The sequence below is a fragment of the Trichosurus vulpecula genome, chromosome 1 (genome assembly GCF_011100635.1).
Source record: "Trichosurus vulpecula isolate mTriVul1 chromosome 1, mTriVul1.pri, whole genome shotgun sequence".
In the NCBI taxonomy this organism is placed as follows: Eukaryota; Metazoa; Chordata; class Mammalia; order Diprotodontia; family Phalangeridae; genus Trichosurus; species Trichosurus vulpecula.
The window spans coordinates 135,878,899-136,023,077 of NC_050573.1; positions in this window are offsets into that span (position 1 = coordinate 135,878,899).

The window sequence follows — 144,179 nt, forward strand, 5'->3', positions numbered from 1 at the left end:
TGGTGGCATATAGGTTCAATGCTTATAAACAATCTAGCAAGCCTTTGGACACTTCAAGTCCTTAATTTTGAGCCATTTTCTAAAAGTTTTACTCTTTACTGCCCATTTTGCCTTTATGTCACTGAGTATCAAAGTATAGGTCAACTTGGCTTGAAAAATCTTATCTAGTTCTTCATACCATTTCAATACTTCTCGCTCTGCAACAGTTGTGGAACTTAAGCAGCAATCATCTTCACCATAGTCTTTTGCTTTATAATCCTCATGAGTGCTGCAAGAGTGAAGATCAGAGGATCACAGATGTAGAGCAGGAGAATCTGGTCTTCGGATCTTTTGACCTCTAAGACGAACTTAAAAATTTTACAAATGAGCAATCCAAGGCACATAGAGGTTAAGTGACTTACCCAAGGTCACACAGGCAAATGGCCAGCCTTGGATTTGAACCCAGGTTTTCTGACTCCAAATCCAGCACTTTTTCTACTATATCACAGTCATATCCCAAGGAAATAGCTGTCTTGCATAAAATACCATTTCTTATTACCTTTAGAAGTATGAAGAAAGCAATTTATTTTATGCTACTTTATTTGCTTTTCTGAGAATCTGTGAGCATTCTTTCATTTAGTCTCATTTTATTTTTGTTTTCTTGTTTAATTTATAGCAAGAATGTCAATATTGACACTTCTGCTTCTCTAGTTGTATATCAGTTCATTTTGGGTATAGGGAGCACAGTAGTTTTATTGCTGGAAAGTAGTAAAGCAGAGCAGAGCTAAAATTCCCTTGAAGCTAAGGGCTAAAAGAGTTGATAGATCCCTCTCCTAATGGGGGAAGATACTGAATAGAAGTTGAAGACTAGCAGAGGAAAACAAGGAGTAGCAGAGGACTCAAAGAAGCCACAAAATAGCTCAAATACAGATACCAGCAGAGATCACATCATCAGAGAAAACTAGTAGAGAGAGCCTTAGCAGAGACAAGGAGTGGGGAACAGCACAGGAAAGAAAACATTTCAGAGCAGAACCACAGCTCAGGAGATGGCTTATGACTTTTGGGGTGAACAAGCTGAAGCATCAGAGACTGAGAAGGGTCTTAGAGAGCAAGTTCAGTAAACAATAGTTCCTGATTTTTTAACCTTCTTTTGGATTCTTGGTTTCACAGACCATAGAGAAAGCTTATGTTGTTTTATCTTTGGCACATAATTTCTGTTTTAGAGGGGTTTTAAAAGTCATAGGGATCAGAGAAAATGTCTAATCTGTCATCTTTTTTTGCTCATGTGACTCCTCCACTATCACTTTAGTAGCAGGAGACAACATAAGATTGAGGATACTTTGATATTTGTCCATGTCTTACGTATTGCCATGGCCAAATAAATGATAACATCAGCAATCATGTTGGGAAGAAGCCTTTCTATATATAGGCTGATTTTTAGTAGTAGGCATAGTCTGTTACCAGGACTCTTTATGAAGCCTTTTTAGCTTGGTAGAATCTGCCAGATCCTACAATTTCACAAATGTTGTCCTAAAATGCCTCAGGCACTATGAGTTTCTGAGGGTCCTTCCAATCTGGGATTATATTATTTAAAATGATTTGATTTGATTTCATTAACACAAGGATGTAGATCAGAAAGTTCCTGTAACATGAAAATTTCCAATGGACATGACACATCATATCATGTATGTGCTAAGAGTTTCTAGCAATGTGTTGGTAAGAAAAATGGGCTCCTTGGCACTTAGTGCAACAACTGCCCTTGAAGAGTTTGGCTTTTGTTTGCTTTGATTAATTCAGTGTATTTCATTGAGTCTTACTAAGTGCTAAGCCCCAGGGCCCAAACCCCTATTAGGTGTAAAACCTTAGTGGGTATGGATTGGCAACTAAGGTGGGGCCCAAGGTAGGGCTAACTCCAGGGAGGGCCTAGTTTACGTCTGGGAGAGCAGAGGCTCTTAGACCACATGGGTTTAAGTCTGCCTCTTTGTGACGATTCTAGGTCACATGGGTGAGTCACATGTGTGACTCACCCCTGATGCTGAAAAATATATAAAAACCAGGGGTTGGCTGTCTCTTCCTTGGAGCTCTCTTACCCACAGCTGTGGTGGCACACGTGACTGGGCCAGCCCTTGTTCTGAGCTCCCGGGCTGAACCTAGACATTGGTAACTATGAATTGTATTGGTCTGTCTGTTTGTAATTTGTTTAAATGCTCTCGAGATGGTGTTGATGAGGAGACTCCGGGCAGCTGTAGCTAAGGAGCCCTACAGCTTGTAAACCTGGATGCTGAGACTTTGTTGAACTCTGGTAACTATGTGTTGGGATTTGAATCAGACAAGGTCTGTCTGTTGATGTTTGTAATTTGTTTGTATTTTGTTCTGAAGTTCAGGGTGCTGGCTTTTTCCTCTGAACTAAGTGAATGACATTTGTATGCTGAATTAAAGTAAGCTTGTCAACCCCTTCACCTTGCTTTCCTTAGTTAAGCAGATCAAAAGAACCTGTGCTGTTGGCAGCTTTCTGGGTGCTGGCTGTGGGTAGATCTTATACCCCCACAGAAGCTGCTAGCCAGATTGTCGAAACAAGCAATCAGAACAAGGGAAGAGCCTGTTCTTGGTTTTTCAGTTACTGATAAATGCTCTCAGTATGGGCAAGGGAGAGTTAAGACAACAGAACTGGAACTAAAATGAAAACCAGAACTTATCTGGAGTTGAAGTCAGGAAAGGATTCAAAGAATGTCTAGCCAGTGGTGCCTCCAAAAATAGAAGCAACACAAACACTAAAGTTGAGTTGAAGGGCTGGAGTCAGTAGCCACAAGCTGAGTAGAGAAGAGGTGAAGAGAAAAAGAAATGTGCTAAGTCAAACTGCAGGAAAGTAGTTCAGGCACATCTAAGCAGTGCTGAGAAGGGAAGAAAAGCCAGGAACAAGATTAAGTCAAATATAGAGGAAAGTATAATCAGATGGACACAGAGTAAAATGCCTGCAGCTTCCTTTGCAGTGGTTAGCCACAAGCCAGCAATATGTCCTCTTACTCCTTAAAGGGATTACCTTATTTGAGGTAGGGAACTAGACAATAGGATTTATATGTTACAAATCCTCAGTACCAACTGCCAATGATATTCTTCTTTAGGGGAAAAAAAAGCACAGTAAGGTCAGATGATACATTTCAAATGCTCAAACTACACATAACTTCATCATCAATTGGTCCCCAAACTAATATATATTGTGTGTATTGTGGGAGGGGGGAAGAGGGAAGGAGGTCATCAAACATCACTAAGGGGCATGACTAATAACACTTGTCTCCACAACATTCCCTCTACACATGTGCACACACATCACAATGATAACACCAGGGAAAATCCAAGGTTAAAATGATGAAGGCTGCTGTCGTATGTCTTCTACCATCTACCAATTTCTTCCTACATTCACTCTTCAAATTCTTAGCAAACAATATGTTTATATTAATTAATTCACTCTTCTCTTGATTGCACTTACACTATGAAACAATGATTGCTGGGCCTACGTCGACCATTTATACACCAATGATCTATTTCATTTCTGACATTCCCAAATCCCAGTCATATAAACTTTTCTTTCTCCAAACTTCATCACTTGCTCTTTCAGTGGTCAGAGCTGTAAAGGGAACTTTCCCTTAATGACACAAATCTTAGCACCTGTGTGCCTTTCCACCTCTCCAGTCCCTCAGTATCCTGAATTAATGACATTAAAGGTAGAGCTGTACTGGGCTATTTCCTCAACTGGTTGGGCTAAAATTCCACTAAAGTAACTACAGACTCCACTCATGGAAATTTTTTTTCATTGATTGTGTTCTAGGGCATCATGAATTCTCAAATATTAGACAGCAGTTCTGCACCTCAGCAAATTCAGAACCATAGACAGCTCCTGTTTGCTCTCAAAATCCTTCAATTCAATTCGACAACTCAACAACAAAAAAACAACAACAACATAGATTTGGGGCTGGAAGAGACCTTGAAGGTCATCTACTCTAACTCCATCTTTTTTTGGATAAGGAAACTGATTGCCAGAGAGGTTAGATGATTTAGCCAAGATTATATTGCTTTTAAGGAATAGAGCTGAGATTTGATCCTAATCCAGCACTCTTTCCATCATACCAGGATGATTCCTTCAAGCTCATCCTCTAATAGTCTCATAGTCAGAACATTATAGAAATATTGTTATCATGTCTAAGATTCTAAAAAGTAAGGTATCCACTATACCCTAGAAGACTTAAGTAGCAATAGAAATTCCAAACCAAAGGTACCTGACTCGGTCTGTCCCTTTGATGAGTTAAGATTGCTTAGGCATCCCCGGTAGCATTATCTACAATCTTTTAATAAGCTCAGAAAAGGTCAAATGTTGACTTTTTTCAGAAAGATCAGGAGAAGTTAGTTGAATATTGTCATTGTTTAGAAGTACTACTTAAGGACCTTCTTAACAGTACTGGAGACTCGAGTACTACCAACTGAGTAACCTTGGTATACGTAACAATTACTGATTTAATCAACAGATCAGTAACAAGAGCAAAAGCTTTGAAGTCAGAAGACAGGACCATAATATCCAGTCACTATAAGATTTGAGAGAATATATTAAAGGCAAGCAAACAGTGGTACTTACTAACAGCATCATATAGATGATCTCTAGCAGACTAATGGATTGTTTCATACTAGATCAATATAGCTATATTCTTTTACACTAACATTAAGCTTCTCAGTTGTAGAATGTTAGCAGCCAAATATTTCTCTAAAAGTTAAAGGCTTTGAGTATGATGTTCTTCTAAAGAAAACTTTCACTGTTTAAAAAAATAAAAACAGTAAATTATACTTTTCAAAATTACAATTGTTACCTCTAATCATTGTATTATTGTTTACAGGGTGAATTAGATTAAAGAGCTACCATTAAGGTTCTTTTGGTCTGGATCCATGACTTCATGAGTCCAGACCAAATAGGAAATAGGATGTTTATGGCAAGGCCATTTCCTCTACCAATGCGCACTGGCAAGTGTTCTGCAACTTACATCTTAGAGGTTTGATCAGGAAAGAAAAGTGAAGTAACTTCCCTAGAGTCACATAGCACTATGTGTTACAGGTCCAAGTTGAGAACAGGTCTTGTTGATTCCACGGTCAGGTTCATTCTCTCTTCTGTGATGCCTCTATTCATGTTTGTTTTTTATTGGGGGGGGGGGTGGTGAGGAGAGAAAGGAAGGGAGTGTTGGAAGAAACCTATAATTTCATTCTTTAGAAAGAACTTCCAGTGAGAAAACTGCCTCTACTAAATCAGATTGGCATTGCCTTTGCAACTTAGAGTAAGAAAAACCTGAGGTGTCAAACAACTTGCCCAGGATGACAAAGCCAGTATAAAGATGGGATGCATCAAAGATGGGACTTAAACTCAAATCTTCTTGATTTGGCCATGCTGTTCCTGACTGGTCATGAAGCCAGTTCTCTAGTCATGCTGATTCTTACAGGAAAACTGTTAAGTTTACACACAATTTTTTCAAAAATAATTACATTAAATAACAGCAATCCAGTGGCTTTTAATATCTTGACAGTTGCTTCACACCATACCATTTCCACTTGGATAAGTATAGTGTTCCTGACAACACCCTCCAATACTACCTCCAAAAATAATGAGGAAAGTCAACTGAACATTCTTCAATATTCCAACCAATCTCTTCTCCTTGTTCTAATGAGCTCAGATTTCCATATTCTACCTCTATGCCTATTCATAGGTTGTTTCTCCAAACTTAGAATGTGTTTCCTACTCTATCTCTTAGGATCGCTGGTTACACTCTACAATACAGTCAAGTTGGCCTTTTTACTGTTCCTCACATATGATGAGTCATCCTCTACTCTGTGTCTTTATAGAAGTTTTTCCCTGTGCCTAGAATACATTCTCTTCTCACCTCTAACTTGTAGAATTCCTAGCTTCCTTCAAAGGTCAAATCAAGTACCACTTCTATCATAAGGTCTTTCCTGACTCCCCAGCTACTAGTGTCTTGAATTGGGTTGTATTTATTTTGTATATATTTATGTGTGTATTGTTACTTCCAAGAGAATGCAAGGTCCTTGAGGGTGAGGAATATTTATTTATTTATTTGTTTGTTTGTTTGCTTATATTTATTTATTTTGTGGCCAGTGCCTGGCGTATAGCAGGCACTTAGAAATGTCTGCTCCTTTCCTGTTCTTGCATGCATGTTGGCTAATTGATTAATCCTGTTTCCTTGAAAGGTAACTCTATCTCCCATACTACTAGTACCATCCCATCTGACATTACTTTCCATCTACTCTACTTACTTTGTAGAGATAGCATGGTGGCACAGTGGATAGATTCCTAAGCCTGGAGTTAGGAAAACATGAGTTCAAATCCTCCCTCAGATTCTTATAATCTGTGTGATCCTGGGCAAATCATTAATGTCTATTTCCCCCATTGGAATATGGGGATAATGGTAACACTTATCTCCAAGGATCAAATGAGATAATGTTTGTCAAGTTCATAGCATAAGTACCTGGTATGTAGGAGGTATTTAATAAACATTTGTTTCCTTCCTTGTATGTTCTGACATAGATGTTTTCTCTCATTGGAATATAATCTCCTTGAAGGCAGGGACTATCTTTGCTTTTTCTTTGTATTCTCAGCACTTAGCATTGTACTTGGCACATCATAAGCATTTAATAAATGCATGCCAATTCATATCTCATCTGTAATATAACCACAGTATAGCAAAGCACTTTTAGTATTTATCATGTTATTTCACCATTTTATTGATACTTAGAAATATTGTGTGTAAGTTTTGTTTTGAATAAAAATCATAACAAGCTACAGTCTCCAGGAGGTTAGCTATGACCTTTAGGATCTGCGAACAGGTTATCATTATTAATATTTTAAGTATTAGTAACATAATGATAGTTATAATGGTTTGCTTGTGAGGCAGTGGTGTGATACATGAAGAAAGGGTCAGCCTTGGAGTCAGGAAGACCCGGGTTCAAATACTATCTCTGACATATACTAGTTGTGTAACCATGGACAAGTCATGTCACCTCTCAGTGCCCCCAAGGCTCTCTTTAAAACTAACTTACAGCAGAGTCACCAATCTGAATCATAGAGCCAGTTTCCATGCCAGAATTTCTGCACGCTATTGAAATCACAGGTCTGGAGAAAAGAAAGAAAAAAAAGTTTTTTGACTTAAGACATGGCTATATTTCAGCTCCCAGAACATAAAGTGGGTCTATATTTTGGCCTGAACTATCCAAGCTAGTGGATTTCTTAGTTTCAATTCACCAGCTATCAAACCTACATTTTGGCTACAGCAACTCCGGTAAATATAGTGTTTAGTACTGTCAACGCTGCTGTTGTCATTAAAAATATTCTGCACATTAAAAGATTGAGGTTAGAAAATTCTTTTTTGTGTAGTTCTTTCCATCATAAACAAGTGACTGGACAGCACCCAGTTTTTATTGGGCAGACTGATTCACAAAGAATGCACTAAACAGTTGCACCATACAGTTCTCATGTGCCCCATTGTAGGGGGGATTCAACTATGCGGGAAATCCTGAAAATAATTATCTCTGCTTTCACCATCAGCTGTTCCAAAGGAAATGAAAACATTTCTGTGGAATCAATGGATTACAGGGTTATAATTTGATGACCACAAAAGCATTAAAAATTAAATGCAGCTTTACCTTACATCTTATTTTTCTCCTCACAATGTCCCTAGCTTATTATATGCACTGGCTTATCCAACCATAGATAACCTTATTGTTCAATTACAGGCTGACTTCTATTAAACTGGTGAGCTCACTTGTCTTCTTCGTGTAAAGATTTCAGGAAAGGAAAAATAACAGACAATTGCAAGTGACACATCAAATATCCTCTTTCTATTACACATTCTGCCTAAATCTGAACAATTATTTGGTTCTGATGATCCTTTGTTCCTGGGACAATAAGCCTCCTGACATTTTAGAACAGTGGTTTACAATAATGATTATACATATGGCTTTGATATTACATGTTGTTAAAAGAAATCAGCAGGTCTAGACAGCAGTTTATTTTTTAAATAAATAGTAATGACGGGATGGATTCTAAGTAAAAGAGTACATGACTGCCTAACCTAAAAGAAGGATCACTGGACAACAGTGAGTAGCTGCCTATAGTGTGTGAAGAAAGGGAATAGAAAATTCTAGATGCCTTCAACATGCCCATTTTCCTTTTTTTTAAAAGTTCTATATTTATTTATAAATACATTTATTATCTTTCCCTTCCAATATCCTCCCCCTAATTAAAAATAAAAAGATAAGAAAACCTTCATAATGAAAATAGATAGTTCAAGAAAGCAAACCCCAAGACTGACCATGTTCACAAATGTATGTCTCATTCTACATTTGAAGTCCATCATCTCTGCCAGGAGGTAGGTAGGACATGTACAGCTTTCCTGGGTGCTGTGGATACACAAAGAGGAGATTAAAAGATGTTCTCTTTTTAAGCATAGATCAGCTCTTTCCCTTCACAAGACTTTACATGTGAGTTTATCTTTACTTATAAACACTCATATCTATGCACACATACACACATCATATTCACTAATATTTTCATCCAAACAAGGAAAAAAAGTGAGGAAAGACCATGTTTATTTTTCCCATGAGCTTCTGGTAATTTCTCTATTTAAAAGACACTATCAATAACTTCCTTTTTCTAGGGTTCTTTTACCTGGCTGGTCCCCTCAGTTCTTCAGACTAATTGTTAGTAGACTATAACATCATACACTAATTTCTAAAGACTCCCATGGAGTCTATCAACTAAGAAAAGATTGGGGACCACAGATATGAACACATTAAAATTTGAAAACTATTAGTTACTTGATCATTTTGATATAATCTCCTGGTGGTCTATTCAGGGATTGCCAACTCCATTAGTCAGATCATACATTTCTATTTTTAAAAGTTTTGTTATTATGAATTTGAAAACATCAACAAATATGAACATTTCCCTATAGAAATGCAAGGGAGGGAGTCCTCCTTCCCACTTTAGTTGATATTGTCACAGAAGGTTCAGGATGTGGCCAGGAAGCCAGGTCAATGTGAGTTTATAATGAAGCTGCACATACACAGGTACAGCTTGAACCTTAGCCCTCAGGTCCAATAAAGTTCCACACAACTTTACTGTCTTTGAAGGGGTAAAAAAGCTAGCCTCACCCACATGAAGAGAGGGGGGAGTAGGAATCCTGGTATCACAACATACGTGTCAAATACATTTACTTTGGGAAATGGACATTTTTCATGTGCTTGTTCTTTCCTTTAATCAAGCCAAAGTCTTTTGATCTAAGATTACTTATCTTTTCAAAGAGGCTCTGAAAAGTTCCAGGACTTGATGGCAAAAAGAAACAACTGGAAGACCTCACCATCAATATGGAATCTCTCTTAAATTTAGATTCTATATTGTATTCCTTCCATTACAGTGGCAAACACCTTTGACTAGCATCTATCTTCCTACTTCATGCTTCCCCTGATGATTATGATCAGAGAGTCATTGAACAGGGTTATTTCTATTCATATCTTTCAAGAAATCTTGAATGATTATGATGTAGAGGTACTTTGTTGGACACAAATCTTTGGTTTGGTTTTTTGCTCTACTAAATCAAAGGCTTTTTAATAATCAGCAAAAAATAAATCCAGTGAGCTCATATACACTCCATCTTTCAGGCAATTGCAAAATTGGAAGTATGTGGTCCACTGGTGAATATTACTATAAAAGTCTTGTTTCCTTCTTTTTGTTGTTGTTCATCCTTTGTTTTCAAAGAGGATCAATGCCATCACAATAGATGATGGGTGATGCAATGACTTGTGTGCGAATTGGATTTAAATGAGGCAGAGTTGCACTAAGTTGTCAGACTTACTCTCTCTTCCAGAGTCATTGAAGTCCGGTGGCAACAGAAAAGCCAAAATGAATGCTGATGGCCTGCAATGCAGTGGATGACTTTGGCATCTTTACTGTCTGACCAAGCTCTAAGTTCTAAGCTCTAAGCCTTCCAGCTTCAGCTGCCTTGATAGTTAATAGAACAAATTATTCTCATCCACCCATTTTGCTGGGGGAAGTCTTCACATGCTTCAAGTAGACATCTCCCTAATCCACTGACAGGTTTGAGGCTGGTCAGTTACCCTTAACCTGGTTTAGCCCATCTGCCAAGAAAGTTTTACTGGGGTGTGGCCCCGAATATGTTAGAGTTTCTTGGAGCCATAGGTGAGGATTGGGTGACAGGTGGACACTAAAGATGGATAAGCAGTACTGTAAAGGGCTGAGCAAAACCTCACACCGGAGGTGCTAGGTCTCCCTGAACACCCCATACACCCTTGTTCCCTTCTTATGTTATCATTAAGGATATAATTTATTCATGTATGAAGTGAATATTTATAAAAAATTTGTAGAAATGAAAGAGAAGGCATATAGGTTGAATGTTAGTGTTTTCTTGGATGCTATTTTTAGATATAAATAATGTATAAGATTCCCCTTTCTCTCCCCACCCCAATGGATTTGATACCTTCCATTCTTTCAAGTACCTTCTAAATTAATTCCTCAATACTTTCAAAATTGTGTTTTCTCCAACATGGGATTTCCCTGCATTATTTTGGACCACATGCAATATAGATGCGTTAATTGTCTTGTTCTCCTTAGTGCTATTTTCACATCCCCTATAGACACACCTGAGACTGTTATGGTTGGGTCCAAGTGTAGTAGGTCTGCTCTACTTGATAGATAAACCAATTTGTTATGGTAATTTTTGCAGATATTTTTTCCATTTTCCTTGTTTATTGTCCTCCTTTCATTTTTATCCTTAAATGTCCTTGGATTAAACATGCTTAGTTGTATATCTTGCCAAGCTTTCCTTAAACTGGATTTCCACTACTTTTTCTCTACTTTATGAAATATTATCCTTTTTCATAAGATTTTACAACTGAATTTATGGTCTAAACTAGTGTTGCTTTTTGTTGCTATTTCTCTCTGGTTGCCAAGTGAGTAAAATGTTTGCTAACAAAGTTCCATTTTGGGGTCTTTTGGTCTTGTTTTGGTAAAAGCACAATAGCAATTAAACTTCTGCATAACATTAAAGTTGATGTAATTTCTCTTGTCCTTTTACCATTTTATTTGTCAATTACTTGTTCAAATAGTTTAGGTTTGAGTTGCCTCAATTATACATCATATTTTTATAATTATTACTTTTTCATCTTGTTGCTGTTGTTTAGTCATTTTTCAGTCATATCCAACTCTTTGTGATCCCATTTGGGGTTTTCTTGGCAGAGACACCGGAGTGATTTGCCATTTCTTTTTCCAGCTCATTTTACAGATGAGGAAACTGAGGCAAACAGGGTTAGGTGACTTGCCCAGGGTCACACAGCTAGTAAGTGTCTGAGGCCAGATTTGAATCCAGTAATATGAGTCTTCCTAACTCCAGGCCTGGCGCTCTATCCACTGCACTATGTAGCTGCCCATCTTTTTACTAATTATGATTTATGTTCTGACAAACCAATAGTCTTATTGTACAAAGACAGCTAATTAAGGAATAACTCCCACATCAATAATGTATGTTAAAACATAACCCATTTCATTTTTTGTTGTGCTGTTTGATGCTCTCTCTACCCAGTGCCTATGATTTCTTTTATCAAAGAAATTGTTTGTGACTCCAAAGCATGAGACTTTTGTCCAGCATATAAACTTTGTTTTCTCTCAATTCTTATTCCTGAATCATGCTTTCCCATATATTTCTTGTCATCTTCACCCTTTTCCTTCTTCACGTGGCTCTTCTTAAAATGTAGAATTGAACACAGTATTCCAGATGTGACCTGACCAAGGTAGAATGCAATAGGACTATCGCTTCCTTGGCTCTAAACAATATAGATTGGGGAGGGGAAGGAAGGGAAGAAAATTTCAAACTCAGAATCTCATAAAAGTGAATGTTGAAAACTAAGAATAAATAAATATTTTTTAAAAAGAAAGATGAGAAAACAACAAAGTAAAATGCTTCTCAGATTAAAACCAATGATCACACACACACAAACACGTAAAGGGATCCAAGTTTTCATTCTTACATTTTTTTGTACTTCTACATGATAGATAGTCTCTCATGAAGATAATTAAAATACTTTTCATTTATATGACCAGATACTGAAGTAAATGGATATACTGAAAAACTGGAGATTTCTGCACATTATTCAAAATACATTTTAAATATATTCTTGTTTAAAATAAAAATAGCTCTAATAATAGTCTAAGATTATATTCTCTTTTTTGAGTAGCCATATCACATACAAAAATCTTTTCATATTGTCTTTAGTTATTGATGCATCACATTATTGACTCATATTGTGCTTGTAGTTCATTAAGTCCACTCCCCCTTCCCCTCCCCAGTTCTTTTTCAGATGTACTGAAATCTAGTTATACTGTACCATCTTGTGCTTTCAAAGTTCTATTTGTTTCCTGCGAGTATAAGACTACATTCATCCCTATTAAATTCCATTTTATTAGCTTTGTCTCAGTGTTCTAGCCTGTCTATATCATTTTGGATCTTGACTCATCTGTCATCCAACATGTTAGCTTTGATAAACATTCTATTAATGCATTTATCCAAGATATTAAAGGAAATGTTAAACAGTATGGTGCCAAGCACAAATCTCTGTAGCATTCCACTAGAGGTCTCTTTTCAAGTTATCATTGCCCTAGTGATTACTATTTGGGACAGGCCACTCAACTAATTTTAAATTCATCTATTTAGGCCATGATTATGCTCTTCTTCTTCCTCTATTTCTCATGTTAAGTCAAATCAAGTTAACAGATATTTATTAAATTCCTCCTATGCTAAGCCCTGGGAATATAAAGTCAAAAACAGTGCCTGACATTAAATACTTCACAATTTAATGGGGGAAACAGCATGTAAACAACTACATACAAAGCAAGCTATATATAGGATAAATAGGAAATACTATCAGAGGAATGGCAATAAGATGAAGAAAGACTATGAAACACTTCTTGCAGAAGGTGATACTTCAGCTAAAACTTGAATAAAGCAAAGAAATCCAGATGGCAGAGATTAAAAAAGAGAGAGAAAAGCACAGTCGGGATAGAGTGTCTTATGTGAGAAAGAGCAAAAAAGTCAATGTTACAGGACTGCAGAGTACAAGGAGGGGATTAAAGTATAAAAAGGCAGGAAAAGTAGGAAGGTTCAGGTAACGAACAGCTTTAAGGGCAAAGAAAGGATTTCATATTGAGTTTAAGCTCATATTGAGTCCATAATTCATATTGAGTTTAACTCATACATGTTGAGTTTAAGACATGTGCAGAATACCTGGCTTGAGATATCCAATAGGCAGTTGGATATGTGAGACTGGAACCCAGGAGAGAGGTGATAGCTAGACAAATAAATCTGGGAGTAATGGAGTGCCACTGGAGTTGGAGAAAGAAAATGACATGGTCAGACCAACCAATTTGAACTCAGTGGAGAAGGAGTTGACATAGGAAGAGACTTGAGACCAACCAAAAGGCCATTGCCTAGTTACATAGGCATGAGACAACAAGAGCTTGGACCAAAGTGGTGGTAAGTAGCAGAGCATATATAAGAGATGTTTCAGAGGTAGAAATGATGGAACTTGACCACTGACATGATATGAGAATATGAAGAGAGAGAGAGAGAGAGAGAGAGAGAGAGAGAGAGAGAGAGAGAGAGAGGAAGGATGAGTCAAGGATGACACCAGGTTGCAAGCCTAAGTAACTGGGAGGATGGTGATGCTCACAACAGTAATAGGGAAGTTAAGAAGATCAGAGAACTTTGCAGGGAAAGAATGAGTTCAGTTTTGGATATGTTGCATTTATGATGTCTACAGGACACCTCATTTTAGATGTCCAATAGGCAGTTGGAGATATGAGACTGAAGGTCAAGAAAGAGTTTAGAGTGAGGAAATTAGATCTGAGAATTATTTTCAAAGGATAATAGTTGAATCAGTCAGAGTTAATGAGATTGCCTAGTAGCAAAATAGTACAGAGGGGGAAGAGGATCTATAATAGTGCCTTGGGGGAACAGCCAGGGTCAGCAGGTGTGACCTGGATGAAGATCCAGCAAAGGACTCAGGAGCTGCAAGACAGAGAACACTGTCGCAGAATTTTAGAGAGAAGAGAGTATCAAGGAGAAGGTAACTGACAGTGTCAAAGGCTACAGAGAGGATCAAGAAGGATGAGGACTGAGATAAAGGACATTAGAGTTGTCGATTAAGAGATCATTAGTAACTTTAGAGAGAGGAAATATAGTTTCATGATGGGGTCAGAAGCCAGACTGCAGAGTTAACAAGAGAGTGTTACTTATTGGAGATAACCTTCTCAAAAAGTTTAGCCACAAAAAGGAAGGGATGTTATCTAATGGGGTTGGATGGGTCAAGAAAAGATTTTGGAGGCTGGGGTAAACATGGACATGCTTATAAGTAATAGGGAAACAGCAGAAATAGGGAGCTGTTGAAAATAAGTGAAAAGATAGAGAAGGCAAACTCCTGGAGAAGATGGGATGGAATAGGTTCACAACTGCATGTAGAGGGGTTTGCCTTGACAAGATGAAGGACCACCTCTTCACATGAGAGAAGGGTAAAGGAGGATAGTAGTAGAAGACAGCTGATTAATGTGATATGAAGTTAGAGCAAGGTAGAGCGAGGTATCGACAAGTAGCTTCAATTTTTTTCAATGAAATATGAGGCAAGGTTCTCAGCTGTGAGAGTGGGGGTAGGGAGAACTATGGGACAATTAAAGAGGAATTAAAAAGTTTGGAAAAGGTGTTGTGTTGAATGCAAAGGTGTGCTGGTATATGTTTAATAATTGCCTTTCACGATAAAAGAAAATGTATGTATGATACACATTTGTTTAACCTAAATTATCAGCATTTTCTCCATCACATTCTTAATTCTGTCCAATCAACAAAACAATAAATCAAGTACTGATTTCTAGTATCTCCTGATTTCCACAGTGTAAATGTCAACACTGAAAAATTTAACATTCAGTTCTCATGAACCAATTGGAGCTACTTCCCACACACTACTAGTTGAATGGAAATAGTAAATCGATAGTGAAAGTCCAGTTGAGATTATGCAGCATAAATTATAGTGGATCCAGTCAGTGGTTTCATAAATTTCTTTGTTCAGCAGCACATAGAAAGGAATCAAAAGAGTGGATAGTAGGAGTAATCCCAGGCTGAGTCTTGATATGGCAAGATTGGCAATAAAGGTCAAGGAACTTGAGAGAAGAAGACAGTGTAGAGTTAAACTCTATCTTGTCCGTAAGAATAGCATAAGAGACTTTGTTGATTTTTTCCTATAATTTAGGCAAATTATCTCTAAGCTTCCCCGATCTACCATTAGGAACTATATTTTTAAAAGGACATTAGGTCTGCTATGGTCTATTCTTAATGATGCCATACAGGGCAGAGCCAAGATGGCAGAGTAAAAGCAGAGACTTGCTTGAGCTCTCCCCCAAACTCCTCCAAATACCTGTAAAAATGACTCTAAACAAATTCTAGAGCAACAGAACCTATAAAATGACAGAGTGAAACAAATTTCCAACCCAGGGCAACCTGGAAGGTCAACAGAAAGGTCTGTTGTACCAGTCTGAGAGAAAAGCGCAGTCCAGTGAGGGCAGGGCTGGCACAGAAAGGCTGGAGCAGGCCTAAGGAGGCTGAATCACTGGCAGTTGTGGCAGTTTCCACACTTCTCAACCCGCAAATGCCAAAGATAACTTAGAAGGTCAGTAGGAAAGGTCTGGCAGATCTGGGTGAAAGAGAAGTGCAGTCCTGCCCCTGTCCCAGGGCAGTGGTGGTATTAGTGGTAGTGGCTGCTTCTGGAGCTCTTGGCCCACAGACAGGGGTGAGGGGAAGGGATCAAGCAACTGATCAGAGGGGGCACTACAGGGATCTCTTTGCTGGTGCTGAGGCAGAGTTCTTTTGCTTTGCCCATGCTTGGACCTGTGTCACAGTCCTGTGTGGCAGTCCTGGGGTGAGGAAGAACACTGGCCTGGTAGAGCTTGTGTGGTGGCGGTGAAGAGGCAATCCTCCTCACAGTTTCAAGACAGAAAAGAGTGCTTGTGGTCACTCACAGACCAGAGCACAGGCCAGCAGAGGAGTAAATACCTCTCCTTCCATCATACCACCTTGGAAGAACTGAAAATTTAAAGGTCCCTAGAAGTATCTCTGAAAACAGCTGCACAAAACCGCTGAAGCTTGGGACAGTACACCCTCCACCCTGGAAGCACAGTGCTACCTTAACAAAGATCTAAAAAGTCAAGTAACTGGCTGGAAAAATGAGCAAACGGTGGGAAAAAAATCAGACTGTAGAATCTTACTTTGGTGACAATGAAGATCAAAACATGCAACCAAAAAAAGACAACAAATTCAAAGCTCCTACATCCAAATCCTCCAAGAAAAATATGAATTGGTTGCTGGCCTAAAAAGGATTTTGAAAATCAAGTAAGAGAAGTAGAGGAAAAATTGGAAAGAAAAATGAGAGTGATACAAGAAAATCATGAAAAATGAGTCAACAGCTTGCTAAAGAAGACCCCAAAAATACTGAAGCAAATAACGCCTTAAAAAAATAATGTCATACCGGCACTTTTTGGTTACTACTTTCCTTTTCTAGGTGTTACCTAATGAGGCCTTAAAAATATATTCCAAGAGTTTGTCAGAAATTGAAGTCAGGCTCACTGGCCTATAGTTTGTAGACTCCGCTCTAATTCCATTTTATTTTTTGTTAATGTCAGGACATTAGTGCTCTGTCCTAATACTTGTTTTATTATTATTAACTAACTAACTACTACTGCTGCTGCTGCTGCTGCTACTACTACTTATCATTATTATTACTCTGCCTTAAATAACTCTGTTATGAATGAAAATGCTGGAGAGTGATAAGGAACAATTGTCCCTAGTGACTCGCCAGACACTTCTGTGTCCTGTATTCTCCTTCTCAGTGATTCCATTCTTCTTGAGTGCATGTCAACCCTGTTTTCTGTGCTGGGTGCGACAACTTCAGATGGGCACTGCAGAAGGCTTCTCTATTGACTGGAGTTCTGTCTTCTGCTCAGTCTCTAACCCTCTTCAGCACTCCTCTCATTTCTGCTACTGTTAGGAATTGCTTCCTTTTTCATTATCCTTGTCATGCTCCCTCTCTTCCTCCTGCCATGGTCAACATCCCCCTTGCCTACTGTAGCTTTTCTCTATTCATTGCTCAAAAGAGATAAAGGGAGAGAAGATGTAATTACATTCTCAGTGATCATTGTTAGTAGATAATGGGTGCTGCAGGGCCAGAGGTAACCATGAGAGAGAAATTACATCTTGATTTTCACTAGTCTGTGGTATCCTTTGTAATCCTATGCATTTTATGCATTTGAAAGCATTGTTATGAGAAGGGTTCCATAATCTTCACCAGATTGATAAAGGGGTTAAAGACATAAAAAAAGTTAAGAACTCGTGGCCTAGATGGTCTGCAATGCCCTTCTAGTTCTAAATCATATGACTCTAGTTTTAAATTCCTTTGGCTTTCTGGTCTTGTCTGTTCCCTCTCTGCACCTGGCTGGAGGCAACTTCAGAAAAGCAAGTTGTTCTCAGAAGTATTTGTGGAAAAGTGGGGTCATGGTACATAGAAAAGTGTGCTAGATTTGAAGTCAAAAGATTTCCATTTTAATTCTGGCTCTGCTGTATATCACTTATGTGACTTTGGTCAAGTCACTTAATATCTTTGGGTCAATTCTTCACCTGTAACCTGAGGTGGCTGGACTAGGTGGCTTGTATGGTCCATCATAGCTCTGCATCTATAACTTTATGATCCATCTATATGTATGAGCTCTACTTATACAGATTATTATCTTAATTCTGATATCTATCAACTACCAAATCTTTATATCCAGCCCTATAACCTTTCCCCTTAATGTCAGTTCTGTATTTCCAACAGCCTTTTGATCATCTTTGCCTGCTATGTCTCACAGGTATCTCAAAGTCACCATATCCAAAATGGAACTCAACATATTTTGTTCTAATATATTGTTATTCAAAAATGTCCTTCTATTTCATACTGGCATATTTTCAGTCTCTTAGGTTTACAACCTTCACTCTTCTCTCTCCTTTACCTTTACTCTGTCTTTTACTCCTTTAACTCTCCTCCCACATATAATCAATTAACAAATATTATCAGTTCTCCCTCTACAATATCTACTGCATCTATTTGGCCTAGTTTATGACCTTCTCCTCTCTTTACTAGACCAATCTTTGCTAAAGTAGAGTACAAGACCCCTAAAGAGTATACAAAATGATCTCCTGGAAGATAGGAAGCAAATACTATAATTTCTATTTTTATTTATCTAAATATATTAAATAAAATAAACTTTACTAATATTTAATATATGGGTTGACACTAATGACCTCATTCAGCCCATATGTTATACATTCACCTATCATGCCCCCGTCTCTTGAAAGAAGAATGGGAATTCCACAATGTAGAGCAACAACACAAGATTATTGTGTATCCACAAGAAAATGTAGGAGGGAATAGAATGTATTCCCAAAAGCAGTGGAGCTCAGGATGTGGACTAGGGTCACCTATCCTGCAAATCTAAACTTAATTATATAGAATAAAAGATGGACATACAGGAGAGAGAGGAAAGAGAGAGAGAAAGAGAGAGAGACAGAGAGAGAGAGAGAGAGAGAGAGAGAGAGAGTTTGGAAACAGTTCTAAAAGAAAATCCTAACTGAAGAAATTATTTCCTTCTCAAACCCTGCCCCCCCCAAAGCTGAAAAGAAATAGGCGTGAATAAAAGCAGCAGGCAAGAACATAAATAGCAACAAAATGACAATAGAGAGACCTGTAAAAGACTTTTTTAAAAATGTAAATAAGGATATGGGGTAAAGAAAGAAATCTGGAGGTTACCTTGAAGAGATGGAAAGCGGGCATAACTTGGCGACACCTTGCCTATAGATGAATGTTTCCGTCGTGGGACAATCTTACAACATGAAAGGGTACATGAAAGTGGAGAGAGAGCAGGAGAATAAACAGTGATTGATGTGCTAGGGTCAAATCAAGGGTCAGCAATGAGGAGAGGGTGACCTCTGTGGTCTCAGAAAGAGACCTATACGAGAGTGGGTGAGTAGGAAGAGAAAAATTGAAAAGGGAAGGAAAGAAAGGTGGCCTTACTTTGGTCTTGGTAAGGAATCCCACTAATAGATGGTCCCATGGACAAAGGGAGATGAGGACGTTACACTAGCTAAGGCCTAGGGGTCTGAGAGCTTGAAAAGTGTACTTGTCCAGGGAAGGTAAGGGAGTAGAAACCCATGAGGTTAACTGGCATGCAGAGGAATGGAAGAGCATGGACACAGAGATTTCCAGGCATATGTAGGGGGAAAAAAAGGTTAACAAAAGTGTGTATAAATCAATGCAAAGGGAGGGGCCTTACAATAGGGCAGTGCTCTCTCTGACACTTGCTATAATTGGTATTATTCTGAGAGTGAGGCATAATGGAAAAGGGGACGAGCCCCTGCAAAGCAATGGCAGAAAGCATCTAGATGGGAGGGCCTAGAATGTATAACTTAGAAGCTTTGATTGTATGAAGAATAAAGAGAAAAAGGCCAGATGAGTATAGGGGTCATAAATCAGATAATGAGGATCTAGAGCAGTGTGGGGAACCTGCAGCCTCGAGGCTACATGTGGCCCTCTAGGTCCTTAAGTGTAGCCCTTTGACTGAATCCAAACTTTACAGCAGGTTCCTTACCCCTAGTCTAAAGTAAAGAGAAAGAGAAGTTGGATAATGAGAGTAAGAAAAATCCTTTTTTGGAAAGGGACATAGAATATGAAATTTTAAAAACTAGTGAACAGGACTACCTAAAAGAGAGGAGAGCAAAGGAGAATCTACTTGACTGAGAGGAAAACAGAGAGGAAGAAATATATAATCAGATAAAAGCAGAAGAGAGGAACTAAAAAGCAAAACCCTAAAGGAAAAGGAAACAAGAAGAGGGGATGAAGGGTGAAAGTGAGCTAATGGAAACAGAAACACTTCAATAAAAGATTAAGATAAAGTAACTGAAAAAACATAATATTGTATTTATAGCAGGATATGGAAAACATAATTTTAAAAGAATTTAGAGATGGAGGAAAATATAAACCTAACTCTTACAACTTTAAATGTTAATGGATTAAACAATCCAATAAAAGGAAAAAGAATGACAGATAGGGAAACTAAATTTTAAAAAAAACTATAATCTGTTGCCTACAAGAAACACATTTAAAAACAAAGACATGCACAACACAAAACTGAGGGAATGGAAAAATGTTATTATGCATCCAGTGAATCCAAAAAAGCAGGAATTGGCATCATGCTATCAGACAAAAGAAAAACAAACATTCAAAAAATCAAGAGAAAAACAAGGAAACTATAATATACTGAAAAGAACCATAGACAACAAAGCAATATCAGTAACAAATTTATGAACTCCAAATGCTTTAGCATTCAAATTCATAAAGTAAACATCTGAATTTCAAGAAAATATAGACTAAAACAATAGTGACAGGAGGCTTTAATATCTGTTTCTCAGTTTTGGATAAGTATAATAGAAAGATAAACAAAAGGGAAAATATAGAACTGAACAAATTTGTGGCCACTTCTAAAAGGAACAGCAATATATATAATATATATGTAAAAGTACATATATATATATATACACTCTGTATGTGTATGTGTATGTATGTGTATATATGTATGTATATGTATGTGTATATATGTATGTATATATTGGGTATATATAAATATAGTGTGGTGCATTGAAACCTATTTATCTATCTACCTACATACACACATATGTATATGTAGATGATAGATAGATAGATAGACAGATAGATAGATGGGTTTCAATGTACCACATGGAACATTTACAAAAATTGACTATGTACTAGGGCACAGAGATAATGCTCACAAATGCAAAAAGGTAGAAATATTCAATATATACTTTAGAGACCATGATGCAATAAAAATAGAAATTGGTTCATGGACTACAAATAAAAGATACAGACACAAATGGAGACTTAACAATGACATCTTAAGCAGAGTTAGTTAAAGGACAAATCATGGAAACAATTTGTAACTATGTAAAAGAAAATGATAATGATGAAACAACATACCAAATTTGCTAGGCTGTAGCTAAAGCAATCCTCAGGGGGAAAATAATATCCTTTCAATCATACTTTAGCAAATTAGAAAAAGAGAGGATTAGATAACTAAATATACATTTAAAAATTAGAAAGTTTAAAATAAACAATAAGAGGAAATATTGAAAATTAGAGGGTAACTAGATAAATCAAAACAAAAAACATAAAAATTATAAATACAACTAAAGCAGTTTCTTTGAAAAGACTAAAATTAGTAAATTCTTAGTTAATCAGATTAAAAAGAGAGCAGAAAATTAAATCAACAAAATAGCAAATGAGAAAGATGACATCACAGAAAAATCAGAAAAAAATAAAAAAGAATAATAAGAACATATGTATAGCTATATGATAACAAAACTGAGAACACAAAAGAAGCAGAGAAATACCTTTGAAGATAATAAACACCCTAACAGAAGGTCAAATAGAGAACTTAAATAACTCAATCTCAGAAAAGGAAATCAATTTAGCTGAAAGAAACTACCAAAGAAAAACCCCCTGCTCATGATGGATTCACAGAAGAATTTTACCAAATTTTTAAAGAATAGTTAGTGCCACAAATTATCCTAAAATATTGTGAGACAAGTATCCTATTAATACCTGAACTAGTGAAAGATAAAACATGAAAATAAAACTTTATGCCAATATCATTAATCTACATCGACTCAAAAATTTGCAACAAAATTCTACCAAAAAGACTACACTGTTTATCTAAAACCAAAATCAAGTGTCATATCCATATTTGCTGAAGATATGATGATTTATTTGGAAAATCCCAGAGAATCAGCAAAGATAATAGTTGAGATAATTAATTATTTCAGCAAAGTTGCAGGCTACATGATAAATCTTCAAAAATCAACAGCACTTCTACATAATAACAACAAAATACAACAAGCTAGGAGGCACAGTGAGTAGAACACTATCCCTGGAGTCAGGAGGACCTGAGTTCAAATCTGGCCTCAAACAGTTGACACACTTACTAGCTGTGTGACATTGGGCAAGTCACTTAACCCCAATTGCCCTGCCTTCTCCCCTCAGAAAAGGCAATAATACAAAGGGAAATTCCATTCCAAATTACTACAAAATGCAGAATATATATGAGGTCAACCTCCCAAAGGACACAAAAGACTTGTGTAGATTCAACAGCAAAACACTCCTTAAAGAAGGAAAGAAAATCTAAATAGCTGGCGGAGTATTCCATGCTCATGACTAGGTTTTGCCTATATAATAAAAATGACAATACTACCCAAATTAATTTATACTTTTAATGCTATACTGATCAAGTTACCAAGGCCATACTTTACAAAACTCGATAAAATAATAACAAAATTTATTTTTAAAAACAAAAGATCTGGAATACCAAAGGAAATGATGAAAAGAATGAAGAATGAAGAGGGAGGGGCAGTTAGGTGGTACAGTGAGTAGAGCACCGACCCTGTAGTCAGGAGGACCTGAGGTCAAATCTGGTTTCAGACACTTGACACACTTACTAGCTGTGTAACCTTGGGCCAGTCACTTAACCCCAATTGCCCTGACTTCCCCCTCAAAAAAATGTAACAAAATTATAAAGATTGAGTGGGATTTGACTGAAGAGGTATGAGAAGATATCCGCAACCCACCTCTTCCTGGTTGCAGGAGGTCCACAGTTGTTACATATTATACATGTTTTCAGATTTATTTTCAATGTATCAGTTTGCTAAGTTCCCCCCCCCCCCCGCCCCCAGCACCAAATACTATTTACCATATGGGATGGCTCTCTGGGAGGTGGAGGAGAAGGAATATATGTGAGACTATGGTGAGGTAAAAAACAGAAAACATCAATAAAACTTATTTTAAAAATAAAATGTAAGCTTCTTGAAAGCAGGGGCTATCTTATTTTTCTGTTTGTATCTCCAGTGCTTAGCACAGTGGCTTGGAAATATAATACATGCTAAAGACAGTTTCATTCTTTCATATAGCAGCAATGGTAGAATTTCATTAATGACAAAGGGGGCCTTTTATTCATGGGAAGCATGGGATCAGTAAGGAAATTCTGCAATTTTCCAAAAGCAATACAGCCTGCTATCTTCTTCCTGTTCAACTCTGGGACCAATTACCCATTTAAAATATACATAGTATTAGACATCTGTGCCAGGGATGAAGGGATATTTCTAGATGAGGAAAACAATAAATATAATTGATCAATTTTTTCTAAAAAAATTTGAAACACATAATTATCTCAGTAGAATCAGAAAAAGCCTATTGCAAAGTACAGAATTCATTTAAGTTTAAAAAAACTTACAAAATATAGGTGTAGAGGGACCTTTTTAATATAATAAAAAAGCATTTTTCTAACACCAAGAAAAAAGGTCAATCACATGCAATAGGGATACACTAGAACCTTTTTTCAATAAATACATGAGTGAAGCAATGTTGTTCATTCTCCCCAGTATTATTTGCTAGTGTTTGGAAATGCAACAGCAATACGATAAGAGAAGGAAGTTAAAGACATAAAGATAGGTAAAGAGGAGATAAAACTCTCCCTCTTTGTTGATGATATGATGCTATGTTTGGAAAATCATACTCAACAAAGATACTGATTAAGATAATACCTCCAGCAAAAGATCCAGGCTACAAAAACATAGCATTTCTATATAATGATAATAATAAAATCCAAGAAGCAGAAATATAAAATGAAATCCGATCCCAAATAATGACAAAATGCATACAATTTCTGGGGATCGACATACCAAAGTAAACAAGAGTTGAATAGATTCAATTACAAAGTGATTCTTAAAGAAATAAACAGTTTAAACAGCTAAAGAAATGATCAGTGTGCATGCCTAGGATGTGCCAATTTAAAATGTCAATGCTACCAAAGTTAATTTATATTTTTATAGTTATATCAATCAAATTACCAATTGAATGCTTTACAAAACATGATAAAATAAAAAATTCTTTTGGAAAAACAAAATATCTGGAATATCAAGGGAAATGATGACAAAAAAATAGAATCAAAAGGGGCATAACAATTCCAGACCCAAAACTATACTATAAAGCAGCAGTCATCAAAACTATTCAGTATAGTTTTTAAAATACCAAGATAGATCACTGGAACCAAATAAGCAAAGAAAAAATAATCAAGAACAATGAAAGTCAATAACCTAATGTTTGATAAAATGGAAAACATAAATTACCTAGGAAAAACTCCTTATCTTATTAAAAAAAATAACTCTGAGAAAACTAGAAAGCAATCTGCCAGAAATTAGCCTTAGACCAACACCTCACTCTATATCTTCAATAAATTCTAAATGGACATGAGACTTTAATATTAAAGACTGTACTATGATCAATTAGAAGAGAAGCAAATCATAAACCTCTCACAGATAGGGGTAGCAGATGTATTCTTAAACAAAAAAGAGATAGAGGCAATTACAAAAGATAAAGTAGATAATTTTGATTATGCAAAACTAAAAAACTTCAACACAGATAAAATTAATGATAAAGAAGGAGGCAGCCAAATAAAGATATCTTTATATCAAATTTTTCTAATAAAGGTTTGCTGTCTAAGATATCAACTATATATAACATATGTGGATATTATACAAAAATACATACATACACATATATAATATGCATACATACATATGTATGTATAGACACATATATGCCATTTTCCAATTAGTAAGCGGTCAAAGAAATGAACAAACTGTTCTCAAAAGAATTGCAAAATATTCACAAACACATGAGAGAATACTCCAAATCACTAATAATAAAAGAAATGAAATTTCAAACAACCTTGAGATTCCATCTCATACCCTGCAAACTTACAAAAATGACAAAAAAGTTGTACTATTCACTGTACGAGGGATTATGGAATGATAGGCACTTTAATACATTGTTGTTGGATCTGTGAGATGATGCAGCTGTTTTGGAATTAATAAAGTGACCAAAATGTCCATACCACTTGTGACAGAGACTCCAGTATAGGTCTTCTACCCCAAGAAAGCCATCAATAAGAAGAAAGTCTCCCTATACATGAAAATATTTATAGTAGAACTTTTTGTGATAGCCAAGAATTGGAACAAAGTAGGTGCTTATTAACTGGGAAATAGGTAAACAAATTGTAGTGCATGAATGTCATGGAATATTACTGTGCTTTAAGAGATGGGCTTTGCATCTGAAGCTTTGAAATCTAGTTATTAAACATGAATAAAGTAAAAGGGGGAAAATCATCAAGATTGTTGGAGCTCTGCAGAAAAAAAAACACCATCTATGAGGTGTGAGCACATTCATGGGTGTATATATGTGTGATAGTGTGTGTGTGTATGTATAGAAGAAGATACCTTTGTCTATGTTCCTGCCCTCAATGGGTTTTCAACATTTTTTTCTTAGATGAATACAAAAAAGCATGTAAAAGTTTGCACTTACTGATGCAGAGTAAAGTACACAGAGCCAAGAAAACAATATATACAATAACTATAACAATGTAAATGGAAAGAACAGACACACACAATTAAAAGTGAATTAACAAAATTATAAAGAAATTCGAATGAAAGGATACTAGAGAATATTTCCAATCCCCCCCCCACTCAGGGAGGTGTTACACATTGCACTATTTTTGGACTTTTTCCAATGTATCAATCAGCTGAGCTGATATTTTTTCCTCTTCTTTTTCTTTTTTTTGTCTTAAAAATGCTATTTGTTATATTGGATGGCTCTCTGGTATGGGGGAAAAGGAGGGATACTGTGGATAACTGCGATGATGTAAAAACCAGAAGGCATCAATAAAAATTATTTTTAAAAAAGTTCCACTACTAGCTCTATAAAAAGAGAGCTACTTTTCAGTTACCACATTATTATATACTAGGCATGGAGAATGCCATATTTTCATTGCACCATCATGGGGAGCAGAGTTGAAATTTAATTTCTAAAATTTAATTAAAAGAAAACACATGGTTTTCATTACATTTTGGATAACTCATTTCATCAGTATGATATTCTTAGGCTAATATTTTGTTAGTATTATGCTTTATTAAAATGGTTAATGACTAGCTATAAGATACATGCCTAAGACTGTGTTCACATTATAATTTGATCTAAAATACTTTTCATTTTCTTTTGCGGAATGTGGTCACTTGTCCTACTCTCTATACCAACTCTTAGTTTTCATTTCCTATTATAAAACATTGTAATCATAAACTATTATTTTAATACTTTCTTACTTACCTTTTCCCTTCTCCCCCCACTCTTTCATTTTTCCATAAATTAATTACAACATGCAGAAAGCAACTTATCCTCCTCACTCTCCCATACTTGTTTTAAGAACAGGGGTCCACTGGAAGTGGACACAGACATTAAATCCTTTTGCTGAATGTTTATCAAGTTTATGTAACCTTTAGGGTCACCACATTAGGCTTGGAGTCTCATAGGATGGATTTGAAATGTTCCAGTTTGCAATAGTTCTGCCCTTAGCATAGTTATGAAATGCATGAATAGCTTATCATTTTACCCCCAGTTAGAGAGAAAAAAATTCTAGCAAGGGGCTGCAGGACAGACAGTTAGATGGCACAGTGGATGGAGCCTTAGCCTTGAAGTCAGAAAGGCTTGGGTTCAAATTTTGCTTCAGACACTTAATACCTGTGACTCCACACAAATCACTTAACAGATCAGCCTCAGTTTCCTCATCTGTATTGCAGATAACATTAGCACTTAACTAACTTGGTTGTTGGTTGTTGTGAGGATAAAATGAGACTATATGTGTATATGTGTGTGTGCATATGTATATGTGTATATGTATACATACATATATATGTATGTGTGTATATCTATATATAAAGCACTTTGCAAGCTTTAAGGCACCATATCAGTGCTAGCTATTATTGTTGTTATTAGGGGAATCTCAGTACTGTGCTGGGAAAGGACATTCTCTCCCATGTGTCTCCCAGAACTGTGCTGTACCCTCATGCCATGAACAGAGTGACACAAAAAAATTCAAAGGACAGGAGGAACTAAAAGTGTTTTTGAGAAACAAGAATGGATGAGTCAAATGCCATTTTTTCTCTTAACAATTATTTTATTATTTAATATTTTAGTTTTCAACATTGATTTCCGCAAGATTTTGAGTTACAAATTTTCTCCCCATTTCTACCTTCCTCCACTCCAAGATGGCATATATTCTGATTGCCCCATTCCCCAGTCAGCCCTCCCTTCTGTCACCCCACTCCCCCCATCCCCTTTTCCCTTACTTTCTTGTAGGGCAGCATAGATTTCTATGCCCCATTCCCTATATATCTTATTTCCCAGTTGCATGCAAAAACAACTTTTTTTTGAGCATCTGCTTTTAAAACTTTGAGTTCCAGATTCTCTCCTTTCTTCCCTCCCCACCCATCCTCCTTGAGAAGGCAGGCAATTCAACATAGGCCACACATGTATCATTATGTAAAACACTCCTACGATACTCATGTTGTGAAAGACTAACTATATTTCCCCCCATCCTATCCTGTCCCCCTTTATTCAGTTTTCTCCCTTGACCTTATCCCTTTTCAAAAGTGTTTGCTTTTTATTACCTCCTCCCTCTATCTGCCCTCCCTTCTATCATCCCCCCTTTTCTATCCCCTTCCCCCTACTTTCCAGTGGGGTAAGATGCCCAATTGAGTGTCTATGTTATCCCCTCCTCAGGTCAAATCCAACAAGAGCAAGATTCACTCATTTCCCCCTCAACCTGCCCCCTCTTCCCTTCCAACAGAACTGCTTTTTCTTGCCACTTTTGTGTGAGATAATTTACCCCATTCTATCTCTCCCTTTCTCCCTCTCTCAATATAGTCCTCTCTCATCCCTTAATTTGATTTTACTTTTTTAGATACCATCCCTTCATATTCCACTTACCCTGTGCCCTTTGTGTGTGTGTGTGTATATATATATATATATACATATACATATATGTATGTATGTATGTATGTATATTCCCTTCAACTTCCCTAATACTGAGAAAGGTTTCATGAATTACACACATCATCTTTCCATGTAGGAATGTAAACAGAACAGTTCAACTTTAGTAAGTCCCTTATGATTTCTCTTTCTTGTTTACCTTTTCATGCTTTTCTTGATTCTTGGGTTTGGAAGTCGAATTTTCTATTCAGCTCTGGTCTTTTCACTGAGAAAGCTTTAAATTCCTCTATTTTATTGAAAATTCATATTTTGCCTTGGCACATTATACTCAGTTTTGCTGGGTAGGTAATTCTTGGTTTTAATCCTAGCTCCTTTGATCTCCAGAATATCATATTCCAAGACCTTCAATCCTTTAATGTAGAAGGTGCTCGAACTTGTGTTATCCTGATTGTGTTTCCACAATACTCAAATTGTTTCTTTCTGGCTGCTTGCAGTATTTTTTCCTTGACTTGGGAACTCTGGAATTCGGCGACAATATTCCTAGGAGTTTTCTTTTGGAGATCTTTTTCAGAAGGCAATCGTTGGATTCTGGCTGTAGAATATCAGGGCAGTTTTCCTTGAGAATTTCTTGAAAGATGATGTCTAGGCTCTTTTTTTGATCATGGCTTTCAGGTAGTCCAATAATTTTTAAATTATCTCTCCTGGATCTATTCTCCAGGTCAGTGGTTTTCCAATGAGATATTTCACATTGTCTTCCATTTTTTCATTCCTTCGGTTCTATTTTATAATATCTTGATTTCTCATAAAGTCACCAGCTTCTACTTGTTCCAATCTAATTTTTAAGGTGGTATTTTCTTCAGTGGTTTTTTGGACCTCCTTTTCTATTTGGCTAATTCTGCCTTTCAAGGCATTCTTCTCCTCATCGGCCTTTTGGAGCTCTTTTGCCATTTGGGTTAGTCTATTTTTAAAGGTGTTATTTTCTTCAGTATTTTTTGGGACTCCTTTAGCAAGTCATTGACTTGTTTTTCATGGTTTTCTCGCATCACTCTTATTTCTCTTCCTAATTTTTCCTCTACCTCTCTTACTTGCTTTTCCAAATCCTTTTTGAGCTCTTCCATGGCCTGAGACTAATTCTTATTTTTCTTGGAGGCTTTTGATGTAGGCTCTTTGACTTTATTGACTTCTGGCTGTATGTTTTGATCTTCTTTGTCACCAAAAAAAGATTTTAAAGTCTGAGTCTGAGACTGAGTCTGCGTCCTTTTTTGCTGCCTAGCCATGTTCCCAAGCCAACTACTTGACCTTTGAGCTTTTTGTCAGGGTATGAGTGAGTGCTTGTAGGGTAGAGAGTGCTTTGGCCCAAGCTTTAGGGGCTGTACTGCTGTTTTCAGAGCTACTTCTACTCCACTGTCACTGCAAGCTCTGCCACAGCAGCACTCCTCCTCCCCCAGGAACTGCCAACCAGGATTGTGACCCAGATCCACGCAGTGTAAAGCAAGCCCTGCACTCCCGCTCTGGTCTGCTGCTTGATTCCTCCCACTGTGTGAGCCAGGGACTCCAGAAGCAGCTGAAGCTGGAGTTCCACTGCTGCAACACTTCTGCCACCCCCAGGGCTGGTGGCCAGACCACTCTCTAACCTGATCTAGCAGTTTACCCACTAACCTGCTCCATGGTCTTTGGTGTTTGTGGGTTAAGAAGTCTGGTAACTGCTACAGCTCAATGATTCATGGCCTTAAGGCCTGCTCTGGTGGACTCCTGGTCTGGTCTGTACTGGCACGGCCCACACTGGGCTGCGCTCTGCTTCCAGCACCATGTGATAGACCCTTTCCAGCAACCAGCCAGGCCATCCCAGGCTGGAGACCTGCTTCCCTCTGCTATTCATGGGTTCTGCAGCTCTAGAATTTGTTCAGAGCCATTTTTACAGATGTTTGGAGTTTTTTGGGGGAGAGTTTAAGCAAGTCCCTGCTTTCCAGCCACCATCTTGGCTCCACCCACATGCCATTTTTAACAGAACAAAAGAACAGATTTAGAAAGAAGCGGCAGTTGTACCCAGATAAAGATGGAAGAAGAGAAGAAGGACCACTTGAACAGTTTCTGTGATCAAAACAACACAGTGTTATTTCCTTATTGCTTGCCCTTTCAGATGGCTATTGTCCTGTGTCCCGGGAAGTGGTGTAGATTTGAGGAAGGGAACTGCAAATCACACCACCATTGTTTCCACTGTTGCTGCTTTACTGTGATTTGATTTGGCCATAGGAAAGTGCTACTACCATCTTCTCCTCTTGATTTGACCTCTCTTTCTCCTCAGAAGCAGGTCTTTTCAAAACTTTACATGTAGCAGAAAATTTCACCATCTCATTCTAATCTTATGCTACCTTTTCTGAGCTCAGAAGAAATACAGCTCCCAGGGTCTTTAACAATTTAGGCCCCCTAACAAGACATACAGTCCAAGCCTTGATAAAAGGATGGTTACATTTATATTGGGGGCTAGTACTTTCACAAGTCATTTGAGTGCCTGGAACTGGACCCCACAAAATAAGATCACAATTTTGTTTAAGAGAGTAATTTAATGGGAACTGTTAGGCATATGGACCATTGGAAGTTTAATGCCAACAATATAAAATCAATATAAGTTGAGCTCTGCTGAAAATATGGAATACCCAGGGAACTTCCTACCTCAAGAAAAAAATGCAAATCTATAAAACAAAAAAACAAACTTATATAATGAAAGTAGAATTCCTAAAAAGAATCCTAAAACCACAAGGCAAAAAAAAATTCCAAAAATGAGGATGGAGATGGATTAATTATGCCTATTATAAGTCCAATGGGCTTCCTGATTTCTATCAGAGAAGAAAAGAAAGGAAGATGGAAAAAATGCCTACTAGATGTTTCTCTGCCTGCCAGAAGAGTAGCCTTCTATTCACTTCTGCTTAGATAAGAGCTGAGGAGCCTGTATACTCTTTATTATTCCATCCTCCAGAAACAAAAGTAGGATAGAGATATAATTTCACTCTTTTACAAAGAGAAAAGGTAGGGAAATGGAGACACAATGGAATAAATTCAAGCCTCTGCTTCTTTGCCCAGTGAGAGGGAGAACTGAGAGAGGAATGGGAACAAGAGTAAGGTCAACCCTCTGCTCCTTTGCTCGACCTGAGGAGAAAAATGCCAGGTCAGAGCAAAGTCAAGAGTATATTGTTCTCCTGAATGACTGAAAAGGAAGAAATTATAGTCAAAAGAAAGAAAATAGAAAGCCTGTTTTTAAATCCCATGTACTCATGAGGGTCAAGTCAAGTCACATTCTACTAGTCATTTTCCTTCTTGCTAGGAAACCAGGCTATATTCATTAACTCATCTCATAAGTGTGTCTTCTACTTTCCAAACTCTGTGAGCTCCAAAGATCATTGGAGGTTATGTCCCTTTTCCAAGGAAAGAGACAGTTTTGAAGAAAGGGCATCCTAACCCATTAATGAACAGAATGTGACCTCTTCAATTTGTGGTGTGTTGGAAGCCACTGTTTAAAACCAAGTGGGGGAGGAGGGGACACTTTACTGGGCCTTCTCTCTCACCCCAGCCTTCACATGGTTAGAAAGTAGTAGTCGTTAACAATGACCTTGCCAAATATGACTGACCTGAAAAAGGCTTACAACAATGCAACTAGAAAATGGTAATGATAAATAACTTTAATTCGGAAGGTGTGAAAATTTCTGAAATTGAATTTATTATTTCCTTGGTTCATTCAGTCTTCTTCAAAGTGTTATAGTCCAAAAAAGTTAAATCCAACCTGAAGCCCAAGAGCTCATTCCCATTTCTAAAAAAAGTGTGCTCATGATCTTTGTCAATAGTAAGTAAAGTGATGGTGGAAACTGAAAAAAATAAATTTAATATAAAAATGTATTTATATATCTATGACTCACACAATCTATAAACTAGAAATGTCTCCTACTTAATCCTTTACTTCATTAGACGTGAGAATACATTCTAAAAAATATTTTAATTATTAAAAACTATGCAGTTCATTCTGAAACCACAAGAATACACTCCAGGGTGTGTCATGCTGGGAAACTGCCATTTCTGGGAAGAATGAAGTCACTTGGCCTTTAGTTTTGTGCGTCATGACATACCCAAGGAAAGTAATATCTCATCAGGAGGCATGTCCTCTAATGGCTCCTTACTTAATTGTGTTTTTCTTCCCATTATAGCTCTATTAACGCCTATTTGTCCAACAGAGGATTCCAAACAATACATGTTTTTTATAAATCCAAAGACTTTCATGGATCAATTTATAAGTTTTAATAAAAGTAGAAAAACTTTAAAGACTACATTAAGCTACACAAAAATCAGAAAATCCCTTTTCAATACTGTGGCAAAATCTGATAGAACCAAAGAACTGGTTGGTTGAATGGTTAATTGCTATTGTTTACAATGCCTCATTAAGGTGGCCCTGCTAGATTGCTGATTCTATTTGTGATGCACATATTAAGATGTCCCTTCAGAATTCAGTCACAGTCTGTTTCATGATCATAGATAATATGATCTAATGAGAGGGTCACATGATATAAATTAACCCCTGGGATTATTTAGCTGTCACCTGGAAGAGAACAAGATCCTAAGGGAATGGGATATAAGAGATAGAAATCTAGGAAAGGGAAGTCAGGAAAATTTCAGAGCATGGAGTGATGTGAGGGAATATTAGTAGGAAATAAATGATAGGGCCAAGGCATAGTGGGAAATTAAAGGTGTGTCCTGATTAACCAGGAAATATTATGAGGACTCTGGGTGTCCAAAAGTGGGTAATAGAGAGTGTAGAGAGATGCAAACATCCCTTATTTCACTGTTACAGGCAGCTAGATGGCTCAGTGGATAAAGTGCTGGCTTAGAACTCAGAAGATTTCTTTGCTAGCTGTGTGAGCATAAGTCGCTTAACCTCTGTCTGCCTCAGTTTCTTTGACTGAAAATGGGAATAATAATAGCACTTATCTCCCAGGGTAGCTGTAAGAATCAAATGAGATAATATTTGTAAAGCACTTAGGCAGTGCTTAGAACAAGTTCTAACTATTATTATTGTTACTCACAGGAGTAATCTTTTATCAATTCAGGTGGATGAGATTAAGAGAAATCTTTGTTTGTATTTAGCCAGGAAGAGAAAATGGAGATGCTGACATTTGGGGGAGATTTGAACAGAGGAGAAAAGAACATTTGATAGATAGTAAGAAGTAGGATATTCCAAGCACAGGAAACGAAAAAGTACTTATAACTCACCCTGACTTCCAATCCAATCCAAAAAGCATTTATTAAGCACCTATTTTGCATAAGGCATTCTTCTAAGCAATGAGAATACAAAGGCAAAATTTTAAAAACCATCTCTTCCCCGAAGGAGCTTACATTCTACTGAATTTTCAAAATGATTAAATATAGCAAAATTTGATGCAAGTCCACCTAAACTTGCCAACTACTGGACCAAAGAATGGAGCGACTTCAAACAGAGAGAGGGAAGAACTAACTACTTTCTTGAAATTACTTTTGTCATTGATGTGTTAACTCTTTAGACTAACTATGAAATCTAACATGGGTTTCTATTACCCCCGTGATATTATTGTTCAGTGGTTGAAATTACAGCTGAATCTCTTTGAAGATGAGAGTCTCATCTCCAGGGTCCTCCTGTGGTTTAATGTGATGTCAGCAATTTGTTAAAGACAGATTATAAAGAGTTCCAAAGACCAAAGTGATTGACTCCGGATGTATTTTTGAAGGGTAATTAATATTAAACTTAAAAGGTGAATAGCTTCAGGTTCTGAAATTCATTATTTCCTGAACTGAGCATTCACTTTATTTCTGAGGTCTCATTTGTCCTCATCTATTATCAAACGACCTTAGTAGACAACCTGGAAATGGACACAATCATTTTTCCACCTGTGTGCAATTGCTCAAATTTATAGAAATTGTCACAAAGGGTGTAGATTCACTTTTCTGGAGAGAAGATCTCAAAGAAGAAAAAGAATGTCAACATGCAGTTGAGAAGAATCTAGATTTGAGGTCCCAGCTATTGTGACAATGACAATAAATGCAGTTGGCATTAGGCTCACATAGGAGGATGACTCCACTCCCCCCAAGTTCATTCACTCTTTAACCATTCAGGCATGTATAGCATTTTAGTTTTTTGAGACTAATAGGTAAATCCTTAACTGGGTTTTGGTTCCTAAAAAGAAATGAAAAAATGTTCTATGCAAAATTCCTTTGGGCCAAATAATTTCTTCTTCTCTGGATCTCGGTTCCCTAATTTACCCCTCCCCACTCCCCCAAAAGAAAGATCCCATTAGACTGGATAATCTCTGAGGTCTCTTTCAGCACTATGGTCTGAAAATCTATTAGAAATAAAAGCTTCACCTGGTACTTTAAAAGTCTATCATTTAGATGAAATTTATTGTATTAGAAATTGTGGTTCAGGAAAGCTTGATAGTTTTAAGAAAATCTAGATATGATTGAAGCAGAACATTGTTGTTCCCATTATAGTGTCTGTGTTAACTTTTCCCATTCCTTCCCTTGGCTGTTCCTGACAACTTCCTTATTTCTCTCACCAGTGGGACTAACCTCTATTTTTTGTCTAGGTTTGAATCTTGGAACTGTTTTTGATTAATCCTGTCCTCCATGCCCTGTAATTCAATCAGTCATCAAATCCTGTTGATTCTTCATTTTAAATGTCTCTCATATTCATTTCTTTTTCCCTCTGCCTCCACCCTATTTTAGGCCTTCATCACATCACTCCTTGACTATTGTAATAGCCTCCCAACTAATGCCCTGCCCTCTTCTTCCATTCTGTCCTCCACTCTGATGTCATATTAATCTTTTTATAATACCATTTTCCTCATGTCATTACCATTTGGAAAATTTCTTTTTCCCTTAGCTCTCCATGGCTTACAGCAGTGATGTCAAACTCAAATAGGAACAGGTCCCCAAGGGCTGCATACGGACTTGGAAAACCACTCATTAACGTTATGTATGTTGTATTACATGTTTTAATTTATTTTGTTAAATATTTAACAAAATATTGGGGCAATGAGGTGGAAAGAGTGGAAAGAACATTGGGCCTAGGGTCAGGATGACCTAGGTTCAAATACGGCCTCAGAATTCTTATTATGTTACCCTTTGCAAGTCACTTAACCTCTGTTTGCCTAAGTTTTCTCATCTGTAAAATGTCTAATAACAGCACCTATTTCCCAGGGTTGTTGTAAGAATCAAATGAAATAATAATTGTAAAGCACTTGGCACACAGCCATACTAAGCTCTATATAAATGTTAGCTATTCTTGTTATAATTATCATTATAACCTTTATTTCCCAATTACATTTCAATCTAATTTGGGCCACATTTTGAAGTGTTGTTGGCCTACAATATGGTGTGGGCAACATGTTTGACATTTCTGGTTTACAGGATCCATTCTAAACTATCTATGCGTAGCACCTAAGAGCCTTCATAATCTGACTTCCCTCCCACCTTCTTTCTGGTTTTTCTATGGCGCAAATCTCACATGTCACACACACACACACACACACACACACACACACACACACGTTAATCTCCTCAGGATTTCCTGAATACATCATGCTTGCTCCCTTCTCTACAACTTTTTCATGGTGCATCTTCCACTCAGAATAGCCTCTCTCTCTTTCTCCAGAGAACCAAATATGTCTGTCCTTCAAGTCCCACCTTCTCAATGAAGTGGGAGCAATTTAATGTATTGCAAAGAACATTAAATTTGAACACTGTGATTCAGGATTTAAATTCTGCTACTTACAACTTGTGTGACTTTGCACAAATACCTCACCTATCTAGGACTCAGTTTTCCTTACATGTAAGATAAGGGGCATGAAATAGATGATCAATGAAGTCCCTTCCAGCTCTGAATCCATCTCAGCAGCTGGCACATAGAAGGTACTTAGTAAATGGTTGTTTATTGAACTGCTTATGGGCATGGGTCTGTTTGATTTGTGTATCCCTAGAGCTTGGTACAGTACCTAGTACACTACTGACTGCCTGATGGATTGAATCCAACTTTTTATCTCCTCCTGAGACAGCTTATACAGTTTCATATAGGAAAAAAATAAGGAAAAGGAATAATTTAACCCTACGTAAAAGGCAATGGAGCATGATAAAAAGCATGATTTAGCATTTCCCCTACATTTCTTTGCTCCAAGCATTATCCTTAGCATGCCAGATAAAATTGATGAAGATTCCAGTGTATTCCTTCCTTCAAACAGATTCTGAAACTTCTTCCTACAGTTTAAGAGAAAGTCAAAGGGAACACTTGGAGGAATCTTTCAGAAAAAAAAACAATAGAAAAGAGTGTAAAAATCATTTTCATCATTTAAGTAGTACTATGTAACCTGGAGAGCTGGTTGTTTGGTCAATCGACTGTATGTAACTGGGAAGATATAGTAAAGAATAAAAATTCATCAAGGTAATTGAAAAGGACAAGGTGGTGACCTGTTTTCCTCTGGGGAGGAAGAAGGCTAATGAATAAATCCATGACAACTCTTTCTGTATGAATGACAATAATTCAATTCTTCATCAGATTTATGATCTCATTCATTTTCCTCCTTCCATCAATCTAGAGCACAAACACAGAATCACAGAATTAAGAGTTGGAAGGAGCCTTAGATTCTCCCTATCCCAACCCATAACCAAAAAGGACCTGCTGCTTTAGCATACTAGACATACTAGATCCTCCAGCTTCTGTTCAAAGATCTCAAACAAGGGGAGTCCCTTTCCACCTTCTAAGGCAACTCATTCTACTTTTGGGCATCTGTGTTAGGAAGTTTATCTTGACATCAAGCCTAAATTTTCCTCTGCCATTTCTACGTACTGCTCCTAGTTCTGCTTTCCAGGGTCAGCCAGAAGAAGTCTAAACCCTCTTTCATATGATATTCCTTCAAACACTTGAAGACAGTTATTATGTCTTGGCCTCAGGTCTTGTCTTTTCCAGGCTAAATATCTCAAGCTCCTTCAATGTCCCTTATGTGACATGGAATCTACTCTTCACCATCCTGGATGCCCTCTCTAGACTTGGCTCCAGCTTAGCAAGTCCTTCATAAACAGTGGCACCCTGGACTAACCACAGCATTCTAGATGTGGTCCAGCTATGGAGCCAGAACTGAGTGCATATACAAACAAAAGTTTTCTGTCTCTCTCTATTTTTCTGTCTCTGTTTCTCTCTGTCTCTTCTCTATCTCCATCTCTCCTATCTCTTTGTTTCTATTTCTGTCTGTCTCCGTCACTCACTATGTCTTTCTATCTTTGTCTTTCTCTGTCTCTGTTTCTCTGTCTCTGTCTCTCTCTTTCTCTCTCTCTCTCTCTCTGTCTCTCTCTCTCTCTGTCTCTCTCTCTCTCTCTGTCTCTCTGTCTCTCTTTCTCTCTCTCTCTCTCTCTCTCTCTCTCTCTCTCTCTCTCTCTCTCTCTCTCTCTCTGTGTCTCCCTCTCTGTCTCCCCAGTTTCCTGGAAACTTTAGAACAAAGAATGAGGAAGAAGAAATGCTGTAAGCTTCTGGGTGGGCAGAAAGAGTTAATGATAATGTTATTATCAATTACCTGATCTTAGGTGACTGAGCATCAGAGATGAAGCACCAGGTCATGAATACATGAACTTCAAAAGGTTGGAAGAGTCAGCAAAGAACCACCAAAGAAATTGTAGGTAGAAGAAAAAACTGAACCTGGTGAGGAGCCAGCTCTAAGAAATCACTTGCACCGAACCAGCTCCACAGTGCATTGACCTGACAGCTGAGACACCATGGCCTGCAAACAAAGGAGCAACTTGGCTATCAACTATGACAAACCTAGAGTTAAACGTGGTGGGGAAATGCATAGTGGTAGCCATGTTAAATTTGAGTCCACTCTCCCCAGAGACTGAGGTGCGTAAGGAAAGTGCTCCCTAGTTTGGGGGGTTTCTGTACTTCAATTCTTACTACATCTTTTAGGAAACATTCCTTTGTAAAATTTAATTGACATTAATCTGTTAAAATTATATTGGGGCATCAGCAATTACTAGGTAGATAATATTGAGAAGAAACTGGCTGTTCAAATTAATATTGGGAAGATAACTGATATTGAGAAGATTACCCTAGATGGGGGCTCACAAGTGATAGTATTAGACAGAGAAACTTCTTAATCTCTCAGGGATCATCCTTAGAATCCTAGGGGGTTGGGGGGAGGGGAAAGTAGCCAAACTATGGGGATGTGACTTACCAGTGTTACTGGAGGTGGGAGAGTTAGCCCCAAAAGCTTATATTTGCTACTGGTGATCCACCCAATATGACAGAGGCCTTCCTCTAGGTCCTTTAATATCTTTGAATGTGAGAGCAGCAACTGCTGTCTCTTGCCCTTATGGCACAATTTGTCCATCTCTTTCTGATCATCCATCTTCTGGATCCTATCTTATATGCCATATTCTGTATGCAAATAATTATTGATAACATGACGCAGCCTATGCTTGACAAGTATTCCTTTAACTCAAAAGCTTGATTCTTTAGAAAGTGTGATTTTCCACAATTTATACTCATTAGATCAAAAGCAGGAGGCTATTGGTATTTAAAAACATGGGTCTGTGTGTCAAGGAGTTGCTTTGGATCATTAAATTCTATATAATTTCCCAATGGAATCCAGCCCACTCTCCTTTCTCTCCAATTAGCTTAACATACTGTCTATCTGTAGCACCTGTCCAAGATACATGAATTGGTAAACTACTCCAATGGACTGGCCATCTGATCACATTTTATAGTCTGGGCAATAAACATTCATTATCTGTTTTGTTTTGCTTTGTGTCGTTTTTCAGTGAGATTTGCTAGACTCATTTCTTATGAGTGGGCATAGAACATATTGAAGAAGCCCTATATTATTCTGGGGTCTGATGTCACTTGTACAGTGCCATCCACAAACAGAAGCCACCCATGGCCAACTTTTGATTAGTATAAAGCACCAAAAATTAGAGATATGATCAATAAACAGAGAAAGATGTACGCAGATGTATGCAATAAACAGAGAAAGATGGTCACTCCTAACATTAATATATTGATATCAGGATGAAGTTAATAAAACTTGCAATTATTTCTGGTATTATATAAATACTGTTCAGTATGTGAAAATAGTCACATTTTTAATAATATCAGCTTTTATGGAAAGATGTAATGTCTGGGTATATATTTTCCCCTAGACCACCCAGTCTTTAGTTGGAAGTCGATACTTCAAAGTCCATTTCACTGGTCTCTTAGTAATGTGCTTATTAGGCTTACTTAAGGTAATAGTGATTGAGAAATAAACTATATCAGAGTACACAAGAAGACAAACATTAGAAATAGTTATATTTGGTGGATAGTTAGCAATGAAATAGAAGTGAGTACTCAGGTTTTAAAAAAAAATAAACCAAAAGGCTGCATTTTCTATAGAATACTCCATTGAATTTCTAAATGATAAAATGATAAGTTTTCTAGTAAAAAGTAAGGAAAATATGTTTTTAAACAGCAGCTTTTACTTAATGCAGATTAATGCTATGGAAAATGCCAGTCTTTATGTTAACATGTGGAATTTTCTAAAAGTAATGTCAAGTCCTCTTGCTGTGACTTTAATGTGGATTGATTAGCTGGAGTGTCCGGGTTCTATTAGGAGTATATGAAATGAGAAACGTCTAGGGAAAGTGGTGCATCAGTGGTAACATTAATATTTTGTTTCAGATGCAAAGACAGATTTTTGCTAATACTGCACATTTTTCTTGGGCTTGAATGAACTGGATAGAATTTCAGACTGGGGAAATACAAACCCTTGCATTTATTTTCTTTATTATTTTACACATGTATATAGTTATCAAGGGACTTTCTGGATCCTTGAGATGTTCATTAGTCTCACACTCTTTTGCACTAGGCAACTATAATATATAGAGATAGATGTGTGCACCCAACCCCAATACCTTTGGGTTATCCACCAGCTCTCCTGTGTTACATTTGTCAAAGATGATTTGCTAGGTTTCTGGAACTAGAGCACTGGCTCCCTCCAGGAGACATTAACAGCTATATGGCTCTACTGTTCCTAACCACAGTCACATTTTATATGGGAAGCATCTTTCTCCTTATATTTAAAAAGTTGCAGAGAATAGTGAATATGAAGAAAAGGGAAGGGAATAATTTATAAAATACCTACTATGTTCCAGGCACTGTGCTAAGTGTTTTAGAAATATTATCTCATTTGAGCCTCACAAAAAGCCTATGAAGTAAGTACTGTCTTTATCCCCATTTTACAGCTGAAGAAATTGAAGCAAAGAGAGGTTGAATGACTTGCATAGTCACACAATCAAGTGTCTGAGACTGGATTTGAACTCAGATCTTCCTGACTCTAGGCCCAGCACTCTATCCAGTGTGCCATCAAGCTGCTTCTATGAATTCCATGTCAACAAATGATTTTGACATGCCTAGATCACCATTTTGAGTAAAACAGAAATTATTTCCTACCTAATTAGTCTTAAGTCTATAACCTGTTTACAGTGGGCTCAAATTTGTAGTATAAATTTTATAATCCATAACTCCAAATACAGCACTGTTTCTGCTCTACTGGGGCATAATGGGTAGAGGGTCAACCAAGGAGTCAAGGCATAATGTAGTTGAAGCTGGGAATGTGTCTGCCAAGGGACATATGTAAAGAGAAAAAAGGAAGGCCATTTCCTTCTGGAAAATGCACAATTAGAGGTCAGGAGGAGAATTAAGTCAGCAAAAGAGATAGAAGAGGAGTTAATTTGAGAGGTAAAAGAACCAGGAGGATGTATCATCTCTTAGAAAGGTTGTCAACAGTGTCAAAGGCTGGAGAGAGATCAAGGATAATGAGAATTAGGAGAAAAGCAATTTAATTTGGCAATTAGAAGGTCATTAGTGGCCTTAGAAAGAGAAATTTATGGAGACAGGGGGCCAGTTATAAGGGACTGTGGGTAGAATAGGTGATGAGGAAGTACAGGTAGCAGAGCCAGACTTTTTTCAGGTTGTTTGCAGCAAGATTATGAGAAATGGAACTGTAACTACATTCTTGTTAAAGACAAAGAGCAATTTTTATATAATAAAGAATATCTGAGCATGTTGGTAGTCAAATGGCACCAGTAGTGAGCAACGAGACTAAAGATGAAACAGAAAGAGGGGGATGGCTGCTTCATCAAGATCCTGGAGGAGATGCAAGGTAATGTAATCAAGGCCTTATTTGACTATGGAGGCAGCTCTTTGATGATGCTGAGAGGGTTTGCTGAATGGAGAAAGAAGAGAACTTAGAAGGCCCACTTTGGATGGCATCAATCTTCACAGTGAAGGAGGGGGAGAGAAGGGCAGAGCTTGAGATTGAGAGTTATGGAAGAGAAGAAAAAATGTGAGAATATTCATTATGAGGAATAACATAAGGGGTCCATAATGGTAGAAAAAAGCTTGACTTTAGTAGCATCACTGCAATGGTGTGGGTTTTGACTCATGCTTAGTATACAGCCATGGAAAGATATACATTAAACCAAAAGAACAGGATTAATGGGCTAATGGAGTTAACAGATGGCTGAATGGATGGAATGCTGGGCCTGGTGTCAGAAAGACCTGAGTTCAAATGTGGCCTCAGAAACTAACTAGCTGGGCAAGTCACTTCACCTGTTTGCCCAGTTTCTTCATCTGTAAAATGGGGATTGTGAGGATTAATACAGATAATAATTATGAAGGTAATTTGCATAGTGTCTGGCACATATAAATGCTAAATTAATGAGATATAAAGAATTTCATGAACTTGAGGGGGAAAGCATGTTGGAAAACATTTGGCTAAGGATCAACATAGGGAGAAATAGATGTGATACTGTGTTGAGAGTATGCTATAGAACACCCAACCAAAAAGAAGAAATGAATAATGAGTTCAAGAAAAATACCACAAATATGGTGTAAAAACACCATATATTTAGTGATCTGGGAAGCCATTACAGCTATCTTTCTGCTTCTCCCTTCCATCTCTTGTTCCGGGTAATCAAACCAATAGTACCATTGCCACTGAAAAGGATGTAACAATTTAACTCTCCTATGGCTCCACTTACTATCCACATTAGTCCCCATACCATAATATCCCTCTCTGGCTACTACTCCGCCATATATGTTTTCTCTTCCTTATTAGAATTTAAGTTACTTTCAGGCAGGAACTCTCTCACTTTTTATTTGTTTCCCAAATGCCCAGGACAATGTCTGGCATATATTAAGTATTTTTTCATTTATTTACTCATTAAGAACATGCATGATTGAGAAGGATATAAGGTGTTCGAATAGCAAGAGTGAGCGGTTACAGATGAATTACCTGACTACTACCACAGTGTTTCAAGAACCAGGAGGAAAGCTTCTGGCACATTAGATGGCACATTAAATCTCTCTAAAAGAGATTTAAAGAAAGATACGTAAAGGAATCACATAATGAAAAGACACGGAGAACTTACCATCCTCCTTAGCATATTAACTACTGTCATTTTATTCTTTCTTTTCCAAAATGTTTATTTTATACAGACAAGTAGGTTGTGGTTTGTCATTCGTTCTCGAAGAGGACCGTGATATCAGGGAGATGATGATGGCTTGCAATTGACTTTGATTTGAGTGAGGCAGGGATGTACAAAGTCACCAGCCTCACTTTCTCCTCCAGAGCCGTCTGGGTCCAGCTGCCAGATACATCCTGGGAAACAGTCCAGGATGCAGTAGGAGACGTTGGTCCTTTTAACCTAAGGTCTTTTCAAGTTCTCACTTGAATCAGGGAAATGAGGGAAGCAATACCCGTTCATTGAATCAAGGGATGGTCCTTTTAATAAAAAAAAAAATTAATCGGGAGGGAAAGACCCTCAAGGTTGCTGGCCAAAAGAGAAACGATTACTGATAGAGGGCTGGGCCCGGAATCAAGGAAATCTGAGTTCAAATTTGGCCTCAGGCACTTACCAGCTCTGTGAACCCGGGTGTCATTTAACTCTGCCTGCCTGAGTTTCCTCGGCTGTGGAATGGGGATAATGGTAACACCTGTATCCTAGGGTTGCTGCGAGGATCAAATGAAATGATATTTCTGGTGTAAAAACACCATATATTTAGTGATCCGGTAAAGCACTTAACACTGTGCCTGGAACATAGCAGACACTTAAATAGTTGCTTTCTTCCTTCAGAGCTGTCATTTCCCCAAGTTGGCTAGGTTGGGCTGAGAATATGATATTAAGAAGTCAAATTTGCAAACAGATCTATAAGAATCTCTAGCATCTGGGGACGCAGGACAGGCCCTCTGCCACACCTCCCCTCAGGTTCTCTCCCGACTTCCTGGGTCTGCAGGCTAGCTCAGCCCTGGCCTGGTTCACAGTGGAGGTGCTGGCCATCCTGCTGAGCCTCTACCTACTGGTTGTACATCCCTCCTTTGCCTGTTGTGCTTGGGCCAAGTCCCAAGCCCCCTGCTCTAGGAAAGAACCCAATCCCCCCTGCCCATCTCCTCTTCCTCCTCCCCTAATCCCCATCCTCTAAGGTGCTTAGAGATCTCTAACTGCACAGCATGCTCCAAGCTGGGGCTGCCACCCATGGGCGTCTCTTACAGGCAGAAATAAACCCCTTGGGGATGCAAAAAAAATAATTTCTAGCATTTTCAAAACTCAGATCAAATGTCACATGTGACCTTTTCTGATATCCCCAGCTGCTACTATTCTGCTCTATAATTTGAGTGTATTTTTGTATACATGTTGTTTCCCCCTCTAGGTGGTGAGCTCATTGAGGGCAAGAATTTCTGCTATAAATCCCTAAAAATCAGTACTGCATTTAAATCAGTAAATAGATAAAAATCTTCATTTTTCTCCTGTTGTAATCAAACACTTGTAACTGGGAGAAATCATTATTTCCTATGTTTAGTAATCATCATTTACAAATCTTATACAAATTTATTATCTTGTCTTTCACTCTTCAAAAAGTGAAGGAACCAAAGACTGAAACTAGTATTCTGGAAATGCTTCTCACAATACTCTGGTTCATCTGGTGTGTAAATGATGGGAACTTTGGATAGAAGTGGCCACTCCATTTTAGAATTTGTGATGGAGAAAAGGAATATCAAGAATAATCTGACACGCATCCTAGATTTTGGAAAGCAGAATTTCAAGCCATTCAAAGAAAGGATCAGAAGGATCCCATGGACTAAAATTCCAAAGGGAAGTTTAGCAAAAAGGGGAGGGAAAGCTCTCAAGAATGAAATTTTGAAGACACAAAGAGAAACAATTCCAGTGAGGAAAGAAAAGAGAATTATCTAAAGAGACTAATGTGAATGAACGGGAAATTCATCAACCAACTTAAACTTTGTGAAAGTTGTATAGGGAAGATGAAAATAAGGACAGGTAATGGAGGATGAGTACAAATAATATTAAACTCAAAATGGTTGAGGCTGGCAAAGAAAGCTAAGTATGATGAAAAGAAGAGGATTTTTTAAAGTTATATGAGGGAAAAGAGGAAGGTCAAAGGAGGGATAGTACCAATACTCAGTATGGGTTCAGTGATAACTTGAAATGGAGAGAAAACAGAGTTGCTCAATTCTAATTTTGCTTGTATTGCCACTACCAGGGAGAATGGTCTGTGGATTAAAAAAGAAAGACCAAAAGTGGTTAGTGGGGTGGAGGGTGGGGGTCTAATTAAGGACAAAATTGAAAAAAAGTTAATAGGAAGATAAGTAGGGATGAGTATGAAAGCACATAGCTGGCACCAATGAATTCAATTCACCAAGCCCAGATAAAATATCTCAGTGTGATGTGATTGCTGATCACATCAGCATCTCTGTCAGTGATCTCTGAAACATTGTGCTGAATGGGAAAGGTTCCAAAGGATTGGAAAAGAGAAAATGTTGCCCTGATTTTCAAAAAAGGAAAGAGAATAGAGTCTGAAAACTACAAGCCAGTAGGCTTGATTTCATCTGCAGCAGTTAGGCTGCACAGTGGGTAAAGCGTAAGATTAGGAGTTAAAAAAGACTTGACCTCAAATTCTGCCTCAGATACTTAGCAGTGTGCCTCTGGACAAATCAATTAACCTCTCTCAGTCTCAGTTTCCTTGTCTGTAAAATGGGATAATAATAGCATCTACCTCACAGGATTACTGTGAAGGTCAAATGAGCTAAGATGTGTAAAGTACATTGCACCTCTTAAAACACAACAGAAATGTTAGTTATTATCAAGTTCTGTAAAATTCTAGACTGTGCTATTAAGGGGATGGTCCATGAATATCTGGAAAAAAGCAGGGATAACAAAAAGCTAGCATGTCTTCATTAAGACCAACCAGATCATGCCAGACAAGCCTTATTTTCTTTTTTTTTTAAAATCAATGTTTCTAACATAGTAGATCAGGGGACTTCTGTAGATATAGTTGATCAAATTTGAATGAAGCATATGATAAGATCTTTCATGGTATTATTGTGGACAAGATGTAGTAAAGTTAGGTGTATTCAAAAATTTTGACTGGCTTGAGTATACATTCTATATCAACTTTAAAAGGAATGTCAGGTAGAATGTGCCTGGCATTATTGCTTGGCAATATTTTATCAATATTTATATCAATGGATAAAGGACTAGATAATAGGTCCACCAAATCTACAAATGACATAAACCTGGAAGGAGCAGCTAACACTTTAGATTAGAGTCAGGACCCAATAAGATCTTGAAAAGACAGAATATTAGGCCAAGTCAAATAAAATGAAATTTAATAGCTATAAACGTAATGCCTTGCACTTAGGTATTTAAAAAAATCAATAACACAAGTTCAAGATGTGGGAGGTATGGCTAAATAGCAGTTAATCTGGAAAAGATCTGGGGGGGGTGGATTTAGTAGACTATAAATACAGTATGAATCAATGGTGCTACATGGCAATCAACAAACCAAATGTAATATTTGGCTGAGTTAAGAGAGGCATCATTTCCAGGAATAAGAGGGATAGTTCTGCTATGCTCTGCCCTACTCAGCCCACATCTGGAGTTCAGTTCTGTGACCCTATTTTAGAAAGGACATTGATAATCTAGAAAGAATCTAGAATAAAGATTCCTAATTGTTTTGTATGTGTCATGGACCCATTTGCTAGTCTGGTAGAGCCTATGAGCTTACCTCTACTTAGAAGAATGTATAAAATACAGAGGATTACAGAAGAAATGGAAGAATGGGGAAAATAAGGATGCCATTTTTCTCATCTGAGTTCGCAGAACCTCTGAAATCTATCCACAGACTCCATATGTGGATCCAAGGTTAAGAACTCTTCATCAAAATAAGGCAACCAGGAAGGTGAAAGGCATCCATATCATGCCATATGAAGATCAGTGAAAAGAATTACAGATATTTCATTTGGAGGATACAAGACTGTTTTTTGAGGGAAGGTGCAGATATAACAGCTGCTTTTAAATCTTTAAAAGGTTTTCACCCTGCAGAGTAGTTAATTTGTTTGGTGTTATTAATATTGTTGCTGTTTTAACCCCAGACATATAACTAAGATCAATGGGTGGGATTCAAATTACAGCAAAAAGTACTTATTAGTGTCTCTACTATGTGTAAGGCACTATGCTAGGTGCTAAGGATACAATCAATCAACCAGCATTTATTAGGCACTTGCTAAATGCTAGAAATTGTGCTAGACACTAAGGATATAATGACAAAAATGAAACAATCATGACCTCAAGCAGCTTATATTCTCTTTGGAGAGATAATATGTGCAAATATAAATATATACATAATAAACACAAGGTAATTTTCTGAGGAAAGAAAGTACTAGAAGCTAGAGGGATCAGGAAAGTCCTCATGCTAAAAGCGAACTTTGAAAGATGCTCGAGATCCTAAGAGGCAACAGGAAGGAAATTATAGGAAGCATGAGAGATAGTCTCTGCCAAGACATACAGACAGGAAATGAAGGGTCATGTGTGAGGGGTGGCAAGAAAGGTACTTTGGTTAGATTGTAGAGATTTGGAAGAAGAAGAAAGAAAATTAGAAGTGGATTGGAGCCAGGCTGTGAAGGGCTTTAAGAGCCAAACAGAGGAATCTGTATTTGATCCTAGAGGTAATAAAGAGCCATTGGAGTTTATTGAGCCTGGGATCATCATGGTCAGGCCTATCCTTTAGAAAAAACATTTTGGCACCTGCATAGAGGACAAAGAGAAACAACAAAAAACAATCCTTGCCTTCAAGGAACTTACATTCTACCAGGCAGATTGGTGTGGGGAAGGTATAACAATTAAACAGATATGAATGTCCATGATAATTTGAGGAGGAAGAGAGCACTTAATATGGAGGAATATCAGGAAAGACTTCCCACAGCCTTGAAAACTAGGGATTCCAAGACATGGTGAGGAGGAAATTAATGCCAGGCACAGGAGACAGTTTGTACAAAGTGGGAGTGGGGCAGTGTGTGTGTGTGTGTGTGTGTGTGTGTGTGTGTGTGCACATATGAGAGAGAGAGAGAGAGACAGAGATAGAGACAGAGATATTAAATGCTGATGCTGAGTCATAGGATTATAGATTAGAACTGGAATTTACCTATGAGAAAAATGAGGCCCAGAGAAGTTAAATGACTTGCCCAAAGATACACAAGTAGTAAATGGAAAGTTAGGATTTGAATCCAGATCCCTTGACTCTAAACCAGGCATTCTTTACACTGCATTACATGCCTGCCTTTAGGACAAGGGTTCTTAACTTAGGGTCCATGAACTTGTTTTTTAAAAAAAGATTTGGATAACAAAATTTTAATATAATTGGTTTACTTTGTGATGCTATATTTATTTTATTCATTTAAAAAAGAATTTTTTTTTTTCTGAGGAGGGATCCATAGCCTTCACCAGATTGCCAAAAGAATCCATGACCAATAAAGGTCAAGACCTCCTACTTTAGGATACAAACTCCTCTATTCGACATTTAGAGTTTTTCACAATCTAGCCTCCCACCTATCTTTCCAAGCTGATTATATGCCACTTCTCAGACACATTCTATTCTCTAGCACAACTGGACTACTTGCCATTTTCCCCACTCCACGTTTCAGCCTCCACGTTTCTTCCCAGGCTGTCCCCCATGCCTGGGACACTCTCCCTTTTAATCTCTTGGCTCCCAGTCCAGTAGGCTTTCCTCTGAACTACACTGATTCATAATCACTTATTGAAGCAGATGCGGGTAAAACATTGCACAATCCTCTACTGCCAAGCACGGTGTTTGGTAAGAAATAGGAATGGTAAGAAGGGGCCAATATCCATGAAACGAAGATGTCGAACAAAGTTCTCTAGAGTTCCTACACAGGAGAGACTTGGCTCCACCTCAGATTATCTGCAGGCCTTTATATATTTCACAGACTGCAAATTCCCTAGAGTGGAAACACAAAAGCAAGAAGTAGGTTTTTTCACATCTTTGCTGTCACAGTAGCAAATGTAAGCCTCCAACAGCTGTAGACAGCTTGTGCCAAACTCTCAACAAGTGTGACAAAGACAATGTTCCACATACCCAGAGAAGCCAGAATGAGGGTAATCAGGATATTAATATCTAAAATCTTCTACATCAAAAAATTAATCTGTGTATTGAGATCCAGTCATTTACATTTTCTTGCCTTCCTTTCTTCCCTCCTCCCTCCCTTTCTCCTTTCTTCCCTCCTTCCCTTCTTCTTTCCTTCCCTCTCTCCTTGTTCCCTTACTTTCCTTTCTTCTTACTTTCCTTCCTTCTTACTTTCCTTCCTTCCTTCCTTCTTCCCTTCTCCCCCAACCCCTGCAAAGAAACTATTTCCCAGATGTCTGGCCCATCACCTGCTACTGTCCCTGAACACATACGGACCTCTTCTTTCCCTTAAAAATGTGGTATCACATGAGTACTTTTCAAATCTTCATATTACAGGTTAACACATTTTCAGAAGATTTGGCTCAGTATAATACTAGGGAGGAATCTGCAAGTTATTAAAACCTCCTCCAGAGTGAGAAAGATTGCTAATGTTACAAGAAACTGCTATGAGAACATCATTAGTCGTCTCCTTTTGGGGATAGAACATATATCTTTCAGGGCTAACAAAATGGCCCTTTTTAAAGAACCAGTTTGATTTTTGTACTGGCCCCTTTCATGATATTTTTCAGCTCTGTGGGGATGTTTTGGAGCCATTTGACATGATTCACATGGTAACATACTGTAATATGGATTGGCCACACTGAGATGGAAAACAGCCACTAGGAAGAAAAAGAAGCTGGTGATCATATGGTTTTCTTCTACATATTTGTGTGACTGCCAGATGCTATGACACCATAGCCAAACAGTGAAGTGACACGGGGGAGAAATTTGGGGAATTCTGGTTTTCATTAGACTAAATGACAACAGGGTGGTGAGGGAGAATGAGGGGTACTAATATACAGACATCCTGTAGAGACATACATTGTCGTAACTCCAAACCTAGTGGCCAAACTAGCTAAAAATTTTTACTACATAAAAACTTTCTCATTTATCTCCCATTAATTTAAAAAATGAAAATTCCTATTTTTTATTTAAAGGATCAATACTCTATCACATATATCATTTTTTTAAAAAGATGCCTTTGTTTTCTGATAATTTTTTACACTTAGTTCCTATCTGACCCTACCCCAAAATTTCCATTTAGTGACTATGGGAGAGTAAATCTCTCATCTGCTAGTTATATATTTAATAATACTAAGAAGAAGAAGATTGGCAGATCTAATTAAAGCCAAGATCAATTTTTTCTTCAATGATCCATGTGAGTCCTGACTTCGACAGAAAACTATCTATATGGACTTTGGCTAAGGCTATAGCTTTAAAGAAGGCACCTAGGTGGTACAGTGGCTAGAGTGTTGGGCCTAGACTCAGGAAGTCATCTTCCTGAGTTCAAGTCTGGTTTCAGATACTTACTAGTTGTGTGACCCAGAGCAAGCCACTTAACCCTGTTTGCCTCAGTTCCTCATCTGTAAAATGAGTTGGAGAAGGAAATGGCTAAACCATTCTAATATCTCTGGAGTCTCTGTCAAGTATCTCTGTCAAGAAAATCTCAAATGGGGTCATGGAGCGTTGGACACGATTGAAAAACAACTTAACTACGATAATAATAGCTTTAAACACCAATGAGGATGAGGTGAAATCATCTCATCTAGTGAGATGAGTACTGACCTTAAAGTCAGAGACCTGATTCAAGTTAAAGCTCTATTCTTTGACTTTGGGCAAGTCATTAAACTTCTCTGAACCTCAGTTTCCACACTTGTTAAATTTGGAGGTTGGACTAGATGCCCTCTGAGGGCCCTTCCAGATCTAAATCTCCAATCCAAGTACCTAGGTGGCCTAGGAAGTCACAAAAATAATAAACTATTATTGAACAAAAGGACCTTTGTACACAACCCAAAGTCAATAGATAATTGCCACAACCTCCAACAGGTGGTTGCTATTTAAGCTAGGTGGTGCAACAGGCCTGGAGTCAGGAAAAATCTGACCTTAGACACTTACTAGCTATGTGACCCTGGGAAAGTCACTTAAATCCTATTTGCCTCAGTTTTCTCATCTGTAAAATGAGCTGGAGAAGGAAATGGCAAAACCACTCCAACAAAACCTCATACTGGGTCATGAAGAGCTAGACAGGACTGAAACTGGCTAACCACCAACAGAACTTGAACAAGTAAATTTTGTCAAAGAATAGCAATGATCCATTTTGAAAAATATTTTACCTACAGAAATTTTAAGAGACACAGAAACAGAGGCAGAGAGACACCGAGGGAGAGGAACACTGAGGGAGAGGAGAAGAGAGGAAGAGAAGAGGAAGAGCAGAGGAGAGGAGAGGGAGAATCCAGATTGAACATGTGTGCATTAAGGAGATTCAGTCTTCTTGAGGTTACAATAGTCCAGCTACAAAGAGGAATTATCATCTTTATTTGCACTTGAACCAGGACAAGGCAAGTCATAGTACACAAAGCTACCCAAGAATTTTCGTACAACATGAAGCCTAATGAAAGAACAATATATTTGCCTATTGCTCCCCTCTCGAAACTGTGTTCCTCCTGCATTCTTCCTCACACACTGCTGTTGACACCATTTCTTGGTTCAATAATTCTGTAGTTTTTTTGGCCCATATTTTTCCACTGGACAATGCCTTGTACTTGCTTGCACTAAATCTCAGGACAACACATGTAGACTCTTTCCTACAGCTTACACAGTAAATGCCTATCTAACCTCATCTAAAGTGATAACAGTTTATAGGAGGGAAAAGAAAAGTGAAGGGGAAAGAAGACAAAAATAAACAAAAACTCTTAAGCATTACTACCAGGGTTCAATCAACAGATTTTCATTTTGCTTATGAATATAAACCAGGCATCAAGGAAATGCTGGCTTCTGCAACATCCAAAGTCTAAGCTACAACCACCACCCCTGGAAAGAAACCCAAGTTGCATATTTGGGAAATAGAAACTTGGTACCACATCAGGTTTCCTATGAGCTTCCAAAGGGTCATTAAAACAAAACCAAACTCCCAAAACACAAACAGAACAGCATATTGGATGCTCACTCAGGCAAAGGCTTCTAAGGGCACTAGCCAGGATTCTCCTATCACGAATACATGCTTTACTCTTTTGTCGTTTTCTCTGGCTTAATGGTTTAATTTACACCTCACTCTTTTATTTGATCTTCATAGCTTCTGTGGCCTCTGTGGTTTGTAGGCCTGGTTCTCCCCTCAGTATTTTGTCACTGGGAGAATGTATTTGCTAAATAGCTTCCATTTCATTCCAGCTTTAAGACTTCCTCTTTTAGAGGTCTGAATTGATTAAAATCTAATAAAGAAAGAGAGAGCCAGAGAGAGAAAGAAAGAAAGAAAGGAAGAAAAAAAGAAAGAAATGAAGGAATGAAGGAACTTGGGAAGGAAGGAAGGGAGGAAGAAAGGAAGAAAGAAAAGAAGGAAGAACAGAAGAAAGAAAAAAGAAAGAAAAAGGAAGGAAGGAAGGAAAAAAGAAAGAGAGAGAAAGAAGGAAGGCAAAAAAGAAAGAAAGAGAAAGGAAGAAAAAGAAAGAAAGAAGAAGAAAAGAAAGGAAAGAAGGAAGAAAAAGAGAAGAGCTGATTGGATGAAGGGTGACGTGGGTTTTTATTGTGCAGGGCAAGTCAATGACAGTGGTGACAGGTCCCTAATAATGTAGGAGGTTAACCTCTCTCAGAATACACTGAAAACTTTTGCCAACAACTTTGTCAATTTCCTGGATTACCGAAAACCAGACTCATCATTATCCTGAAAAGGCAGCAGCAATTTTAGTAGGCATTCAGCCTACTTTGAGGTTAATCTATCTGCTCATGATAGGCCTGGGGCAAAATTGCGAAGTAGGCTGTTTATTTCCAGGACTCTTCCTCCACCCCACCCCACCCCCATCCCCATCCCTTTTTACCCATTCTCAGCACTTTCCCCCAGGGCCTTCAGGCTCTCTCCTGGTTCCACAGAACCCCCACCCACCCCCAAACATATACAAATGCATATATAGTGACTGCAGTACCTCCTCTGGGTCTGCCCTGTCTAGGCAGTGCCCTGTCTCTGAATTTCCCTTTTTTCTCTTTCTGCCAAATCAAAATTTACCTACTCTATGTTCTTTTCTGCAGGAAGCTAGCACCCACCCTTGAAAAGTTCTGAATAAGTAATTCATGTTAAGGGGTTACTAGTGTAAAACAATTCTGTTTCTCAGAGGTATCCACATTGCTATAAGTTCTAATTCCTTTAAAAATAGTAATAATAACTAATGTTTATATAGCATTTACTATGTGCCAGGCACTGTGCTAAGTGCTTTACAATTATCGCATTTGATCCTTTACAACACCCCTGGGAGGTAGGTGCTAGAGTGCTATTATTAAGGAAACTGAGGCAAACAGAGGTTAAATAACTTGCCCAAGATGAAGCAGCTGGTAAGTGTCTGTGGGTAGATTTGAACTCATGTCTTCTTGAGTCTAGGCCCAGAACCATACCACCTAGTCATCCCCAAAGCATTGATGATGGCGTTTCGGTTATGGGTGAAAGACCAGTCCCAAGCAAGAATGACTTCCTGGATACTCCTCAAATAACACCTTAGATACTGTCCTGCTCTGCACTTTAGGCTGACTCTATAAGTATTTCATGTTATGGCAGCTACAGGAGCTAAGTCATATACTGAACCATGTGCTAGACTTGGAGTTAAAATATCCCAGACATTTGCCCTTGATCTTGGGCAAGTCACTTAACTTCTCTCAGACTCAGTTTCATCATCCATAAAGTGGGGGAGATACTTACACCTATCTTACAGAGTAGTTGTGAGGCACAAATGAGATAATGCACAGCACTCTGTAAATCAAGGTGCTATATGAATGTTAGCTACTATTGTTATGTTAAACTGGAAAGCTTTCAGTTCAGAAACTAAGAACTAATGATGACCCTAAAGCTCAGTTATCTTGCCCACACCTGGGCTAGCAATGAAAAATGTTTGCTGCATCTATTAGACAACCTTATGTGAAAAGTCAGAATGTGGAGTTACGGGTGTGATCAATGTGTGGATTTGTTTCACTTAGCCATAATGATTCCTTATAGGGGAGGGCCTTCTATTAGGCAAGGAGTGAATTAGTAATAATAAAGAGGCACAGGAAAAAAAAAAGAGAGAAAGAAATGAACATCAATAAAATATTTCAAAATACAGAGAAGGAAGAGTTGGTTTGACAAGGACACAAGCAAAAAAGGGCAATTTTGTTAATGCCATGTTAAACTTAATGCACACTTTTCAAAAAAACCCACCACATAATAGAAGTTCAAGATTTCATTTTATTTGTATATTAAAATGTACATGTTTGCTGATGATTGGTAAATTCATAATAAAAAAGAAAAGTTTTTTTTTAAAGTATTCTCTGCTAAGCAGGCAAAACAAGTTTATCCAATCTCATTAAATATGGGAAATGATCAGTACCATTGACAGATGGTAGATGTGAGTGAATCTTCCTGAGATATTCTTGCCTCCCTTGGCTTACTTCAGAAACAGATAGGCAATATTCAACATTATCTCTTACCTGCGACTTGTACTTTTGGTATTTGCTTTCTTTAGGGGGATAGGGTAGAGGGGAGAAGTCATCGTTAGTCAATTACTCAAAATTTAAATGATAGCATGATAGAGAGTAGAGAGTTCTGGACTGGAATTTAGAAAATCTGTACATTAATACACTATTGGTGTTCTTGAGAACAATTTGGAACTATGCCCTCTGACCCAGAAACTACTAAGTTTTTATCCCAAAGAGATCAAGAAAAAAAGTAAAAGGACCTATATGTACAAAAAATTGTTATAGCAACTGTTTTTGTGGTGGCAAAGAATTGGAAACTGAGGGGATGCCCATCAGTTGGGGGAAAGGCTGAACAAGTTCTGGTGTATGAGTATGATAAAATACTATTTTGCTGTAAAGAATGATGAAGGGGATGGTTTCAGAAAAACTTGAGAAGACTTATATGAGCTAATACAAAGTGAAGCTAGCAGAACCAGAACATTGTATGTATGGTAATATTGTAAGGTTAATCAACCATAAGCAGCTAAGTAGTGCAGTGGAAGCAGCCAGGCCTAGAGTCAGGAAGACTCATCCCCCCGGGTCCAAATCTGGCCTTAGACACTTATTAGCTGTGTGACCCTGGGCGAGTCACTTAACCCTGTTTGCCTCAGTTCCTCATCTGTAAAATGAGCTGGAGAAGGAAATGCCAAACTACTCCAGTGTCTTTGCCAAGAAAACCCCAAATGGGGTCATGAAGAGCTGGACATGACTGAAACTACTGAACCACAAAATCAACTGTGAAAGACTCAGCTACTCTGATCAATACAGTGATCGATCCATGACAATTCCAAAGGATTCATGATGAAAAATGCTATTTACTTCAAAAGAGAAAATTGATGAGTTCTAAGTGCAGAGTAAAGACTTTTTTCATTTTATTTTTCTTGTATGTTATTATTATTAGCAACATGGCTAATATGGAAATGTGTTTTGTATGATTTCACATATATAATGAGTTTCATCTGACTTGCCTTCTCAGTGGATAGGGAAAGGGTTGAAGGGAAGGAGAGAATTTAGAACTCAAAAATAAGAATTTTAAAAATGTTTTGGGGGACAGCTAGGTAGCATAGTGGATAGCACACAAGCCCCGGAGTTAAGAGGACCTGAGTTCAAATCTGGCCTCAGACATGACACTTACTAGCTGCGTGACTCTGGGCCAGTCACTTAACCCCAATTGCCTGAAAAAAATTTTTTTTAATTTTTAAGCCAACTTGGATTCAAATCAATACTCTAACACTTAGTTTTGTGACTTTGAGTAAGTCATTTGAGCTCTCTGTCACTCACTCAAGGCCTTACCTAAGACTTAGATCTGTTTAGGTAGAGGGAGTTACACCAATAAAATTGCAGTTCCTTCCACTATTCCACAGGACAACATATTTAGAGCTGGAAGGGACATCAGAAAACATCTAGTCCAACCTTCTCATTTTACAGATGAAGAAAGTGGAGTTGTTTAGTGACTTCTCAAGGTAACACGGAGAGTAAGCAGGCATCGAAGGCAGGATTTGAACCTAGGTCCTCTGATTACAAAGCTACCATTCTTTCCACTGTTTTGTCATCATGGCGACAATAGGAAACGTGATTTCCTGCATTGCAATGTGTAGATATTTAATATAAAGTCATTTTCCCAAGCGTCCCCCTCCCATCCTTACAGAAGTGAAGATGATAGGTGTGAAACATTGGATAGGCCATCAGATTTGGTTGATGAGTTAATTAGCTTTGCTGAATTGTGTGTATATGTGTGTTTCCTTTTCACCACATAGTGGAGAAGGGGAAGGACATTTTCAGAAATGAGAGTGATGCAAAGTCAAAAGTCATCAAATCTAAAAATGTAGGGACAAAAAAATTTCATTTTTCTTTTTCACATGTGCACAATCCATCTGCAATCAAATTGGTGTTACCTTGTGAGGTTTTTCTATTTTCAGTGAGATAATAAAGAGAGGAAGAATAGTGGATACTGTACTTGGAATCAGGAAAACAGAGGTTCATGTCTGCCTCACACCCTTGCTATCTATGTGACCCTGGATAAATCAAACCCTCTCTAGGCTTGAGTTTTCTCGTGTATAAAATGAAGGGATTGGACTAGATGGCCCCTGAGATTCCTTCCAGCCATAGTCTATGTTCAAATCAACTTTTTTTGTGATTCTTGCTTTTAAAGTCTTTTGGAGAATTCAGCATGATTTTGTGGCCTCAGAACAGGGAATGGGGAATTCTCTCTTCTAATCAAGTTACCCTCACTGATTTCCTAAGGGATCTTGAGCAATTATTTAATTTTTTTTTCATTCTTTGATGCCTTGTGGTAAAAATGTGGATAATGCTTATTTCATGAGGACGTTGTGTGCATTAAATAATGGATGATCATTAAGGGATTTCAAAATATAGCAAACTAAAGAGATTTTCCATATAGTAATTACATGTGTTCTGGTTATAAATGACTACATTTAAATGTACTGTTCCTCTGGTGCTCTTAAAGAATGCCATCCCAGTGGGGCTTTAATTTCTATGAACTCCAGGATATGCCTTGGTCTATTAGAAATCTCATGCAAAGGCACAGTGGCCCAGGGCCAGACAAGATATGGTTTCCAAAGCATTTGCTTATTTTTCTAGGGGTAAGGGTTAGAGCCAGTAAGATCTGGATTCAAAATCTGCTTCTTATATTTATTGGCCACATAATGCTGGACAACTTATTTAACTTCTGTGGTCTTTAAGTAATCTAAGATTTATCTGCTAATAAGTTATATACAGATTGCATCCTGGAGTTTCCACATGATGATGAAATCCCAGATAACTATATTCACATTGAGTTAGCACTACTGGTAATACACTTTAGTTTTCTTGTACCAACCACGACTTTATCCAGTGCTCTTTGGATCACTTGAAAATTTGATTCTTCTGAGACAGTGGTATTCCATATGATTTATAGCCAGATAGCCTCACTGGGAGACTAATGCTTCTTTAAAAAGCAGGGAGGGGGTACTTTGGAGGCAATAAGCTCCTTGGGAGCATTAAAAGCAGTATACAGTTTCCCAAATGCCATCCAGGTCTCCCCCTCCTATTCATTTCTTGGCACAGCTCACAGCCCATTTGCAGTTCTTTTCCATGATGACTTGTGCATGTAAACTGGCATTAAAAAAACCAGCAAGGACATATATGGCAAGAGATGGTTTGGTCACATACATAAGAATGAGAAATAACTACTGAAATCTCAAGTGTTTACTCTGGCATCCAAGAAAGGAAGATCTCTATTATGTGTTAGGTGGACCCTCTAATTTTTCATATATCTAAGGCTTCACAAAAACATAGGATGAGAAACCATGGAGGCATTGTGAGCTACCCTAGTGAAAAAAGTATTCATCACCAGGCAAACAAGCAATAAATAAGTCTTTATTAAATGCCTACTACATCTCAAGCTATGTGCTAGAAACATGAAGACAAAAGTGAAACAGTACTTGCCCTCAGGGGGCTTACATTCTACACACTAATGAGGTAATGGGTCTAAGTAAAATTTCCATCTGCCCAGAAAACAACAGTTAAGATCTCTTCCCAGCTATATGGAGAAATGTCATAAATATATGGTAATAGGGTGGTGTTTGTAGTCCCCCTGTGCCCTCACCATTGCAGTTTCCTTGAACTTTTCAAAATATTTGGTTGAATGCAAAGTGAAACCATTAGTGAACATCGATTATTCACTGACTTTGGAAGTTAGCCCCTGACTATGACTTTGAACTTCAACTGCTGATTCTTTAGAAGCCCAAATGTTTCGTTGTCTTGGAAGAAAAATTTACATTTTTTCCCTATCACCTTTCTCTATTACCTTTCAGTCATCCATTGATCTAATGTGATGTTGTATAGGTGGTGCACTCAATAGAGCATTGGGCTCAGAAGCCAGAAGGCTCAATTTCATGAGTTCAAATCTGGCCAGACATGACTGAAATGACACAATAACAACAATAAAAACACTTCCTACTACTGTTTCCCACAATTTCCATATGATAAAACTTCATTAATTTGAACTAACTGAAGGAAGGGAGAGGCATGTAGGATTTAGTGGAAAGTCTACATTGTAGGGTAATTTTCAAGAAATGAATTTCTCTGACTTTCAGTTGCTTAGCTACTCCAAGTGCTTCCAGGTATAGAGGCCATCTGAGGCCAATCATCATCATTGTTCAGTTGTTCGGTACAACTCTTTGTGAGCCCATGGACTATAGAATGCCAGGCCCTTCTATGCTCCACCATCTCTCAAAGTCTGTCCAAGGTCACATCTGTTGTTTCCATGACACTACACATTTCATCCTCTGCTGTCCCCTTTTCCTTTTGCCTTCAATCTTTCCCAATGTCTTTTTCCAATGATTCCTATTTTCTCAATATGAGGCCAAGGTGTTCAAACTTCAACTTCAGTATTTTACCTTACAGTGAATAGCCTGAATTAATTTCTTTAAGTATTGACTGATTTGATTTCCTTGCTGTCCAAGGGACTCTCAAAAGTCTTCTCCAACACCACAATTCAAAAGCATTGATTCTACGGTGCTCAGATTTCTTTATAGTTCAACTCTCACAACATTGCTACTGAAAAAAAAACCACATCTTTGACCATACAGACATTTGTGGCAAGGTGATATCTCTGCTTTTTGGTATGCTGTCCAGATTTGCCTAACTTTCCTTCCAAGGAGCAAGCGTCTTTCAATTTCCTAGTTGCAGTCACCATCTGCAGTGATCTTTGAGCCCAAGAATATAAAATCTGACACCACTTCCATTTCTTCTCTCTCTATTTGCCACTGAGGCCTATTGCAGTAACCAGTAAGATTTATTGGCATCTAGCTCAGCATGGATTGAATGAACCAGGATTTAAAATGGGTCCAAAAAATTGTTGACTGACTACAAAATATCCTTTGTTAAATAATGCATCTGGGATCTATCCAGTCACAAAATAAATTTACATATAAACTACTCATAGAGCTGAGGTATGAGCATCTCCTAAGCCATTTATAAAAATCTAGGCATTTGAATTCCTGTTTGTAGCTGTCAAAACAAAAGTGGCTGTGGCCAGGCTCACTTAGTTAAAAGGCGGAGGAGGTAGGTGAGAGTAGAAAGGAAGAAAGGACTGTGATATGGCAGAAAGAAAAAAAAGACTTTGGAAATTTAAACCTTGGGGAACACTGTTACAATTTCCAGGAGACTTCAAAATATGCAGAGTTTAAAATTAGTTTGAAAGGCTCACTATGCCCAAGTAAGAGGCAATGATCATCAACCACTGACCTGCCAATGACATGTTATCCAACAATCCAAACATGCCGAGTGTTTCTTTTCATAGCAACTAGATCAATCAGGACTCAGCAAAATTTCTCATAGAAGAACTATTGTTCTGGGCTTTTTATTTGTCTCTTTTTCACAATATAATTCTCTTTTCTCTAACTGAAGACTGGGCATAAAACAATCATAAACTTAAACCTAATTAGTTTATTTATCGAGGTCGTTTTCTTTAGTCAACCAACATGTTAGACTAAAAGATTTCCTCAGGAAAAAAAAAACTCATAAAATGATTTTTAAAAATTATAATATGTAGGACAGTATAATATTCTGGTGAAATGGACCAGACCTCCAAATTCATCAGCGTGTGGGGAAATTTCTTCCAATGATGTCGTTTGACAATTTGCCCATAATTTATAGCCTTAGAGAGCTTAGATTTTTAATTAGAGAGCTGACCTGGTTAGTGAAGGGAAGGCATGCCTTGGAGCCAGAAAAAAGGGTTCAAATACTAGCTGAGAGGTTAAGTAACTTGGTAGGAGCCACACAAATAGTGTGTGGCACTTTAGGGATGGAGTAGCTAGACTGCTGGCTGTGTGATTCTCACCAAGTCATTTAAGCCCTTGGTGCCTCGGTTTCCTCATCTATAAGTTAGAGGTAATAGCAGTACCTATATCATATGGCTATTATAAGGATCGCATGAGATAATATATTTAAAGTGTTATAAAATGCTGGTTAGTAGTAGTAGTAGTAGTATAGAATTTGAACCCAGATCCTCCTACGTCCATGGTCAATATACTATACCAACTGTTAAAAAAAAAACCCTAAATACTTAGTTAATGAACTATTATGATTTCCTGATGCCGAGAGTTTTGGTTGTTTTTCATTATCAGGCCCTCCATGTTGAAAAATGCTGTAGGTTGCCTAGCTACACAACTGCCTAGGCAGAGATCGTTTATTTTATTTTGATCATTTAGTTAGACAATGAGCTGTCACAGTGGAAAGAGAGATGGACCCAGAGTCAGGAAGACCTGAGTTCAAATCCTGCCTCAGGCATGGATGACAGAATGAGATACAGGGTAAGTCATTTAACCTGCTTGCCTCAGTTTCTTCATCCATAAAATGAAGATAATAATAGGACATACTTCATAGGGTTGTTGTGAGAATCAAATGAGAGAGTTATTGTAAAGTACTTCATAAAAGTTAAACTGCTACATGAAAGCTAGTTATTATTATTGATTATTAGTGAGCTAGTGGTTTCTTTAATTAGGAAGGGATTAAATTTTAGTTTTATTTGCAACTAATCTCCTGAGGATATTTTATTTTTAATTTAAAAGGGCAAATTTAAGCTGCAGATGAGCAAGAATAGTTCACATACCTCCCTCCCCAAACAAAAAAATAAAAATCTTCTGTTTAGTTGAAGCTAATGGACTAGTTCCAAAATGATGTTCAGTTAAATGTTAAGAAACAATCAAAAAACTACAAATTCGGTGTTTCCTTCCAAACTGATAATGCTGTTCCAATTGAGAACTCTGTTATATTGTCTCAGTTCTTGGTGACACATCTGGTATACTTTCTCAAATTTTCTCTTACTCTATTCTCTCCTTCCCCATTACACAGACACAGACACAGATACACACACACACACACACACACACACACACACATACTCAATCAAAAACCCTTACATAAATCTTTAGCTTCTTAACTTTATCATGCTCTAGAAATATTACAAAATCTTCTAATTGGGGAAAAAATGTTAGTTCCTATTTCTATCTTATGGTGAATGGCGCCATAAGACAACAAAATCTAACACTCTTTTCTAGAAACAATGCTAGTACTGATCACTATTCCCAAAGCAAGTGTTGGGAAATGGAAGCAGTTGGATTTCAGCAGGACAGGTGGCAAGATCTTCCAGGTGTGTGACTGTGGACATGGTGGTCTAGGTTTAGCTAGATATAGAGGGCTAAGTAAGTTTGCACTTACTCATTCATATACTCAGCTCAACCCCGGAGTAGGATTTTCAATGCTGAGAAGTCTGACTCTCCTTAGGAGGTTCAGGATAAGGCAGGGGTGGGGGGGCAGGTCAGTCTCTTGAGTCCTGGTCCAGAGGATGCTATTCCAGGTAGGTAGAAAAGTGAGACAGTATCAGGGAAGATGATAAGATGGTTGGATGGATGTGGATGGGATATGATATAAGGTCTGAGGCCAGTTGAAAATTGACTCTGTCATTTCACTTCATTATTCCCCTATCCAAAAGACCAAGAGCCTTGAGTAGAGCTGGCCATTGCGCCCACCACGTAGGAGTAGCTTCTCACTATGTAGCCTAAGCTCATGTTAGAATTTTGTGCTTCCATGTCAAACTGTTGATTTATAATAAGCTTGTCATCCACTCAATTCCACATACATTTTTCAGAAAAATTGTTGTCTGTCTATGCCTCTCTCAACATGCATTTATTTGTAAATTAGATTTTTTTCTAATATGGTTGAGGAAGCTAAGGTTCAGAGAAGTAATTTAATCAAGGTCACACAGCTAGTAAATGCCAGTCATACTTGGAATGTATGAGTAATTTAAGTGATTAAATTGTGATCTAAGTTAAGTGACTTATCCAAGGTTACACTGCTAGGAAGTGGCAGAGTCAGGATTTGGTGCCAGGTCTTATGACTCCAAATCCAGTGTTCTTGACACCACACTATGATGCAAGGATTGAAGCTGGGAAGACCTGGGTTAAAGTCCCACCTCTGACACATACTGGCTGTATGACTCTGGGTAAGTCACTGCATCAAGCAGTACTCTAGACAACTTTCTAAGACTATAAGTTGCAGAGAAAATGCCAACCTGTATTAGTAGAGAGAACTTCCTCACCCGGGAGTTCCTTAAATTAAGGAAATCACAGCTCCAGGTCCTATCTCCTATCTTTTTGCCAAAGGAAATTTATAAAAGTACTGTACAAGAATTAAAAAATCAAGCCATGAGAGTTATCCCAACTCTACCTCTCCATTTCTTCATCCAAGAAGAGCCATCTTCATCTCCATCTTCTGCATTTTTCAGGGATTTTAGGTCATTAAATTTGTTTGTTTAAATTCCTTCCCTGGATCCTGCTGGAATTTCCTGTCCTTATCTTAAAGAATTTTTATCGTTCACAATTATCCTCAATAATGACTGAATATCCACAGGGCCATCAGAAAGTTCCTCTTTAGCCTGGTTTAGATTTCTGATAGTTATAGAGTTCTGAAACTGCCTTTCCTTGTGTCCAAATTGTACTCAGTTCCCAGTGCTGATGCTCCTATCAGCTACTGCTGTCCAACCCCATTTTACAGATGAGAAAACTGAGATTGGGTGAGGTTAAATGAGCTTACCAAGGTCATGTAGTCACCAAGTAGCAGAGTTTCAAATACTCTGACCCTGACCTACTGCTATTACTACTGTACCACACTGCCTCTCAATTACTACCACACACAGTTCTTTCTCCAAGACAGCCAGATGGTGCAGTAGACAGAGGGCTGGGCTAGGAGTGAGGAAGACCTAAGTTCAAATCCAGCCTCAAACAATTACTAGCTGTGTGTTTCTGTCTGGACAAGTCACTCAACCTCTGTCTGCTTCCATTTCCTAAACTATAAAATGGGGAAAATAATAATACCTACCTCCCAGAATTATTGTGAGGCTCAAATGAGATAATTTTGTGAAGCACTTAGCACAGTGCCTAGCACATAGTAGGCACCTAATAAATGCTCGTTTCCTTCCTTCCTCGTTTCTTTCCTTCCTTCCTACCTACATACCTATTTCATGTGGAGAACAGAACATGTTAGATAATCAAGCCCAGAATCCAAAATCAAAAATTAAGGTAAATATCCTTCTACATGAACCTCCCTATTCTAAAACACCTCACCATTCAAATGGGTTTTAATCTTAGTAGGAGTGACCTAGCCTCCATCTGAACAAGCTGATCTAAAGGGTGGGCAGAACACATACAAGGGCACAGCCACTTTCACAAGAAATCAACGGACTTCATCATACACTCTGCCCCTGCCACACACACCCCACCCCATAGGATTTATTAAACACAACTGCATGACTGGCTCTTTGGTTCCTGAATGAGGAATGATAAACACAGAAACTGATACAGAACATGGTGTCCAGTAAGGCTGCTGATCTATAAAGATCATTCAACACAGATTTTCTTTTAAATCCTTGGAGTGGTAACATATTTTTTCACTTTTTGCTGATTACAGTCCCTGCCTTAAAAGAAGAAGGAAGAAGAAGAAGGAGAAGGAGAAGGAGAAGGAGAAGAAGAAGAAGAAGAAGAAGAAGAAGAAGAAGAAGAAGAAGAAGAAGAAGAAGAAGGAGAAGAAGAAGAAGAATCAATGAGTAAAAACTTCTTAGAAGGCTATAATTTATGGTGGAGGCCATTCAGAGACCTCTTGTTTGTGCAATGGAATGCGCCACTTCCATAGACATATGGTTTAAGTTAGCGGCAAAAATTCTCGACAAGTGCATGCAAAGGTCTGGTGCGAATGGCTTCCATTTTAGTTATTTATAGCTGTCCACAACCATCGTTGTTTTTATTTGAAAATTATTAGAGCAATTACGGGGTGGGGGGTGCGGAATTTCAGTGCACAGCCAAGAGTGATTCATGCCATGAAGAATAAGCATAGAAGTAGCAATTCGGGAGGCTATTTCTTTGGGGCTCACTATTGGGATTTTATTTTAATCAGGTTTTGTAATGCTGCTCTGTAATGCAACTACCCATTTATTTTCTACCCCCTTCCACTAAAAAAAGAAAATTGTGATTTAAAAGTAGATAGAAACAAAAGAAACGCTTTTAAAGGGGGCTTATAAGTTTGAATATATTTGGGTTCTTATTTATAACAAACCAAAATTAATTCAATAAATGTTGATTAAGCATCTACTTCTATGTCAGGCAGTGGGGATACAACTTGAAAACAATAGTCGCGGCTCCAAGATATTTATAATGTAATGAGAGTAAGGAGATATGACAGGCAGACAAATAATATGCAACCAGGCAGGATGCAATGAGATTAAACCAAAAGCCCAGCCAAAATTAAATAAGGAAATTTGAAGAGGGAGAGATCAGTTTCAGCTGACGTGATCTAGGAAAGCTTCATGGAGTAGGTGACATCTAAGAGGCCTTAGGATCATGAAGACAGTAGAGGTCATTGAGTACCAACTTCAATTATTTGTGAGCATGGGAAGCAGTGATTACTAAGAACCAGCATGGCTTCATCAACAACAGGTAATGCCACATTCATAATCATCATTATCCCCATTTATATGGTGCTTTAAGGTTTGCAGTGTACTTTCCTCATAATAACCCTGTGACGTAGGTAGTTTAAGTTTACAGATAAGAAATCTGATGCTCTCAGAAGCTAAGGAACAGATTAAATGACTTGCCCATGGTCACACAATTAGTAAGAACTAATAAAACTCATTCAAATGGTGAGATATTGTAAAATAGGGAGGTCCATATAGAGGGATATTCAACTTAATTCTTAATTTTGGATTCTGGGCTTGATTGTCTAACATGTTCTCCTGCTCCCTTCATGAAGTAGGTAAGTAGGTAGGAAGGAAGCAGGAAGGAAACAAACATTTATTAGGTGCCTACTACATGTCAGGCACTGTGCTAAGAGCTTTACAAATATTATCTCATTTGAGCCTCACAATAATTCTGGGAGGTAGGTACTATTATCCCATTTTATAGTTTAGGAAATGGAAACAGACAGAGATTGAGTAACTTGACCAGCCAGGAACACACAGTTAGTAAATGTTTGAGGCTAGATTTGAACTTGCTAACTGAATGACATTTGGCAGGTGTGGCAAAGCTCCACTACGATTTCCTAAAGGCTGCAACAGAGGTTGTTGCAGACATTTGAGTCAGTCTGTGCAAATGCAAGGAGATGGGAAAATAAGAGCTAGAAACAGTTAGTAGCTCAGTTTGGTTGGAACATAGAGAGGGTGAAGGGGATATTGAGAAATAATAACAGCTAATCACTGGCATTTACATAGTTTTTTAAGATTTGAAAAGCACTTTACAAATATTATCTCATTTCATCCTCATAATAATCCTGGGAGTTGAGTACCACTATTATTTTCATTTTAGAGATGAATTAACTGAGGCAGATAGATCTGAAGTGACTTGCCCAGGGTCACAAAACTAGTAAGTATCTGAAGCCAGATTTTGAACTCAGGCCTTCTGACTCCAAGTTCAGTGCTCTCTATCCACCATGTTACCCAGATGGAAAGGTAGGTTGTATCTAAATCTTGAAGATATTTATATCTTATGCTAGAGATGACAAAGAACCACTTGAGGTTCCTGAGTAACATGGATAGACCTGCTCATTAGGAATATTATTTTGATAGGTGTGTCATGGATTGACTGGAAAGAGAGAACATGGAGGCAGGGAAGCCAATTAGAAGTTAGTACAATCACATAGATGATAAATAATGTGGGCCTAAACTGGGGTGATGGTAATATGAATGAAAAGAATAATAAGAAAGACTTTTGCAACTATGTTGGGATGAGAAGAGAAGCCAAGAAGGGATAAGATAGTTTGGTTTATGATCTCAGTCAATGGAAAGAAGGAAGAACTACTCAATTCTTTTTTTTCCCTTCTGCCATGGAAAATGATCAACAAACCAAGAAAAATAAAACAAAATTGTTAAATAAGATATTAATACTCAAGATCAGTAAGGAGATGTATTCTTCAGTAGAAATTTCCCAGCAAAATTCTATAACACATTATTAAAGGGATAGTTTGTAAGCATCTAAAATGGTAACCAGAGATGAAAATGATCCAGTATAGCCTAATCAAGAATAGGCCATGTCAGACTAAGCTCATTTCCTGTTCTTCTATTTTTTTTTAGACTACATTACTGCCTTGTTCGACCAGGAGATGAGTGTAGATATTGAACACCTAGATTTCAACAAGGCTTTTTATAAAGTCTCTCATGCCATCTTTGTTTACAACAAACTAAATTTAAATTTGTTCAAAATGAACTAAATAATGGTACAGTAAAGATGGATATGGAACCAGTTAAATGACAGAACCTCATAAATTCGTGGTTCAAGGTCAGTTTGGAAATATCACTATCAGGTTGGACGACAATGACAAGATCCAGCAGTTTATTCTCAATTAGCTAGAATTTAGTAAGGTAAAATTTAATAGTGATAGAGTAACATACTACATTTGGCTGTTTTTTATGTTTAAAATCAATTATAAAACTGGAGGCATGGCTAGATTATAGTTTATGTGGAAAAGTTTTGAGGTATCATCAGTCAATAAATCAATCAACAAACTTTGATTAAGTACCTACTATATGAGAGGTAGGCAGTATGGCATGGTGGACAGAGAGCCAGCCTCAAAGTCTACCTTGGGTTAGCCCTTCCTCTAATATATACTAACAGGTGAGAGCCTGGGCAAGTCATTTAATATCTCAGTGCCCCCAGATAAATCGCTAAAACTGTTTCACGGCAACTAACAAACTGTATTGGTATGGGAAGTTTCTTTACTAGGAGTTTCCCATACCAACATAGTAAAAAAAAAAAAAATAATATGACTGATTCTGCGTGAGGCACTAAAGATACAAAAATAGAACTGTCCCATCCTCCAAGTAGCCTACATTCCATGAAGTAGAAAGCACATTAATATATAATTTGAAACAGAATCAATACAAAATAATGTGTCATTGTTAGGGAATGAGCTGAGCTTCCATAGAAACTAGGGAATCTAAGCAGCAGGTAGGAATGAGGGGGGATAGCCTGAGCAAAGCCCACAGAAAAGAGCTGGTATGGCAGGTGTTGTGTTTGTCCGTTTTCAAAGAGGACCATGACATCAGGGCAATGATGACATGACTCGCAGTTGACTTTGATTTGAGTGAGAGGCGCTGCTGCACAAGTTCACCAGCCTCACTTTCTCCTCCAGAGCCATCTGGATCCAGTGACCAGATATTCAGCAGGATGACTGGAGATGGCCCAGGTTGTAATGGCGGGTATAAGGAACAAGAAGACCAGTTTGACTGAACCGTTAAATGCATGAAGAGTATATAATAAGCCTAGAAAGGTAGAGTGGGTCACAGGAGTACTCATGATAAAACTTGTGCTATAGGAATATTGGGGGCCATAAAAGGTAAAGAATCTTGGGCTACATCAGTAGGTATATAATGTTCCACTACACTCTGACCTAGTTAGCCCAAGTCTGTAGTATTAGATTGGGCAATACAGTTTAGAATGCAATGTGTCCAGTGGAATGTGAACAGAGTAGTAAGGGGATTGGCACCCATACCACTTGGGTATTTTCTGAAGTTACTGGGGACATAAATTTAACTTGAAGATTTGGGAAGGGAAGGTATACGACCACTGCCTTGATGCTTTTGAAAAGCATTCGTGTTGTAGAGGAATTGGGCTTATTCTGGTTAGCCCCAGAGGGCAGAACCAGAAAAAAAAATCAAAGAGGAAGAGAACAAGAATTTATTGTGGCTATTATTTGCCAGACATCATACCAAGTATTTTACAAATATTACCTCTTTTGATCATCACAACAACCCTGTGAGTTAAGTGCTACTATCATTTTACAGTTGAAAAAATTGAGACAGGCAGTGGTAAAGTGACTTGCCCAGGGTACCACAGCTAGTAAATGTCTAGAGTGGATTTGAACACAGGTGTTCCTGACTCCTGGTCTAGCACTCTATTCACTGCTACATCTAGTTGCCTCTAGAAGATAAAAGGTGGCATATTTTAGTTCAATATAAAAATCAAATTTACAGGATCATAAGATTATAGATTTAGAGCAGGTAGGGACCTCTAGAGACAAACTCTTCTAACTCTCTTGTTTTACAGATGAGAAAACTGATTTCCCAGGGGATTAATTCACTTGACCAAAGTGCCTTGATCTGGAATTGGAATCCAAATCATCTTTCCCCTGTACCGTGGTACCTTCCTTAGACTAGATCACCTGCAAGTCTCCTTCCAACTTGGACATGCTATATTTCCAGGACTCTGTAAACTAAAGTTAATCAAAAATGGAATGGCTACCTTGAAAGGCAAAAAGTTTGTCCCTTGAAGTGTTCATGAAATGGTTAGGATGTTGTAATATCCTAGGATAATGTCAAGGATACTGTAAGTTCCTCAAGGACAAGAATTGGTTTGTTTGTTTGCTTTTTTGTCTTTGTATTTGAATACAAAAGACAATGTTTTAATGCAATGTAGAGTTGGAAGGAATTTTTTAGAACCCATGGATTTAGGGTGTGAGGGATGAATTGGAACTCAACCTCTTCTGCTTGCTACTTGAATGACATTTGGCAGGTTACAACCTCTCTGGAACTCAGTTTTCTCATATATAATGAGGTTAAACCCAATGAAGTCATAGTGCTAAGCCTATTATCTTTATATAATGACTCATGGTCCTACTGAGCAGGGACTCCTCTCCCACTAAAGGGCCACAGTCCCAGATTTATATTAACTGAGTTCAGTCCTCAGCAGTGGTGGGATTCAAATAAATTAACAACCAGCTCTCTGCCCTAATGACCATTTTAAGTATACAAAAAAAATACGGAAAGGTAGTTTAATATTTCATGCATTTAATACTCAAATAAGAACAACAAAAGAGGTACACAAAAACTAGATTATGTTATCAGAAAGTTTTAAAATATTAATGAAAAATTATTAAATAATATCTGACAAAAATGTAGCCTTATGGAGCAAAAGTAGCCACATGACCACAGCTGCCAGTGTTGGAACATATGCAGAACCAAAACTCATTCTACCTGTTCTAACTCTTTTTTTCTTCCACTTCCATGGCTTCCAAAATGGGCGATAAGATAACCCTTGAAATATATATTTCTATTGGTTCATTGTGTTCCAGCTTCCTATTGGTTTCACTGTTCAGGGAACACCAGTGCGCTCATAATATCTCGGGGGAATTTTGGGCATAACACAAAGTGGAAACAAATGACAGCTTGTCACCCCCTGTTTGTTTGGCTCTTTTTCTCTTTATGTTATATGTTTGTTTACTGAAGTAACAAAAATGAAGGAATTAAAATGTAGTATTTCATCAAAGATATAATGAGTTTTAAGAAATTAATAAACAAATATTATAAGCATAGTTCCATCAATTTTTTTCACCTATAGACAGAATGAACATTATTACAGGGTGCTTAGAAAACACTGTTGTGCAGATGAACTTTAAAAAGGAGTAAGGAACATAAATTTGTGATTTCCACATTGGGTGGCTGCCCAGGCACCCAGCTTAGAGAGAACCCTGATTACAAGTGCCATTTTAACAACCGGTTCGCAGAACTCAACATAAAATTAGGTATCAGTTCTACTGAACCAATGTGAACTGGATGAATCCCACCACTGCTCCTTAGGGAGCCTGGTCACATACAGGGGTGCTAAGCTCTTCCTCTATTCTCTGGCTCATTACACCCTCATGTTGTAGCTCAAAGGATCACACAGAGTTATCCTTTCCAACTCTAAATCTATAATCTATGAACTAGATAAAAAGATCATTTACTTCAGGGGAGCAGGCTTTAAGGACTGATGAATGAAATTCAAATTGTCCCAAGATCTCTGTAACTGCTGTAAGTGACTATTTGATAGTCAGTATTGTGACTATCACTCATCTAAAGAAATATCAACTTTCTTTCTCTGCAAAATTTTTATTTCTTTATTTTTGCACTTATCTCTCTTCTCTGAGATAATATTTATAAAATGCTTTGCATAATGCCTGGCATATAGTAGAAGTTATATGAATGCTTATTCCTCTCCCTTTTACCCTTCCCTTCTACCTGTGTTATGCTCTCTTTTACACTTCTTCCATTTCTCCATTTTACACCTGCTTTTCATGTGATAAACATTCTCCTTCCAGCTGCCCTTCCTTATAATCTTTCCAGATGTTTACATTTTCTTCAACTTGTTAGAATTCCAACTGCAGCTGCCAAGGATCCATGGTTAATAACTAAACAGTGTTATAGTGCTCTAGTTCATATGCAAAGAAGATTCTGCTTGAACCACCACTATTAAGGCATGCATTTTTAGTTGTTCTTCCAGTAGTGGGAATTGATTCAGAGTGATCCAGCCATACTCTCCCACCTGATCTCCTTTGAGAACAATAGACCTGTGCTGGCAAGATGACTGGATGATGTTTAATGGAGGAATCTATGGCCATGGTGTAGCTCAAAGCTAACTGTCCCACATCTTGGCCATATGAACACTGTGTTCTAAATCACTATTTCCCAATGAAACAGCACATTTGGTGTGTAGAAAAGATGGTCTCAGTGCACCAAAATATCAATCTGGTTATTCTCAACTCCTTTTGTCAATTTCTGGCCCAAAGATGACAAGTATATGGAAGTGCTAGTGACCATACAAAGACATACAGAGAGAATGTTCTGTGTGTGTGTGTGCGCACGCACGCATGTATGTGGTATATGTTTTTGTGAGGGAGACACAGAGATAGACAGAGAGAACATATATGTGCATGTGTATGTAAGTATTAGTGTATATCCTGTGGCTCAAAACTCATTTGCATAATACTCTCCTTGGTGAAGATTCATTGATCAGTCTTCCATGCCTGTGAGAGGGGTGGAGTTGGGAGAATAGAAATTGTGGCCTTTGGTTTCTAGTTTTGAAAGAAGAGACACATGGTTCCAAATTCTCTTTAGACACAGGTCTCTGAAGGAAGAAAAAGGGAAGAGCTTACTATATTAGAAACTTTGGGAAATTTCCCTGTGGGTGAAATCTGGGACTTTCTTGTGTGAACTGAGATGTCTTATTCTCAGCAGGAGAGCTCATTAACTATAGGTACTTTCTGGCATATTCTCATTTGTATAACTTCTCTGATTTCTGTTTGCTATTGGCTAGGTTAAATGGGTTTATCTGCTATTTGCTACATGTGTTCTGTGTGGAATTGGCTTTTGATGGGAAAGAGTCACGAACATTCATTCTCCAAAAAGGGATATCAATTGGAAGCACAGCTTGAACCTAGCAAAAATTATTTTTCCTAGACTAACAATATTTAGAGGGATATATAGATATAATTCTAGCCTTATACCCCCTTTCCTCTGAGAAGAGTAGAGTGGCTAGCTTCTGGTGCGAATTTCTTGCTTCCTTTCCTGGCAGGAATCAAAGTCTCCCTTGGAGAAGGATGGGCATGTGTGCTGCCATATGTGATGCCATGGGGCCTAGAAGGTACAATAGGTCAAAACAAAAGGCTGGAGCAATGAGGATATTAGAATTTGAACATGTAGGTAACAGAAAGATCAATGGATTTGGAATCAAAGGACCTATGTTGGACTCCTGCCTATTCTCCCTATTCTAGTTTGAACTTAGCCAAAATCACTTAAACTTTCTGGATCTCAGTTTCTTCGATTGCAAAAGGGGAAGTTTAGAGTAGATTATAGTGTTAATAGAGGCCAATTCATGGAATATACTTAGGAATAGGTCTGTGCCCTGGCTACTTTTAGTGACTCATGTAATCTGTCCAGGGTATTTCTTATGTGGCACTGAGACTGTACTTTGGCCACTTCTAGCAAGACACATATTTTGGCCATATACAATCAAGGCCTCTGGTTGGTCTCTATTTGCTCCTTTGATGTGGAAGAAGATAATTTTACTCAGTAGGAATAACCTCTTAACCAGTGGATTTTAAAGGGAGAAACAAATTATATTCTCTATTCTTCTCTTCTGAAAATGGGACTCCACTATCTCTCCCTTAGAGATGTGGGACAGGGATTTCTCTCCTTCCATATTCTGCTATTATCATGGCTACTCATACATGGTAGTAAGAGAATGTGCTTTTTTAGGCAAGGCTGAGGATGGACTTGAAATCTCTGACTACCAAGAGGTTTTATGTTTCTTTCTCTGAACATCAGTGACTAAACAATATTTCTTGCCTTGGTGGCAACCTTTTGAGATAAAGAAGTTGGAAACTCAGATCAAATGCTAGTTGTTCAATAGAAGATACTTCATTAGTTTCTTATAGGAGAAGATGACCATTGACAAGAGGATGGTTGGCTAGTAGACATGGACCTTGAATGAGTTAAAAATGAAATGACTATTCAACAGTATCAACAAAGCCTTTCATGTGCAATCTCCTGGGAGAATATAATAGGACTTATGAGTTATTGTTTTATGTATTTGTCATTAACAAACTTAAGCATTTGTCAATGAAGTTTTGTGAGTCTTTTGTGGTGAAAAAAATAAATAGCTGTCCTATACCTGGCCTCATCTGTACATCGAGTACCCTTAAAAGGGACCCAGTTATTATATTTCGGGGAGATCTAGATATGAAGCAAGCTCAAGCTAAGTTTTAAGAGATTTTCTTTCAGGCTATAGGTTGGGGTGGTGGTGGCGATGAGCCAGAGAATGCAAGAACAATTTAATACCTCTCTATAGGACCAACATTACCCCAGAATAAACCTAGACAGTATAAACTCAGAGCTAGCACCCCTTAGGGAAAGAGAAGCCCAGTAGGTCCGTGGGTCTTGTAGCCAGAATGGACTTTGTTTTCTTTGAATGACTCAGCTTGCCTCGTTGAGCTTCCCTGGACACTTGCTCTTCCGGGGCAGGACCAGAGCTTCCTGTGTGATGAGTCGTGGGGCTGGCTGAGGGGAGGTATGTTAACGTGGTCTACGCTAAGGGGAGGGGCCAAGTCAAGAAGCAATCGGCCCTGGTCGTTCAGGCGGCGCTTGATGATGTCAAAAACTCTATAAGAGGGGAGAGGACAGCTTGAAGATCCTCCTTTCCTTTTCCGGTTGGAGCCAGAGACACCTACAGCCGAAGCTGAGCTGCTGGTAGCAGAGCTGACTAGAGGCTAGTGGGTAATCTTCTTACCGTAGAGGGAAAGCATGTATACGATTTTGCCTTATACCATCTGGCTTCTCTGTGGCCTCCTGATTACCCTTGTAAGGCGGACTTATTGGGCCTGGAAGCTTTTGATGAAAATATCAAAATGGGGACGCTGGTTTGTGGGCTTGTTATTGTGGAGTGTAAATACATGCTTTAGTTCTCCTGCCTTCTGCCTAGAGAATTCCTTATATCTTGCGGTTCCGGACCTTTTAGGCATGTATGAGATTCTCTTTGAAATCATAAATTCTGCCTTCCTAATATAGGTCTTTACAATAGGATCATAGACTTAGCATTGGAAGGGACCCCAGAGCTCATGAAATTGATTCTCTATATTTTACAGATGAAAAACCTGAGGTTCAGAGAGGCTATAACCTGATATATGCCATCTAACTGGTAAAGAACAGAGCTAAAATCCCAATTCAAGCTATTGGATTCTAAATCCATGGCTCATTCAACTGTACCACTCTGCAATTAGGATCTATAATGTCCCTTCCAGATCTAAATCCTCTGATAAATATTCTGATAAAGCCTAAATATAGAGTATGTCATGGAAAGTTTGTAGCCTTTTGATCTAAGCAAAAAACAAAGTAGTTGGGTCACATCTTACACACAATAGCATATAATCAAAGCCAACCTTACAGGTAAGTGGAGTAGGCATCATCAAGTAGTGGAAAGAAGCCTGAACTAAGACCCACAAGATGTAGGTTTGAATCCTGGTTCCACTATTTAATAGCTGTGTGACTTTAGGAAAGTCCTTTGACTCCTTTCAGCCTCAGTTTCTCAATCTATAAAATAAGGGCATTGGTCTACATGACTTCTAAGGTTCCTTTCAGCTTGAATATTCTATGCATTTGGAAAATCGGTCCATTTCTAACATCTCATTTGGAATTTGGATGTGACCACTACAAATATCCATGTAGACGTGTGAAGTCCTCTTTGTCAAATGGCTCTACAACATTACTATTTAAGGTACGGTAGTATAAACCAAAATATTGAACATGCAGTGAAGATATTTTACAACTATAATAATAAATTCCATGGAAACCTCTGTAAAGGGTTCACACAAAGTATCATCAAGACTGATCGACTTGCCTCGAGTCAAGTCATACATTCACACAGAGGTAGAATTTATATCTGATGCCCAGGTGGTGACACAAGTTGGAAGCTACCCAATCATGAAGTCACCACATCCTCCAGTTATGGTGTCAATCATGAAATCCAAAAAATTGCAGTTAAAATAAAGTCAATTTTCTCTTATGTCATTACATAGACTTCTACTCTGACAATTTAATGGCTTAAGCCTATGAAAGGAACTGGGTTTCCAAGAGGCAGATGTAAGGAAGGGAGATGAGGCTCAACCCTGCCCAGATGTATGTGTCATCAAAGTTGTACGTGGATTGGTAAAGAAATAAAGAGGCAAATTTGAGAGATAGTTTCAAAAATATTACATTGACAACAGATCTACTCACAGGCCCTGCAAGTATTAATCATAGAATCACAGAGTTTGAGAATTGGAAGTGACCTCAGCAGCCATCTAGTCAAACTCATACACAAAGTAATCCCATCTATAACATACCCAGTAAATAGCTGTCCAGCCTCCCCTTGAAAACCTCCAAGAAGGAAGAATCCACCACCTCTCATGAGAAGTCATTCCACTTTTGGATAGATTACTTAAAGTAGTGGCCAATATTTTACATGTATTCACAAAAAAGGAGTAAAATATTAATAATTCAGCTAGTTTCTATTGGTTCCATGGTATGTAGGAGTACAGTAGCCATATGCCTATCTTTATGGCCAGCAAAGTTTTAATTAATTTCCCACATTGTATACCATATATTTGTTCCACACGCATATGTGCATAACAAAAGGTATAGTATAGTGAGAGGGCTGGACTTGCCAACAGGAAAAATGGATCCAAATCCCAACCACACTATATTAGCTAGGTGATCATGGGTAAGTCACTTAACCTCACTCTTACTCATCTGCTATCTTCATTTAGTTTCCTGCTCAATATCTCTTGCATCTGTCCCCTTTTCTTCAATTACATAAGAGCTATCCTAGTTCAGACCTTAATCATTGTTCACCCAGGCTTTTATATTAGCCTCCTTATTTGGTCTCACTTTAACCAATCTTTCCCTTCTCTCATCTCTTTAACCAACCTCCTCTCATCCATCTTCCACACGGATATCAAATTGATACTTCTAAAGTATGCATCTGGCCATGTCACTCTTCTCAAGACACTTCAGTAATTCCTTATTGCCTCTAGAAGAAAATGCAAACTCCTTTGTTTGGCATTGAAGGCACTTCAGAATTTGGCTCCAACGTATCTTTCCAGGATGATTACACATTACTCCCTCTTAGGAAGTGTAAGGTTAATGGAGAATAAGATCTTCCCTGCCCAATCAATAGGCCTCATGTAGAGTCCATTAAGGGAAGCTTGTTTGCTTGTAGGAAGGCTTACACACCTTTTGTTAATTTCTAATTAGTTAATGAATTTCACTGATCCTGTTAGCTGAAAGAGTATATATTGTGAGAGGTAAGCTTTTACTTCGGGGGCTTGCTTATGAGAAAGATTTTGTGATTCCCTGGTCGAGACTCTGAGTGGCCATGTGTTTTAGAGTTCCCTGACTCCTCAGAGGTAAAGGCTCTCTCAATTCAATGGTGGACGCAAAGCTTTGATTCAGACATTAGAGCCCTGTCTGTTGGTCTTTATTTCTCTGTATTTTTTCTACGTAATTAAAGAAGATCATTTACCCCTTTTAAGTTGCTTTCCTTAGTAAAGCAGATCTAAGAACCTGCACTAGCATCCATCCTGGGTATGCTAGTGTGGTTGCCCTTACAGGAAGTCTATGCACTAGCTATGCTGGCCTATTTGCTGTATTCTGTACAGGATATTCCATACCTTTGTATATGCCTAGAATGGTCACTTCTGTCTCTTAGAACCCCTTAGCTCCCTTCAAGGCTCACATGCTTCTTTCTTCAGGCAGCTTTTCTTGATTTCTTCAGTTTTTAATGGCCATTCCCCCACCCTTCAATTGCTTTATATTTATTTAGAATAGATCCTGTGTTTCCTTATCTGTGATCATGTTGTACCCCCCCCCTTTAGAATATAAGCTCCTTAAGGGCAGGGACTGTTACAATTTTAATTTGTATCTCCAGTTCCCAATATAGTGCCTGGCATATAATAAGCCTACTAAAATAGAATTCTAAGAGGTAAGACTTTGTTAGCTGAGTTCCAGCTACTTTGAGTACTAGAAAAATAAGATTGTATTTCACTAAAAACAAAACATGATTTTAAATTTGTAAATTTTAAACTTTTTTAGATAATTTCACTAACTAACATTTGTCTTCTCCATTTTAGTATGGATCAGGGTGTGGTTTACTCTGCTATATATTTCTTTAAGAAACAATATTGGTGTGTGTTTTTTTTAAGTTGTTTATTTTATTTATATTGTCTTTTTACCTTAAAGAGTCCAAATTATCATAGTTTTGTGAAGTCACTAAGAATCCTAAGTAGCTTTGTACATTCAATAGCTACATAAAACTAAGCTTTGACTTTTTTTTTAAAAAGGGAATAATTATATCCTTAATGAAATGAACATAATGTTTCCTCTCACCCATCAGTCACATAGAATTGGTATAGGCTATTTCTGGCTGACAAATTATTTTCCCCTTGTAGTAAATAGTTTTATATTCAAAGAGCATGCATAGAGCTGGGTGCAAGAGTGGAATTAATCATATTATATTGCTGTTCATGTCTCAATATTTAGAAACCATCTTATTTAATAACTAAGAGGAGACCATTTCAAATCAATTGTAATGTACTTAACATGTTAAACAGGAGGAAAGGAGTCTATGAGAGAATGTACAAGCTCGAACTGGTAACTAATACTGCTTGTGATTATTGAGAAGTATTTTTTCATGGAGAACATGTGAGGAATATGGGAAGGTTATGTATGACAAAGCTGAACTTTCCACTGGGCCCTGAAATAAGTCAGTACTATGATGAAAATGTCATATTGTCTATAATCATAAAGACCTAAAACTGCCTCCAAGCCTGAGTTTCATCTCTTAGCCCAGCTTTCAGAGGCAGAAGACATTTTTCAAATCTTACTACTGTAGAAAGTGGCATTGTTCTTAATTGCTTTTTTTGCAAGGTTGTTATCCTTGTATTGTTGCTCTTCCTTGGAAGGATTTAAAAGGCAGCAGAAACTGTCTCTCTAAGAGTCTGCAGATATATATTGCATGATTCAGGTGGAGGAAAGAGCTTAGTATCTTAACTACTGCTAAGAGAAATTAGTGGAACTAGAGCATTAAAAATACAAACTCACTTATATGAGAGCAATTCAATTCAATTCCTAAACATTTACTTAGTGCCTGCTATATGAAAAGTGTTGGGTCTATAAAGACAAAAATTAAACAGTCTCTCCCCTGAAGAAGTTTACATGCCATCCTCATTCTCCTACTCGTTAAATTCCAGGAGCTCCCTATTGCCTCTAGGATTAAATACCAATTCCTTTCGCATTTAAAACCCAACATAATCCTGCCCCAACCAATCTTTCTAGGCTTTTTACACATGACATCAGTCAAGTCACACTGGCCTTCTTCTTACATGTGGCACTCTGTCTTCTGTCTCTGTGTCTTAGCACTAGCTATTCTCCAATTCTGGAATTCACTTCTTTTTTAGCTCTCTCTCTCTCTCTCTCTCTCTCTCTCTCTCTCTCTCTCTCTCTCTCTCTCTCTCTCTCCCTCTCTCTCTCTCTCTCCCAGAATCCCTGGCTAAATTCAAAGCTCAGGACCAGTGTGACCTTCTACATGCAGCCTTTTCTGATCCTGTAGCTTCTATTATCTTGGCCTCCCACCTCCAAAAAATTTATCTTGTACCTATATATAAATGTATATCTATCTATCTCTCTATCTATCCATCCATCCATCTATATGTTTCTAAGTATACACAGAATATACTTATCTATATACATAGATATACATATCTCCCCATACTACATTGTAAGCTCCTCAAGGGCTGGGACTGATTCATTTATTTTCATCTTTGTATCCCTAGCGCCTGACGCTGGCAGTCACATAGAAGGTGCTTAGTAAGTGCTTGTTGAGTTTGATCCCAAAGAAAAGGTATGAGAAAATAGTTCTCCCCACTCCTTTGCACAGATGTGGGGTCCACAGGTGTGGACAATTGCACATATTGTCAGATTTTTTTCAATTTATTGAAAGGCTCTGCTGATTTTTTTTCCTCTCCTCTTTTTTCTTTCTTAAAAAAAATTCTTTGTTATAAAGGACAGCTCTCTTGGGAGTGATACTGTTGCAAATCTAGGCAATGTTAAAACAAAAGATATCAATAAAAACCCATTTAAAAATAATTTGCTGATTTATGGGTTGATTACATTCTCTGGAGCCAGTAAGAAGCTATGTAGTGATGAGGAGGATGAATATAGTTGTTCAACAGGGATTGTCTTCTTTTTCACTTGGCAGATAAAGAGTATTCACCTTGGTCTTTATTTGAAGATTTTCTCCTGTTCCAGTTCTTTCTCTGGAGAATAACCCTGAATATTAGAGTGGATGCCAAAATACCACTTTTCATTCTTGGAAAAATGAATTCCAACTTTTATTGGGTACTTGATGAGGTTTTGACATTTCCAAACTATCAAGAAGTCTGAGGCCAAGGATAAATCATCCAACTAAAAATTTCTTACATATTTCAAAAATCAGTCAACAAGTATTTATTGGATACTACTCTCCACATACCCCCTTCTTTTCTTTACTTCCTTACCCCAAGGTACTTGGAGTTCAAATACCATGTTCTAATTTCTTCTCACACAAGACAGTCTCCTGATTTTAATCTGTTCCATGCTGATTAATATCTTAACATTAATATCTATCAACTACAGTTCTGCCAAATGTGTCATCTATTTTATGACGTTCTACTAAATGTGTCTCATATTACTTTTGGCTGTTTATCATTAAACCTGTGATTGCTTCTCTTAAGGTCACCAGTCTAAAAACCAAGCTGCAAAGAATGACTACTACACTAACAATCTTAGAAATTATTGCATTTTAATAAAGAGTGAAAAATCCTAAAGCATTATTGCTGGATTTTTTTTCTAGAAGTGTGGCTAAATAAGCTATTGAGCTGCCTCATCATCAAAGAATATTTTGAGCTTCTCCTGCCCCTCAGTTCAGATTCTATACCAATATATAATAAAATTATGTCCTTTGCTCTAAGGATTCCAATTATGGATAAAATATAAATAGCACACAGAAAGAAGATAATGCACTCCATAATTTGGATGAAGACTTATTTACACAAGTGTAGCCTATTTGATAAAGTGGCATCTATTAACCTTTGTTCTCTACCACTTTTAAGTTTATCTTCAATCTTTCCATTCTCCTGTCATTAATGCATGTTCCTGATGTCAAAGAAGAAGCAACCGCTTCCTAGAGCCAGGCGAAAGCAACAGAGAAAGTGCTGGCACCCTATGCTGGAACCTTCCTTCCATCTCTCCTGCATTAAATTCATTGGACTATAGAACACTGATATCTAGTAATATGATATTGACTCATTGGTGAACATCCATTTCTGATGGCCTAACAACTTTGTGAAACACTGGCCACCTAATTCTATAACCATTTAGCTGACTGTGCCTGGAAATAGAGTATGATTGCCTGGCTAAATATTGAATGACTTGTGCTCTCTTTAGTAATTTTGGCACTACCCATTATCAGTCCTAGACTTAAGCTGGTCAAATCTAATGCTTGGTTGAATAGTATGTGATATTGACGCATAGTTTCAGAAAGCTATTATTCTGCAATATGTAAATGATTCAATAATCAAACCTCCAATGGTCCAAAATTGGAAATGCATTCAAGTTCTTCATATTAAAGAAATATAATGTTCTAAAATGTAGTCCAATTGGTCCTTGAAAGTAATCCATGCTATAATGTATCCTTACTATAACATGACCCCCAAATACTCATCCAGTCTCACTTGAATACCTTCATTGAAGGAGAATCTACTAATTCACAAAGCAGCCAAATCCATGTTTGAATAGCTCTGATTATCAGGAAATTTTTCCTGGCATCTGGCCTCCATTTGCTTCTCTGTAGTTTCTATCTATTGTTCCTCATTTTGCTTTCTGGGGAAGAATTGAAGAAATCTAATCCGTCTTTCAAATGAAAACCCTTTAAATATTTAAAACATGACTATCATGTTCCTCAATTGATAAATGGTCAAAGGATATGAACAAGCAGTTTTCAGATAATGAAATTAAAGCTGTCTATAGTTATATGAAAAAATGTTCTAAATCACTATTGATTAGAGAAATACAAATTAAAACAATTCTAAGGTACCACCTCACACCTATCACATTGGCTAATATTACAGAAAAGGAAAATGATAAATATTGGAGGGGATGTAGGAAAATGGAGACACTAATGCACTGTTGGTAAAGTTGTGAACTGATCCAACCATGCTGGAGAGCAATTTGGAACTATGACCAAAAGGCTGTAAAACAGGGCATATTCTTTGACCCAACAATACCACTGCTAGGTATGTATCCCAAAGAAATTTTTTAAAAGGGAAAAGAACTTATTTGTACAAAAATATTTATAGCAGGCCTTTTTAAAAACATATTTCCACATAAGTCATGTTATGAAAGAAGAATTTGAACAAAAGGGAAAAACTGTAAGAAAGATTAGAGAGAGAGAGAGAGAGAGAGAGAGAGAGAGAGAGTACAAATAGTATGCGGATCTGCATTCAGACTCCATAGTTCTTTCTCTGGATGTGGATAGCATTTTCCATCATGAGCCTTTTAGAATTGCCTTAGATCATTGTATTGCTGAGAAGAGTTAGGTCTGTCAAAGCTGGTCATCACACAATGTTGCTGTTACTGTGTACAGTGTTCTCCTGGTTCTGCTCATTTAACTCAGCATTAGTTCATGTAAGTCTTTCCAGGTTTTTTTGAAATCTGCCTGCTGATTATTTCTTATAGAACAATAGTATTCCATTACTTTCACATACCACAGCTTGTTCAGCCATTCCCCAAATGATGGGCATCACCTCAATTTCCAATGCTTTGCCACCACAAAAAGAGCTGCTATATAAAAATATTTTCATACGCATGGGTTCTTTTCCCTTTTTTTCTGGTCCCTTCAGGATACAGACAGACCTAGTGGAGCTATTGCTGGATCAAAGGGTATGCACAGTTTTATAGCCCTTTGAGCACAGTTCCCAATTGTTCTCCAGAATGGTTGGGTCAGTTCACAACTCCACCAATAATGCATTAGTATTCCAATTTTCCCACATCTTCTCCAACATTTATCATCTTCTTCTTCTGTAATATTAGCCAATGTGATTGGTGTAAGGTGACACCTCAGAGTTGTTTTAATTTTCATTTGTCTAATCAATAGTGATTTAGAACATTGTATCTCATATATATACATATATATACATCATATACAGATAGCTTTAATTTCTTCATCTGAAAACTGCCTGTTCATATACTTTGACCATTTATCAATTGGGAAATGACTTGTATTCTTATAAATCTGACTCAGTTCTCTATATATTTTAAAAATGAGGCCTTTATCAGAGACACTGGCAATAAAAATTGATTCTCAGCTTTCTGTTTCCCTTCTAATCTTGGTTGCATTGGCTTTGTTTGTGCAAAGACTTTTTAATTTAATGTAATCAAAATTATCCATTTTACATTTCATAATATTCTCTATCTCTTGTTTGGTCATAAATTCTTCCCCTCTCCATAGATCTGACAGATAAACTATCCCTTGCTCTCTTAATTTGCTTATAGTATCACCCTTTATGTCTAAATCATGTACCCATTTTGACCTTATTTTGGTATAGTTTTATAGCAGCTGTTTTTGTTGTGGCTAAGAATTGGAAGTTGAGGGGATGTCCATCAATTGGGGAATGGCTGAACAAGTAGTGGTATATGGTCATCATGGAATATTATTGTGCTATAAGAAATAGTGAGTAGGATGATTTTAGAAAAACCTGGAAAGATTACATGAACTAATACACAGTGAAATGAGCAGACAAGGAGAACGTTGTACGAAGTAACAGCAATATTGTACAATGAAGAACTGTGAATGACTTAGCTATTCTCAGTAATACAATGATCCAAGACAATCCCAAAGGACTCATTATGAAAAATACTATGTGTCTCCAGAGAAAGAACTGATGTTGTCTGAATACAGACTGAAGCATCCTATCTTTCTTTCTTCTTTCTTTTCTCTTCCTTCTTTCCTTCCTTCCTTCCTTCCTTTCTTCCTTTCTTTCTTTATCTCTTTCTCTCTCTCTCTCTCTTTCTTTCTTTCTTTCTTTCTTTCTTTCTTTCTTTCTTTCTTTCTTTCTTCCTTTCCTTTCCTTTCCTTCCTTCCTTCCTTTCTTTCTTTCTTCCTTCCTTCCTTCCTTTCTTTCTTTCTTCCTTCCTTCCTTCCTTCCTTCCTTTCTTTCTTTCTTTCTTCCTTCCTTCCTTCCTTTCCTCCCTCCCTCTGCTTGAATAGCTCCAGTGGCAGGGAACTCATTACCTTACAATGGAGGCCATTCCATTTTTCAGGAAGCATTATTAAGTTCTTCCTTAAGGTGAGTCAAAATCTGTCTCTGTGACTACAACTCATTGTGACTACTAGTTCTCCCCTCTGGACTTAGAATAAGTCTAATTCCTTTTATCTATGGTAGTCTTTTTTAGTTTGCATTATATAATGACCATGACTTAAACATTATAAAGAATACCAAAATGTTACATATTTATAAAAGTGTAGAGTATCTTTTCCCAACAGTAAAAGACAGATGATCTGTAGAGGAATCTGTACAACATTTGCTTCTGGTTCAAGCTATATGCATCCCACAATAGTCTTTCAAATGTTTGAAGGTAGCATCAGTCCTACCCCCAATCTTCCTTTTTAACTAAAGATATATTATAAAACTATCAATCCTACAGGCTAGTTTTCCTTAATAGTGCTTATACTAAGCTAAAGCCCTTCTAAGAAGAGTGTTTCCATTTGTCTGCAGGGAAAAACCTCTATCAGGGATAGAATATCTTGATTACAGCCAACCATTTCCCAACTTTGGTTAACTCAGAGGCACCAGCAGCAGCTAAGTAAAGAATTATTTTAGCAGATGCTAATTCAATTCTGGGGGCAACTAGGTGGCTAGAATGGACAGAGTGCCAGGCCTGGAGTCAGAAAGACTCATTTTCCTGAGTTCAAATCTGGCTTCTAGTTGTGTGAACCTGGGCAAGTCACTTAACCCTGTTTGCCTCAGTTTCCTTACCTGTAAAATCAGCTGGAGAAGAAAATGGCAAGCCACTCCAATATCTCCAATATCGTTGCCAAAAAAACATTAAACGGGGTCACAAAAAATCATAAAGGACTGAAACAACTGAGCAACAACAAAACAACAACAAATTCAATTCAGCAAATATTTATTGAGCACCTATTTTGTATGAAACTGTGATAAATGATAGAGACACAATGGTAAAACACAGAGGCTTCTGTCCTCAAGGAGATTATAGTCTAGTCATCTCACATGTTTAACATAGAACATACAACAACACTTTGTAACAGACACTGAAAGGGGAAAGGGATAGTTTAAGAAACAATAGACAAATAACATAATCTGATATTTGTCTTGGGCAAAATAACATTATTTCATCAGCAGTCTTAATCTAAGCACAATCAATTCATTTTCTTTGGTTTATTCTCATAATCTTTAATTGTTTTTCTATAGGTCTTTTCTATCATTTCCTTCAGTTGGGTCAGCCTGTGGGGAAATGGAAGACAACCAAATGCATCTTCACGTTTCAGGACTACTGTCTTGCTCCCATGCAGTCACACTAAGTGTAGGTCATGCTTTTCAGGAACCTCTTCAAGGCACTCTCAGAAGTAGAAATAGGCATTTATGTCAGAACTTCCCCACCCACAATCACTATTCCTACTCCTCTACTCTTCATTGCTCAACTCATTCCTTTAAGCCACATTAAACTCTCTCCCTTTTCAAATGACTATCTACTTACTTATCTATTTACACATTTTATCAGTCCACATACTCTTTCTTCTCCACAGAATAAAAACTCCTTGTGGTTATTCTAGTTTTTCTATTCCCAGCACCTATTACAGTGTCTTGTACAAGATATGGTCTTAATAAAGAAATACTGTCTTGAATGAACATTATACTTGTATAGAGAAGAGGCAGGCAAGAAAGGAGATTGGTAAGAGTGAAATTTTTAATGAGAATTTTCTCAGTTGGAGAAACTAGAATTGTAATAAGTGATATTTTTCAGGAAGGTCCTAAAGGATACACACATACACACACAATAAGATCCCATGAAATAATTTGAGATTTTTTTTCAGAACTCATAAGCTATTTTGCATACATTATACTTCATCTGCTCAACCCCAGTGCAACCACCCAAAACTTGCTTTGGCTGTGAAGCCCTGGCATCTGGCCACATTTGTGTCTGGACTTTTTACATCAGTGAATAGGGACTCCTGAGTTTTTTTTGTTGATGGTGATAGTGACAGAGGTTGCTTCCTACAGCTTCCTGGCTGTAGAATCCTAGATGGCTGTGGAGGATGGAACTCCTCTTTGTCTCTCACAGAACATGACAGCCAGAGGCAAAATAGTGTCATTAGTATGTAGAGTGTTGACCTTAGCATCAGGAAGATTTTGGTTTCAATTATTACTTTGGTTCGAATTATCAGACACATATTATCTGTGCAGCCATTGACATGTCATTTAAACATCTCTAAGTCTATGTAAAACGAACAGATTGTACTTGATGATCAGTGGTTAATTCCCAGGTCTAAAGCTATGATCTTGTTTTCTAAAACCATATAGTTTGGTGAGAGGATATTGACCAATCAGAGAGCATTAAAATTATGACATCAGCAATCAGGTCTGCTGGAGCATTTTGTTTCCTTACACTATCTGCTTCTTTCTCTAGGGGAGTGTGAGACTCTCTGTCAATAGGCCCCACACCTTCAATTTCACTGCTATCTGACTTGCTGAGTTCAGCTGTATAAAGTGTCCCAGCAGACTGACAGACTCCTTATGGGTGCTCAGTTGGGGTCAATTTATTTATGGTTTGCAAGGGCATTATCTCCCCAGTGTTACCTTTGGATACATTTCCTCAATATCTAGAGGCTACTTCAAGAAACGTGTAGAGAGGTGTCCAAAACATTTTTCTGGCAAAGTTTCCTGGGGAAATCAGCAGCTTATTTCAGAAATGAAACCATCTGGAACTAAAAGAGGCCCATGCAGATAGTGGGGAATAGATTTTCTCTCTTTAAAACAAAGCTACCCCTAGTTTACTTGGTACTAAGGTTGGCAGTTCTAAATATTGAGAGGGTGGCTGTTGTAGGCCACAGATCATGATAGCTATGTAGATATAGGATTAGGAAACCTAAGATGATAGGGAAGCAATAAGAAGCATGGGTGTCTTAAGAGATGATAAATTTCCACTAAAATACTCTTTCTATCACCTTCCTTTCACAGGTGTAGTTGGTAGCAGAAGACACCTGGAGTCCACAGAAATTCCTCATATTGACAGCTGCCATAGAGACACCTATTTCTTAAATGAAGAACAAAGAGATTGGCTTTATGGCTGAATAGTAAGGTTCTGTGACCTTATATGTCAAAGACCTTCAAGACTGTAATATTTGATGTTCATGTCAGAAGGATCTATTCCTGGAACATTCTCAAGTCTTTTAACTCCAGAAGTTGGAAGTATGTTCCTTGATAAATCTTATTTTTGGCTCCTGTGTTTTGGTCCCTCTATTTGGTCTGGGGTTCGGGAAGGGAATAGGAGAAAGAAAAGAAGAGGGGGAAAGAATTGACTGCCTTTCTCCATGGTTAAGAGTAAAAGCATCTGCTGACTGGAAATTCCTCTTCATGAAGATTTCAATTTCTAGTTTTTTGAAAAGAGATTATAAAGTTTTTAAAATCTTAGCTCACAGCTGAATTGCCATAACTTTAATAGTCAAAAACAAACCAAAAAAAGGCTTACGTTTAAGTTGAGGCAGAAAGAGGTAGGAAAGATGTGAGTGAGTGAAAGGAGTGAGAGCTTAAGAAATTGTTTCAATACATTCTCTAGGAATTTTTTTCCCTTTTCCTTTGCATTTCCATCAGCCCTCATAAGAGGTAACTCTTTATGATAAAATTTATGATCTATATTTTCCCCAAATATATGTTTTGTAATCTTAGACTTACTGTTTCTCTCTTTAGACCACTTTTCCAAGTTCAGAATTATCAATTGGCTGCTCCAGTCAATGGTCACATTGAAGATTTATACCAATGAAGAAGCATAATCCTGTTTCACTGGCTATACTGGGAGTCAATCAACATGCATTTATTAAACACCTACTACTTACCCAGCACTGTGCTAAGCTCTGGGATACAAAGAAAGACAAAAACATAGCCCTTGACCCCAACAAGCACATTCTAATGGTCGAACATTTTAATTCAACTTAACCTCCTTGGACTTCTGTTTCCTCATCTGTAAATTAAGAGGGTTTGTTTAGAAGGCCTCTGAGGAATCTTCCAGCTCTAGAAATATGACCCTCTGAGTTCCCTTAAGAGGAAAAAATCTCTCACTCACCTTTTTCTCCCCATCCAAACAAAACTAAGTTAAAAAAAAGTATGACCCTCCTCCTTGAATCTTTTAGTACTTCTGCCTAAACATATACTATGCAACAAATACCTTCATGTATAAGTCAAAACAACGTTTAATGCCTTGTTTTTGTTGAATATTTGCACTTTTGTCTATGGCTTTATCAATATAACAACAAATGTAAAAGTGAAAATCTAGTCAGCTTGTTGTTTTATGTATGTGTTAACTTGCTTGATTCCCATGGACCCTCTTCATGCACACACAGCCCATTTAATAAAATGAGTGAAAGAATTAGAGTTGAAAGAAGCTTCAGAGGCCATCTAGCTGGCCCAACCCTTACTCAAATCAGAGATCCCTTATGCAACATCCTTGTTAAGTGCCCATCTGGCCTTTGCCTGAAAACCTCTAATGAACAGTTCATACTAGAGTTCTTGGTTGCATATGTAGAAGATTAGTGTGGTCTGGGTGATTTTTAGTGTCACTGTTGTCCTAAATTATAAACTCCTCATTTGTAAGGACTATACTTCTGTCATACTGAGAGAGAGATGTATGTACGTGTGTGTGTATACTGTATTCATTGTTACACCGCATATAGATTCTCAACTATTTTAGATGACAAATCAGAATGCACACTTATCTCGCAGGGTTGTAATTAGGATTAAATGAGATAACATGTAAATTGCTTTGCAATCCTTAAAGCACTATATAAATGCTAGCTATCATTATTAGTACTAGTAGTATTAATTATTATATGTGGGTGTTTTACATGGCATTCCTGAGAAATGATATGGAAAAAAGTTCTCTCCTGATCTGCCCGCTTCCTTTTAGCGATTCTCTTCGATGGTTTCAGGGTCCAAAACGAAGTTTTCCCTTTTGTGTGGCAATTTGAGGGCCATGACAGTGATCCTTCATTTGGATGACTAAGAGGTGTGAGCGGTGAAAACCAAACAAAAAAATTGAATTGGATTGTCCTTGAACGGCAGCCACTAATCGATGTGTACCATTTTGCAGTATATTTTGCACTTGTCTCAAAACTTGATCAGATGTCAATTCGAAGCCTAACCTATATTAATGAGTGTTTTAGAGGCGGGGTATTGTAAACTATAAAATCTGAATGACATGTAGGTGAGAGGAGAAACGTTCAAAATATTGATGCAATTTATGAACATGTGGTGAACAGATGTGGCAGGGCAATAGCGATCCCCCAACCCCTTTTATAAATTTGCATTACATTTTTGTCTCTCTTTCTCAAGTTCATTCTTTGTACTTTATGCTTTATTAAAATTCTTTGCCAGGCAAATAGATGATTAATAATTGTTGATGACAGAACTTTGGTTTTAGTAAGCTACATAGTGAAAGATAAATATGATGAGGACATTTTAACCTATGTATATTATACTTATTACAATGAGGCTTCTCTGTAAGACTGTCTATATTAAGATTGTCTGTGATTTATGGAAATGTCACCAATGACCCCAGTTCTGGAAAACCTCGGACAATCCCTCTTACGGTAATCATCACTTCAGCAACAGATATCACTGGGGGGAAATTACCTCCAAAAAAAATCAAGAAAAGTTCAACTATGCTTTAAACAAAATTAAAATTGTGCAGATATCTAGGCATGATAAAGTCAAAATAAACTCAGGGATGAGTAGAGGGAAAATGAAAACATGACTTTGCTGCAAATTCTAAACATAGTTGTTAGAAAATGAAACAGAAAAAAATGAGATGCAAGACTTTATTTCTCTCCCATTGTTTCAAATCCTGGGCAAGACATTCTGTTCTTCCTGCTTTCATTGAAGGAATTGTCTTTAAGGAGCTCAAATTCTAATAAGAGTTTATTTGAATTCAGCTTAACCATCCTATGCTTCATTTTCTTCATGTATAAAATTAGAAGGTCAGAATAAAAGGCCTCTGAGGTGCCTTCTAGCTCTAAGAACTATGTCCCTATGAATTCCCTTGGGGAAAAATGCATAGGATTAAATATAGGAATAAAATGGCTCCTATCAATTAGTGTCTTTAAAGTAATTTCAGATTTTAAAACTAAAGGCCTTAATGGTAACTAACAGCCTTACACATAAGCATATTTACCCCCAAATTTCTTAACCTACCATTCACTGTACAGTAGCTACCTAGATTGTAAAATAAATGTGTTCAATGTCTTTTACTGCTCTCCGGGAGAAGAAAAAAAATTCAAACTTAACATGACTTTGCTGTAAGTGAGTAACTATTTGTAAAACCAGTCATTGCAGCAAGATCATATAAATATATTCCCACCATACTAAAGTGGTATTTACAGAAGAAAGTGGAAAGTCTGGGGGAAATTTTTAAAACACAATCAAGGGAAACTTGGAGGACTGATGGCTCTTGGCTTATTCTTTGAATTTTCCTTTGATTCCTTTAGAGAATGATAGGGGAATGAGGGGCAGGGAGAAAGGGCATGGAGACCCTTACACAAATATCTGAGTTTCTCTTGAGCAAAGCAAAAAAACTTATAAAAGACATTCTTGACCTACAGGTGGCTTCCCTGCTCGCTTTGCTCCCTCCTCACCAAAAGGATGGCTGGCAGTTGTCTAGAGGTCATGAAATGACTGATTGCTGGATCTAAGGCTTCCTACAAAGTGCTACAGAAATCAGAATGAGGGAATCCTGTGTTTAATGTGTGGGGTTAAACAAGAGAAAAAACTGAGCCTTACTTCATATGCTCATTTTTCATTCAATTAGGGTAAATTATAAAAACAGTAACAAGAATGAAAACACACATGGTAACAATATCCTAATGTGTTTGAGAAATAATGCAGAAGACGGCCTTAACCAGCTCAAAAAAAATGGGAAACTATTCAGGGGTCCAAATGGAAATCTGGTATTTTGATTATCCAGACTGCTTTCTGTCAGCTCTTGTCTGAACATTATCTTCTATTTCACCTTTTTACCAATAGTTATGGACATTAATTTTAGTGATTCGTCTTGTAGCACTTAGGGGATGGCTCCTTTTAAAAAACGTGTAAGATTTTGTCATTTAGGTCTTATAAAGTTGTGCATGTGTATGTGTGCTTTTCTTCAGTCAGAAACTCGGTTAAAACTGTTAGACCTGAATAACTGGAAAGATGTTTGACTTGTTCCTAAATGGAAGTACTTTGGCAGCTGACAAATTCGGGATGATTTACAATTCCTGGAGTACTTCGTGTTTTGTTTAACCAGTTTCTTAATATTCAAAGTACTTGGGCTTGGAGCTTGAATAATAGCAAATGATTTTTAAAGCACTGGAGATTCTCCAGTTTTCAAAAAATGCCCCAGTCGTAAGTTTTCCAAAATGCTGAGTACCACATTTAAATCATTCTGAGATCCAATGTGGAAATTTTAGTTTCTTTTTATTCCAAGGATAAAAGACTTTAGTTGAGCAAAATTTAAAATTAAGACTACCCAATTTCTTCTGCCTTGATGCTGTGGTCCTGATACAAGGTGACCCATTTAGAACAGGGTCCATTTACTGTAATATGGTATTGTGAGGACACCACATATTTCTAGACTTTACTAGCTCCAATCTTGAGGCTTTGGTAAGGAACCACAACAGATTGTATTTCTTTGCAAAATGAAAGCTAATTGTACATTAATCCATGCTTTTGAATTTAACTCTAAATGACCTGGGATCCCATCAACATTGCAGTTTGGAAATATCCAAATACTGCCATCAGCTCAAGTCTTCATCTCTGCCTTTGCTGACAGCACTGTCATTTCACAAGTCACTGAGGCTTGAAGCCTAAGCATCACCTATGATTTTTCCATTTCTCCTCTACATCTTACCTTTACGAAATCTCTCACCTATTCCTTCTTTTTCATTCCCACTCTAATACTCTAGTTCAAACCTTTATAATCTCTTACCTGGACTACAATAGGCTCTTCACTAGGTGCTTGGATACAATAAATCAATTTCTCAGGTACAGGATGGGGAAGATGTGGCTAGCTATGATAGGAGTTTCCTGAAAAAGACTTTAGAGGGCAATGTTTGTGGACTACAAGATCGAAATGAGTCAACAGCATGATACAGAGCAGCCAAAGGAACTGATGTTATCATAAGATATATTAAGAAGTTCACAAGTAGTATGAACTGAGGCAAAGTGAAGTGAGCAGAATCAGGAGAGCAATGTACACAGTTAACAGCAACATTGTAGAGATAATCAAAGGTGAAAGACTATGTAACTCTGCTCAACACAATGATCCACCAAAAATCCAAAGGATTCATGATGAAAAATGCTACCCACCCGTAGATAGACAACTGAGGGACTCAGATTACAGATCAAAGTATATTTTTTATTGTTCTTCTTTTTCCCCTGAAACATGGTTAATGCAGAAAGTATATTCTTCATGATTTCATATGTATAGGGTTGTCATATTTCTTGTCTTCTCAATTGGTGGTGAAGGTGTGGAGGTGGGGGAGAGAATTTGGAACTCAAAATAAATATTTTTTTAAAAAATTAGAAAGGCATAAGTACCCAGGACTAGGATAATGGCTTTACTGTATCCCACCTACTAAGACCACATCAAGCATATTGTGTCCCATTACGAGTGCCACACGTTTAGGAAGCAAACACTCTGGACAGTATCCAGAGGAATACAATAGGGATGGTAAAGTGTCTTGAGACAGGCCATGTGAGGATTAGTTGAAGGCATGAGGGATGTTTATATTGGAAAAGGCATTAGACTTGCTCTCCTGGACACTGAAGGTCAGAATTAGGCACAGAATTAGGAAAGGAGAGTAGCGGGGAGGCAGATTTAGGCTGAAGGTAAGGAAATACTTTCTTTTAGAGCTATTCCAAAGTAAAATGGGCTCCCTTGGGAGGCACTAGATCTACTTCACTGGAAGTCTTCAAGGGAAAGAGGGAATGGTTATGTTAGATATACTGCAGAAGAGGTCCTTGTACAAGTATGATTTGGACTAGATAGCCTCTGAGATTTCTTACAACTCTGAAATGTCATGGTTCTGTGATTCTGGTCTTCTGTCTTCATGTAATCCTTCATATAGCTGCCAGAATCATCTTCCTAATGCACAGATCTGACCATGTTACTTTCTTACTCAAAAACCTCCAACGGTTCCTCAGTGTTAAATAAAGTATAAATTCCTTATTCTTGCTTTGGAAACTTTATACAATTTGTCAGAACTCTAAGAGCGATCATTGAAACAATGATAAGGAAAAGAGAAGCAACTGCCAATATGTAACTAAGATGGGTTGAGTTATTCATTAATAAACACTTTCCTCCCTCTTTTTACTGACCCTCGGAGGTTAATAAAGACCAAGGACAGGCAACACCTTTATTTTGGTGATTCCTGTTGCTGTCATTGTTCAGTTGTTTCAGTCATGTCTGACTCTTCATGACCCCATTTGGGATATTCTTGGCAAAGATACTGGAGTGGTTAACCATTTCCTTCTCCAGTTCATTTTACAGATGAAAAAACCGAGGCAAATGGAGTTAAGTGACTTGCCCAGGGTCACACAGCTCAGAAGTGTCTGAGGCCAGATTTGAACTCAGAAAGATGAGTCTTCCTGACTTCAGACCCAGCACTGTACCGCCTTCATGATTCCTAAAATGGCTGTTATTATTGAAAGATTTATTGGACTATTTGAACAGAAGATTTGCAGGACCACACAAACCTGGGATTTCCGTGATGTCAGGAAGCTTTTATGTTCTAGGCTAGAGGTTCTTAACTTTTTTTGTGTGTCATGAACCCTTTCAGCAATTTGTTGAAGCCCATATATACATATAGCTCCTTCATAGAATAATGCTTTCAAATGCATGACAAAAAATATATAGGGGTGCAAAGAAAACAAAAGGTTGGTAAAAGTAATGATGTAATTTTTTCCCATCGATGTTAACAAACACCGTCCTCTCCCCCTCATATACATTCATGGACCCAGGTTAAGATCCCCCAGCCTAAGCCCTCATGTGATCTCAATATTGAGTCTATTGAAACTTTTGCCATAAATGAGTCTTGGAAACTATGTTTTTATTTTGTGTTTTCTAGGACCTCAGAGATCCTAGGCCAGGACTTTGAGTGTCTGTTTCTCTCTATGTATCTCAGAGACAACTTGCTTCTGTGGTTTAAATTAAGAAGGAAAGGGTATTATTCATGATAATAGAACCTAGGCTTGGCTAGTTCACCTCTTTTCTGACAGTTAAAGTCTGAGATGCCCCTCCCCCATTCCTCTCTTAGTGGTGTTACACCTGAAGGAGTCAGTGCCCTAAATTTAGCCTACTGTATGCAAGTCATTCGGGGAGGTACCTTTGTATGATGTGGGAAAGACTGCCCCCACCTGCCATTTACTTTTTTAAAGCATAGTGCTTTAAACAAACTTTATAAAGATAAATAATCATTCAAAGAATGATTCTTTGAGTGAAATAAACAATGAATCATTCAAATTATCTAGATTAGATATTTCAAGGGACTTTGTAGGACTGTGACATATGTATGGGAAATGCTTTGTTGGAAGAGAAATAAGGTACCATCATACTCTAGGTGTGGGAGCAGTCCTTGCCTTCAAGAAATTTACATTCTTTTGGGTGAGTGGGTGGGAGAGGCTTCAACATATAGTTTAAAATTTACTAGATTATACCAACATGGTTCATTAAATTGAAATCTTGAGGGACTATATATCTTATTTAGGAGGGCCTGCAATGTTACAGGGCTTGATGCAAACAGCACAATGTCAATGTCAATGTCAGAAAATTTAAGCCAGGGAAGCACAAACAAGAGGGGACATCTATAAAAGCTTTTTATAGGAGGTGGCACCTGGACTGATCAGGACAGATAGCAAGATTTGTTCAAAGAGTCACACTGTGTAGACCCTTGTTGGCAGATAACTTCTTGGGATATAAAGCATGGTCTGGGACCAGCCAGATATAGTGAGCCAAGTAAGAGTTCACTCCCCCATGAATCAGGAAAGCTTAGCCCTAGATGGAGTCCCAAAGCTAAGTGGACTAACTTCCTCAGGGTTGGTGTGGGGGAGGAGAGGAGCACTTCTTTGGAAATCCAGCTAAGAGGGCTATTTTACCTAGTAAGAACAAAGAGTTGGGTAGCAGCAAGTAAGGAAGTAAGATGCCCATTTTGGGTAGGCCCTGAGTTTTTGGTGGAGGGTGGAATGAAATGTGAAATATATGCAAAACCTAGTCCCACACATCAGGGACTAAATTCTAGTTACCAGTCTCAAACCTTAGGAAATTTATATTCTATTAAAAGTCAATTAAAGAAACCTATTAAGTATCCTGCATATATGCAAGTCATTGTTCAAGGGTTATAAAGATAGATGTAATATAGATCCTCAAGGAGCTTATAACCTAATGAAGGGAGAGGGTGTGTACCCAAATAGCTATGGTACAATCAAGAATGGGAGATACAAATTTCTCACAGGAAGGGTGCTATGAGAACTTTCAGCAGAGAAACATCACTTTGATCTGGTGATGTAGATTGTAATTGATCTTCTCATCCTATATGACTCTTGTCCATATCGTCTCATAAATCTTCCAGAGGTGTTTCATGCAATGTGCTAACCTTCCCTAAAATCTCTTGACATTGCACAGGTATAAGTGGCATATGAGAGTTAACCCTTACCGTTGCCACTGGACCAACCCATCTTCTTTTCTGATAATATATCTCTGACATCCTTTATGTTGTTTCTGTTGCACAGTTCTTGGTTGGTAATGTATTGCAGATTACTCATGTCTACCATACATCTCTCTATTGCCCCTTAGGTGACCCACAACTTTAATTCTTTGCAGACTTCAGTATCTCATGACTTACAGTCATACAGAATCACTGGAAGAATATTGTTGTTAAAAGATGGCCCTTTGTTTAAGGGAGAAGAATGGGGTCATTAAAAGCTCTGTGCAATTTCCCAAAGGCAGTTCTGGCTATTTTCTCCCTTCTGTTCAGTTCTGGACCCAACTTTTTGTCTATGAGAAATGTCTGTCCCAGATTTATGTACTGATGAACTAGCTTTTAGTTAGTTGTTAATTCAACTGCATGTTATAGTCTGGATAGTATGTATTCTTCATCTACTTGGCTTTTCCAGAGGCTTTTCCAGCCTCATTAGGTTGAACTCTTGAGGGATTATGTATCTCATTTAAGAGGCTCTGCGGTATTGCAAGGCTAGATGCAATCAGCACAATGTCATCCACAAATAATAGCATCTGGAGGATCTCAGCATTTAAAGAAAATCATTCTTCTATTTGGACTTTGCATTGGAAACCTTCTACAAGAGTGGCAAACACCTCTGGCAAATAATCAACTTGTTTGTTGCTTCACTTGAATATTAATAATCAAGGGATCATTCAATTTATCTGGGATAGATAATTCAAAAGGTCTTATATGTTTTGACATATATAAACACACACATACACATATATAGGAGATGCCTTATTGAAAGTGAGCAATGGCCTTTTCTTCTGGAAACTTAAATGGCTTTTTGTTGTTATTGTTATTTGGGATTTAAGCCTGGTACATTTGCATAAAATTTCTCAGAGTTAGAATGAATACTCATGCTGCATATTTTGATAGGGGACAAAATTGATGAAAAATTGGTAAAGAAGAGACTTTCAGGTTTGCAGGTTGGATAATAGTAATAATAATTACAACAATAATAGTAGTACATCAAGGTTTACAAAGCACTTTACAGGCATTATCTCATTTGATCACCACAACAACCCCGTAAGGCATGTTCTATTATTATCCTCAGATTGCAAAGTGAGTCTGAAAGACTGGGGTCAAACAGTTAGGAAATGTCATGAGGCAGGGCTTGAATTCCTGACTCCAAGTCCAGACAGAACTCTACCCACCGTGCCCAAGAGAGATGTATACCTAGGAAAGGGGATACATGCAGTTGTAAGCTCCCTTCAGGGAGAGATCCCTGGAGAAAGAAAAAAAAAACTGGGTAATGGCCTACATGTAAAAGAATTAATTTCAGTTTGCTTCTTTAGAGATTTGGGTAAGATCAAAGACTGACTGACTCTCTCTCTCTCTCTCTCTCTCTCTCTCTCTGTGTATGTGTGTGTGTGTGTGTGTGTGTGTGTGTGTGTGTGTGTGTATGTGAGACTGAGATATCTCTGTGTATTGTCTGGTACATTCTGATCTGTACCATTTTTCTAACTCTCTGTCTGCCTTGCATAAATAGATTTATTCACTCTTCACTATTTGTGATGGTCTTTCATGTAACTAGCATTTAGTGGAGAGTCAAGCCTTTAAATATAGCTTAGGATACTCCTTCCTCTTTAAGGCATAGCAACCATGAAAGTGGCTTAAAACTAAGAATGAAAGGATTTCCCCTAGACTAACAATATTTATGGATAAGATAGGTCTAATTCTAGTACAATACTCCCTCTTCAGCAGTGCGATGGTAAATGTTTAACAATTGGCTTTCTAAAACAGAGCTTCTTAAACTGTGGGTTGCAACCCTGTGTAACTGAATGTGGGGGTAACAAAAAATTTGGCAACAAAAGGTTTCTGAATGCACAATAACCAAAAATTAATTCAAAATCAAATGCATAATGAATCTGAGGTGTTTCTAGCAGCACTTGCCCATGTTGCATCAAGTGACTTCACTGCAGCCTTGGTTCTGAACACACATGTGCACTTTGCACTGTGCATGCCATACACCAAACCACGTGATGTCAATCAATGCTGCCAGAAATACCTCAGCTCAGAATCTAGACTATTGTATGTTACGAATTGCAATGTTTTTACTGTACATACAAAATTTTCTGCTCTTACAAAAACATGATAGTTTAATTATAGAAAATAAAGACTTTTAATATTTTCCCACCATCATTCCTCAGTATGTAAGTATCAAACTACTATATCTTTGGATTGTATTGTGTTAAAATTAGTTATTTCCTTTTTCTTTTCCAGAAACATAAGAATTTAATTGCAGCAAGTAAAGATAGAAGCCCTTTAATAATATTTCTCTACCATTACCGCTGTATGTTTATGTAAGTGTGAATATCAGTTTTCTAAATTAAACACAAACAAATGTAATTTCACAAACTAAACCTAGTATTTATTTGAGAAATTACTAGCAGTATTTATATTTTGGGACAAAAATATCGGTTATAAATAAGTGGCTAAATTTAGACAGAAGATATAAAAATACTGATGAAAATGCAGAAGAGTCTTTGCTACCAGGTTGTAGTACACCTAAATTGACAAGAAAAAGAAAATATGTTGAATCATGTGGCTCTCAAGAGGGTGAACTTAAAACAGATTACTGAAATCTGGTTTTGTTAATTTTTTTGTAATGACTTATGGCTTTCAAAACTGTATTATTTGTCAGATATTTTTTAAAAAACTCAGTGATTTAAATGAGTCACTTCAAGGAAGAAACTGTAACACTTATGTTAAAAGATAAAATTGAAAGTTTTACTAAAAAGGTTAACATATGGAAGAATAGGATGGAAAATGGTTCTTTAAAAATGTTTATAGCCAATGATGATTTTATAATTGAAAATAACCTTCCCAAGGATTTAATTGTAAGAGCTATAATTGATCATCTGAAGTGATTGGAAACACAGTTTCAGAATAATTCTTTTCAAATTCTGATTCTAAAAAACTAATTTGAGTTCATAAATCAAACTCAATTGAAATTTAAGAAGTCAGTCATATGCCATTAAAAGTTCAAAAAGAATTTGCCAAGTTATCAAGTGACACAGGTTTAAAATTTGTTTCCTAAAAAATCATTAAATGAATTTTGGCTTAGCATTAGGACAGAATTTCTGACAATTTCTGAAATGGCCCTAAACATACTCCTGCCCTTTTGTACTATGTATTTATGCAAACTGGCATTCTAAGCATTTATGATTATAAAACCAATTATTAATCAACTCTGAAAAAATGTTGAAGATGTACTATGTCCTGCAGTATCAAATATTCCACCAAGATTTAATTCTTTATGTAAAAATAAATAAGCACATCCATCTCATTAGTATGGAAATTTGCTTTCATCTTTAATAAATGGTAAAATTATATGTATACCAAAGAATTGTTTTAAAATAAATTTCTTTATGATTTATTATTATTATATTATATTATTATGGTTTATTACTTATTATTGTTGATTTGTATACCTATTTTATATAACTATATGCCTGGGGCCACATAAAAATTTCTCGGGCAAAAAGGGGTCATGAGTAGAAAAAGTTTAAGATGCACTGCTCTAAAGGAAACAAGACACCCTTTTAAGTTGAGTTTGCATTGTTAATATTATCTACATCCCTTTCTTAAGTCTATGCAATAAATAAAACAATAAATAAAACTCTGATTTGTGGAATTTGCCCATTTCTGATAGGTAAATGCTTACACAGGAACACTGGTTCCTGCATACCCCTGACCCTCCCTGAGGAGAGGATAGTAGCCAGCCTAATGGCCTGAACCTCCTTCTCCCCTAAAGACAGGAATTTAAGTCCCTCTTAGAGATGAATGAGTGAAATTGTATTCATGCCTCCCTTCAATCCACATTTAGGAAAACTCAAGTGGACATACACATAACCTACATGAGAAACACCCATGCCCTACACCAGGGCTGTCCAACCTTGGGTTTTTATTGAAACAATAGACAATATATCTTGATTTGCCATTTTAGTGAGAGCTCTAGCTTCATTTACTAAAGCACTTATGTAAATTTCTATGCTTGGAGGCAGTCCACATAAATTGCACTGTGGCCCACATGTGGTAGCAGCATTTTGGACATCCCTGCCCTATACTGTCAACAAACAATAAGCAAATAGTATTGTTTTTACTGATTTATTTTAAACATTCATTTTTAAAAAATGAGTTCCAAATTCTTCCTCTTCTTTCCCTCCTCTACACACTGAGGAGACCAGCAGTATATCAATTATGCATGTGAAATCATGCAAAACATATTTCCATATTAGCCATGTTGCAAAAAAAAAAAAAAGCAAGTCATATAAAGAAAGTGAAAAACACTGTGCTTCAATCTGCCCTCAGCTTGCTGAGGGTTGAGGGAGATGAAGTCCAGGAACCCCAAGACTGCAGTTCTCAGACAGGGTCTTTGAGGGAGAGTACCTCTCAAGCACCCAAGTACTGGAGAGGGTTGGGGCCATCTGGAATGAATTCACAGACTCAAGCATTCTTTAAATCAAGTTGGCAAAGATTTATTGCACTTTTCAGTGGGCAAGAGTTCTTACGGAACCTGCAACCTTACAGGGGTGCAGTTAATATTTATATAGGATATTTTGGGATGAAACATGTGCCAAATATGTCAATTAGGTGTTTTGGGGTGGGATTAGGGAGTGGTTAAGGGGTGGTCAGTTCTTAAAGGAACGTGCACCTTTTGTATCTACTGCACAGGTATATTACCCAGAGCTCACTGGGAAATAGTCTCGGGGTGGGTGGGGGGCGCTACATGGAGGTGTGGTTTTAGGCCTGAAATGTCACTAAGTCAACTAACAGTCAGGGCTGACTGGAAATATTCAGGCTGCTTCCATCAATCTCTTGTTAGACAAGATGAATGTAAGGGAGTATACATATGTCTAGGTATAGCATGCACATGATAGGCCAATGAGTAGTAAATATCTTTATGACCCAGTACGTGACCAGTTCAGCACATATACAACTGGTCAAACTAATAAATTCTATAGGTGTAGCTGTTCACTATATCAGGAGGAGAGATAAGCATTTTGCTTATCCTGTTTTGCTTATGCTTATGCTTATGCCTTATGCTGTCCTGTTTTGCTAGAGAGAAACTGCTAGGGATAGTGTTGAGGCTAGAGAGAGATGTGATTTTAGAAGTGGATGTGATTTTGGAATTGGGGTTTAAGCACAAGCATCCAAGCATCCCAGCAAGCTTATCAGATCTCTTCTGGAGGTAGATAGCATTTTTCATCATGAATCTTTTGGAACTGTCTTGGATCACTGTCTTGATCAGAGTAAAGTCTTTCACAGTTGATCATCATTATAATATTGCTATTACTGTGTACAGTGTTTTGGTTCTACTTACTTCACTTTGCATCAATTTATATAAGTGTTCTCAGGTTTTTCTGAAACCATCTTGTGCCGCGTTCCCCCTAGGCCTCTTCCTGGGCCGGGGGTCGCGGGCAGTCCTCCCCGGGGGACCTCTTCTGCTCCTACACCGAGCCTTCGGTCGTCACCGGCCGGCCTGGCCTCCACCCAGACCGGAATTCACCAGACAGAACGCCAGAGGATCTCGCTCACGGTCTTTATTTTTACATCTTCCACGGCGACTGCTCGACTCCGACTCCCTTCCCCTATCCCCGTACATTATATAACCTATTGCAGCCAATCCAGTGGCGAGAGCTATAACATTGCCTTATATGGACGGGCTTCATCCTAAGCCGGCACCGCCCAGCGATATACCCGGAAAAGCGTTATACCCGGAAAGCTGTAGTCCCTGCCCCACCCTCCACCCAGCCCTAAGCGGCGTCCCACCCCCACCCAAATCCCAACAATTCACCCCTTAAACTAAAATTAAAAGGAAGAAGGGGAAACATAGGGCAGTGCTCACAAAGCGGAATCAAGATCCAACCAACCTGAGGGGTCCTCCCCCACACCTACGGCCCGCAGGGCGCGGTAACCAACCCGCTGGCGGCGAGAAAGCAGGGAGATGCGGGCGCAAAGAACGCGGACCGCAATAAGCAGGGCGAGGAAGGCCGCCGCAGCAGCCAGGTAGGGCCACCAGGAGAACCACGGACCTGAAAGCCAAGAAGGCCACCAGGAGGAGAGGTTGGGCGGGACCCATGGGGAGACCCTAGTGCCATTGATGGCCTGGTACTCCCGCCGAAGGTTGTGCAGCGTGTCCCAAAAATAGAGGAGTTAGAATAAGGGGCATTCGTCACACAGAGGCCTTCGCCCACGCGACGACGACAAGAGTGATCTAGTCCCACCACGAGGAGAATCACCCCCACCGCCCGCGGCTTACGCTGTTTTCTCCTCCCTCCCTGGCGGTAACGGGGAACGGGGGGGCGCAGCCGGATTCTGAGAGGACAGAGGGATGGGGATGAATTCGGGGGCGCGGACCACCACCGCAGTCGGCGCAAAGGAGCCATTCCAGCAAGGGGAGAGGTAACATTCAACCTTTGAGCCAGAAGAAAGGGGGTTGGACGCAAACGTCCTGGGGGGGAACAGTCTGAGGAGTCAAGGTCCAATTTTCTCCCTCTTTCTCCCAAGAGAGAACCGCCGCTCCCGGTGAACGATGAGGAACCCCCAGAGCAGGCGAAGTCCAGGTGTCGGGCACATGGCTGAAAAAGGAAAGAAAAGGAATTAGTCAGGGCTGCTCTACCTCTTCAGAGTCACTAGGGTCCATCCTGACGAGGACGTCCCGAACCTGACGGAGAGGGACCCAAAAGGGCCCGTCCCCGGCCTGGGGGCCCTGTACAGCCAGGCACCCGCGGCGTCGGGCCACAACCCGACTTGGGCCGTGCCATTGTCCTTGGGGGTCTCTCCAAAGAACTGAAGACCCCTCCCGGGCGCGAACCGGAGGCGGAAGTATGGAGGTGGGGTCTGAGTGTCCGACGAGACCGGCGTAAAAACGGGCCGCCGGTGTCGTCCCGTCTGCGCGAACAGACAAAAAGTTTAGGGCGAAGAGCACGCGGGCGAGGTCTGGGGTCGACGGTCGACGAGGGAGTTTGCCGAACATTTTAGTAAAACAATCCTTCAGGCTGCGGTTGGTGCGCTCGACCACCGCCTGTCCCTGCGGATTATAAGCGATGCCCGTGGTATGTAGGATGCCGAACTCACGGCAGAAGTCCTCGAAGGCCTTTGCGACATAGGCAGGGCCATTGTCCGTCTTGATCTCCGTAGGAACGCCGATGTGTGCGAACGCCTGGTAGAGGTGAGCAATAACACAGCGGGCCGTCTCTCCAGGCTGAAAGGAGGCGCTGACAAATCCCGAAAACGTGTCCACTGAGACGTGGAGAACCCTGGAGCCAATGTGCGTCATGTCCATCTGCCAGAGAGCGTTAGAACTGTCCCCTCTGGGGTTGCGAGCTCTTTCCGGGATGCGGGGCTGAAAGGGGGCGCAAGAGGCACAAGCTTTGACAATGTCTCTGGCCTGCTGTCGAGATATTCCGTACAGATGACGGAGAGATCGGGCGGAGAGGTGCCAACGGGAATGGGCCAATTGGGCCGGATCTTCGGAAACCTCATCCGCGACAGCAAGGAAAGTCTCAGGCGGCGACCGGAGGGCGGCGTCCACAACAGCATTCCCCGAATAGATGGGGCCCGCGGTCGTCCGGTGAGAGTGGACATGGAGGAGGTAAACGCGGGCCGAACGAGTCTGCAGAGCCTGTTGGACCTGTGAAAAGAGTGGGTGGAGCGGTACACCGGGCGTATCAGGGAACAACTGGAGCGAAAATCTGGGGCCCCTGTACCGGTTGCGGGCTCACCGGGGACGGGGCGAGGGAGATGGGGAAAAGGGGGATGGTCTCCAAGAGTTTGGGCAAAGGGCCGCCGCCCACCGGGACGTCAAGCAGTGTCACCGCCCACGCCCAGGACGCCTGCATCAGTTCAGGAAGGACGGGAACAAGGTACGGTGCGTCCAGGGTGGGCACACAGCCTAGCAACGCTAGGCAGCGACGCCGGGCTGCTATTACAAGGCGAGCCAAAGCGTCCAAGCGCCCCTCCAGCGAGGAGGCCGCGCCTGAAACATAGATCCACTCAATTACTCCATGGGCCTGATACAAGGCACCCCATGGTAATAGGCCGTCTTGCAGGGGCCTAAAATAAACTGTCTTATTTGGCTCATATCGTGTCAGCGCGGATGTGGCTCGAGCAATGATGCGATGCAGTGCATCGCGGGCTGCAGGGGTCCAAGCTCGAGGAGAAGAGCGGACCCACTGCACCGAGCCCACAAGTTTTTGAAAATCATTAAGAGTCTTGCAGCGCGCCTCCTGTAGCACAGGAAAGGGGCGCCGCACGGAGGTCTCCCCCACCACCGAGCCAAGATACTTAGCCGGGACCGTAAGTTGGACCTTCTCAGGATCCAGGAACAGAACCGCACGGTGTAGCGTCCTCCGAACATCTCTCAAGCAAGGGTCCAACAATTGCTGAGTAGGCGCCGCCACCAGGATATCATCCATATAATGAAGAAGGAGAGCTGAAGGGTGGTCCCGACGGACCGGTTCCAGCACCCCGTCCACATGTCTCTGGCACAGCGTAGGGCTGTTGGCCATTCCCTGCGGGAGAACCTTGAATTCGAACCGCCTGTGGGGACGAGAAACATTAGTAGATGGCAGAGAGAACGCAAACTTGGGGGTGTCTTTTGGGTGGAGGGGAATGGAGAAAAAGCAGTCCTTTATGTCCACCACGGCCAAAGGCCATCCAGCCGGAATGGCCGTGGGAGAAGGAAGCCCGGGCTGGAGCTTCCCCATTGGTAACATAATACGGTTGATGGCCCGCAAGTCCACCAGGAGTCTCCAGCGGCCTTTTCCACCGCGTTTTTTAATGACAAAGGCAGGAGAATTGTAAGGGCTAGTGGAGGGCCTAATTTGGCCCTGAAGGAGCAGACCCTGGACCATCTCCTCCATTACGACGAGCTTTTGCAACGGGAGGGGCCACTGGTCTACCCACACTGGCGTGGTAGATGTCCAAGTGATTCGGGGTGTGGGGGTGCCCGTGTCACGATCAGTGGCCCTCAAGAGTTTAAAGTATCCGGGCCGGACAAGGTAACCTCGAGCTGTGCAAGGATGTCACGACCCCATAGTGCATAGGTGAGACCGGGAACGCACAAAGGGCTAAACTGGCCCTCAAGCGCGTCCCGTCTCCAAGTCATAGGCCTGGCGGCCTCCCATGCCTCCACTACTCCTCCCACTCCCTTTACTGGCTTGCCAGCTCGTCGGCGTGGAATTTGAGGAGGCCACTGGTTGCGGGGCAGCGCGGAGCGATCGGCTCCCGTGTCTACGAGACCCCGCACTGGCTGTCCCTCCACCAGGAGGATCATCATGGGGCGGTCCATTGTGATCTTCTCCATCCAAAGGCAAGAATCAGCCTCTGTGTCCTGGAACGGCACTGCCTGAGCGAGGACCTCACCTGGGAAAATATCAACTAGAATAGGGTGTGGGTTAACTACCAGTAACGGGTCACCGGGGGCCAGCACCTGGGTGGGAACGGTATAGCGAGACTGAAAAGGGTTCCCCGTGGCCAGGAGCACTCCTGCTGGCCCTTGGACCGGGATTTCTATTGCCCCCCACGAGGGAAGGGTGGTTGAGTCTCAGGCCGTAAGGACTGGACCCGGGGGGGGCGAGTTGCCCGCTTTCTCGGCCCCCCGTGCTCGTTTCCCGACTCCTGGGTGGGGTTCCTTTGGTCGGAGCGGCAAAATTTCGCCATATGGCCAGGCTTTCCGCAGCGGAAGCAATTTGGGGTGCCTCGTCCCGACCCGCAACTTTGTGGACACTGGGCCCGAAAGTGACCCAGCTGACCACATTTAAAGCACCGACGGTCGGATCCGGAGTCCCGGGAGACCGCGAGGCGGTTCAAAGCCTCTACCAGGGCGTCATTTCTCGCGGCCTCCTCTTTCAAGCGATCCCTCCGGTCCCGTTCTATGGCCGTTGCCAAGACTTCCATGGGACAGGGAGGAGCGAGGGACATCACCTTTTCTATCATTTGGTCCGGGGTGGCGTCGGGGGGCAAGGCCGCCAGAGCTGTCTTCGCCTCCCCCCGGAACCCCTCTCGGAGGATCTGCTTAATGATGAGTTCCCGGCCCGGCCCTGCAAACGTGCTGTCCACGTATCTCCGCACTCGCGTGGCAAACTCAAGTGCGCTCTCCCCTGGCTTCTGGCGCATATCGGCCAGGCCAGCTGGGGTTCCTGCAGAGGTACGCCCCAGCCTTTGCCATGCCTGTTGATGCACTACCCGCACATCCTCCAGCTCCTGGTTACTAAAAGTGGCCTGTACCCGGGGATCACTGTATTGTCCCCGGCCCAACAACAGGTCTACCCGCCCCGGGGGTCCCCCGGTGCGCGCTTGGAGCGCTCTAGCCTCCGATTCTTTGATAGCCTGGAACGCCGTGTAGTCCACAGGGCTCAGGACCCCCAACGCGAGGTCATCGAAATCACGCGGGGTCCAGACTGTGGAGACAGTCATATTAGAAAGAAGGCGCTGTGCCAACGGGGAAGCGGGGCCATTCTCCTGCACCGCCTGCTTAAATTCCCTAATGGTCTTCAGCGGCAGGGGCTGAAAAACTCGGGTACCATTATCCAGAAATAATGGAAATGCCTCAGAGATTTCTGAGTCCACCACCTCTCCGGACCGCATAGCTTCGCGGACCGCGCGAGGTATCAGAGGAAGGTACCCGCCTGATCTATCCCCCGGGCTGAGCCGCTCATAGCGGCTTTCGCTTTTGCCGTCAGAGTGGGGAAAAGAGGAAGTAGATCTGCGTTCCTGTTCTGGAGGGCGGGGCAGTGGGCAGTCCTCTGGCACACCACCCCTCCCTCGCGCCTCCCCTTCCCCGCAGGAGGGAATCGCCCGCGACTCCTCCCTCGGCCGGAAACCGGCGCCATCTTTACTGGGTGCGCCCACCGCTCCAAAAAGTCGAACTGCGCCTGAAGCGTGGTAGCAGTTCTCCGAGACTAGTCTTTTCGTCTCTAAAAGGGGCCATTGTCCTGTATGTTCCGCCTGAGGCCGCTCATTTCTCGCCTCCCGCATATCCTCCCAAGGGTACAACGGGGGAGCAGAGGCCGCGGGCCTTGGCCCAGTTACCACCACCTCAGTCAGATCAGTCTCCCCTCCCGGGCCCCCACCGAGCGGCCGGGTCTCCGTCTGAGTCTCTGCCGTGCTGGTGTCCGGAGGAGGCCTGGGGTCGAGCAACCCCTTAATGGCGGCCATCAAGCCAAAGTCCTCCGGAAGAAGAAAACCCGGGCACTGTTTTTGATAAGACTGCATTTGCTGCTGTAAGACCGGAAAACGGTCCGGCTGAAACCCCGAGTGTATGAGCCACGGAGCCACCACCAGCAACTTTTCCACGAGCCGCTTTAGCTGCTCCGTGGAGGCGGACAACCCCCGTTTAGACAAAGCAGTTCTGACCTGTAAAGTTAATAAGTCCCGATCCTCTGGCCGCAGCAAAGGGAGGCTGCGCGCTTGCCCCATCTCCGGGCCTTTCCCCCGTTACCTGCACGGAGAAGCTGTCTGGTCCGCCCTAGTCGGGCTAGTCCCCCCTATCACCGGGGCTCTTCCGGAACTCTGCAACGGTCCAGCCGTCCTAGGCCGGTCCCTGTTCGGGCGCCAACCTGCCGCGTTCCCCCTAGGCCTCTTCCTGGGCCGGGGGTCGCGGGCAGTCCTCCCCGGGGGACCTCTTCTGCTCCTACACCGAGCCTTCGGTCGTCACCGGCCGGCCTGGCCTCCACCCAGACCGGAATTCACCAGACAGAACGCCAGAGGATCTCGCTCACGGTCTTTATTTTTACATCTTCCACGGCGACTGCTCGACTCCGACTCCCTTCCCCTATCCCCGTACATTATATAACCTATTGCAGCCAATCCAGTGGCGAGAGCTATAACATTGCCTTATATGGACGGGCTTCATCCTAAGCCGGCACCGCCCAGCGATATACCCGGAAAAGCGTTATACCCGGAAAGCTGTAGTCCCTGCCCCACCCTCCACCCAGCCCTAAGCGGCGTCCCACCCCCACCCAAATCCCAACAATCTTGCTAATGATTTTTTGTAGCACAATAGTATTCCATCACAATCATATGCCAGAACTTGTTCAGTCACTCCCAATTGATGGGAATCCCCTCAATTTCTTCATCACTACAAAAAGAACTGCTATAAATATTTTTGTACATATAGGTTATTTTTCCTTTTCTTTAATCTCTTTGAGATAAAGATCTAGTGGTGGTATTGCTGGGTAAAAGGGTATGTACAGTTTTATAGTCATTTGGGCATAGTTACAAATTGTTTGCCAGAATGGTGGGACTACTTCACAACTCCAACATCTTTTCTGTCACGTTAGCAAATCTGCTAAGTATGAGGTGGAACCTCAGAGTTGTTTTAATTTGCATTTCTCTATTTAATAGTGACTTAGAGCTTTTTTTGGATATGACTATTGATCACTTTTATTTCTTCCTCTGAAAACTTCCTGTTCATATTCTTTGACCATTTGTCAATTGGGGAATAGCTCGTATTTTTATAAATTTGGCTCAATTCCCTACATATTTAAGAAATGAGGCCTCTTTTAGAGAAATTTGCTGTAAAAATTTTCCCATGTCCTGCTTTCCTTTTAATTTTTGTTGCATTTGTTTGTTAAAATTTTTTTTTAAATTTCATGTAATCAAAATTATTCATTTTACTTTCTATGATCCCCTCTAACTCTTGTTTGGTGATAAACTTCTCTTACCCATAGATCTGACAGTTCAAATTTTCTATGCTCCTCTACTTTGCTTATAACATCACCCTCTATGTATCAATCATGTACCCGTTTTTACCTTATCTTGGTATATGTTGTGAGATGCTGATCTATGCCCAATTTTGGCCAGTTTTCCAAGGAACTTTTGTCAAATGGTGAGTTCTTTACTTCAAATTCTTGGATCTTTGGGTTTATCAAACCCTAGATTGCTATAGTCATTTACTATTGTTTATTGTGTACCTAATCTATTCCACTGATCCACCACTCTATTTCTCAGCCAGTACTAGATTGTTAATTATCACTTTGTAATATAGTTTGAAATCTGATACTGCCAGGCTACCTCCCTTCACATTTATTGATTCCCTTGATATTCTTGACCTTTTGATCTTCCAGATGAATTTTGTTATTACTTTTCTAGTCATGTAAAATAATTCTTTGGTAGTTTAATTGGTATAGCACTGAATAATTATATTTATTTGGGTAGAATTCTCATTTTCATTATATTGGCTCAGTCTACCCATGAACAATTAATATTTCTCCAACTGTCTAGATCTGTTTTTATTTATATGAAAAGTGTTTTGTAATTCTGTTCATATAGTCCCTGGGTTTGTCTTTTCAATGGACAAATATTTGTTTGTCTTATTCAATAGACACTCTGAATATGCCTGCTACTCAATTGAGATTGTTCTCTCCAAAATTACCAATGACCAAATTTCCAAATCTGATGATCTTTTCTCAGTCATAATCCTTCTCAGCCTCTCAGCTACAATTAACATTACTGACTACCCTCTTCTCCTAAATTTTTGTGATATTAACCTTTCCTAATTCATCTCTCTCTTACCTGTCCAGCTCCTTCTCAGTCTCCTTTGCTGGCAAAATAAATTATTGCTATTTGTTCCTATATCTAGTTCTTTATGCTATTCACTATTCCAAAAATGACTCTCATCCTACTCCTACTCCCTGTCAAATTACTTATACTTTAAAGGCCAAATAAATGCCCTTTCTTTTACGAAGCCTCCCCTTATCCCCTATCCATTCTCACTCCAATTAGTAATCCCTTTCTGTCTTTCAACATATTACATGCAAATATGTTTTATTTGAGAGGCAGCATGGTAGTGTATAGAAAGCCAGCCTTAGAATCTGGGTGACCTGTTCAAGTACCATTTACACACAAAGGCTCTGTGACCATGGATAAGTTAATTAGCCTTTCAGTGACCCAAATTACTTTCTAAGACTTTAAGTTGTAGAATACTTACATATCTGTTTTGGAAGTATTTCATTGGGCATCTGCTTATACTAAGAAAATCACAGGTTCTGATAAACACAGTTATCTCCAGATAACTGTGACATTCCATCCATATCTCCAGTAAAGTAACTCAAACTCGACAGGTCCAAATCAAAACTCATTAACCCTCATTACCCTTCTCCACACCCCCTCAAAAAAAAATTCCACTTCCTTACGTTCCTATCTCTGTTGAGGGAATTGCCATTCTTTCAGTAACCCAAGTTTGCAACTTAAGAGTCATCTTCAAATATCTCTTGCTTACACCCTATTTTTAATCAGTTCCCAAGTCTTCTCAACTTCACCTCCAAGAAAAAGAAATTGAGATTGTATGCATAGGCAAAGAAGAAACAAATTTATTTTTTTACAGATGTTATGAAGATGTACTTCAAGAACCTGAGAACTAACTAAAATATTAATTGAAATAATTAATAAATTTAACAAAGTTGCAAGGTATAAAATAAATCTGCATATATCATGAGCATTCCTATATATGACCAACAAAACCCAGCAGGAGTTCAAAATAACTACAGAAGTTGCAAAATATTTGTGAGTGTATCTACGAAGATTTACCAAGGAACTGTATGAACCCAACTATAAAGCACTCTTTGCAGAAAGAAAGACAGACCTGAATAATTGAAAAAATATTAATTCATCTTGGGTAAGTTGAGCAAATATAAAAAAAGACAATGTTATCAAAGCTAATTTACTTATTGAGTGCTATACCCATCAAACTCCCAAAGGAATATTTTATAGAGGCAAAAAAACAACAATGAAATTCATATGGAGATACAAAAGACCAAGAATCTCAAGGGTAATTATGGAAAAAAAGTAGGAAGGAAGGTGACCCAGTAGTACCAGATCTTCAACCATATTACAAAATAGCAATCCTTAAGATAATTTGGTACTGGCTTAAAAAAGAGAGTGGTTGATCAGTGGAATGGATCATGCACAAAACATACAGAAGTAAACAAACACAATATTACAGTGTTTGATAAGCCCCCAAATACTGATAAACACAAAGGACCCCAAATGCTAGGGAAAAGACTCCCTATTTAACAAAAACAGCTGAGAAAACTAAACTTCAGTATTAGTACCTCATACCCCATACCAAGATACACTACAATTGAATATAAAATCTAGACATAAATGTTGTTTAGTTGTTTCCATTGTGCCCAAACTCTTTGTGACCCCATTTTAAAGTTTGCTTGGCAAATATACTGGAGTGGTTTTCTTTTCCAGCTTATTTTACAGATAAGGAAATTGAGGCAAACAGGTTAAGGGACTTGCCCAGGGTCACACAGCTAGCCTAAGGCCATATATGAACTCAGAGAAACAAGTATTCCTAACTTCAGGTCCAGCAGTCCTTCCACTGCATTACCTGGCTCCCCCTGTGACATAAATGGGAAGGAAAAGTTTCTTGTCAGATATATCAAAAGGGGAAGAATTCATGACTAAACAAGCAATAGGATCACACAAGATAAAATGGAAATCTTTGATGATATAAAATTTAAAAGATTTTATACAAAGGTAATACAGTAAAAATAAAGGAAAACAAGTAACCAGAAAAACTCTTTACAGAAATTTTCTCTTATAAAGATCTGATATCTAAGATACATAAGGAACTGATTCAAATTTACAAAAACCAAGAGCCATTCTTCAGTATCAAATGGTATGAATAGGCAGTTTTAAATGGAAATGCAGGCTACCAACAAGCATTTGAAAAAAATATTCTAAATCACAATAATTCAAGAAGTACAAATTAAAGCAATTTTTGAGGCTCCATCACACACCTATGAGAATGGTAAAAATGACAAAAGGAGGAACATGATAAAGGTTGGAGAGGTTGTTGAAAAACAGGTATAATAACTAGCACATTGCTGATGGAGTTGTGAATTGGTTCAACTGTTGAGGTTTAGAGGTTTTTGGGATCCCAAAATACCAACATGCCTGGTCCTGCCCCAATGTATTCGACCCAAGCCTTCTTTCAGCCAAAGAGAAAAACAAAGTTCATTAAAGATTTACCATATTGGGCAGACTCTAAAGGAATATGAGCATTTGTGATGCTTGTATTGACAAGTGGGCCAGAACAATCTGACACAGACTGAGTCTGAGCTAGATTGAATCCGAACACCTTCATGGAGTCAAGATGGATCTTATATACAGAAAGACTGTGGGAGGGATCTAGGGGTGGTTCTGGGGTCATGGGAGGAGGGGTTTAGGGATGATCTTGTTGGGAGTGCCCAGTAGCTGAGGTAACTAGAGGTCAGACACCAGGAACCAAGAAAATGGGATTTTGATGGGATCAAGCATGGGAAGTTGCTGGAGGCAATCTAGAGGTTAACAGACAAGGCTAGCCTAGTTTAACGGTAACAGATTTGGTCATAGATATTTTGATAGGATCAAGGGTGGGAAGTGGCTGAAGGCTACTTGGAGATAACAAAACAATGGAGGGCTAAGCTAGGTTAAGGGTATCAGAGATTTGGGCCTAGAAATAATGGAAGGTTTATGGCCTCAATGGAACACCAGATCAAGTGAGAAGATTCAAGGTAAGTTCAACGGGGTTCCCAGAACCTATACCCCATCACAACCATTCTGGAAAGCATTTAGAACTATGCCCCAAAAGTTCCTAATTTGTGAATACCTCATGATTAAACTATACTAGGCTTACACTTTAAATAAATCAGAGAGGAAAAAAAGACATTTATGTACAAAAATATTTATAGCAACTCTTGTTATGGTGATGCAGTTTAGGGTTGCTGGGAACCTAGAAATGTCAGGATACAGGGCAGCATCACCCTGGAAAGAATTCATGCACTCAAACCTTCTTCCACTCAAGTGATAGTAGCAGAGAAATTCTTAGGGAATCTGCAACTTGATGGTGGTGAGACTGATGCTTATATACAAAAAGGACAGGGAAAGGAATCTGGATGGGATTAAGGAATGGTAAACAGTCTGGGGTAGGCCAGGTTCAAGCAGAAAAATGGAGGAAAATATAAACTCATAACTTAAATGTGAATGGATTAAACAGTACAAATAAAATAAAGGAATGACAAATCAGATAAGGAAACAAAATTCTACAATCTATTGCTTAGAAGAAACATCATTGTTTTAAAAGGCATACACAAAGTAAAATTGAGATGATAGAGAAAAAATTTACTATTCATCAAGTGGATCCAGAATAGCAGGAGTTGCAATCATGTTGACAAAGTAAAAATAAACATCCGAAAAATAAAAAGGGAACTATAGACAGCAAACCAGTATCAGTAATAAATTTATACTCTTCAAATGCCTTAGCATTCAAATTCATAAAAGAAACATTAACTGAGCTACAAGACATAAATAGTAACACAATAGTGACAGGAGATGTCAATGTCTCTCTTAGGTTTGGATAAGTCTAACAGAAAGATAAACAAAAAGGAAAATATGTCATTGAACAAACTGCTGGACAAAGTAGAACTAAAAGACATATAGCATCTTCTAAATAGGATCTAAAAGAATATACATGTTTCAGCACCATATGGAGTTTTTACAAAAATTAACCATATGTTAGAGCGCAGAAATATTGCAAACAAATGTAAAAAGTCAAAAATAGTATATCCTTTACAAGCCATAATGCAATAAAAATAGTCATTGGTCTAGGGACCACAACAAAAAAAAATACAGTCCCAAATGAAAATTTCATAATGAAATCCTAAATAATGAATGTGTCAAAGAATAAATCATAGGTATAATTAATAAGTATGTAAAAGAAAATTATAATGAGGAAGCAACACACCAAAATTCCTGGGATGCTACTAAAGCAGTCCTCAATCCAAAAATCATGTCTAAAAACATACATTAACAAAATATAAAAAGAGAATTAATGTACTTAATATATTTTTTAAAATTAGAAAGTTAGCAAATAAATCTAAAATTAAAAAAAAAATTTTTTTAATTAGAGGAGAAATAGGTAAATTAGAAACAAAAAGCCATGGCAACATTCAATAAAACTAAAAGCTATTCTTTGAAAAAACTAACAAAATTAATAAACTTTTAGCTAATCTGATTTTTAAAAGAGGGCAGAAGAAACTGAGAAGAAATGAAAAGGATAATCAGAACTTATTATGCTCAGTTATATACTAAACAAACAAACTGAGAGCACAAAAGAAATAGAGCAGGGGTGGAGAACCTACAGCCTCAAGGCCACATGTGGCCTTCTAGGTACTTGAGTATGGCCTTTTGACTGCCTCCAAGTTTAGTAGAACAAATCCTTTTACTAAGGATTTTTATTGAGGACCTAGAGAGCCATGTGTGGCCTCAAGGCCAAAGTTCCCCACCCTAGAAATAGAGAATTACATTAAAAAACATAAAATACCAAAATCAACAGAAAGCCAAATAAAGATCTTAAATAACCTAATCCCAGAAATGCAAATAGAACTGGCTATAAAGAAACTATCAAAGTGTGGAAAACAACCTCCTGCTTCTGATGGATTTACAGGAGAATTCTATCAAACTTTTAAAGAAAAAGTAGTACCAATACTTCACAAATTATTTTCAAATAGTAAGCACCTTAACAGAGTCTTTTTACAAAACAAACATAGTTCTAATACCTAGACCAGCAAAAGATAGAATAGCAAAGGAAAACTGTAGACCAATATAATTAATGAAAACTGACTAAAAATTCTGAAACAAAATCCTGTTAAACAGATTATAATGATTTAACCAAGAAGGCATTCATTATGATGAAATGGGATTTATACCAGGGATACAAGGATAGTACAACATTAGGAAATCAACACAGTTAATCATATTAAAAAGCAAAACATCCAAAAACACATGATCATATAGATGCAGAAAAAGTCTTTGACAAAGTATCACTTTTTTATTATAAAAGTCTGCAAATTATAGGCATAGAGGGATCATTTTAATATCATAAAAAGTATCTATAAAAAGCCAAAAGTATATCTTATGTGCAATAGGGATATACTCGAACCTTTGCCAGCAAGAAACAAGGATGTCCACTCTCCTCATTTGATACAGTTCTAGAAATACCAACAATAATAGCATTAAGACAAGTTAAAGGTTTACACATAGGTAAAGAAGAAATAGGACTATCCCTATTTGATGATATGATTATATATTTGGAAAATCCTAGAATCATCAAAGATGACTATAATCAAGACAATAGCTTCAGCAAAGTTGCAATCTACAAAATAAACCCTCAAAAATCAATAGCATCTCTATATAATAATAACAAAACACAAGAAGCAAAAATACAAAGGGAAAACCCATTCCAAAAAGTACAAAATGAAAAAAAAATGGGGATCAACCTACCAAAATATATGAAAGACTTGCATAGATTTGATTAAAATGTGACTCTTAAAGAAATAAAAAGTGATGTAATAGCTAAAGGAATATTCAGTGCTCATGGTTGGGCCATGTCAATATAATTAAAAAAAACAATAATTCCAAAGCTAATTTACATTTTAATGGTATAAGAATCAAATTACTGAGGGGATACTTTATAGAACTTGATAAAAATAACAAAATTCAATGGAAAAAGCAAAAGATATAGACTATCAAAGGAAATTACGAAAGGAAATAGGAATGAAGAGGGAATAGCACTTGTAGACCTCAAACTATATTTTAAAGCAGCAGTCACCAAAATCATCTGGCATTGATTAAAAAATGGAGAGAGAGAGAGAGAGAGCGCAATGGAACACACTAGACAAGGAAGAATCAGAAACAATGGAATTCAATAGCCCAGTGTTCAATAAAATAGAAAAACCCTTTTCATTATTTGACTAAACTGCTAGGAAAACAGTAAAGTAGTCTGACAGAGATTAGGTTTAGACCAATACCTTACCATATTCTTCAATGCATTCTAAAGGTGTACATGACCTTAACATTAATGATCAGACAATAAAGAAAAGCAGAACATATACCCTTACAGATATGGGTAGGGGATATATTCTTAAACAAATAAGAGAGACAATTACAAAACATAAAATAGATTCCTTTGATTATATAAAAATGAAAAGACAAAATTAATGTACCTAAGATAAGAAGGAAAATGATCAAATGGGGGAAAATTTTTTTCTTAATTTTCTCTGATAAACTATGCTATACAAAATGTAATAGAATAGCATCGGGCTTTAAGAAATGATGAAATGTACAGTTACAGAGCAAATTTCTTCTGTGAAATGATACAACTTCCATCTTTCCTCTGATTCTGCCCCCACTGTAGTCCAACATCTCATCACCTCATGTCTAGATGACTGCAATAGCCTGATAATGGGTCAGCATACCTCAAGTCTCCTCTCTCCACTCCAATCCATCTTACACTCAGTCACCAAAGAGATTTTCATCAAGTGCAGGTCCACCCGCGTCACTCCCCTACTCAATAAGCAACAAATACAAAATGCTCTTTGGCATTCAAAACCCTTCATAACCTAGCCTCCTCTTAGCTGTCCAGTCTTCTTACACTTTATTCTTTTCTATGCACTCTGATCCAGTAACACTCGCCTTCTGGATATTTCATGAACAAGACACTCTATCTCTTGGCTCCAAGCATTTTCTCTGGCAGTCTTTCAAGCCTTGAATGCTCTCCCTCCTCAAATTCACCTACTCCATTCCCTGGCTTCCTTTAAATTCCAACTAAAATCCTATCTTTTAGAGGAAGTATTTCCCAATCTTGCTTAATTCTAATGCCTCCCCTCTGTTAATTATTTACTCTTTATCCTCTATAGAGCTTCCTTAGTATATATTTGTTTGCATACTGTCTCTATCATTAGATTGCAAGTTCTTTGAGGGCAGGGACCAGGTTTTTTTTTTTTTGCCTCTTTTTTGTATCCTCAGAACTTAGCACAGTGCCTGGCACATAGAGACACTTGATAAATATTTATTAATTGATTAATTGCAATATAAAATCAGCAGAACTAAGAAAATTATTTAAACAATGATAATATTATGGTGAAAAACAATATCGAAAAACTTTAGAACACTGATCAAGGCAATGATAAACCACAAAACAAAATGAACGAAGATAAATCACTCTACTCACCTCTTGACAGAGAGGTGATAACCTTGGAATTCAGAGAAAGAGGTACTTTCCAACATGACCAATGTGGATTTTGTTTTGCCAGACTATACAGCTATGTAATAAAGGTTTTATTTTTTAAAAATTTACTCAAGGTGGGGTGGGAGTGGGAGTGAAGATTTATTTTTTAAAAAGATATTTATGCTATGTTAAGCCACACTTATTTCAGTACAATTAACTGTTGAGCAGTGGTGTTGCTCTGAACCAAAACACAAGCACTGAACCACACTGCCAAAGAGGAATAGTGAAAATACTCTGCACCATCTTGCTACCAAAAACAAAACAAAACAATTTTGATGTATTGTCTCAATGGGATAGGACTGCTATTGATATTACTGTAATTGGTAATGAATGGAAGGATTTATTGGGAAAAAAATTTTTTGTGAGTAGGTATCATTTGTATTTTTAAATCATTACATTGCTAAGACATATATTCTATACTATTAAATTAGGTAAAAAAAAAATTTAAACTCACATCCAAACTTAATTTCTCTTTCACACTTACAACCACCCTAATTCAGGTCTCAATCATTTGCACTATTGTAAATAGACCTCAACTTCTAGCATCTCCAATCCATCTTCCAGACTGTTGCCAAATGATATTCTTAAAGCACAGGAGAAGTGAACAAGTATTTATTAAGTATCTACTATGTGCCAAGCACTTTGGTAAGTGCCTTATAGATATTACCTCAATTGACTCAACATCCCTGTGAGATAGGTGCTATTATCATGTTCACTTGAGTAAACTGAGGCAGAAAATACTTAAATGACATGCCCAGAGTCACCCTGTCTGAGGCTAAATTTAAACTCATGTCTTCCTAAGTCTCTATCCACTATGCTACCTACTTGACCTGATCACGTCACTTCTCTGCTCAAGAAGCTTCATTGGCTCCCAATTGCTTCCAGGATGAAATATAAACTCTTGTGTGTGTCATTTTAAAGTCATGACAGTATAGCTCCAACTAATCTTTCCAAACAGATTTCATATTACACCTCCCTCACATATTTCAGCCATACTGGCCAATTTGCTGTTCCCCAAACATTTGATTCTTTGTTTGCATCCCTTTCCATACCTGGATAGTCAATCCAGACAGTCTCCATGCCTAGAGTGTTCTTCATCCACACCTCTACCTTTTAGAATCTAACTCCCTTCCAGGCCTCAGGTGCCCCTTCATGAGACCTTTCCTGATGTATCTAATGGTTAGCATTCTTACCACACCCACCCAAATAATTATTTTGCATATGGCTAGTATTTACATACCTCTGTACATATTGTATATCCCAAATGAAACGAGATCTCCTTGAAGGTAGACTACTTTTATTTTTGGTATGCCCAGAACCTAACATATTCATACCGGGTCCACATAGGAAAATAATAGACATTTGTTGTTCTTGAATTTAATGTGATAAATGTTGGTTTCCTGGCACTCTATCTCTGAAAATTAATGTTACTAGCATAGCGATAGTGGTAGGCTTTACACTATGAAAAGAAAATATAAACTTCAAGATGGCTATACATTTCATTCTTCACCTCAATACAGAATAATGAAAATTTCAAAAATACTGAGTGCAGCATTAGATGCTATAAAATGTCTTCATTGGACAAGAACTTGACTTATAGTACAACAGACCCAACATTCAAAGTGACAGTAAAAGAAAATGATGTTAAATATAACTTAGCTAGCTAATTAATAACAAAATACTTATTTCTAGTGTAACTTCTTTTAAATAACTACTAAGTGCCTACTATATGCTAGGCACTGTGCTAAATGCTGGGGATACAAAAAGAGACAAAAGACAATTCCTGCCCTCAAGGAGCTTATAATCTAATGGAGGAGCTTACATATCTAATAAAGATTATTGATGCTCCTTTTTATTGTTAAGGTTTTGCTTTTGAGGCAGTATGATGGAAAAGGTGTGGGACATGGAGTCAGAAGCTCTGAGTTCAAGCCCTTGGATAAATCACTTGACTTTTCCCAAATTTTCCCTTCATATTTAAAATAAGGGCACTAATACTTTCACTACCTACCTTTCAGGGGGAGTATTATCAAATAAGATGTTTTTGTCTAGACACTGAGTTTTCATGGATGTACAAACTGTTGGTGAAGAAACTCTTTCCACTAATGTAGATTTGCAGGGGTTAGGCAGTTCTAAGGCGCAGAAAACCCTCTAGACAAATCAACTAATATTGATTATGCACCTACTCTATGTCATATATTATACCAGACCCTGGAGATACAACGATGAACTAAGAGAGTCCCTGCTCTCAAGGAATTTCATAATCTGTCAGGGAAATAAGGCACAGGTCAAAAATTGAGAAGTACCTAGAAAAAGTCCAGCCAGAGGTATAGGGGCAAAGTAAAGGTTCAGTAGGCCCCAGATTTTGTGATTAGTTTTAAGAAAAGAGAAATGGGATGATCTCCCTACCTTCAATTCTAAAATTGATTAAGCATCAATTTGGGAACATGTATGGTCTTTTAAAAATCAAATTAACCAGTGGCTTGTTTCTTTTATTAGCTTTTTTTTCATAAAATCAGCTCCTAGTTGTATTTATTAGTACAATGGTTTTCTTATGTTCAATTTTATTAATCTCTTCTCTGATTTTCAGGCGTTTCAATTTCATGTTTAACTGGAGACTTTTAATTTGTTCTTTTTCTAAGCTCTAGGTTTTACATGCCAAATTCATAGATCTGCTTTTTCTCTATTTTGATATAAGCATTTGGAGACGTACATTTTCCTGTAAATACTACTTTGGGAGCATCCCATAAATGTTGGTGTCTTGTCTCTTTGTTATCATTCCCTTGCTAAATCTTGTGTTATCTTGACTGTGGCTTCATGACATTTAAATGGTTTCTTTCTGGCTGCTTGCAATATTTTCTCCTTGACCTGGGAGCTATTTGGCCATAATATTCCTGTGAATTTTAATTTTGGGATCTCTTTCAGGAGGTGGTCTGTGGATTACTTCAATTTCTATTTTACCCTCTGGTTCTAGAACATCAAGGCAGTTTTCCTGGATAATTTCTTGAAAGATGATGTCTAGGCTCTTTGTTTGATCATGGCTTTCAGATAGGCCAATACTTCTTTTTTTCAATAATTCTTAAATTATCTCTCTTCAATCTATTTTCCAGGTCAGTTGTTTTTCCAATGAGATATTTCACATTTTCTTTTCTCCCCCACTCCTTTGACTTTACTTTACTGTTTCTTGATATCTCATGGAGTCATTAATTTCTTCTTGATCAATTCTAATTTTTAAGGATTTATTTTCTTTAGTGAGCTTTATACTTTCTTTTCCACTTGGCCAATTCCACTTTTTAAAGAGTTCTTTTCTTCAGTGAATTTTTGTCCCTCTTTTAACATTTGGCCAATTCTGTTGCTTTTTTTTTAATTAAATTATTTAATTTTAGTTTTCAACATTCATTTCTATAAGCTTTTGAGCTTTAAATTTTCTCCCCCTCCCAACACTTTCCCCCTCCCCAAGATGGTGTGCAATCTGATAAAGGCTGTACACATGCATTCTTATTAAACATATTTTCACATTAGTCATGATGTAAAGAAGAATTAGAATAAATGGGAGAAACCATAAGAAAGAAAAAACAAAACAAAAAAAAGAGGGGGAAAGCAAATAGTATGCTTCAATCTGCAGTCAGACCCATAGTTCTTTTTCTGGATATGGACAGCATTTTCCATCTTGAGCCTTTTGGAGTTTTCTTAGATTCTTGCATTGATGAGAAGTGCTAAGTCTGTCAAAGTTAATCATCGCACAATGTGGCTGTTACTATGTACAATGTTCTTTTGTTTCTGCTCATTTCACTCAGCATCAGTTCATGTAAGTCTTCCCAGGTTTTTCTGAAATTTTCCTTTCTTATAACACAATAGTATTCCATTACATTCATACTACGACTTGTTCAGCCATTCCCCAATTGATGAGCATCCCTTCAATTTCCAATTCTTGACCACCATCTCTTTGGGATACAGCCCTAGAAGTAGTATTGCTGAGTAACAATTTTATAGCCCTTTAGGCATAGTTCCAAATTGCTCTCCAGGATGGCTGGATCAGTTCACAACTCCACCAACAATGCATTAGTGTTTCAATTTTCCCACATCTTCTCCAACATTTATCATTTTCCTGTTTTGTCATGTTAACCAATCTGATAGGTGTGATGTGGTACCTCAGAGTTGTTTTGATTTGCATTTCTCTAATCAATAGTGATTTAAAGCATTTTTCATATGACTAGAAATATCTTTAATTTCTTCCTCTGAAAACTGCCTGTTCATATCCTTTGACCATTTCTCAATTGGGGAATGACTTGTATTCCTATAAATTTGGCTCAGTTCTCTGTATATTTTAGAGACAAGGCCTTTATCAGAGACACTGGTTGTAAAGATTCTTTCCCAGTTTTATGCTTCCCTCCTAATCTTTGTTGCATTGGCTTTGTTTGTACAAAAACCTTCCAATTTAATGTAATCAAAATTATCCATTTTGCATTTTGTAACACTATCTCTTGTTGGGTCATAAATTTTTCCCTTCTCCATAGATCTGACAGGTAAACTATTCCTTGCTCTCCCACTTTGCTTATAATATCAGCCTTCATATCAAAATCATGTACCCATTTTGACTTTATTTTGGTATAAGGTGCTGGCCTATGCCCAGTTTCTGCCACACTGTTTTCCAGTTTTCCCAGCAGTTTTTGTTAAATAGTGAGTTCTTATCCCAGAAGCTGGACTATTTGGGTTTATCAAACAATAGATCACTATAGTTATTGACTACTGTGCTACTGTGTGTGTAACCTATTCCACTGATCTACCACTCTATTTCTTAGCCAGTACCAAGTAGTTTTGATGATTGCTGCTTTATAATACAATTTAAGATCTGATATGGCTAGGCCACCTTCCCTAGCATTTCTTTTCATTAATTCCCTTGATATTCTGGACCTTTTGTTCATCCAGATGAATTTTGTTATTATTTTTTCTAGTTCTCCAAAATAATTTTTGATAGTTTGACTGGTATGGCACTGAATAAGTAAATTAATTTATATAGAGTTGTCATTTTTATTAACTCGGCCTACCCATGAGCAACTGATGTGTTTCCCAGTATTTAGATCTGACTTTGTGTGAAAAGTGTTTTGAAATTTTGTTCATATAGTTCCTGGATTTGTTTTGGCAGGTAGACTCCCAAATATTTTTTAATATCTACAGTAACTTTAAATGGAATTTCTCTTTCTATCTCTTGCTGTTGAGCTTTGTTAGTAACATATAGAAATGCTGATGACTTATGTGGGTCTATTTTATGTCCTGCAACTTTGCTAATTCTGGAGTTTGGCTATAATATTCCTTGGCATTCTCAAACTGGAATCTCTTTCAGGAGGTAATCGGTGGATTCTTTCATTGACTATTTTACCCTCTGGTTCTAGGACCTCAGTGTAGTTTTTCTTGATGATTTCTTTGAAGATGTTGTCTGGGCTTTTTTTTTCATCATGGCTTTCAGGAAGACCAATAATTCTTAAATTATCTCTTCTGGATCTATTTTCCAGGTCAGTTATTTTTCCAATGAGGTATTTTACACTTTCTTCTATTTTTTCATTCTTTTGATTTTGTTTGACTGATTTTTGATGTCTCATTGAGACATTAGCTTCCACTTGCCTAATTCTAATTTTTAATGAATTGTTTTCTTAAGTTAGCTTTTGTACCTCCTTTTCCATTTGGCCAATTCTGCTTTTTAAGGAGTTGTTTTCTTCAGTGAATTTTTTTTTTATTTTGTCAATTGTATTTTTAAAGGAATTGTTTGTTTTTTCTTCTGCCTCTCTAATTTGACTTTTAAAATTCTTCCCGAGCTCTTCTAAGAAGGGTTTTGGGGCTTAAGACCAGTTCATATTCCCCTTTGAGGTTTGAGATGTAAGTATAGTGACAATGCTGTCCTCTTCTGAATTTGTGTTGTGATCTTACCTGTCCTTATAGTAAGAATCTATGGTCTTTGCTTTTCTGTGTTGTTTTTTGCTCATGGTGTTTGACTTTTTCCTGGCTTTTAAAGTTGGTCTGTTCTTCTGGGGCACAGGGGGCACTGTCCCACACTTCTTGTGCTGGGGGTTAGGGGTCTGGTTACTGGCTTTGTGTGCTGGGATCTTAGGTTCTGGCAGCTGGTGGCTGTATAGGCTGTAGCTTACCTGGTGCTGAGCTGGAGCTGGTTGTTGTGGCTGGTGTGTGCCAAGGCCAGGTGGGGTTTTCCTGTGTTTCCCCGGGGTTATACTGAAGCTCATAGGGAGAGGTGTGGGAGTGAGGTGGTCTGGCCACTGGAAGTCACCTCCTCCCCCAGGGCTGTGCTAGAGCATGGGCAGGCTCAGGCACTGGTGGACACCTGTCCATTGCATAAGTGGTGGTTCTCCATGTTGGTGTCTGTGGGTTCCTCTGGCTGTGCAAAGGCACACTATGGGGTCCTGGTGTTGGTGCGTGCCAGCTCCACCACCCTGGGGCTCAGGATTTCTTGATGGTTTGCTGAGGTGGGGCTTGCTGCCGGCTTGCCAGGATGCCTCCCCTCCCATACTGGTCCCCTTCAGCCACAGCAAGAAGGACCTTTCCTTTTAATCCCCCTAGCCTCATGAGCAAAAAAACTGCTGTACCCTGTCTTTCTGCTGGCTCCACTGTTCTAGGATATTTCCTGGGGTGGTATTTCCTGGGTTTTTTCAAGATCTATAAGGGGGAGGGAAAGTGATTACTGCTTACTCCACCATCTTGGCTCCAAGAAGTCCAATTCTGGTTTTTAAGGTGTTATTTTCTTCAGTATTTTTTTGTGCCTCCTTTTTGTGCTGTTGACTCTTTCTTGAATAACTTACTTCTTTTCTCCATTTTTCCCTTGCCTCTCTAATTCTAAAAATACTTTTTGAGCACTTCCAGGACCTGAAACCAATTCACATTCAATCTAATTGTATTTTTCTGCATTTGTGTTTTGATCTGCCCTGTCACCGTAGTAACTTTTTACGGTCAGGTTCTTTTTTTGATGTTTGCTCATTTTTTCCAGCCTTTTCTTTGACTTTTAACTTCATGTTAAAGTAGGGCTCTGCTCCCTAGGTGGAGGAGGCACTGTCCCAAGCTTCAGGTTTTTTGTGCCACTGTGTTCAGAGCTAGTTCTGGGGCTCTGTAATTTTCAGTTCTTCCAAGGTAGTATGATCTAAGGAGAGGTGTGATCAACACTCTCCTGGCCTGTGCTTTGGTCTGTGAGAGAGCAAAAGCACTCTTTTCCACCCAGAACTATGACCCAGAACTGTATAGAGGCACTGCAACAGAGTCCTACACCCAGTGCCAGCAAAGAATCTCCTGTAACTTTCTTCTGACCCTCCACTGTCTGACCCCCTTACTGAGAGCTCTGGAGGCCATTGCTGCCAACTCAGTTGTCCCCAAGGTCTGCTGCTGGATTGTGCTGGGGCATGAGGCCTCACTTCTGGCTTTTACCAGGCTTAGGGCTTCATTGGCTTACACTGGGGCTTGGAACCTCACTTCTGACCTGCGTGGAGGTGGCCTGTGCTGGACTGTACTCCACTCTCACCCCAGTGAGACAGAACTTTCTCGCCAACCTTCTAAGTTGTCCTGCATTGGAACATCATTTCACCCCATCCTTTTGTTGGTTCTGCCACTCCAGAATCCATTTTGAGATGTTATCTTAATGTTGTTTGTAGAAGAATTTGGGAAAGTTCAGGCAACGTACTGGCTTTACTATCTTGGCTTTGTCCTAAACACATATGGTCTTGTAGGTTGTATGACCTGTACATAGAATAATATAAAAAAGGCCATTTTAGGTGCCTAGGAAAAGGTACTATCCAACTATGCTGAAAGTGCTAAGAAAGAAGTGACCAATTCCAAATAGGAGAATCGGGTAAGGTTTCAAAGAGGAGATAGCCTATCAACTAGGCCTCAAATGAGCATTTTAAACATAGGTATTGGCAGTAGCAGAGTAAGAAAAATAAGGGATACGCTTAAGGAAAAAAGTCTTATTTGGCTAAAATCCGAAAGATATGGTAGAGAACAAGGTACTTTTATGGGAAAATGTCAAGGCTATACTGAAGGATTGCAAATGTCACACTGAAGTGTGTTGAGACTTTATTCCAGTTAGTTACAACACCAAAATCCCTTGGCTAACATTGCATGATTGTTTTCTCCTTCAAGATTTTTCTTGATATATGTTTTAAATTACTTTTATCTAGTAGGGAAGGCTATACAATGTGACTTTCCTGAGGCTATAAACTCCTTTTAAAGTATGCAGGATACTCATTGTCCCAGGAAAATCCCTGCAGATCATAATCAAAAGGGAGAATTTTCATCTTGTGATGTAAGGGACAGTAAAATTGTATGCCATCCTTATAGGTATCAAAAAAGCCCACTTAAAAAAAACACTCTAATTCTGGCATTAGAGAATCTTCAGATTGATGTTATTTAATCTGAGCATCTCTGGTGAATACTGGCCTTTCTTAAAAAATTCCGAGGGATTAGTTGTCTTTAAAATCGTCTATTATTTGACAAAGCTCCCATCCCTCAATATAGAATGACTTTCCCAGCATAGGCTAGGGGCCTTTAGTAATAATCCATAAGTCTTCCAAGTTAAATACATTAAAAACATCATTTCTATATCCATAGATTCTGAAATTTTTACCCTAAATTAACAATTTGCATAAATTTTATTCAATATTTGATAAAACCAAGAAGTCAACCCATAATAATGTACTATCAAAAGCTTTTTCATTCTCTCCATTTATATATCATTACTTTGTAAAATATTTATGTACATTTTGCCTCCACCGAAAGAATAAAAGCTCTATTAGGGCAGGAAATGTTTCATTCATGTCTGTTTCTACAATGTCTGGAACATAATAGGGACTTAATAAATGTTTGCTGATTTGAATCTTGATGAGGATTTGTAATGGTGGCTAAAAATCTTCCTGGCAAACTGGTTCCAGGTTATGCTGGCTTGCATGACAAAAAACAGATGCCATAGGAATCCTCTGGGTGAACTAGTTTATTTTTGTAGACTCTCTGACTTAAAGGGTTTTCCTTACTACCTTTTATTCTGTCTAATATATTTGGAATCATAATGGATTTTCTTGAGGTCATTCTAAATATAAGCTCATTCTAGTATTAACTCAAGAACAATTCCAGAAAAAATAAGCTTGTAAAAAATCACAGGATTGTAGCTCTAGAACTGAAAGGAATCTCAAAAGTCATCTGGTCTAACTCCCTTATTTTGCAGATAGGGAAACAGACATGATCTATGTAGATAATTCTAGAGCTACTTTTTATACTAGTTGCTTCAAAAAACAAAGCTAAAGTTATTTTAGATGATACTATTAAAATAACATGATGACCTATTAGTCTTAACACTTTTGGCAAGGCAACAGGAAGTGTATGTAAGACATGGAATCTGGGGACCTGGGTTTGAATCCTGATTCTTCCATTTTATTGCCTATTTGGTCTTGGGCAAATCACATACTTTTGTGGATCTCACTTTCCTCATTTGTAAAAGGAGAGTTGGTGTAATGGTCTCTGGGTCCCATTCAAGCTCTAAATTTATGATCTTAGGAAACTAATTCTAAAATTTGGCATATTTTCATACTCAGACTCATTCTAGTTATGTTCTTTCTGAAATTATATAGCAACATAGTATAGTGGAAGGAACATAGGACTAAAAATCAGAAGATCAGTGCTTTAGTCCTGAATCTGCCACTAAGTAGCCTGGAGCAAGTCACTTTAAACTTCTTTGAACTTCATTTCTTTCCTGTCTAAAATGAGGAATTTGGACTAGGTGGCCTATAAGGTCTGCTTCTAATTTGTCCTGAAGACTATAATATATCTCCCTATTCTATAAGCTTTGCAGGTGGCCTTTGGCCTCAAATAATAAAACTCTGACCTGACTTGGAAAATGGGGAGAAGATGTGGTAGGAGGTACAGAGGCTAAAATAGATTGAGTTCTGATCTATGAGAACTACTGCTGCTAGCACCTGAGCCAAAAGGTACCCATTTGTCTCAGTGATGGCACTGTTTGAAGTATAGCAGGTATATGTAGATGACACCAAAAATCCCTTTTGTATGCTCACTTATTGCTATCTTCCTCAATTTGTTTAAGGTTCAGATCAAGTGCTGCATGCAGCCTTTCCCATTCACCCCACCTTCCCAAACACCAATGTTTCTACACCCCAAATTTCTTTTATATTATTTATATTTATTAATTCATATGCATGTTGCTTCTCTCTAGAGAAAGTAAGACCCTCGAAGGAAAAGACTAGTTCATTTTTATCTTTGCATCCCAGTACCCAGCATAGTGCCCTGTACCTAGTAGGTACTTAATAAATATTTGTTTAATGGAATACGTCCAAAAAATGTGAAAAATTCCTGAGAATTATGAAATTCTATTCGCCCCTACCTTCCCATCCCAATCTAAAGCATACCTAGTTTTTAGCCCCAAATTCTGTTCGGATTCATTATTTCAGTAATTATTTTACTGTTCTTTCAGGCTAGCTATATAGTAGCCAAATAATTCTCAAGATTTATAAGCCCTGAGTAAGACTGCCAAAACATCTGCTCTCCCATACAATCCATCATTTAAAGTGTTCTACATTTTCAGCTTTTACCAAATTTCACTGATAAATTGGGGGTTTTTTAATTGGGTTATTGAATTTTTTACAGATTTATGTCCATGTTTTCAATTCACTTAATAATATTTTATCAAGTCCTCATTCTTATGAAACACTATTCCAATAGACAGTCGGTATTACTATATTGAAGCCAAATCATTTCTTAAATGTAAAACTATGGAGCCAGTCAGGCTAAATTATATTAATATTGTACCATATTTGACTTATTGAACTAGGCCTCGAGTGTTTCCATTTAACATGGAGCTGAATAAAAACAAACAAAGTAAAGATGGGTATAAATCTCAAGTTTCTGAGATTCCATCTGTGAAAATCAGAGTACTTTTCCATCTTATACCAGAACCTGCTGAGCATGTGGCAACGCCTAAATTCTCGCTGACATTCAGAGGTTCTGGCCTCTTTGAATGAGTCTGAGGGCTCTGATTTTGGAAGGAAAAATGGCCAGATAAAACTTGATTGTCCCAGATGCCATAACTTGGCCCTCTCTTCTTTCCCCCCACCTCCACTTCAGTGAACTAAAGAGGCTCCATCTGGGAGTCACCATTGGCAGCAGTCCCTTCATGCTGATGTTCTAATTAGAACCTGGAGGCCCATTTAGGCCATAAGTATCTTCCTGCTGGGTACTCCCCCCTGCTCTATGCTGAGCATATTACACCCTCATTTGCTTCTCAAATCACTTCAATCCAATGCCTCTGTCTACTGAGGTGAAAACCTTTCCCTCAGTACATCTCTTTCTCTCTACTCTCATCTCTACCCTCCTATGCCTACACTTTCCACTTTATTAAATCCTCCCTCTGTTGTGAACAGATTTCCCTTCACCCTAGATAACTTCTGCCAAACATTCTTCCTGCATAGTGAATTGGTGGTTGCCTCCCTTGCCTACCACACATAACCTTGACTCCAACCAGATTTCACTTCACTAGCCAGCCATCTCATTAGCTGCTGTTCTGCCCAGTGAGGATTCACCCCATGCCTCCTTTTCAGTTCTAGAACCATAATCAAACCAACTCTTATTGTCTCTATTAATGATATTGCAATCTACTCCCCTATGGCTCCACCACCCACCTGGCAACTTTGCAAATCAAAATATTCCTCCCTAACAACTACTCTCTTAAATGTGTCCTTTAGAATGTAAATTCCTTGAGGACAGTAACTGGCTTTATATTAGCATTTTCCCTAATCCCCCACACCCTCATTCCATTATTTATGCCATGCTAACCACAAACCCTGGGTCACATTGACCATCTTCCTTTTCTACTCTTACTCTCAAGCCTCTAAAGGCTGCAAGAAGAAGTCAGCAAACCCCATGTAGATGGGTCCCCTACAGATTCATGTTATGGATCTTATCACTACAATACATTTCTTATTCATCTACAACTCTTATAAAAATAATTTTAATCATCGTCATCACAACAGCATTTATATAAGGTCTTAAATTTCACAGGATGGTTTATAAATATCTCATTTTACCCTCATACTACCTCTGGGAAGAAAGGGCTATTACTATCCCTGTTTTATAGATGAGAAAACTGACAGAGTAAGAAGGTAAGTGACTTGCACAGGGTCACACAGCTAGTGTCTTAAATGGAATTTGAACTCGGACCTTCCTAGATCAAGATCTAGAACTTTTTTACTCCACCACCCCGTTGAATCTCATATACTATCCAAAACAGTTGTTCACAACTTCTCTTTCCTCAAACTCCCCCCCTCTATTCCACTTCTCAATCTCTCAGCAGGTGAACTTTCTTTGGACTTCCCTGAAAAGATTGAAGGCCACTTGCCCTGAGTTCTGTCACTTCACCAATTCTGCACTTCAAATTCTTTCTACATTTTCACTCCTTTCCTCCTTTGTCCCAGCACAGGAAAATAAATTGACTGTTCATCTTGCCAAAACTCACCCTTTTGTGTTCCCTTGATCCCACTCCATTTGCCTTCCTCAAGAACTTGCTATATTATTCATTCCTTTTATTTAATTTCTTAATTAATTTTTAATTTTTCCTTATCTACCAACTCTTTCCCAAGCCTACAGATAGGCTAAAGCCAACACTATCTTGGAAAAAAAGCCTTCCCTTGACCCTGCCACTTCCCCAACCCTTGAATTATCATTTTACATCTTCCCTTCCATTTCTCAACTCCAAAACAGAAAATTTTATGCTCGCTGCCTCTACTTCCTTACCACTCAATCATGCCTCCATCCTGGCTCCTAGCCCTAGTATTTTGCTGACAATGCTCCTTCCAAGACTATAAATGAAGGACATTCTAGATGTTGACTCTGATGAATGGCTTTTTATTTTTCCTTATCCTTTTGGACTCTTGTATAATGTCTAGAACCAACAATCTGGGTTTCCTGGATGATCTCCCTTGCCTTGGTTCCTACAAGACTTCCCTTGTGGTTCTCCTATTTACCTGTTCCTTTTCAATCTCTTTCATCGGTTTATTTTAGGCTTTTTGCTCCCTAAGTATTGGTTTTTTAGGCTTCTTTTATAGGACCTCCCCTATTTTCTCTCTACATTCTCTCCTTTGGTGATCTCTTATGCTCCTCTTGGTCTAGTTAGTTTAATCATCCAGGATTAGAGGATTTGGAGCTGGAAGGGAAAACAGTATAGTATAGCTTCATTTTACAAATGAAGAAATTGACTCTTAAGGAGATAGTGTGACTTGACCAAGGTCACACAGGCAGTTCAGTTAGACAGCTAACATTCTAATAGATCTTCTGCCAACTGCTCTTTTGACTGTAACATACTACCATTTCTCTACAGGTCACTCCTTTTCTATATCGCCATCTAGACATTTTGCTGGTTCCTCAAACTTAACATATCCAAAACTTAACTAAGCATCTTCTCCCCTGGGCTGGCCCCTTCTAACTTCACAGAATCTAAAAGTGAACACAAAGTCCAATTCATTCCTGAACAATGATCTACAACATAACTGACAATTGATCATCAAGTGTTTGAAGACATCCAGCAAGGGAAGCCCACACCCCAGGACTGCCTATTCCAGTTTGGGAATTAAATTTTTCTTAGCATAAAGGCTAAAATCCCACCTTCTACAAGAATTCCTTCCCAATCCCCCTTAAATCTAGTACCATTCCTCTATTGAATATCTTGAACTTATCTTTTAAATAGCTTGTTTTCACATAGTTGGTTACATGTTGTCTCCCCCTTTAAACCATGAGCTCCTTGAGTGCAGGGACTATCTTTTGCCTTTTCTTTGTATCTCCAGCACACCATCCAGTGCCTGTAAGCAATTTTTTGTGGTTCTTTTTGAAAACTTTATTTCATTAAATATTTTCCAATTACATGTAAAAGAGTCTTTAACACTTTTTCTGAGTAATTAATCATTTTATTAATCATGCTTGCATATATTTAATAAAAGGGGTCAGTGACACTTCCCAATGTCAAAGACCATTTAAAAATCATATTTTTAAAAAACTTTATATTCTAAACTTTCTCCCTTCCTTCCCTTCCATCCCCCCTCCCAAGAAGGAACTTTGATCTCAATTATACACGAGATCATGCTAAACATATTTTCATATTAGCCATGTTGCAAAAGAACACACAAAGTAAAACAATAAAAACAAAGAAAGTTTAAAAAATATGCTCCAATCTGAATTCAGAGTTCATCAGTACTTTCTCTGGAAGGGGAAAGTTTTTCATTATGGATTCTTTGGAATTGTCTTGGATCATTGTCTTGATCAGAGTAGCTAGGTTTTTCAAGTTGAAAATTGCTGCTACTGTCTACAATGTTCTCCTGGTTCTGTTCACTTTACTTGCCTCAGTTCATATAAATCTTCTCAGGTTTTTTTGAAAATCATCCTGCTGGTCATTTCTTATATTGTAATAATATTATTTCACAATCATATGCCACAACTTGTTTATCCATTTCCCCAATTTATGGATACCTCTCAATTTTCAGTTCTTTGCCACCACAAAAAGAGCTGCTATAAGGATTTTTATACAAATGGATCCTTTTCCTTTTTCTTTGATCTCTTTGGGATACAAACCTAGTCATGGTACTTCAGAGTTAAAGGGTATACACAGTTTTATAGCCTTTTGGGCATAGTTCCAAATTGTTCTCTCAAGTCACTGGACTAGTTCGCAATTCTACCAAGTGTGTTAATGTCCCAATTTTTTCACATCCCCCCAGCATTTGTCATTTTTCTTTTCTGTCCTGTTAGCCAGTCTGATAGGTGTTGGGTGGTATCTAAGAGTCATTTTAATTTTCATTTCTCCAATCCATAATGATTTAGAGCATGTGTGTGTTTGTGTTTGTGTGTGTGTGTGTGTGTGTGTGTGTGTGTGTGTGTGTGTGTGTGTATGATTACTGATAGCTTTGATTTCTTTTTCTAAAAACTGCCTGTATTCGACCATTTATCATCTGGGGAATGACTCTTACTTTTATAAATTTGGCTCAGTTCTCTATATATTCGAGAACTGAGGGTTTTACCAAAGAAACTTGCTATAAAACTTTTCCCAAGTCTCTGTTTTCCTTCTAATTTTGGCTGTATTAATTTTGTTTGTGCAAAAGCCTTTTAATTTCACGTAATCAAAAAATCTATTTTATTTTCTGTAATCCTCTCTTTCTCATTTGGTCATAAAGTCTTCCTTTATCCACAGATCTGACAGGTACATTTTTCCATACTCTTCTAATTTATTTATTATATTACCTTTTATGTCTAAATCATTTATCTATTTTGACCTTTACTTACTATATGGTGTGAGGTGTTGGTTTATGCCTAGTTTCTGCCAAACTGTTTTCTAGTTTTCCCAGAAATTTTTGTCAAATGGTGAATTCTTATCCCAAAAGCATGTATCAAACACTAGAGTACTATGGTCATTTACTACTGGGACTGTAATCAGTACTACTCCTCAGGGCCCCTCCTCTCTTAGGATGAGAAGTGATATTGCTCCTCAGGGCATCCACTCCTTCTTGACCAAAAGTGCTCTTTTGTCTTTGAACCATTACCCAGAGTTACCAAACAGTATTTGGTCACTCTCATAGCACCTGAGCCCCTTCACCATTCTAGTTGCTTTCTCTGATACTCTCCAAATTATCAATCTCTCAAGGAAAAGCAGTTCTATTGGAAGGGAGCAGGGGGCAGGTGAAAGGGAATGAGTGAATCTTGCTCTCATCAGATTTGACTTAAGGAGGGAATAGCATACACACTCAATTGGGTATCTTACCCTACAGGAAAGCAGGGGGGAAGGGGATAAGAGAGGGGGGATAACAGAAGGGAGGGCAGATCAGGGGAGGAGGTAATCAAAAGCAAACAATTTTGAAAAGGGACAGGATCAAGGGAGAAAACTGAATAAAGGGGGACAGGATAGGATGGAGAGAAATATAGTTAGTCTTTCACAACATGACTATTATGGAAGTGTTTTGCATAAGGATACATGTGTGGCCTATGTTGAATTGCTTGCCTTCTCAAGGAGGGTGGGTGGGGAGGGAAGAAAGGAGAGAATTTGGAACTCAAAGTTCTAAAAACAAAGTTATTTTTACATACAACTGGGAAATAAGATACACAAGCAATGGGATATTGAAATCTATCTTGCCCTAAAAGAAAGTAAGGGGAAAGCGGATGGGGGGTGGGGAGTGGGGTGACAGAAGGGAGGGCAGACTGGGGAAAGGGGCAATCAGAAAATTTGCCATCTTGGAGTCAGGGGGAGGGTAGAAATGGGGAGAAAATCTGTAACTCAAAATCTTGTGGAAATCGATGTTGAAAACTAAAAATATTAAATAATAAAAATAAATTTAAACAAATTATCAATCTTTATTTTACAATATGTCAGAATAGAACACAATACCTTGGTTCTTATCTGTCCATGGCCCAGTGTAGCAGGACTATCCCCTGCCTAGACCTGGTAACTATGTCTTTATTAATATTAGGGAAAAATTGAATTCATTAAAAATAAAATTCCTTCTTTGTGCTTACCACACAAAGAAAGGTGTGGCACTAGGATTATACAGTATTATGGGATACCTGATGAATTATCTTAACATACATACTGACTACCTATATACTTAATCTATCTAGTAACTACTTAAAATACATGCAAACTTTGGCTCAGAGCATCCATTGCAAGAGACTCTCTCTCCATTGGTAGAGATCCAATACTCAATGGCCTGAACCTATGTGAAGCTGGAGTTGGTAAGAGCAGGAGAGAAGAGAGATCCAGGCTCATCTGGCTTCCAGATCTGGGATAGGAGAAGCACCATTTCAATCTCTTCTCAGAGATCTAGAGGGAGAAAGAATGTAAGAAGAAGCCTACATATAGAGCAGCAGGCAATATCTATCATGTCTCTATGCTGAGCTTGCTACACTAAATACTTTAGGGAATTTTCCTTTGAGTAAAATTTGAGACTTTCTCTCTTGGTTGAGCTATCTCACTCTCAAAGGGAGAGCTCATTCATTCTGTGTATTATCTGCTCTATAGTCTCATATATATGCTTTTCAAAAAAAATTCTATTTTCTATCTACTTGGATAAATAGGTTTATTTGCTATGTGTTCCTTGTGGAACAGGAATTTGGTGGCAAAGAAGTCAAGCCTTCGATATATAGCTTGGAGCCCACCTTTCCTGTTAAGGGATAGTGATAAGGAGAGTAGCTTGAACCTAAAAATGACTTCTCCTAAATTAACAATATTTAAGAGAGCAGATAGATATAACGATATTCTGATACCCCGTCTCTCTGAGGAGTACAGAGTGGCCATTATCTGGTCCCAACCCCCAGCTTCTTTCTCTGGCAGGAATCAAAATCTCCCTTAGAGAAGAATGGGAGAGGTAGATGCTAGAAATAGCTATTCTTGCCTTCTTGTGAGTCACATCTAGACAGAATCATGTGGGCACACATAACCTACATTGGCAAAAAACAAAACTATCTACATTCCATACCATCTTACATTCATAATATAATTCACTATAACATATATATGTATATATACTGTAATATATACATACACATATATCCTATACTATGCATATATATAATATGCATATAATATATAATATAATATGCAAATATACTATAATATCCATATGGAAACCAGTTAGCACTTATATGAATTATAACCATAGGAAGGAAGCTTGGTATAGCAGCTGGAGAGCCAGATTAGTGTCAAGAACTAATCCCACTCTAGACACTTCCTAACTGTGTGACCCTGATCAAGTAAGTCTTCACTTTTCTCAGCCTCAGTTTCTTCCTCTATAAAATGGAGATAATAATAGGACCTACATCACAGGATTGTTGGAAGGATCAAATGAGATAATATATGTAAAGTACTTTGTAAATCTTAAAATGTCATATAAAGGTTACTTATTGTTATTTAAAAGTATATACTTGAATTTATTACTCTTTTCTCTGATGGAAACCAATATGATTTTCTTTCATTTGAAAATAGTTTTATATTTGTAAAATACTTTGATATAAGACAAACCTTCCAAAATCCTTGGATTTTTTTAATAAACAAAAATATAAATACAAATCACTTAATAACATTTTTCCCATATAAAGAATAGTGTAGACGAAAAATGATTTTACTGAAACAGAAAAGTTTTATTCTAGTTATATACCTGTATTAGTACTTTTTAGTTTCTTTTAAAGTCAGTATTCTAAGTATCAAAATAATTCCTTCATTAATGGTAGAATGAAATTACAATTTCCACCTTTGTTTATATCCTGGTTATTACATTTCACCCAATACTTAGAGTTTATGATCCTAATTTTCAGAGCAAGCTACTACATTTTTTTCTTTCTTTCCTATGTCCTTGAAAAAGAGAAGCAGAGGAGGGAGAGGCGGACATGTGTTACTTGGCCTTTCCACTAATCTTTGGTAGGCAGTGCTGTCAGGCACCATTTTCATGAGTACCAGATTCACTTAGTTTTCAAAGAACAAAAGTCAGTGCTTGATGATGAAGAAAGTTTGGATTTAATTTTCACTTTGAGACACATGGATATTATTCCATATAAAATTTGGCTTCATGAATATTTTCAAAATGCAAGACCTTGTACGTGGACATATTAGCTTTTAGCTGCACACCACTGACAAGCTGTTTTCAAAGCTGTCAAAGTGGAGAAGCTAGAAACCTGCTTCCCCCTTTGCCTTTAAGTGGGATCAGGCAGAAAAAAAGGTTATTCTTACCAGCCTTCATATTATCCCAGCAAGCAGCTTCCGCTCTTTTTTTTTTTTTCATTTCTTACTAGAGTATGGCCCTAGGCAAATCATTTAAGCCTATTTGCCTAAATTTCTCATCTATAAAATGGCCTGGAGAAGGAAATAGCAAACCATTCCAAGTTTCTTTGCCAAGAAAACCCCAAATGGGGTCATGAAGAACCAGGCACAACTGAAAATGACTTAACAACAGCAACACATAAGGATTCAAGAAATTAACTCTACAAGATGTAATGTGGTATGAGTGGCTAGAAAAGTTTGTAGGAGAAAGTTCTGGGAGTTTTAGTGGATCAGAAACTCAAAGCTGAGTCAACAGGGTACATGGCTGCCAAAAAAGGAAGTATGATGTCCAGGATAGGAAGGTGATCACTCCATTGTACTATCTCTAGACTGACATCTGAAATATTGTGTTCAGTTTGAGTACCACTTTTAAGAAAATTCATTGCAAAACTGATGTACATCCAGCAGATGTCTTTTATGATGGTGAGGAGACTGGAGATTATACCATATGTCAGAGTATACATCTTGTCATCACTAGCTATTCCCTTTTTATCTTCATTAACTAATTGCTTTCCTCCTCACACCTTCTCAGAATGCATTGAGGGAAGAAAAGTTTTGATGATGGAGAGACAAAGAGATAATCAAAGGACACAAATAACTATAAAGTGTACTCACTAAGGGACTTTGAGCATCCATGGGGTACTGGGGGACTGGAGGGATGGGATGTTAGGAAATGAATATATGTCTCTAAAGGAAGGTAGAAGAACACCAAGGAGTACTAAAAAGCAGTCTTGCCCAAGGTCAGCTTCAGAGAGGAAAATTTCTACTGAAATGTAATGGGTGGTCTGAAATGAAAAAAAAAGTATATACATATATATACATATATGAAAAAGTATCATCCTTCACAATTGTAATCTTCCTTATGCACAGATCCAGTCATATGCCTCTTCCACTCATAATTCTGGGTGGTCTGAAATGAAAAAAAAGTATATACATATATGTACATATATGAAAAAGTATCATCCTTCACAATTGTAATCTTCCTTATGCACAGATCCAGTCATATGCCTCTTCCACTCATAATTCTTCAAAGAAAAGTTCAAATTGGTTTATCTTCCTTTATAGACCCTCCATAATATGGCACCATCCTGCTTATTCTGCTCTAGTCACCTGGATTATTTGCTGTTCCTTATATACATTTTGCATTTTTCTATTTTCATGCCTTTGTTCACACATGTTCCATTCAACAAGCACCTAGAGTGTGCTTAGTGCTGGGGAGACAAAGACAAAAATAATATACTCCCTGCACTTGAGAAACTTACAGTTCACTTGGAGGGAACATGTTGTAAATACAAGATATATACCCAATAAATATAAAGGAATTTGGGGGGCAGAGAATAACAGTTCATGGAATCGAGAAAAGCCCATTGAAGCAGGTGGCACTTAAGCTAAGCCTTGAAAGAAGCTAGGCATTCCAAAAGGTGGAGGTGAAGAGGGAAGATCATATTGGTAGTAAAGATAGCCAATGCAAATGTTTGGAGGCAGAAGATGAAAAGTATAGGGAACAGCAAGTGGGCCAGTTTGGCTACAGTATAGAGTACAGGAGGAAGCTGAAACCAAACTGTGAAGTGATTTAAATTCTGAGCAGAAGAATTTCTGTTTGATTCTAGAGGCAATAAGAATACACTGGAGCTTTCTAAGCAAGGAATTGATATCATCAGATACATGTTTTAGAAATACCAATTTGGTGTCTGTGTGGAGGATGGATTAAGAAGGCAAAAAAGACAGGGAGAACAATTAGAATACTATTTGATAGAGTCCAGGCAAGAGGTGTGATAAGGGCCTGAACTAGGGTAGTTGTGAGTAGAGAGAATGGACCTGAAGAAAGAGATTTGGAGATAGAATCAGCAAGACTTTTCAGCTACTTGGAACTGGGGGATGAATGAGAACAGAGTGGAGGAAGACCTTGAGGGAGTGAACCTGGGTGACTGGAAGAATAGTGATGCCACCAATAGAAATGGGGAGGTTAGGAAGAGGGATGGATTTAGGAAGAAAGATAACGAGTTCTATTAGTGTCTTTGAGATGTCAGTTGGAGAAGAAGGATTAGATCTCAGAGAGATAAGGACTGCAGATGTAAAATTAGGAGTGATCTATGTAAAGAAGATAGGAGAACCATTGGGATCTGAAGAGAATAGCAAGAAAGAGTGGAAAGAGAGAGAAAGAGGCAGAGCCCTAGGGTACACCCATACATGGGGTAGGTGGGGAAGGAGAAGGATAAATTTCCTGGAAAGGAAATGGAGAAGAATCAGTCAGACATGTAAGCAGAAAATCTAAACAGAATAGTGCCACAGTGCTCCCCCTCCTCCAAAAAAAAAACCAAACAACACATATGGAGGAGAGAACATCCAGTAGGAAGAAGTAGTCAACAGGGTAAAACATTAAAGAGAGGTAGAAGAAAAAAGGCTATTAAATTTAGCAATGTAGAGATCACTTGTGACCTTGGAGAAAGACATTTCATTTGAAGAATAGGGACAGAAAGAATTCAAATTGCTGTGGAGTAGAGAAGTGAGTAAAAGTGAAGGCAGTGATTGCAGACAACTTTTACTATGACTTTTAAAATGGTTTGAGAGGGTGGTAGGGTCAAGTGAAGGCTTTTTGAGGATGAGGGAGACATCAGTAAGTTTGTAGACAGTAAGAATGTAGCCAGTGGATAGAGATTGAAAACTAAGAGACAATAATCAAAGGAGCAACTCCCCTTTGGGAATGGATGGGATCAAGGTGGCAAGTATTGTAAAGGGGTTGGTCCTGACAATGAGGACCACCTTGTTGTCTGAGAGTGCAGCAAACCTTAAGCATGGATTATTCTCACCCCCTGAATATCTTCTCTGCTTCTATTCCCGGGCTATTGAGCAAGTCCTACAATCAGGCTAACTCAGTCCACTACAAATGAATGCTTTCTAATCTCAACTGGGACTTCTCTTATCACATGCCAGTCATTTTATTCTTCATTTATTGATTATCATGCTCTATCACACATCTTTAACGTCAAAGCTTCTCTTCTCTCCTCAAGTCATCTACACTACTCTGCTCCCTCTGGCTAAAAACCTTGCCTCGGACTTTACCAACAAAAATTGAGGCTATTCACTATGAGCTTCCTCTTTTGTCCAATTCTACACCTTAAATCCACCTTTATATTTCTTAGCATGTAAGAATCCTCTTCCCCAAAGCCCTTTTATTCTGATTATTTAGTTCCTCCCTAAACCTCCCAAAACACTCAAGCTAGTCACATCTTCCTCACTTCCCAAACTCACTCCTGACTTTCTGGATTTTCTTTACAATGCTTCGGATTTGGTCCTTCTCCACTCCCCTCACCTTTCAGCTTGTTTCTGTATGTTGTGTTCCACCCACCTCCCATTAGAATATAAGCTCATTGAGGGCAGGGACTGTTTTTATTTCTTCTTATATTTGTATTCTCCATGCTTAGCATAGTACCTGGCACATAATAAGCCCCTACTAAATGCTTGTTGGCTTGACTTGATTTGATCTTGGTCTTCAGAATTATCAGCAGAATGGATTACTGCTTCAAAGCAAGCTGGGAAAAATCACATACACTAGTCCAATAGGCTACTTACTGCCCCATGGGGAATTAAAAATTCAATAAAGCCAAGATATCCCAAATTTAACAGGGTAGAAAGCAACTCACCCTTGGGGGCAGTTGAGTTTTGTTTTTATTTTCTTTTTCAGATAAGGTTTTTATTCATAGTCAAATGTGGAGTAAGAATAATTTGATATAAACCATTGTGGATACAAGTCATCAATTAATGGCAGCTAGGTGGCACAATGAGTAGAGCACTGGCCCTGGAGTCAGGAGGACCTGAGTTCAAATCCAGCCTCAGACACTTGACACACTCACTGGCTGTGTGACATTGGGCATGTCACTTAACCTCAACTGCCCTGCCTACCCCTCTCAAAAAAAAAAATGAACAAAAAGAAAGAAGTCCTCAAGTAAAATACTCAGGATTTGGATTTAATATCATGGTAAAATAATTTTTTTCTCTTAAGGAATAGCTAGAAATTTGAAATCCTTGAAGAATTCTTTTAAATGCTTAATAAAGGTTGAATTGAATTGAAATAATGGCCCTAGTGGCATCTGAAGACTATGTAGAGATGAATAAAGCGGACACATGCTATGGCGTGATCCCAGGGAACTATGAGCGCAAGGGCCAATTAAGAGCTCTACAATCAGGAGGAAGTGTCTAAATAGAATCATTTAGTGAAGGTCTATGAGCTGACTGCAGAGCTGATTAACTATGTATCCTTTGAAATCACAGAAATGTTTCTAAGTGTTTTGGGCAATTGTAAGTGACCACAGTGGTATTTTTAAGTCCTAGAATGACAGGATTATAAGAACTGGCTGCTACATTTCTAGGTTAGCAATTTAATACCCTTTAAAATAATTAGTATTCCATACTCAAAGGAAGAACACAAATGGACAGAAGTTATCTTAGGAAATATATGCACTTTTCCTCACTGGGGCAAGGTTCATCTATGCATTCATGAATTTAACAAAATGAAAGGCAGGACTGAGTACAGGCATGCAGAGTATTTAAGTTTATCAGCAGGCAAGTTAGACCATTTGGGTCCTAAAACAAGTTTTGGTTCTGACCAATCCAATCTTCCCTTCGACTTGAATTATACGGAAATTATAGAATCATAGACTTAGAGCTGAGAAGAACCTCCGAAGCAGCTAGTCCATTCATTTGAGAGATGGCGAAACTGAGGCACAGAGGGGTTGAGGGGACTTACCCAAGATAACTCAGGAAAGATGTAATGAGCTAAGTTTTGAATCTGACTCCAAATCTCACGCTATGAAAACCAGATGGTATAGTGGAGAGAGTATTATAGTTGCAGTCACAAAAATCTGAATTCAAATCCTAACCACTTCTTTACATCCTTGTGTACTTGTAACAATGTGATTAAAGACCTTTCCCACCCATTCAATAGGCCTCAGGTGGAGCTAGTTAAGGGAAGTTTCTGAGGTGGAGCCAGTTAAGGGAAACTTGATTAGGACAAGCTTGATTGTAGGCAAGTCTACACCCTTTACTTACTAGGTTCGAAGCCCCAGGCCCACAACCTTTCACTAACTAGGCATAAGGCCCCAGGCCCACACACTTTTGTTAATAAGGTCATGAGAGCTGTGAAGCCCCTGGGCCCTAAAAAGGGCATGTATACCCAGAAGGTAGCCACAGAGCTCAGAATCTGCAGAGAATTCAGAAGTCAGATTTTAGCCCAAGGAGAAGGAGCAGGATCTCACAGAGCTGCAAAGAGACTGAAGAGCAGAAAGTGGAAACCAGGGAGCTTCCGAGACCAGAGAACTGAAGGAGGAAAAGAACTCAGGTAAGCAGACAGTTAGGATTCGTGAGTGTTTACAGGGAGGCCCCAGCAGAGGAGAAGTTTACTGAATGACTTAGTTCATTGCTATAGTATTGTGTTATGATTTCCTTGGTGTTACATTGAGGTGGGCTTACTGGTTTTGGAATATAATTACTGCTATATTGAATTGGAGTTATAGGTCTTGGGACTGGGTTCTCTGGTGTCTAAATAAATGTTATACTTCCTCTGCCTTCTACCGAGAGAGTTTTTCATACTTTGCAATTCTGAACCCCACAGGAATGTTTATGGTCATCCTTGAGGTCATAAATCTTGCCTTACTGATACAGTACTTAGTCACAAGACCTGCAGTGTCAAACTTAAACAGAAACCAGGATCGCTAGGAGATAGGTAAGTATCCCTGTGGGGCATATTGACTTACAAAACCATATATTAGCAGTATCAATATTTTTATCTATATTTTTGTTTACTTTATTAAATAATCCCCAATTACATCTTAATCTAGAACCATATTGGGGAGTGTTGGGCACACATGCCTGAGGGTAGTGTGTTTGACATCTCTGAAGTAGACAGCAAGTTTTTGCTTCATTGAATTAAATAGCAGGGGATGATGCTTTTTTTGAGGGGGGAGGGAAGGCAGGGCAATTGGGGTTAAGTGACTTGTCCAAGGTCACACAGCTAGTAAGTGTGTCAAGTGTCTGAGGCTGGAATTGAACTCAGGTCCTCCTGACTCCAGGGCCAGAGATGATGTTTTTTAATTGAATTGAAAACTGAATCTAAATCAACCTTTAAGAAATCTAAGCTATCACAACGAAAACTATAATAAAATACAATGCAGCACCGATGAAAGGAAAAGGTAGTAACTTTAAAAAAAAAAAAAGGTAGTTTGTCCCTATATCATCCATATTATTTTTCTGTATTACTCAGGTGCCCATTACTCTTTGTTTCCTTCTGTATTTCTTATCATGTGCTTTGATGGGCTTTGCCCACAGAGTCACTCTAAAATTGAAGCAGGCTTTCCCAAAAAGGTACCATCATTGGAAGTGTTCAAAAAGAGGCTGATTAAACACATGTCAGTGATGTCTTTTTTTTTTCATTTTATTTAATTTATTTAATATATTTAGTTTTCAGCACTGATTTTCACAAGAGTTTGAATTACGAATTTTCTCCCCATTTCTACCCTCCCCCCACTCCAAGATGGCGTATATTCTGGTTGCCCCATTCCCCAGTCAGCCCTCCCTTCTGTCACCCCACTCCCCTCCCATCCCCCTTTCCCTTCTTCTCTTGTAGGGCAAGATAAATTTCTATGCCCCATTGCCTGTGTCTCTTATTTCCTAGTTACATGCAAAAAATTTTTTTTCTTTTTGAACATCTGTTTTTAAAACTTTGAGTTCCAAATTCTCTCCCCTCTTCCCTCCCAACCCACCCTCTCTAAGAAGGCAAGCAATTCAACATAGGCCACATGCATATCATTATGTAAAAGCCTCCCACAATACTCATGTTGTGAAAGATTAACTATGTTTTGCTCCTTCCTAACCTATCCCCCTTTATTGATTTTTCTCCCTTGACCCTGTCCCTTTTCAAAAGTGTTGGTTTTTGCTTATCTCCTCCCCATCTGCCCTCCCTTCTATCATCCCCCCTTTTTTATCTTCTTCCTCCTTCTTTCCTGTGGGGTAAGATACCCAATTGAGTGTGTATGGTATTCCCTCCTCAGGTCAAATCTGATGAGAGCAAGATTTACTCATTCTTCCTCACCTGCCCCCTCTTCCCTTCCTACAGAACTACTTTTTCTTGCCACTTTTATGTGAGATAATTTACCCCATTATATCTCTCCCTTTCTCCCTCTCTCAATATATTCCTCTCTTATCCCTTAATTTGATTTTGTTTTTTTAGATATCATCCCTTCATATTCAACTCACCCTGTGCCCTCTGTCTATATATATATATATATATATATATATATATATATATACACACATATATATATATATATATACCTACATATATACATACATAGACACACGCATATGTATATATATACATACACACATATAAATGCATATTCCTTTCAGCTACTATGATATTGAGGTCTCATGAATCATGCACATCATCTTTCCATGTAGGAATGTAAACAAAACAGTTCAACTTTAGTAAGTCCCTTATGATTTCTCTTTCTTGTTTGCCTTTTCATGCCTCTCTTGATTCTTGTGTTTGAAAGTCAAATTTTCTATTCAGCTCTGGTCTTTTCACTGAGAAAGCTTGAAAGTCCTCTATTTTATTGAAAATCCATATTTTGCCTTGGAGCATGATACTCAGTTTTGCTGGGTAGGTGATTCTTGGTTTTCATCCTAGCTCCATTGACCTCCAGAATATCATATTCCAAGCCTTTCGGTCCCTTAATGTGGAAGCTGCTAGATCTTGGGTTATCCTGATTATTTTTCCACAATACTCAAATTGTTTCTTTCTGGCTGCTTGCAATATTTTCTCCTTGATCTGGGAGCTCTGGAATTTGGCAACAACATTCCTAGGAGTTTTCTTTTTGGGATCTTTTTCAGGAGGCAATCTATAGATTCTTTCATGTTCTCTTTTACCCTCTGGCTCTAGAATATCAGGGCAGTTCTCCTTGATAATTTCTTGAAAGACGATATCTAGACTCTTTTTTTGATCATGGCTTTCAGGTAGTCCAATAATTTTTAAATTATCTCTCCTGGATCTATTTTCTAGGTCAGTGGTTTTCCCAATGAGATATTTGACATTGTCTTCCACTTTTTCATTCCTTTGGTTCTGTTCTATAAAATATTGATTTCTCATAAAGTCACTAGCTTCCACTTGCTCCAATCTAATTTTTAAGGCAGTATTTTCTTCAGTGGTCTTTTGGACCTCCTTTTCCATTTGGCTAATTCTGCCTTTCAAGGCATTCTTCTCCTATTTGGCTTTTTGGAGCTCTTTTGACATTTGAGTTAGTCTATTTTTTAAGGTATTGTTTTCTTCAATATTTTTTTCAGTATTTTTTTGGGTTTCCTTTAGCAAGTCATTGACTTGTTTTTCATGCTTTTCTTGCATCATTCTCATTTCTCTTCCCAATTTTTCCTCTACTTCTCTAACTTGCTTTTCCAAATCCTTTTGAGCTCTTCCATGGCCTGAGACCAGTTCATGTTTTTCTTGGAGGCTTTTGATGTAGGCTGTTTGACTTTGTTGACTTCTTCTGGCTGTATGTTTTGGTCTTCTTTGTCACCAAAGAAAGATTCCAAAGTCTGAGACTGAATCTGTTTTCAGTGCCTGGCCATGTTCCCAGCCAACTTACTTGACCCTTGAGTTTTTCAGCGGGGTATGACTGCTTGTTGAGTAAAGAGTACTTGTTCCAAGCTTGACGGGATGCGCTGTTGATTTCAGAGCTATTTCTATACAGCCAGCTCTGCCACACCAGCACTCCTCCTTCCCCAAGAACCACCAACCAGGACCTGATGCAAATCTTGAACAGGCTGTGCACTCCTGCTCTGATCCTCCACTTAATTCCTTCCACCAGGTGGGCCTGGGGCCAGAAGCAACTGCAGCTGTAGTTCTGTAGCTGCACCACCTTTGCTGTCCCTGGGGCGGTGGCTGAACCTTGAACTCTTTTCACTCTGTCCCAGCAGCTTTTCCCACTAGCCTTCTCTGTTGTCTTTGGTGTTTGTAGGTTGAGAAGTCTGGTAACTGCCACAGCTCACTGATTCAGGGTGCTAGGGCCTGTTCCGCCCAGCTCCTGATCTGGTTGGTCCTGCTGCTGCCCAAGGTGGGTTCCGCTCCCCTCAGCTCCGTGCACCATAGATCTCATCTGGTGACCATCTGGGCTGTCCTGGGCTGGATCCCTGCTTCCCTCTGCTATTTTGTGGGTTCTGCAGTTTCAGTATTTGTTCAGAGCCATTTTTTATAGGTTTTTGGAGGGACCTGGAGGGGGGCTCATGCAAGTCCCTGCTTTCCAGCCGCCATCTTGGCACCGCCCCCCTTCAGTGATGTCTTAAAGGATATTTCTATCTGGAATGGGAAGGTTAACCAGAAAGCCTCCAAGGTCACTTTCCCCTCTAAGGTTTTATGATACTATAATAATGTGAAGAAGACAATTAAACAACTAATCAACCTATCAGACAGCCTGATTTTTTTTTCTCTCAGTAGCAGTTTTTTAGGGACCTGAACAATCCAGTTAATTGTTTCCTCTCCTACTTTGCCCAGGCAGCTTTAGCATTAAAATAGAACAACAGTGAGGTGTTTTGGCCAAAACAATGGGTAGCAATGTTGTCATGCACTTAATAACTTAATAATTCCTTCACCCCTTTCTATCTTCATACTGAGAGCTTCCAGCTGGCAAGTACATGATACAGACTGTCATGTGGTATGCCAATCTTTTATGTCACTGATTACTACATAAATGAATAACAACATAAATA